Source organism: Acomys russatus, chromosome 12 (genome assembly GCF_903995435.1).
Source record: "Acomys russatus chromosome 12, mAcoRus1.1, whole genome shotgun sequence".
In the NCBI taxonomy this organism is placed as follows: domain Eukaryota; kingdom Metazoa; phylum Chordata; class Mammalia; order Rodentia; family Muridae; genus Acomys; species Acomys russatus.
The window spans coordinates 12,753,933-12,898,111 of record NC_067148.1 but is presented as its reverse complement, the minus strand read 5'-3'; the positions used below and the strand labels follow the sequence as shown (position 1 = coordinate 12,898,111).

At 45.3% G+C, this 144,179-nt stretch overlaps 2 protein-coding genes and 1 pseudogene across 8 annotated transcripts in view; all 3 read right to left on the bottom strand.

The window, feature by feature from the left end:
• The window catches only part of Casp8 (caspase 8), a 40,079-nt gene extending 19,065 nt beyond the window's left edge, over nucleotides 1–21,014 (bottom strand). Inside the window, exons 1-2 of the mRNA XM_051153862.1 lie at nucleotides 20,620–21,014; nucleotides 1,493–1,816 (exon numbers count right to left, since the gene is read on the bottom strand). Coding sequence (XP_051009819.1) covers nucleotides 1,493–1,788 — 296 coding nt within the window. The 5' untranslated portion in view covers nucleotides 1,789–1,816; nucleotides 20,620–21,014. The remainder of the gene's footprint in view (nucleotides 1–1,492; nucleotides 1,817–20,619) is intronic.
• A 19,250-nt stretch (nucleotides 21,015–40,264) lies between these two features.
• Nucleotides 40,265–43,675, bottom strand: LOC127196682 (uncharacterized; annotated as a pseudogene).
• Nucleotides 43,676–51,799: 8,124 nt separating this feature from the next.
• On the bottom strand, nucleotides 51,800–116,446 carry Cflar (CASP8 and FADD like apoptosis regulator). Of its 7 annotated transcripts, XR_007831473.1 has the most exons (13): nucleotides 116,316–116,446; nucleotides 113,899–113,981; nucleotides 96,000–96,426; nucleotides 93,532–93,637; nucleotides 91,482–91,617; nucleotides 90,877–90,959; nucleotides 87,179–87,233; nucleotides 82,172–82,221; nucleotides 81,389–81,470; nucleotides 68,837–69,344; nucleotides 67,352–67,515; nucleotides 53,548–53,699; nucleotides 51,800–51,865 (listed from the first exon to the last, which is right to left on the bottom strand). XR_007831473.1 is itself a non-coding variant. In XM_051153858.1 (12 exons), the coding sequence occupies exons 3-11, from the start codon at nucleotides 96,293–96,295 to the stop codon at nucleotides 67,377–67,379; spliced, it is 1,455 nt and encodes a 484-aa protein (XP_051009815.1). In that variant the 5' UTR covers nucleotides 96,296–96,426; nucleotides 113,899–113,981; nucleotides 116,316–116,446; the 3' UTR covers nucleotides 53,346–53,699; nucleotides 67,352–67,376. The 7 variants fall into 7 exon arrangements, 6 of the variants coding, with proteins under 6 accessions (XP_051009815.1, XP_051009813.1, XP_051009816.1 ...); XM_051153858.1 differs by lacking the exon at nucleotides 51,800–51,865 and having other exon boundaries at nucleotides 53,346–53,699; XM_051153856.1 differs by lacking the exons at nucleotides 51,800–51,865; nucleotides 53,548–53,699 and having other exon boundaries at nucleotides 66,566–67,515.
• Nucleotides 116,447–144,179: the final 27,733 nt, after the last annotated feature.

Genomic DNA, 144,179 nt, shown 5'->3' with positions numbered 1-144,179 from the left:
AAGGGCAACAGCGCTTTGTTGGTTTTCCCAGAGCCCAGTCCTTAGCCGAGGGCTGTGGCTGGCTACCTCATACCGCAGCTGGCACCCTCCTTTATCTTTCTCAGTGTTTCCACACTCATCCATTTAAACCCACAGTGTTTTCACTTTCTTTAACAAGAAAGAAGAAGAAGAAAACTAGAATATTTATTTAAAACCCTACTCCAGGGGCTGCAGAAAGGGCTCAGTAGTTAAGAACACCGACTGCTCTTGCAAGCATGCGGGTTCAATTCCCAGCATCCACATGGCAGCTCCCAACTGCCTGTAACTCCAGATCCGGGTGATTTAATGCCCTCTCTTCTGGCCTCTGCAGGTACCATACATGCAAATGGTGTACAGACACATGCAAGCAAAATACCCATGTCATAAAATTTAAAAAAATAAATCTTAAAAAACAAACAAACAAACAAAAGCCTATCTCAGTATCAGCTTACCTAACAGGAATGATTTGTTTTGAAAAATGAAAATCTTTAACTTACTTATTCTTTCACATATGTTAATGCATGTTGTGATGGCTTGAGTGAGAAATGCCCTTCATAGGCTTATATACCTGAATGCTTGGTCCTCAGGCTGTCTGGAGAGGTTGTGGAGTTTTTAGAACATAGAGCACTTGGGGAGGCAGAGGCAGGCAGATCTCTGAGTTCAAGGCCAGCCTAGTCTACAAAGAGAGTCCAGGATAGTCAAGGCTACACACACACACACACACAGAGAGAGAAAGAGAGAGAGAGAGAGAGAGAGAGAGAGAGAGAGAGAGAGAGAGAGAGAGAGAGAGAGAGAGAGAAGAGAGAAGAGAGAAGAGAGAAGAGAGAAGAGACAAGAGAGAGGAGAGAAGAGACAAGAGAGAGAGAGAGAGAGAATTTACACACATACACACACACACATAGAGAGAGAAAGAGAGAGAGAGAATTTACACACACACAGAGAATGTAGAACCCTGCAGGGCAAAGTACATCGTTGGAGCAGTCTTTGAGAGTTTTGCCTCTCCCCACTTGCAGTTCATACTTTCTGTTTCCTGTGTGCATGAGAGCTCTCAGCTTCCTGCTTCTGCCACCAGCCTGCTTGTTGTCATCTTCTCTCTGCCATTATCAGCCCTCTGAAACTGTAATCCAAAATATACTCCTCTTCTACAGATTGTTTTTTGGTCATGGAATTTCCCCACAGCAGCCGGAAAGTAACTACTACACATGGGCTTTCATCATATCCGCATCATACTGGCCTCTTAGGCTTCTCCCCATAAGTCCCTTTCTGTGCCACGCTGCATGAAAAAAATAAATTGTTTAATGGCCTTCGCATTTCTTTCTGAATTATACATTTAGGCCCTAGATGTCCACATTTAGCCCGGAGTCTCACAGTCACTTCACACAATGGACCCCAGCAGCAGCAGCACCCACAGAGGCATGCCCCTTGGTCCACACTTCCCGTTGCCCCCTGCCCCCGCCCTAGCATCTCTACCCACCTGTAGGCAGAAACCTGGGCTTTGTCCAGAACCTTCACCATCTCGTCCTTGCTGCTGTTTAGGACATTGGTCAGGAGGTCCAGGCGATTGATGCGGAAAAGCAGCTCCTTCAGGAAGGATAGGTTGCCTTCCTCCAACATGCTCTTCTCCTGAAGCCTCTGAAAGAGCATCAGAGCATCGTTGATGGGCTCCTGCTTCTTCTGCGGGATGTGGTCCAAGCACAGAAACTTGAGGGCAGCCAGTTCTTCACTGCCCAGGTTTTCAGCAATTTGGTAAAGACAGCTGTTGAAATCCATTCTTGTCAAGGGGTAGGAGAGCGGCAACCTAGGTCAACACAAGATGCTATGGTCAAGGGAGGAAGTAAAGTGCCTGCTACCAGCTGTCAAATGTAAATTACATCTAGGCTATCCCAGACACTTTAGAGGGAAGAAATGGGGAATAACATGAAACAAAACAGGAAGTTCTGGGGCTGGAGAGATGGCTCAGTGGTTAAGAGCGACGCCTGCTCTTCCAGAGGTCCTGAGTTCAATTCCCAGCAACCATATGGTGGCTCATAACCATCTAATGTAATCTGATACCCTCTTCTGCAGATAAAGCACTCATATGCAATAAATAAAATAAATAAATCTTAAAAAACAAAAACAAAACAACAAAACAAAACAGGAAGTTCCTGCTTCTCGGGCGCTTTTGTTTAGGGAGGTGGACATACAGAAAGCCACTTGTTTCCTTCCAGGGTGCAGTAACAGTCTTGCGAATAGGGGTTCCTGTAGACAAGAGACCTTCGGGGAGGAGGCAAGAAAAGCAGTTCTTGAAGGAGAGGTGCATGCAAAAAACAGTGAAGACAAACTGGACAGACACAAAGGGTCTAGAATGGATTGGTGGTTGAGTCTGCCTTGAGAAACGGCTTCCTCAGAGTATTGTAAGTGTCTTTGTGGGTAAAGTGAGGGGTAAAAGGCTCCCTTTCTCCTGATGTTGTGAAGCTGAGGTAACATGAAATAACGCTCAGCTACTAATACCAAAACCACTCCAACCTCTAAAAGAGAGAGAGAGAGAGAGAGAGAGAGAGAGAGAGAGAGAGAGAGAGAATGAATCCTGGTCATGGGGCCTGTCTCAGTTCGTTTCCATGGCTAGGATGAAAACACCATGACCAGAAGCAACTTGGGGAGAGAAAGGTTTATTTACTCTTACAGCTTGTAGAGTCCTTCATCCAAGGAAGTCAGGGCAGGGACTTGGGAGCAGGAATCAATGCAGAATCCATGGAGGGATGCTGCTTAGTGGCTTGCTCCTCACAGCTTGCTCCACCTGCCTTCGTGTAGTACCCAGGACCATCAGCCCAGGAGTAGCTCTACCCAGAGAGAACAGGGCCCTTCCACACCAATCATCAGTCAAGAAAATGCACCACAGACTTGCCTACTGGCCGATCCAGTAGGGGCATTGTCTCAATTGAGGTTCCGTCTTCCCAAATGACTCTGGCTCATGTCAAGTTGACATTAAAACTAGCCAGAATAGGATGCAAACACCCAGGACCTGGGGTGTTGAAAGCTTTTCTCACCTCCTTACTTTTCCTATTTAGTTAGAAACTGAGGAGATCTTTGCCCTATTCAAGAGATGCCTTGCCCTCAAGAGGTGAGTCCAGATGGTGACTGTCTGAGACCCTTCAACGAGAAAACCTTCCACCCCACCCCTGCTCCTTCACTTCCATGCTATCTCACACTGCCATCCTCCCCTGCAGCAAAGAGAATTGTTTCTGAGTCTTTTTTTTTTTTCTGAGACAGGGTTTCTCTGTGTAGCCTTGACTGTCTTGGACTTGCTTTGTAGACCAGGCTGGCTTCGAACTCACAGAGATCCGCCTGCCTCTGCCTTCCAAGGGCTGGGATAACCCGGCTTGTTGCTGAGTCTTAAAGGATGTCAACAGTCCTTCTTGGACATTCATGGCTGGAAATGCTAAGCTGGGTCAGTGCTAGGAGACAATGACAGATGGAACACACCCCACGGCCTTCCACTGCACACCTGACATTAAAATCAGAGTACTTTTAGCTGGGCGTGGTCACTCACCCTGTAACGCCAGCACTCAAGATGCAGAAGAAGAAAGATTGCTAAAAGTGCAGAGTTTACTTGGTTCACATAGTAGTTCCAGGGCAGTTAGGTCTATATAGCAAGATTTTGTCTCAAAACATTAACACAAATGCATGGATAAATAATAAGCTAAACATATCTTTTATTTTCATATTAGAATAGGTTTTTCTTCCTTCTTTTTTTTTTTTTTCAAGGGCCCAAAAAGACTTGTAGTTTTCCCTTTCAGAAATGGCTTTCCTCTCCCTGGTTATAGCAACTGTTGGTTTCTGTATGTAAAAATTCAAAATATAGTAAACTAGAATATGGTCACATTATTGCTATCATATGCCACTCACATGTTCACACACACACACACACACACACACAATACACAGATACAAACACTGGAATCAGACTACATATTTGGGTACACACACCCATTGTTGGAGGTTTATTCTCTTAATATTTGTAGTGAACACTAATATTCTACACAGCACATTTTGTATTTCTTCCTTCATTGCATGTAGATATAGTGGGACTTGCTGGAAACAACTGCCTACTGGGTTTTTTGTTGTTGTTGTTGTTTGTTTGTTTGTTTTTGTCCTTTGTTTTCATTTTAAGAGATAGGCCCTTTAGGAGCCAGTAGTGAAGTGTTGTTCACCGTCTGAGGTGGCCTGCCTTCTGTGTCCGGCAGGTCCATCCAGGTGATGCTTGCTTCCAGACAAGAACAAATGAAGGTCAAGATCAAAGGTCCTCTTTCTCGCTCAGGGGCATTTTAGAGCACTCAGGGCAAGGCCAGGGTGTTACAGTTAGCTGGCTCTTTTAGAATGACATTGCTGGTATCAGACAGCAGTGGAGACGCGGGAGCTCCACAACCAGTGACAATACCAAAAGTGTTGCATCCCCTGGGTCAAGCTGCTGTGCTAAGCATAGCAGAGGGTGTGGGCAGACGCCCAAAACCAGCCAGAAGGCAGGGTCAGTGAGACCTTCACAGGCCGTCAGCACCAAGCTAGCACTGATGGAGTGGGCTTCAGTGGCTGCCAAGGCAGGTCTGCTGTCGCTGCCTTCACTGCCTTTGCGAGCTGTCAAGCCCCAGGCACCCAGCGGCAGTTCTTCTCCAGAATAACATGGTGTCTCAGATGCTCATGGTAGGGGAAATGGTGCAAGCCAACCTTTAATTTCGGGAATCAGGGATGTATAAACCGTGGGCAATGGGGAGGGATTTTTTTTGGGTGAATGCGTTTGATTCACTAGGGCTGGAGGTGCCAGGATACTTGATTTACACACAGCGGTGTGCAGTAGTACCTGATTTACATGCAGTAGCACAGGGTCCCATCACAAGAAGGAGAACACAGTACTTAATTATGCTATGGGTGGGGGAAGAACTTTCAGGTACGATTAAAGGTCATCTTCTTAGCATAGGATGGGGTATTTCCAGGAAACCCCTGGTGTTTGCTGAACAGTTTCTATCAGAAAAGGGTCAAGCCTGCAGTCTTCCCTTGGGGCTATGTGATGCTCCTTACAAGATTTGGGGTTCCCTAGATTACGGGAAGAGAGAATCCCACTGAGAAAAGGGAGTCTATCATCATAGACCCAGCGCAAATGGCTATCTGGAAATATCAGACTTTGACCTTAAAAATAGGGTTCCACAGTGAAGTACACCTGTAATCCCAGCACTCAGGAGGCAGAGGCAGGTGGATCTCTGAGTTCAAGGCCAGCCTGGTCTACAGAGTGAGTTCCAAGTCAGCCAGGGCTACACAGAGAAACCCTGTATCAAAAAACAAAGATGGGGAGGAGAGTAGGTCATGACAGCTACCAGAAATAAAGACAACAAAGGCCAGAAACCAAAGAGAAAACAGAAACCAAGGAAGAAAACACCCATCCCAAAAAGACAAACTCAGAAATGGGCACCCAGACCTCTAGTCATCCCAAACCCAGACACCTGCATGCCAGTAAAAGAGCACAATCAACAACAGCCAGGGCCACGTGCCCCCTTCAGAGCCCAGCCATCCTACAAAAGCCAGGGCCATGTGTCCCCTCCAGAGCCCAGTGCCCTGTCAGCCAGGGCCATGTGCCTCCTCCAGAGCCCAGCCGTCCTAAGACAGCCAGGGCCACGTGCCCCAGGGCCCAGCCGTTCTATGACAGCCAGGGCCACGTGCCCCCTCCAGAGCTCAGCCACCCTACGTCAGCCACCCTGACTACTCCAGCACTGCTGAAGCACAGGAAAATGACCTTAAAACCAATTTCATGAAGACAATAGATGTCCTTAAAGAAGAAATGAGTACATTCCCTAGAGAACTCCAGGAAAACACAAACAATGGGAGGAAATGAATTAATCCCTTAAAGAAAGCTAAGGGGGTAAAAAAGAAAAACGGGATGGAAATGTATAAAACTGTTAAAGACCTGAAAATGGAAATAGAGACAATTAAAAAAAAAACCTGAGGCAATGCTGAAAATGGAAAAGGAAAACCTAGGGGAAAGAACAGGAAGTACAGACTCAAGCATCACCAACGGAATATGAGAGAGAAGAGAGGATCTCAGGCATTGAAGATACCATAGAGGAAACTGAGACACTGGGCAAAGAAAATGTTAAATCTTAAAAAAAAAAAAAGTCCTGGCACCAAACATCCAGGAAATCTGGGACACTATGCAAAGACCAAACCTAAGAGTAATAAGAAAGAGAAGGAGAAGAAGAGTCCCAGTCAAAGGCCCAAAATATGTTTAACAAAGTCATAGAAGAAAAATTTTCTAACCTTAAGAAGAACATGCCTATAAAGGTACAAGAAGCTTCCAGAACTCCAAGTAGATTGAATCAGCAAAGAAAAGTCCCCCCCAACCAAATAATTATCAAAACACTAAAAATATAGAACAAAGAAAGAATATTGAAAGCTCCAAGGGGGAAAGACCAAGTAACATATAAAGGCAGACCTATTAGAATTACATCTGACTCCTCAATGGAGACTCCAAAAGCCAGAAAGGACTGGACAGATGTCTTGCAGACTCTAAGAGACGAAAGAAAGAAAGAAAAGAAAAGAAAGTTTTCCTGCCTTTTTTCACCCTTGGGTTTTCCACACAGGGTTTCTTGGTACTCACTCTATAGACTAGGCTGGCCTCGAACCCACAGAAGTCCACCTGCCGCTGCCTCCTAAGTGCTGGGATTAAAGGCCTGCGCCACACCACCTAACCATTCTTCCTTCCTTTCAAGAGCTAGGATTAAAGATGTGCACCATGCCCAGTACATCTGCATGTTAATTGTTAAAGTAACGCCACACTCCGACACTTCCTTCATCTTCTACATATTCCTGATTATTTTCCCTTTTAAAGTTAAACTGAACTCATTATTATTGTGCGTGTGTGTGTGTGTGAGTGAGTGTGTGTGTGGGGGGGGGGGAGTATAGGCATGTGTGTGCCTCAGTGAGTGTGCAAAGGTCAGACAACTCTGAGAAGTGTTCTTGCCAGGTGGCCAGCCTTACACACCAGGCGCTTTTACTTGCTGTGCTGGTCTTCCCTCATTCTTTTCTTACATAAACTGTTAGAACTGGAGAGAAATGTTGACTTGGGTGAGTTCAAGGGTTAAAGGCTGTATGGCGCAGAAGACAGGAAATAGACTTCTGGGAAGTCCAACAGGAGAGGAAGTGCCTCTCAGACCAGGCATCAGCACATGAGTGCTCTTAAAAGAAATCAAAATGTTAGAACCCAAATTCTTTTTTCTTTTCTTTTCTTTTTCTTTCTTTCTTTCTTTCTTTCTTTCTTTCTTCCTTTCTTTCTGAGACAGGGCTTCTCTGTGTAGCCTTGGTTGCCTGGACTTGCTTTATAGACCAGATTGTCCTTGAACTCACATCCGTCCACCTGCCTCTGCCTCCCGAGTGCTGGGATTAAAGGCGTGCACCACCACGCCCAGCTAGAACCCAGATTCTTAAGAGAACTGGAATCGTGCCTTCCTCAAAACAACAGCAGCTCATATCTCTCTCAGAGAACCCAAGGGGTAAATAGACAGATGGGCACAGATTCTAGCTCTCTCTTTCTCTCTCTCTCTCTGTCTCCCTCTCTCTCTTACACACACACACACACACACACACACACACACACACACACACACACACACACACACACACCCTTCCCAAACCCATGAAACAATCACAAAAGTGACCACAGGAACAAGTAGAATGACCCAAAGGACAGCTACCTTGACAGGGCTTTTTTGTTTTGTTTTGTTTTTTGAGACAGGGTCTCTTTATGTTAGCCTTGGCCATCTTGTGCTCCCTTTGTAGACCAGGCTGGCCTCCAACTCACAGCGATCCGCCTGCCTCTGTCTCCTGAGTGCCAGACAGGGCTCTTTTTTAACACATGGTGTTAGAACAATTACTGAAACTTAACAAAAGAGAAAGTGGGAGGGAGGGATCCTAAATGAAGTCCTTACGTCAAAACAAAGTGCGATTGGGGAAGAGTTGAGCCTTTGAACAGCACTAAGTGAGAGCACAGGTCACAGCTGATGACGTGCTTGGGGCATGAGAAGACGATTTTGCGTTATTGGGTCTCTCCCTGCACCTTTACATGGGTTCCAGGGATCAAATTCAGATCGCCAGACTTGCTCATCCAGCAGTCTTACCAGCTGAACCATGTCACCACATCACAAAAAAATTGTAAATGATCCTGTGGTGGTGAAAGAAAGAAAGGAAAGAAGGAAGGAAAAAAAAAACCTGAAAGCCATTAAAATCAGAACAAGAAAATGTTCCTTAATAAGTAAAATATGCAACTAGAAGCAATCCAAGTACGGACAGAATAGGGGAGAAAAGAGGCATCAACATCGACACATACGAGAAGCCAGTAGGCATACCCCCAAGTTTCTGCCAATTTGAGTGTTGAAAATTGGCCTCTTGCTATAATTGTGAATTGCGGTTTACTTTTTTGTAAATGAAATTGAGCATTTTTTTTTTCCAGAAGAGTAGAAAACTGTTGGTCTTAAATTAGTCACTGGGTTATCTCTGAACGGGCTGCTCTGCTCCATACCTGTTTGTACACAGCATTACTGATCTGTCTCGCTTTTTGACTCTAGATCTTGCTGTGGAGCTTAGGCTGGACTCAGCAGTCAGAAAGCTCAGGTGGGAGTGCTGATGCTCAGGAGGAACACAGAGTCATGAGGCTGTCCCCACCCCTTGGAACTGTCCCAGAACAGTAGCCTACTTCCTCCTGCAGCAGTGTTTTTCTCTTCTGTAATACACTTAAAAAAAAAAAAATCACAATTCACAGTGCAGTTCTTTGTTTACGGGCAAGGCACAAGAGCCTCGAAGTCTCAGCAGGTGCCTCTGAGACCTTGGACCCTCAGGCTCACACCTACAACACAAACACAATTTTAAAACAAACTTGATAACGGAAGCGAACATTAATATTATGATTTTCAAATGGTGGAGGGGATAATTTTCTTCTTTTCCATTAAGTCAATTTAAAGAGAGACAGAAACGGAACAGGAACCCTGGGCATGGTGGCACACGCCTGTCAATGGATCGCAGACCGCAGTCCAGTCTAAGTTACACAGCAAGATCTAGAGTCACAAAAAAAGGTGAAACGGGTCAGTAACCCACTGTATATACAGGTACAGACCAGAGCAGGTCAGAGATAACACAGTGAGTGATTTAAGATCGACAGCTTTCTACTGTTCTGAGAATTTAAAAAAAAAAAAATTTTTTAAAGCTCAATTTCATTTACAAAAAGTGAACCACAATTATAACAAGAGGCCAGTTTTTCAACAATTGAATTGGCAATGGTGGAGGTGGTGGAAATAAAAACAAGTAAGTGGGTAATTTCGCCATTAAACTGTAGAATACACTTTGACCACACAAATTAATTTCCAGGGGTTTTCATACTTAAATGTCGATGACTTCAAAACCAAATAATATAGGTGCGATAAATACATGGTAGCCTGGCTTGAAACAACAGAGCAGAAACAACGGTCGATGGATGTTCAGTTACACGAGGGGCCATTCATGCCTGTGGAATTCAGCTATTGAAAATGGTGGGGAAACCCCGTGTCTTGCTGTGAGCCGACAGATCACATTAGTAGGTGTGCTCACACGGGGTTGTGTAGCCGTGCCTTCACAGAGGGCCCGGACCCTCACTGAAAGCTGCTTCTGTCTTGCCTAAGGAGAGTGAAACCACGGACCTGGCTGTGGCAAAGGAAGGATGGAAGACACGGTCCAGCCCTTTAGCAGTTCGCAGTCTTACCACAGTCCCTGCATTTCCTGTTCTGTATGCACTCTTACCTAGCTAAGCCTCCATTTAAAGACTCCCCCCCCCCCAATTTAGGGCCAGCTGTGTTTATTAGCGTTCGGCCAAACATACTTAAAATTTTAAACCAGTTTAATCTGTTAAAATCTCATTTAATAGGGAAACAAATCCACAAGAAAAAGATTTCTTTCTTTATCTTTTTTCTGAAGAAAATAGTTATTTTAGAAAAATAATATATACAAAGAAAAATTACCAACCAGGGGTGGTGGCGCACGCCTTTAATCCCAGTACTCCGGGAGGCAGAGGCAGGCAGCTCACTGTGAGTTCAAGGTCAGCCTGGTCTACAAAGCGAGTCCAGGACAGCCAAGGGTACGCAGAGAGGCCCTGTCTTGAAAAACAAAAATGAAAAGCAAAAAAAAAAAAAAAAAAAAAAAAAAAGGAAAGAAAGAAAAATTACTGGTAATTCTACCAACCAAAAATAAACATCCAGTAATAGTTTGCTGCTTTCCCTGCTTAATATTTTATTCATACTTATTTCCCCACTAAATATCTTGAAAAATACATTTTGATGTCTTTTTTCTCTATAGCACAGATTTTAAAATCTATAAGGTATCTACCATAAGGACATAATTCACATAACCAGCCCTTATTAAATTCAAGATGATCTTAAAGTGCAAATCTCTGAACGCATTCCTTAGAATACTTTCCTCAAAGATTATATGATCAAGGAATTAAGTTAACAAGTCTTTTCAGATGTCACATATTCAACGCATTTCTTGGCAGGGGGGAGGAGGGGCTTCAAGACAGGGTTTCTCTGTGTAATAGCCCTGACTGTCCTGGATTCGCTTTGTAGACCAGGCTGGCCTCAAACTCTCAGAGACTCACCAGCCTCTGTCTCCCCGAGGGATGGTATTAAAGGCTGACACTGTGCCTGGCTGCATTTCTTTTATTCAAAACTTTTAATTGTTTTGATGGCCTAGGCTTATTCTTTGACCACTTTACTTTCGTCTGCAATGCTTTCTGTTTACCCTTGACATCCCCACCCTCTCTGTCACTCTCCCTCCTCCTTACAAGTCCCTTTCCCACATTCATGTCCTTAAACCCAGCCACCCATTATGATCGGAGGCCAGGAGGACAGTGTGTCCGGACAGCATGTGACTGGCCCGAGCCTGTGCCCATGGCTGCTCACTGGTCGCTTCACCTTACTGATACGTCGGTGCTTCTGACGGAGTGTTCTGTCAAGTCATAACTGCTGACCAGGCATCTTTCTTAGCTCCCAGGCCACTCCATGGCCTGTGATAGCCTTGTTTGGCTGTCACAGCACCCAAAAAGCAATCTTATAAATTTCATGGAATTTATAAGACCATAAAAAACACTGCTAAGCCGCCTGCTCTATATGAACAGGGGCCACGCTGTGGTCTTGTTTTATGGGACCTACGCTGGGGACTTGAACTCATGGGAAATTAACATTGTTATTTTTTTTTTTAAATAATGTTTGCCGTTACATTTTCCTGTTACTGAAATCACTAAATGTAAAACACCTCACAGAGAAAGTGTTGAAAAGTATCAAAATAAGATCATTTAAATCTTAGCATTTTGAAACAATTCTCTGGTCATATTTGGCATTCTGAAATTTATTCACATCTCTCTACATAAATATATATGTATAAACAAATTTGGGGAGTTTGTCATATTGTGTATATATTTTATTATTGCTATCAAATAATTTCAATAAATATATTTCTGCTATATAACACATAGAGACATTCACTATCTTATGTATGTGTGACCTAAAATATTTAAATGTAAATCAGTGTTTCTATTATAACATATAAGTGTTCAGAAGCATCCATAGCAGCTTAAAGCATCTTCTGTATCTCATTTTACTAGAAGCCTCTAGAGAAACTGTCACTACAGTCTCCATTTTCCTATTGTACTAAATCACAACTTAGATCAGCTAGTCAGACAGATTCACAAGTGTCACTCAAAGCCTCTAACAGCACACACACAAAAAATGTGGAATTTCTGTACCACCAGGCAGCCTGCCTGGGCCAGCAAAAGACTCAAGATAGACAGCGCCTGAAGAGCAGGCACAGACATACCCACAAACATGCACACACATGCATAAAAGATGTACTGTTTTATTCTATTTAAAGTCAGTGAGGAATTCAACAGAGAAAGATAAATAGTCATATTTTCAAATGGGCACAACCGCCTAAAATATTAAAAGTTTAAAAAGAAAAAAATAAGGAAAATGCTGCACACAAAAAATGGAGCATGCTAAAAAAATAATAATAATAAAAAAAATTGGAGCATGTGACTAGCCCACTGCGGAGGAGGGACAAGTCGGCTGTGTTAGCCTTGAGCACCAGGTCGGAGCCCACCACAGCAGGTGGCAGGTCTAATCACAGTCTTTCGATGAATAATCAGCCACGACCGGCTCCTCCCATGACTTAGATAACTTTCTTCAAGACTGGGGGAGGGGGGTGAGGGTGGGCGCATAAAATGAAACTTGCTAGAACTTTCCAGGAATAAAAGTCACCACGTCATCCAAAGCCTGAGAGAATTTGAAAGGCTCCATCAGGCCAAATCCTAACCTTTAGTGCTGCCTCTGCCTCCAGGCAAGGTTGTTCCCAGAATTGGGCTCCCCTCAGCCACCCAGGAGCCCAAACAAGACACGGCGGGTAGGAGTTCCATTCAAGCAAACTTACAAGCAGTCCAGTCATTTTCTAATTGAAAGTAACTCGTAACTTCCCTTGTGAGCCGCTTAACCTCGCCGCCGGTACAGATTTCTGGGTTTTTAATCTGTGCTTCCTAGTATTTCATTCTCTGGAGCGGCTTGTTTCTTTTTAATTTCTCAAAAAATAAAAATTATAGGCCGGGGAGGTAGCTTGATGGTACAATGCTTGCTTAGCATGTGTAAGGCCCTGGAGTCAATTCCTGTCACTGTAGACTTTAAAAAAAAAAAAAAAAAAAAAAAGTCAAAACCCTAAGATCGTGCCTGTGTTTGTTGCGGGGTGTGCATGTGTCAGAAGATACATAGTTTGAGGGGTTAGTGAGATGGTAAGGAGTTGGCGCAGCCAAGTCAATTGAGATTAACATTTTGGCTTATGTTCAAGGAGGGGGCCTTGAAATAAGTCGCTGTACTAACGACGGTCCAGAAACACCCAGAAGGGCAACATCTAAACACGCAGGCCCCCAGAAGACACGCAGCGGGAGGCTGCTCACACGGCTTCCCTCTCAGGTCAAATCCTGAATCGCACTAATGGCCCCGTGGACTCCAGATCCCGCACTCCAAAGCCTACAAAGTTCTAGAATCAAGATCCTTTCCCGCCCCCCCCCCCAAAGCCCAGCTGACCTGATCAGAAACAAATCCGGGGGTCCTCAGGAGCCACCCTGGCCCTAAGCCCTTCTCTGGGGTCTGTGGCAGGCAGCAGGCAACTGAGAGGCAACTGGAGGGCAGAACTTTTTATACTTCCTGCTTTCCAGACCGGAGGAGGCAGGAGGAAGAGGGCTGGCCTCAGTAGTTGGAATGACACTGGCTAAGGCTGTTCAAAGTTCTATACGCTATATGTTGGGCATATTCTCCCTTTATACCCCTCCCCCGCTTTCCTGTTAGTCCCATTGTCCCCCAGACAGTTTCACTTCTGCTTTCACATCATATACATGACTTTATGTGACTATATAAAATCTAGGAGCCACAAATGATAAAAAGCAAATGACATGTGCCTTTCTGAGATTGGTTCAGTTTACTTAATATGATTATCTTAGGTTTTGTTAATTTTCTTGCAAAAAAATTAACTCTGTTCTATTTTGTTTCGGAGGGTCTTGTTTGGTTGGTTGGCTGGTTGGTTTGGGGGTTGTTTGATTTTTAGAGACAGGATTTCTCTGTGTAGCCCTGGCTATCCTGGAACTCACTTTGTAGACCAGGCTGGCCTAAAATGCAGGGCTCCACCTGCTTCTACCTGGTCCTGGTTGCCCTGTATTCTCTTTGTTAGACCAGGCTGGCCTCAAACTCACATCTATCTTCCTGCCTCTGCCTCCTGAGACTGGGATTAAAGGCGTGCACTACCACACTCGGCCATCACTCTACTCTTTTTTTTTTAATTAATTTATTCTTGTTACATCTCAGTGGTTATCCCATTCCTTGTATCCTCCCATTCTTCCCTCCCTCCCATTTTCCCCTTATTCCCCTCCCCTATGACTGTTCCTGAGGGGGATTACCTCATAGGGTACATCACTCTATTCTTTATAGCTGAAATTTTCCGTGTGTGTGTGTGTGTGTGTGTGTGTGTGTGTGTGTGTGTGTGTGTAAAATACCACATTTCCCTCATCCGTTCATCTGTTTGGTTGCTTGGATTTTGTTTTTGGAGACAAGGCTTCTCTGTGTATCCTTGTCTGGCCTGAAACTCACTCTGTAGCCTAGGCTGGCCCGGAACTCAGAGACCCTCCTGACTCTGCCTCCTGAGTGCTGGGATTACAGGTGTGCGCCACCACTGCCCTCCACTCATGTGTTTTTAGTGGCTGGGTTGGTTCCATAATTTGGCTATTGTGAATAAATATTGATGTACAAGTGTCTCTGTGACATGTTGACTTAAGTCTTTTGCATGACTACAGCTGCGTCACATGGAAGAGCTAGCGTTAATTTTTCAAACAACCTCCATGTAGACTTTACAGAGGCTGGCCCAGCTTACACTCCCATCAGCAGTGCAGAAGGCGTCTACTTCCTTGCCAACATTTGTTGTTTTTTGTTGTCTTTATGACTGCTATTCTGACAGGGATAAAATGGAATCTCAATGTACTTTAATTCACACTTCTCGGATGGCTAATGACGTGGAGCAGTTTTCACTGTTTTTAGCTATTTGTATTTTCTTAGCATTTGTTTGTTTACTGGAACATAAGGAGCAGTCTTGCCACTTGTGGATGTCAGTAGACAACTTTTGGGGTCTGCCCTCTTCCATCATGTGCATCTAGGGATGGAACTCAGGTTGTCCAGCTTGGTGGACAGCGCCTTTGCCCCCTCAGACAACCACCTGGACCTTTATTTCAATTTTTGAGAACCGCCTGTTCACTTCATTAGTTCATTTATTAATTAGGTTGTTTGATTTTGTGTGTGTGTGTGTGTTTGTTTTTCAAGACAGGGTTTCTCTGCGTAGCCTTGGCTGTCCTGGACTTGCTTCGTAGACCAGGCTGGCTTCGAACTCACAGCGATCCACCTGCCTCTCCTCCCAAGTGCTGAGATTACAGGCATGCACCACTGCACTCGCCTTGAACTTATTTCTTAAGCAACACCTTTCAGTAGCAATTCTGGGTACTAGTGGTCTCAGTATCACAATCAAAAGACACAAACTGCAGATTGGATTAAAAAACAAAAACAAAACAAGAAAAATAGGACCCATCTATTGTTTCAGTGGGTGAGGGTGGGGCTTGGGGGAGGGCACGGGGCCACAGGGGCAGGGGGGCAGGAGGGCAGGGAGACCTTGACATCAAAGATGAAAGAACACTGCCTTAAAGGTGAAAGGGTAGAAAACGGTATCTAAGAAAATGAATGTAAGAAACAAGCAAGAGTCACTGCTCAAGTATTTGACAAAAGAGATTTCAAGCCAAAACTAGCCAGAAAATACAGGTTACTTCATATGGATTGAGGAAACAATCCATCGAGAGGACATTGCAGTTCTAAACACTAATGTGTGCATTAACCAAATTCTACTCAGGATAAAAGTCACAGCCTGGCCCCAGCACAATAAGCCGGCGGCGGGGGGGGGGGGGGGGGGGGGGGGGCTTCAATTCCTCACTTTTGTCAATAAACAGGAGACCACCTGAGTGAAATGGGGCCACAGATCAAACACACTGCAGAGCACACGTTCTTCTTGTACTCTGTGGAGCTCGCTCTAAGATGTCGGAAGACAAGAAGCAAGCCTCTACAGATACAGGAAAACAGAAGTAGTGTCTCGTGTTCTGTCTGACAACAGTGGCGTAAAGCTGGAAATCAGAAGCCAGAGAATTTTTTTTTAAACTATTCAAATCCATGGAGAATTCAAATCCATGAAGATTAAACAACACAATACTGAATGATGAGTGGTTCACCGAAAAAAAAATCAAGAAGTAAAAAAAAAAAAAAAAAATCCCTAGATTCAAATGAAAATGAAAACACAACATACTAAAACCTATGGGATATGATGAAAGCTATCCTAAGAGGCAAATTTATGGCTACAAGTACCTACATCAAAAAGTAGAGAGAGGAGCAAGAGAGATGGCTCAGCAGGTAAGAGCCCTTACAGAGGATGAGAGTTCAATTCCCAGCACCCACACCAGGCAGCTCACAACCGCCCCTAACTCCAGTTCCACGGGACTCAACACCCTTTTCTGGCCTCTTGGGCACCGTACTGACTACATGCACATACCCATATACACCTACACATAATTTTAAATGATAAAAAAAAAAAATAATTAGAAACAAAAACCTAGAGAGCGACTGGCAAGATGGCTCAGCAGATAAAGGTGCTTGCCTCAAGCCTGAGTGTGACCCCCTGGGACCCACACAGTGGAAGGAGAGTACAGTAGTATGTACGTGCCTACACACGTGACTACGGTGGCATGCACATGCCTACACACGTGAGCACACAGTAAATAAATGGGAAAAGTCAGAGAGGTTTCAAATTAGCAACCCAGTGAAACACCTTAAGGAGGCCTCAGAAAAACAAGAGCAAGCTAAACCTCAAAGCAATCGACGGAGTGGTGGTGTGACTGAGAACAGCCCTCAGAGGCTCCTGTGTTTGAATACTTGGTCTCCTTTCCCTGGAACTCTTTGAGAAGGATTAGGAGGTGTGGTCTTAGCCAGGTGTGATGGCGCACGCCTTTAATCCCAGCACTTGGGAGGCAGAGGCAGGCAGATCGCTGTGAGTTCAAGGCCAGCTTGGTCTACAAAGTGAGTCCAGGACAGCCAGGGCTACACAGAGAGACCCTGTCTCAAAAACCAAAAAAAAAAAAAAAAGGGAGATGTGGTCTGCGTCACTGGGGGTGGGCTTTGAAGTTTCTCACTCTCTCTCTCAGCCGGAACTTATGGATCATGGGAGCTCTCAGCCACTGCTCCAGCACCATGCCTGCCTGCCTGCGGCCATGCTCCCCACATCACGATCATGATGAACTAATGCTCTGACACTGAAAGCAAGCTCCCAACTAAATGCTTTCTTTTAAAAGTTGCCTTAGTCAGCCCTGCGTGGTGGTGCACACAATTTAAATGCAACACTCAGGAGGCAGAGGCAGGTGGAGATCTGTGAGTTCAAGGGCAGCCTGATCTACAAAGAGAGTTCCAGGACAGCCAGGGCTATTACACAGAAAAACCCTGTCTCAAAAAAAAAAAAAAAATGTTGCTTGGGTCATGGTGTCTCTTCACAACAACAGAACAATAACTAAGACATATGGGAAATAATTAACATCAAGGCAGAATTTAATGAAACACCCTCTCTAAAAAAAGATTCACAAAGCATTAAAGAAAGAGAGCTGATACTAAGAAAAGATTAAGAAAACAAAAACAAAAAGCAAAACAAAACAAACAAACAAACAAAAACCTGAATTAACCAAAAGAAAAAAAACCAGCATTAAAAGGTTAGAGGTGGGCTGGAGAGATGGCTCAGAGGTTAAGAGCACTGACTGCTCTTCCAGGGAGGTGCTGAGTTCAATTCCCAGCAACCACAAGGTAGTTCACAACCATCTGTAATGAGATCTGGTGCCCTCTTCTGGCCTTCAGGTGTACATGCAGGCAGAGCACTGTGTACATAATAATAAATAAATAAATATTTTATAAAAAATGAGTGTGGTGGCCTGTAATCTCAGCACTTGGGGAGGCAGAGGCAGGTGGGACAGCCAAGGTTACAAAGAGAAACCCTGTCTTGAAAAAACAAACAAACAAAAAAAGCAAAAAAAACTGATACTTATGAAATTTAACAAATCTGAATATTCCCCAAACCCTTTTATTCTACGCACTTTTAGAAAATAAAGGAAATGAATGAATGAATTTCTAAAATTTTGTTAACTGGAAAAAAGAGGCCCCAGGTGTGCTGGGCTCTGGCTATGAGACAAGGAGGTGACTCTGCTCACCAGATCCCACACCACACTCAGCTGGGAGGCTTTAATGACCATTTTACCAACTAGAGCCTCATTTCTTTAGTCCAAATGAGAAATATGGGCGAGATGATATTAAGAAACCTTTCTGAGGCCAAGCAGTGGTGGCGCACACCTTTAATCCCAGCACTCAGGAGGCAGAGGCAGGTGGATCACTGTGAGTTCGAGGCCAGCCTGGTCTACAAAGCGAGTCCAGGACAGCCAGGACTACACAGAGAAAGCCTGTCTCAATAAAAGAAGAAAAAAGGAAAAAAGGAAAAAAATTTTTCTGTTCGTACTTCAGGATTTTAAAGCTTTTGGGGAATTAGTCATTATGATGACATGTTTTCACTTCATAACTATTGATAATATCACTGATGGGCCTGAAATCCTGGGCTTCTAGGGTCTGCAAACTTCCACAGCTCTTACTGTTGAACATGGATGTTACGTTCTCTTTGGTCCTAGTTTGACAGTTTCCAATTCCAGCTACTTTAAAGGACTCTGAAACTGCCAGGCAGTGACCCATGCCTTTAATTGCAGCACTTGGGAGGCAGAGGCAGAAGCAGGTGGATCTTTGTGAGTTCTAGACCAGCCTGGTGTACAAATCAAGTCCAGGACAGTCAGGGCTACACAAAGAAACCTTGTTTTGGAAAAACAAAAGCAAAACAAACAAACAAACAAAAAACTTTAAAATCACAGGCAAACCCTGTGCCCTTCACTACAAATCAACATACAAACGCATGAGCTCCTTGATGTTTAATAGTTCAAATCTTTTCTGGTGTTAAGAGGAAAAAAGAAAAGAACTTTGAAACTGCATTTTCTGCTACCTAAAATAGAACATAAATTTTCAGTGTAAAGAGCCCCAACTTCACAACTCAGACAACTGAATGGGGTGTCTGAAAGCACATCTACACCCAGGAGGGCTGGACATTTGCTTCTGCCCACGAACCTGGGCAAGACCACAGCAATGGAGTCAAATCCCGTTTGTGGCTCAATCCACTCCAGGAGTTACCATAGTTTTCCCCAGCACCCTACACAACCTCTACCCCAGTTCTGACTCCCTCTTTTCTGAGAAATTTCTGTCCAACACCATGAACTTCCTGAAAGCAGCTTTCATGGCGATGCCTGAGTCACAGAACCACAGGCTGAAAAGACACTCCAGTAAAGGGGCACTGGTTATAAACACCATGGGTGCTAAGTCCGCTAAGGCATGGGAGGCATATTAAATGAATCAGTAAACCTGAGGAATGCTAAGTAAAGCCAAAGATGCCTACTTTCTTAGTAGAAAATTTCAAGTTGGAAGCTACAATGAAAACAAAACAAGCAAGCTGGTAGGCTGAAGCAGCCATGCTCTGCAGCGGCTGGAGAAACCGTATTAGTCCCTGGAGTGGACTTCCCCACAAATCAAACAGGATTTGATTACCTCATTGAGGCATTTCTAGGCAAAATCAAATACCAGCGGAATAACCTATACAATCAGGTCACCTTCTCCCACCTGGGTGAAAAGACACAGAAGACGCACAGCCATGACCAGCAACTCTTCTGTGTCCACATACAAGTTCTTGTGTCTTCTTATATAGAATGTGTAAGAAGCAAACCTGTTCGTCATCCTAATTTGATCACTACCATATTTATAAAAAGAGAGCTATTGGGGCTGGAGAGATTACTCAGCAGTTTTAAAGCACTTACCGCTCTTACAGAGCACCTGGGTTCCCTTCCCAGCACCCACTTGGTGGCTCAAACTGTCTGTAACTCCAGTTGGAGGGAGCTGTGGCAACCCTGGACACCAGGTGCACATACATACACGCAGGCAGAACACTCATAGACATAAAAAACGGAAATATAGCATTTTTTAAAAAATGAAACTAAGACCTAGCCAAAACAGAAGGAACTTAGAGGGCTCCCTTAAAAAAAAAAAAAAAAAAAAAAACTAAGAAATAGAAATACGGGTAACCATTGAGATGTAACAAGAGTAAATTAATAAAAAAAATTTTTTTAAAAAGAAATAGAAATACGACTATGTGATAATTACTTAAAGCCAGTCACTGTAGTAACTGCTTAACACATACAGAGAGAAATTACTGGCCTCAGGGGTGTGTGTGTAGTCTTGTTGTTCTAAGTGCAGAGCTGGTGCGCCCCCTCCAATCCCCCTGTGCTGCCAACACTCAGGAGGTGATAGCGGGAAGATCAGAAGTTCAAGGTCTTAGCTATTTAGAAAGTTTGAGGCCAACCTGAGCTGCAGGAGATCTTGGAAGGGAAGCTGGGCGGGGGGGGGGGGGGGGGTGTAGCGGGCGTAGAGGAAGAGGGAGAGGTCGAAAGGAGAGGAAGTGGTGGGGAGAGATGGACAGAAGAGGAGAAAAGATGGAGATGGGGGACAGGGAGAGTTGGGTAGGTAGGAGGAGAGAGAGGAAGAGAGAATTTGGGATTGGGAGGTGTCTTATAAGAGTTGGGAGGAGCACGTAAAACGCGGGAGGAGACACCCTGAAGCCAGAGGACTTGGCACAGAGATGTCACCCGACGACTAACTCTGCCCCAGTTTATCTACAAGGAAAGTAAGCCTAAGAAGTTGAATAAAGTTTTCTAGAGAGGCGACAAAGAGGGCGCTGAGGGTCCCGCGGGCACGGGTGGCACCTCAGCGGCTGTGTTTCGGGCAGTACCACGCGCGATCGCCCGCCCCCCCCCCCCCCCGAGGAGCCGCGTGGCCCGCTGGTCGGAGTGGAGCGAGGCGGCTCTGCAGCACTCACCTGTCCGCCGAGTCCCTGCTCTGCCGCCCTGCACCGCGTCTCACAGTTCCCAGCTCCGGCGAGCACCCCGCGGACGAGGTGTGCGGCGCCCCACCGGGAGCTTTTGCTTTCTTCGGAGCCTCCACCCCGCTGCCCGGGGAGTGCGCTCACTTCCTGTTCCCACGCGGAAGGGCCAAGGTTTACTAGAGATTTCTAGAAGCGAGACTTTAAAACTTGGTCACCCGAGGTCAGGGAAGGAGAGCCTGTCAAGTGGTCTCCAGCCTTCAGGAAGAAAAAGGCAACTGAAAGAACTAGGCGAAAACTTTACCCAGGGAACAGAAATGACTCATAGAGAGGAGACCAGTTAATCATTAAGTGGCATCGTGTGCCAGCGCAGCAGTCCTTGAGGACATTGGCTGCCTCTCTCTCTCTGCTCCCGCCAATTCTTGAGGACACTTCCTTGTTCCCCTACCCCCCACCCCACACCCTTGCGTGCAAGAAAGCCTACACCGGATGGATGGGTAACCTGCCCTGGTGAGGGCTTTCAATCTCAGCAGGAAGAGTAGAACTGGCAAGTTCCAGAGAAATTTCACTTGTGAACCACAGTCTAAGCTCAGCAATGAACCCTTCTCCCAAGATCATATTTTAGGCCTGTTCTTGAAGGGTTACAGTGGCCTGCAGCTGAACCCTTAGGTAGCGCTGGCTCCTAACTGTGTTCTAGGAAATCGTAGTGTACTTGCAGCAACTGAGCCAGGATTATGGAGCCTGGAACACCACACAGATGGACTAAAATCTCATCTACCGCATCCTAGCTCCCTTTCCCAACACTTGTCTGAAAAGAAGTCGGGAGAAGTCGGGGTAGGGGGGATGTAGAGGGGGAAAGGGTAGACAGGAACTATGGTTCGACTATAAAACCTTAAGGCTGCTCCTGGGAACTCACTCCCACAACCTTCCCCAGGGAGGCACCAGCTGGGACTAAGTACTCAAACACGAGAGCCCTGAGATAGATGCAGGTTTATTGGAAGCAGTGCAGGGAGGGGAAGGGGGAGCCGTGCTGGGGATGGGGGCAGGGGAAGGAGGGCAGGAAAGTGGGAAAGGGGCCTTGAAACCAAAATGTCTGATTTACACAGTGAGTCTCAGGGAGAGGGGAAGCTCCGCCCCCGGGTAGCCCACAGGGCTTGCCAGCCAGGGCACTACAGCAGGACCTAACAATAGTCAATCTATCCCCCACCCTCCCCCCCCCCCACATGGTGGGTGTTGTTGTGTATTGCTGGTGAGCAATTACAGAACAGGGTCAAATGACCGGTGAGAGGAAAAATACCACCATGGACAGCACGCACCAGGCCAGTGGTCTGGGTCTCAGTGTCTGGAAAGGTATAAATCATCTGCCCTGTGCATTTGTCATGTTGTCTGATTGTCTTGGTTAGGGTTGCTATTGCTGTGAAGAGACACCATGACCATGGCAACTCTTATAAAGACAAACATTTAATTACGGCGGGCTTACGGTTTCAGAGGTTTAGTCCATGATCCATCGTCATGGTGCGAAACAAGACTGAGTGCAGGCAGAAATGGTGCTGATGTAGAAGACAGCAGAAGGAAACTGAGGCATCGGGGTTTGCTCAAGCACCTATGAGACCTTAAAGCCCGCCTCCACAGTGACATGCTTCCTCCAAGAAGGCCACATCTCCTCATAGTGGCACTCCCTATGGGCCAAGCGGTCAAACACTTGAGTGGATAGGGGTGATTCCTACTCAATCCACCACACTGACCCTTCCTCTAAGGTACGGCCTTGTTCTTCAGGGAATCCATCAAAACTCCAGCGTTCCTTTTGAAGGCCCAGTTGGATCTCTACTGTTCAACTCATGGTGTTAAAAATCCCAGGATCAGTTAGCCAAGCATGGTGGCACACGCCTTTAATCCCAGCACTCAGGAGGCAGAGGCAGGTGGATCTCTGTGAGCTCGAGGCCAGCCTGGTCTACAAAGAGTTCCAGGACAGCTGGGCCTACTACAGAAGGAAACCCTGTCTCGGAAAACAGAAACAAAAACCCAACCCAACATCCCAATATCAGCCGCTAAGCCCCACCCAAGGATTTGAAATAGAACAATATTTGAGGGGAGAATAAAAGATGACATTAACTCCATTTTGTGCTTGGTCTCCATTATAGGACCAGGCCTGACCTAGCCTGACTCCAAGAAGTCATCAGTTCTAGGAACAGACCATAAAAATCCCCCACCAGAAGAGCAGCCTAGAAATAACCACAGGAATGTGGAGAAATCTTTCCTCAAGACTGGGCATCTGTGCTTGACACCCTTATATGATTTAGGTATCTCTCATTTTGTAGTTAAAAGTTCATGACCCAAGAATGTGGTCTGCTGGGCATCTGGACACGAGCCAATCAAAAATTGACCCATGTAACTGCCTTGCTGCCCACCAGTCAGGTTTTAGAGTACCTAACTCTTGCTGGAATTCCCCTCTTTACCCATAAAAAGGCCCTCGAGCCAATATCCAGGGTCGCCATTTTGTAAAGTGGCTGACCCCTGCATGCAGGAATTTTGCTTTCTCGAAATAAAAACACTCTTCCCCAATTGCATATGTGAATGGTGGTCTCCGAGCATCTATTACAGACCTATTGCCTTTCAGTACTGTTCTACACATACCGCTCAGGTGCAGAGCATGCATGCTTTTTTCCATGAGAATGTCAAAGATCACCATCAACTTGAGGTTTCTAACCCAACGCTGTCCTTAAGGTGGTCTTTCTTCCTGGCCTCTGTTATCCTCATGGAATAGAAGCCAATATGCTGAAGAGAAACTTGGGTCACAAGAGGGATTGAGCCAGAGTTATTCATCTTTGTGGCAGATGGATAGAAGAGGCCATCCTGGCCAATGCTATGGTCAACAGGGGAGTTTGCCCCCAACCAATGGAGTGTGAGCATCTTGGAATCCAGGAGCCATGGGGAAGAAGCCATCAGATCATTCCCTGAAGAATGAAGCTGTGCAGAACTCTTGCCCTGCTCTCTTCTACAGACTTCTCAGGCACCAAACTCATTAAACACCTTCCTAGATGTCATCTTGCTCCTATGCAAGTTGTGGGAAAACAGAATGTCTGGGAAAAGGGAGTGGGGTGTAATACTGGGGCAATTCTGCCTTCCATAGCAGAGGCCTTCCCGGACACTGTACCACTCCATATTACATGAACTTTTCCAGTCCATTCAGACTGTGCCCACCGGGACTTCTGGCTGCTTAAACCAGAAGTTTGAGCACTATGAACATTCTCTTGGGTATGGCCTCTTAAAGACACGCCTCATGTACTTTCCACCTCTAATTGTAATATACCATATTTTTTGGACCATAAGACACACCTTTTCCTCCCCCAAAGTGGGGGGAAATTAGGGTGTGCCTTATGATCCAATTGTTGTCCATTGGGCATCAACAAAGAAGTCTCCTGCAGAGAGAAACCAGTTCCCAAGCCTCTCTGCTGGTCACCATCCCCACCCACCCCTACTTCCAACCCCTTACCTCCCCACCCCATTGCACTGAATGCCACTGATCTGAGCTGAATGCGGATCTTAGCCTGCTGAGTAAGCAGGTGCGTGCTTGCTGCAGGGCTCAGGGCAGGGGGAGTGCAGTAAAATGTGTAGCAATAAGGAAACTCTAGCTACCATTTCTCCCTCCTTGACTCCAGTGGGGCCACATTTTGGAGTTTCCAGAAAACTAGAAAAGTGCTTGAGTCTCTAAGTCTTTCTTCCTGTTAACTCTGTTTAATATTGCCGTATTTTGTTATATTTTTAAAATATCTTATTATTTGGTTCAGAATTTTTTTCTTGTTTTATTAATCTAAAAACTGGGTGTGTCTTATGGTCTGAAAAATATGGTACACATTGCAAGTGGTTGCATTGTTGTTCTCCCATATATTACATCCTGACAGCAATTTTTCCCTTCCTCCTCCCCATCCACTCCTCCTCCTCCTTTCCCCTTCAGAGACGAGCAGTCCTCCCATGGACATCAACCAAAGATGGCATATCAACTTACAATAAGACTAGGCACCTCCCTTCATGTTAAGGCTGGATGAGGCAACCCTAGTAGGAGGAAAAGGGTCCCAAACGCAGGCTAAAGAGTCAGAGACAGCCCCTGCTCGCCCTGTTAGGAGTCTCACAAGAAAACCAAGCTACACAACCATAACATATACACAGAGGGCCTAGGTCAGACCACTGCGGGCTGTCGGTTCAGTCTCTGTGAGCCTTTATAAGCCAAGGTTGGTTGATTATTCTGTGGGTGTCCTTGACCACAATCCTCCCTCCTCTTCTTCTGCAGAATTCCCAAAGTTCTGCCTACTGTTTGCCTCTCAATCTCTGAATCTGTTTTCATCCGTTGCTGGAGCCCCTCTGATGACAGTTATGTTAGGCTTCGGTCTACAAGTATAGCAGAATATAATTGGAATCATTTCATTGGCTTTTTTTTTTCTGGTTGCATTTGGTTCTATCCTAGGTCTTTGGGCTATCCAGTCTCTGGTTCCTGGCCTTCTAGGCAGTGTCAGGCATGGGTGAGGATGGGAACAGGAGGGATCAGGTCGGGGGAGGATGGAGGGGGAGGTTACTGGGGGAGACAACTGGAATTGAGAGGCATCTCAAGGATGAGCTAGAAACCTAGTGCAATGGAAACTTAGGTGACCCTACCTAAGACTCTCAGTAATGGAGGACATGGAGCCTGAACCAGCCATCTGCTGTAACCAGGCAAGACTTCCAGGGGAGGGATTGGAACACCAGCCTAGCCACAAAACCTTTGACCTACAAGTTGTCCTGCCTACAAGATGTGCTGGGATATAAAGTGGTGCAGAACTTGTAGGAGTGGCCAGCCAATGACTGGTCCAGCTTGAGACCCATGCCACTAGTCCCTCCTTCCATCCTTCCCCAACCTGATCCCTCCTGTTCACATCCCCACCTATCCCCAGTCCCCTGCTGTATCTACTGGATTTCCCCTTCCCAGGGAGATTCATGCATCCACACTTGGGCTTCTCTGGGTCTGTGGATTAGAGCATGATTGTCCTTTACTTTAACAGCTCATATCCACTTATAAGTGAGTACATACCATATTTGTTTTTCTGAGTCTTGGTTACCTCACTCAGGGTGATTTTTTTTCTAGTTCCATCCATTGGCCTGCAAATTTTGTAATGTTACTTATTTTAACAGCTGAGTAATACTCCACTGCATAAATGTACCACATTTTCTTTATCCATTCTTTGTTGAGGGGCATCTAGGTTGTTTCCAGTTTCTGGATATTATGACTAAAGCTGCTATGAACATAATTGAGCAAATGCCCTTGAGATAGAATAGAGTGCCCTCTGGGTATATTCCCAGAAGTGGAATAACTAGGTCTTGAGGTAGACCAATTACCAATTTTCTGAAAACAAAACAAAACACCATATTGTTGGGGTTGGTCTGATGTATTTTGATGCTAACTAATAAAAAACCATTGCACCTGAGCAAGGCAAATGGTATAGATGTAGCTAAGGTTCCCGGGTTTGGAGAGACAGAGAATCTTGGGAAGAAGAAAGACTGAGGGGAGGAGAAGAAAATTGCACCATCATGGGTTAAGTGGAGAAGCACATGGCTGCCATGGATGGATGGATGGGAGGCAGCTCAATAGAAGTTATTAGAAGCAGATGGCATGGGATTGGGGCAGGGATCCCATACCTACCCCACTATGGGAAGTAGTTTATGCAATTAACCTGCTCTGGTTAACTAAGGCTATTTTAAAATATATTGTGTCTGTGTCTTGATTGATTGCTCATGGGTTATATTGCTGTAATAATAAGTGTAGGCCTAACAATAAACATCATTAGACCATATTGGTAATTTAACAGCAACATTTGGCGCCAACATGGTAGGCCTAATAAAACTGATACTTTAACAACACTACATTGGTTTAAAAGGGTGGAGAAGGTCAAAACCAGAGGAAACATAAGACAGACAGACCAAAAGGTCTTTGGAGGAAAATATCCTGGTGGAGAACACCTCCAAAGTCGCCCAGACACCTTCAGCTTTTCCAGTCACTGTAAGACATGTGCCTGCACAAAATGGTGCTGAGGGTTATGATGAAACAGCCTGGCATCCTGTAGACATGATGGATTTAAAACATTTTAAGGAATCTGTCATCAAATATGGTATACACTCTGCCTTCATTACACAAATGTTAAACAACTGGACCACACAAAATAGACTTGTTCCCCAAGACTGAAAAAATTTAGTTTCAGCGGTATTGGAAGCAACACAATAGAGGCTATAAGAAAAAAAAAAGACACATGGAATAAGTATTCATAGAGATCAATTGCTTGGTAAAGAACAATATACTAACTTAAAAAAAACAAATTCAAGCTAAAGATAGAGTGACTGAACAATGTCGTAAGACAGCCTTGAGAGCTTGGGGGCTGGTAGAAAAACCTGGGAAAACAACAATTCCATTTACTAAAGTATTCCAAGGACCTCTGGAACCCTTTAAAATTTTTTTACAGAGATTAAGATCTGCTATGGATAGGGTGTTGCCAGATTCTGACACCAAACAGACATTAAAACTTATCATGGCTTATGAGAATGCAAATACTAAATGTAAGAGGGTGCTTAGACCATTAAAGAAAAGAGGTGCTCCACTAGATGACTGGGTAAAGGAGACAGTTAATATCAACTCTCAGGAGTATCAAAATAATATTGTGAAACATGCTTTAGCCAGAGAGCCCAGCTACTCGATCATAATACTCGATGCTTTAATTGTGGTAAAATTGATCACGTACAAAGAAACTGTAGAGATAAAAAGCGCAATAACCCCCCTCCCCCAAACAAAAACCATAACTTGTAAGAGAAAACAAAGAGGTTCTGGTCATGATGGTAATGAGATGTTAAGACTTCCAGGGTACTGTAGTCGCTGTGGAAAAGGGAAACATTGGTCTCGGGATTGTCAGCTTAAGAGAGATGTGCAAGGCAATATCTTGCCTACGGGAAACAAGAGGAGGCCATCAACTCAGGCCAGCCGAATTCCTTTGGCCAGTCCAAAAGTGACAAAACAAGAACTGGGTATTAGTGATCTAATACATGCTACTAAAGACAGTACAGCCTTGGATCTGGCTTCTAATATGGCTCTTACCCTATCTCCACAGGTTGAATGTTACAAATTAAATACTGGTGTTTTCGGTCCTTTGCCTTCAGGCACAGTAGAACTGGTTCTAGAAAGAAGTGGGCTGACTTCTCATGGTTTTATTGTGCATCCTGGTATTATAGATGGAGATTCTAAGGAGGAAATAAAAGTCATGACATGTGTAAAAAAAAAATAGAGAGAGAGAAAGATAAAGAGGGCTGGAGAGATGGCTCAGCGGTTAAGAGCACTGACAGCTCCTCCAGAGGTCATGAGTTCAATTCCCAGCGACCACATGGTGGCTCACAACCATCTAAATGTGATCTGATGCCCTCCTCTGGTCTGCAGGTGTACATGCAGGCAGAGCACTGTATACATAATAAATAAATATTTTTTAAAAAGAGAGAAAAAAAAATCAATGCTGGGGATAAAATTGCTCAACTCCTACTGTTTCCTTACATTAAGGACAAAGCCACTCCAGTGAAAAGGACTGGTGCGTTTGAAAGTACAGGGGCATGTGTGTTCTGACAAACAGTAATTAATGATCAGAGACCTAAGTTAACTGGTGTTAAGATAGAAGGCTTGGTAAACAGCGGAGCTGACATTTCAATCATGTGTCAGAAGTCTTGAAACCAAAATTGGCCACTTAAAAAGGTTTATACAAAAATTATAGAAATTGGTAAGTTATCTCAAATAAAACAAAGTGTACAGTGGCTTAGTACGTGAGACCAAAAGGACAAACAGGAAGGCTGAAACCCTATGTGGCTGACATTCCCATAAATCTATGGGGAAGAGATCTCTTAAAACAATGGGGTACTCAGATTACTATTCCCACAAATACCGAGATAAACAATGTTAAAACTAGGGGTAAATTGGTACGTGCTTCTGGGAAAGAAATTAATGTAAGTGATCAGGGGCAACCACAAACTATGCCCACGGTCCAACCTCAAAACTCTTCAGGTTTAGAGTGTCAAAATTTATAAGAGGGGCCACTGCTGAGAAACCAACAGCCCTGCCCCTAAAATGGATTTCAAACAGACCTATATAGCAGGAGCAGTGCCCTTAACAAAAAAAAACAAAAACAAAAACAAAAACAAAACAAAAAAAAGTTGCAGGCACTTCACTGTTTAGTGAAAGAGCAGCTGGAGACTCAACACATGAAGAATCTTCCAGTCCCTGGAATTCCCCTGTGTTTGTGGTAAGAAAGAAATCAGGTAGATGGAGAATGATAACGGATTTGAGGGACATAAACAAGGTGATTCAACCCATGGGTTCGCTTCAACCTGGAATTCCTTTGCCTTCCTTGTTACCTAGGTCTTGGCATATAATTACAATTGATTTAAAAGATTGTTTTTTCACCATACCTCTACATGAGAAGGACAGGAAAAGGTTTGCTTTCAATCTTCAATGAAAAGATATCATTGAAAGGTACTTCCACAGGGAATGTTGAATAGCCCAACTTTATGCCAGTATTTTGTGCAACGACCTTTAGAAACAATTCATATACAGTTTCCTCAATCTATCATATACCATTACATGGATGATATTCTGCTAGCTGATTCTGATCCTAGTGTTTTTTTAAAAATGTTTCAGGAAACACAAAGAATTCCGCCATGCTGGGGATTACAGATTACTGTGAAAAAAATACAAAGGGGAGATTCAGTTACCTATTTAGGCTATAAAATAACTGAACAAAAAATTCGACCACAAAAGGTACAGATCCGTAGAGATCAATTACAAACTCTTAATGACTTTCAAAAATTATTAGGAGATATTAACTGGTTAAGGCCTACAATCGGGTTAGCTACATATAAGTTAAGTAACTTGTTTCAAACATTACAAGGGAATTCAGATTTAAACAGTCCAAGGTGTCTAACTGCTGAGACAGAAAAGGAGTTAATTCTGGTGGAACAAAAACTTCAAAAGACATATGTGGGTAGAATTGATCCTAAACTTGGTTACATTCTGGTTATTTTGCTTTCAAAACATTCTCCTACTGGGCTTCTTATACAAAGGAAAGACAAAATCATAGAATGGATATTCCTGACAAATAAACAAAACAAAAAATCAAAAACATACATAGAAAAAATTTCTGAATTGATTACAAAGAAAAAATAAGGTTGTGCCAACTGTCAAGGATGGACCTGGAGGAAATTGTAGTGCCTCTTACTGATTCTGAGATTGTGTCATTATGAGTAATTAATAAAGATTGACAAAAAGCGTATAGTAACTATTTGGGAGACATTAACAATAGATACCCAAAAAACAAACGTATACAGTTTATAAAAAAAAAAAACGAATTGGATCCTTCCAAGTATTGTAAAGAGGTCACCAATCTCAGGGACACCCACCTTTTTCACTGATGCAAATAAATCAGGTATGGCTGGTTATAAGTATGATAAAATAACTAAGGTGATTAAAAGCCCATTTACATCAGTTCAAAAATCAAAATTATATACAATCCTTATAGTATTGTTAGATTTTCCTGAATCTCCTAATATAATTACTGACTCTCAATATGCTGAAAGAGTTGTTTTACATATAGAAACTGCTAAATTTACTCCTGATAACACAAAATTGACTACATTATTTATAAAGCTACAACAGGTCATCAAAAACAAAAATTATCCCTTGTATATTGCTCATATTCGATCCCATACAAGTTTGCCAGGTCCATTGGCACAAAAAAATAAAAAGATGGACAAATTATTGATAGGTAATGTATTCAAAGCATCAAGATTTCACTAAAAACATCATGTCACTTGTAAGGGGTTAAAAAAAGATTCTTTATCACTTGACAACAAGCCAAAGAAATAATTAATAAGTGTCCTACATGTTCCTTATATAGTCAACTACCATTATCTGCTGGAATTAACCCTAGAGGTAACAGAAGGAATAAAATTTGGCAGATGGATGTGTTTCATTTTACAGAATTTTAAAAGATGAGGTACGTGCATCAAACCATTGATACATATTCAGGTTTTCAGTGGGCAACTGTCTTAAGTTCTAAAAGAGCTGACTGTGTGATTACTCATTTGCTGAAAATAATGACATTTATGGGGAAACCTACACAAATTAAGACTGACAATGCTCCTACATATGGGTCCCTTAAGATAAAAAAACTTCTTTATGTATTATAATATAAAACATGTTACTGGTATACCTCACAACCCCACAGGACAAAAAGTTGTAGGAAGAGCTAATCACACCTTTTTAAAAAATGCTTATTAAGCAAAAAAAAAAAAAAGGGGGGGGGGGTGGATAAAGACACCCAGGGACCAATTAAATAATGCTTTGTTGACTCTAAATTTTCTTAGTGTTAATGATGAAGGGGCATCAGCTGCGGAGAGACATTGGGTAATAAAAAACAAAACAAAACAAAACAAAACAAAACTAAAGAGCTGGGACAACCAATATTCCACAAGGACTTGTCGAGTATAAAATAAAAATCTACAATAGTTTTAAGATGAGATTGTGGGTATGCGTATGTTTCCACAGGGAGTAAAAAATATGGCTACCAACCAAACTTATAAAGATTAGATCTGACCATATAGCAAGTGAATCTTAAGAGCTACCTGGTTCTTACATCTTAACATTGTTTCATATAGCTTAAAAAAATAATGCCCTCTTCTGGCCTGTTGGTGTACATACAGGTAGAGCCCTGTATTATTTACAAAAAACAGGACAATGCTAAAGACAAAACAGACAGCCTGGGTAATTTAACCCCAAAAACATGCCTCTGACACCTCAAGCAAGCTGCCTCAACTGATGTTTCCTTAAAAAATTATATATGTACTAACATACCTATACTAATGATTTCAAAAGTTTACTTACTTTCAAAAAAAAAAAAAAAAACAGGACAATGATAAAGCTCGAACTTCTGCCTGTGGCGCTACTGCTTTCTCCAAAAATTATATGCATATTAACAATAAAACGGCTAGCCAAAAAGCTCAATCTCAAAAAAGACTAGACAAAAACAGATACAGCTAGCTTTTCCAGCGCTTGGCCAATATATTATTTTTCTTGGGTACCCAAAAAAACATTTTTCTCCTAAACAGCATAAAGTAATTTTAAGAACATGACGCCCCCATTCCCAGTAGGAGGAATGGGTGTTTTTGCTGGGTTATCAATGCTCATTTTTGCCTAAGGGAGTTAGTTACAATTAATAAAAGTTTCATTTGGGGATTTCTTTCTTCTATCTTTCTTTCTCTCTTATCTTTCTATCCCATCTAATATTAAGAAAAAAGGGGGGGGGAAGGGAGGATATAGGTTTACAGAATAAAAGGTAGATTATTGAATCTACTAGCTTCAAAAATCTTACATTGGTATTGTAGATTGATGAAAATTTAAGACTTTTGACTGATGGAAATTTAAGACTTCAACGTTTGCTTCACATTGATAAGAACTTAAATTGTATATTGTCATTCATTTTTGCCTTATGTATTGTATGTTATATGTTGACAAAATATTACATATTGTATGTTAGAAACTTAAATCATTGTGTTCAATGTTTATTTAATGAATTATTCATGTACCACTCATTCGAAAAGGTAATGTCTTATGAAAAACTATTAATAATCTGTTCAGGAAGATCGAGGATAAAAGTTGGTATTTGGTTACCTAGAAATCCTACTAGATACTAACTTACTTTGTCAAAGAGCAGATTTGTTTAGTTTCTTGTCTATGTCTTCAAAGAAATAGATTGATAGCTATAAGATTAGATAGAGAGTTAGTCTTCAAACTCTTCAGAGATCCACAAAATATGGCATTTAATGATAAGGGCTTTCCTGACAGAGAGAGACATCAGCTCCTGGCCACATCTCCATATGCATCACTGAAGATGGGGGCATCAAGAGACGAGAGGGTGACAGAGTGGTCACTGGACTGAAAAATTGCTCTTGTCTCTACTGCTGATGACAGGCTGACTGTCTGCAATGATCAACAGTGATGCTGAAAAGTTGACTGTCCAGCTTTAAAGAGACTAGATGGACCAGACTGTCGGAATTCCTGCTTCAAAAAGCAGTTTGTTAGATGTTTTGGGCCGATAAGACTAAAGACTGATTGCCCCAATGAAGAAGAGAATCCAGTGATTGTCCAAGCGGTCTGCTCTCTCTGTTCTATCCACACTTGGAAGTTGCCCACCAACACTTCCTTTATTAGATAAAATTTCCTTCTTGGGTCTCTGATGAGATTAAAGACTAGATAGCCACAGTGTTAATAGAAGCTTTAGTTTAAAAATTAAAAACACATTTATAGATTGATAATTACAATTTCTCATTAAAAAAGGACTCTATTTGGTAGGATAGTAAAATATTTTCTCTCAGGTTAACAAGTATAAAAGGACTTGATACCTGATGATTCTGTATATATGTATATTTGTGTATATAATTCTTAATTTATTTTTTAAAAGAGAAGGGGGATGTGTGGGAAGGAGTGTAGGCATTGTCACAGGTGAAAGCAGTCTTGGCGGGCTTTGCCCTTGGACACACCATGGATTCTCCCTGAGATTAACCTTGAGATAGACTAGGTGGAGCCATCCTGGGCCTAGAATTCAGAAAGTGGACCTGGGGACTCCACCTAGACTATTGTGTTTCTAATCGACCCTCAATGGGAGAGGGAGACCACCCCTTGCACTTGACACAGGCAGGCAGACAGGAGAGAGGAGCAGCAGGGTCAGACCAGGCTTGAATGCACCTGGATCGGAAGGAGGATCAGTGAACAGGCCAGACCAGCACGCAGGCCAGAGACACCAAGGAACCGGTCCCGGGGAATGGATACCGGAAGGTCCACTCTTTTTTCCCTTTAACCTTTTTTCCCTCTTGTGTAAGCTAGTTGGGTTGTATAATCAAGTTTAATTGTTAAGAAACAAAGCCAACAAACCACACAGCTCTGAGGTGGGACAGTGTCCTAAGGGTATCCTGAAACACTATAGCCCAGCAACCACACAGCTATGGGAGGAAGGCTCCTCAGCAGAGACATTGCGGCTCCCAAGGGAAGGTCACCCCAACTCCTGAGGAGTGGAGGAGCCTGAACCCCGTTCCTTCTCCAGCCAATGCAGCTTGCAGGGGAGGGCTTCCCCATCCCTGAGGATCTGAGGAACTTTGGAGACTGAGCCATGCCTTCTCCAGTTGATGCAATTCCCAGGTGAGGGGTTACCCCAAACCCTAATGAGCTGAGGAGCTTTAGAGCCTGAGCTCTGCTCTTTCTCCAGCTGAAAAAGCTCCCAGGGGAGGGGTTTCCCCAACCCCTGAGGCACTGAGGAGCTTAGGAGCCTAAGTTCCATTCTTCACTTCTTTCTTCTCTTCTTCATTGCTTCTTCCAATGATAGTCACAAAAAGCAGTAAATCTCTTAAAAGAGATGTATTGGAGGGATGAACCCAGGTGTGGCTGCCTCTGCTCTTGGGAGAAGACAGCAGAGAACTGGGCAATCACAGTCTTTATATAGGGCTTTTTAGGGGGTGGAGCTTTCTAGGACAGAGAATTCCAGAGTGAGGATTGGTCGGATTTCAAGCCCTGAGCTTGGGGGAAGCTTGGGGATTGGTGGGGGTTCCTTCAGCCTTTTCACCTAAAATTAGCATAAATCTGGGAGGGGTCCTACTGAGGGGCTGGAACTTCCAGTTTGAAAATCAGAGAGGTGTGATGGAGGAGCCTTTTAATTCAGGTCCTAAGGAATTTACATAGACTTGAACTCTAAACAAAACAACTTTCCTTAACTAAACTATGACATTATACTAAGGGGTCAGATTTCTAGTTCTGGTCCCTGGCTGGCAACGTCAGACCATGTATATCTCCCAGCCTTGGAGGAGTGGTTAGTTTATACACTGTTGCCACAGAGCTGGCAGACTAGCTCCAATTAAACAAGCTTTCCTCCCCCAATTCCTGAGTTCCCTGAGTTTCCTGTCAGCAGCAGCCATAACTGAGACTTCCGGTGCCAGTGCCGCTGTTTCCTCTGTGGCTTCAGTGTCCCAGTTTTTCCAGGTGTCTGATCTCAGGTCCCAAGGCTGCGGAGATTTAACCTTAGTCACTCTGAAGTCCTGGGGTGTTGCTGTCCAGAGGCCAGCAGAACAGCCAGAAGATCTGAGCACCTCTTTCAGGGAGCACAGGGTGTGGCACCCAGGGTAGCTGAAGAGCTGAAAAAGGGTACCTAGGAAAAAGGAGGAGGAGGAGGCCAGAGGCCAAACTTGATGCTGCCTAGCCTGGCCTCTGACACTTTCCTGCAAAGTATACAAAGTTTACAAAGTATGCAAAGTAAACAGAGGGAGTCTGGCAGGGAAGGCATTCCGGCTGTGAATAGCTAACATTCCGCACTAAGGTTCCATCTCCAGGATCCCCTCCGCTTGTGCTTTCTTTATTCTATTTTCCTTTTCAGGTCTTGAACAGTTGTAATGATTTCCTTCACCTGTTTGATTGTGCTTTCCTGTATTTCTTAAAGGGGGTTGTTTATTTCTTCTTTAAGGGCCTTGTAAGGCCAGTGCCGGAAAAAGGGGCCTGAGACTTACTTCCCAGAACCCACAGAGACAGGAGAGTCCAAGTCCGATGCAAACGCATCTGCCGCAGCAGGGTCAACTACGCTCAGAAGCAACTGTGACCCTGGTCAAACAAAACTTGGGCCTTTTTTTTTTTTTTTTTTTTTTTGGTTTTTTGAGACAGGGTTTCTCTGTGTAGCCTTGGCCATCCTGGACTCACTTTGTAGACCAGGCTGGCCTTGAACTCACAGCGATCCGCCTGCCTCTGCCTCCCGAGTGCTGGGGTTAAAGGCTTGTGCCACCACGCCCGGCTTAAAACTTGGGCCTTATATCCCCTTACAGAAACAGAATTACAGAACAAGATTGGCTAACAAATAATGATTTTTTAAAAAATGATTGGCTATTAATTAGGTAAACAAAGTTCAAACAAGGGTCAGGGTGTTTTGCCAGGTGTTTGAAGGCGTAGGTTTTATTGAAAAGTATCTAACAGTTCAATGGGAAGTACAGCCCTGGGGAATTTATTCAGCAAGCTTTGAGTGGGATAAACAACCTAAGTTTAGCTGGGGTGAGCCACAGATCATGAAGACGGAAAAGGGGGCTCTTTCAATCCCCAATCTCTTTTGATAGTCTTTTAATCTTAAAAGACCAATTTCATAGTTCATGTTCTTGGAGTTGAAGCCCGGTATTAACTGTGGAGTATTGCTGTCTCAGCATCATAATTTGGATGGTACTGATGCATTCTCTGATGAAAAATATCAGCCGGTTAAGAATACAGGAGCCAAGGGTGACCAAAACAAATAAAATTATCAGTGGACCAAGTAGGGTCGAGATCAGAGTGGTTAGCCGAGGGGAACTGTTATACCAAGACTCAAATTACCCTTGCGAGGCTCTTCTTCCCTTCTCTCTCTTGGCTAGCCCTTCACGAACCTTAGCCATAGACTCTTTGATGACCCCCGAGTAGTCAGCATAAAATCAACATTCTTCTTTAAGGGCCGCGCACAGGCCTCCCTGCTGTAAAAATAGGAGGTCCAAGCCAGCCTCGTCCATTCTGCAAAACTACCTCTGCCAGAGAGCTTAATGATTCCTCTAGATGTGAGACGGAGTTTTCTAGATTTTTAATGTCTTCATCTATGGCGGCCCTAACTCCCTGATAACTTTTATCTTGTACTATTAGGGCAGCTGTTCCCGTAGTCGCCCCTGTTACGTCAAGCCCTAGGAGCAGTGAAGCAGCTTTTCACTTTTCTCTTTTGGAACGAGTGTCATGATTGTCCCAAGTGTCCAATAATTGGTTGTAACTATGGTAATTAATCTTAGAGATTAACTGTACAAACGCACAGAAATCATCTTCATTTTTTTAAGGCAAATGAGTAAAGGCATGGGGTTATCCCAGAAGCACAGGCCCACCAGGCTTGTTGGCGGGGGGGGGACGCCAGGTGGCGGGGGAGAGGAAATACATAGGTATTGTTGTGGCCACCTTTATGTCTTGGAGGCAAAGTTTCTGGTACTGTTTAGGAACTTTTCCCATGCAGAGTCCATGCCCAACAATGGAGGGTAAAGACAACTGAGCATCTTGGTGTGGTTGCCATCTACAGAGATCGGTGTCAGTAGTATTTAATGGGTAGCTAGCATTTATGGCAATAGCCTCGTAGTAAGGAGGTTGCACGGGGAGGGGGGGAGGGCAGGAACACGACAAAGCCGCTCTCAGTCAGATTCGGGCAGGAGGCATTTAGAAGCATGTAAGTGTTGACCACTAGGTCGAGGAGTGGGTCTATGCTCTTAGGTGCTAAGTTGACATTTGCCAGATTGGACCTGGGTTACCCCGGAGTGGTTTCTAAGGCCACTGGAGTAACGGCAACCTGTGCAGCGGGTCAGCTATGACTGGGTTGGGCCCTAGTGGTATTCCTTTCCAAATCACTTTAAGTGGGTGGTGGGAGGTCCCTCCCCAATAAATACGCAGCCCCCAAGTATTTCCTTGGAACCAGTCTCTATTTAGCTTGCCATTTTTAGTGACCCTAACAACAGTGGGGTTGCAGAATTTGTTTTTACAAGGCCCTGGGGGGCTGGTAGTCAAAGCACACCCAGAGTCAAGGTACTTAATAGGACTTCTCTCTCCTGAGTTTGTAGGGTCATAAGAACCACTCACACACATACATTCAAGAGACGAACATCAGGAGAAAAGGTGGATGAAGTCAGGCAACTTCAACTGAAGTTAAGCTGCTCAATTTCTCTCCCACGTTTATTGTAGACCACACTTATACTTCTGAGAAAAGGGAGTTATCTCATAGTCAAAAGAGTACAATTAGTCACAAAAACAGATGAGTTCTAAAATATAACAGGTTACATGTTTTAAAGCTAAACATTTCTTATCTATGTATCCATTACATAAGTTCATGGTGAGTTCAGAACGACGAAGGCTGGCAGGGTCTAAGTTAATAGAGTCTGAAACTTAAAAGAGTATAGGACTTATCAGTTAGGACGGACCTGACTATACATTATCCAGCTATCTCTTAGTTCATTATGAGCTCAGGACAATAAGTTTATCTGTCTTTCATTCTAAGAAACAGAGTAAATTCAGACATCTCTAGGTAGCTTCATTCCACTTAGGTCATGAGAAGTTTAAACAAAAATACCAGGATTTGTGGTGCCATCTGCAGTGGAGGCTTATCTGAAGCCACAAATCTGCTAGTAGGCTATTCTTAGTGAGGCATCTAGAGGTCCACAAAGGTATTTATTGCAGCCATAAACTAACTTTAACTTTTAAAACTATTTGAGTCAAATCAGGAATTCCATAATCAGGGATTAATTCATCTGAATAACAAAAATTACATCTTCAATAAGATCCTGTAGGAAGTTTGCTCAATCAGAGCTGGTCAGTACCCAGAAAACAATTCACACCAATGCCAGATGTATTTACTTTTGGGTTTTCGAGACAAGGTTTCTCTGTGTAATCTTGCTATCCTGGACTTGCTTTGTAGACAGGGCTGGCCATGAATGTAGTCCTGGCTGTCCTGGACTCACTTTGTAGACCAAGCTGGCCTTAGACTCACAGTGATTCACCTGTCTCTGCCTCCCTGGGTGCTGGGATTAAAGGCATGCGCCACCATGCCTGGCTCTAATGCCAGACTTTAGAGAGATGCAGCAAAGCACAATTGACAGGGTAGGCAGAGGTTGGAAGCAATTCTGGGATACATCACGATAATGGCCTTGCAAATACCAGATCACCTCCAGAGATCTCTCATGCCTCCTGGACTTTCCCAAATCAATGGCTCCTGACAGTATGTCAGAGGCTGGAAGCAGTTTCGGGGTACATCATGGTATAAGACCTTGCAAACACCAGATCACCTCCTAGACGGCCCACATACCTAGTGAGCTCCCTTAACAGGGTGGCTCTTGGCATTCCCCGACACAGTACATATGTTTAAAAGTGTGAACAGGAACTTCATTTTGACAGTGAGGTCTTCTCGAGCTTGAGTCTCAGCAGGTTGTCAGTCTTGTGGATTTCCCAGGTGTTCTCAGGATCGACGTGGGTGAGTGCTGGCTTGATTTGGGAGGCGTGGACCCAGGTGGTGATCCCATCGACCTTGAGTGCTGTTGGGGTTGTCAGGAGAACAGTGTAGGGTCCTTTCCAACGAGTTCAAGCATCCCCATATGGTGCCGTCACACGAGGACTTGATCTCTGACCTGGTATTTATGGGGGACTTCAGGGGTCCCTGAGAGATAAAGGGCAGATAATCATGACCAAATTTCCTGGTGCAAGGTCTGCAAAGCCAATAATCTTATCATTAAATCTCTAGGATGGTTGGTTGAGAGCTGAAAGGGTGGTCCTGTAGAGGCCAAGGGTGTGGGGGACCCATACAAGATGTCATAAGGAGTTAAATGTAATTTGTAGGGTGTGTTACATACCCTGAACAAGACAGGGGAAGGATCATCACCCAGTCTGCGTCAGTCTCCAAGGTCAATTTAGTTAAGGTCTCTTTGATTGTTCTAGTCATCCTCTCCACCTGACCTGCACTTTGGGGATTATATGCCTTCCAATTAGTTGCCAGAGCCTGACTAACACCTTGGCTTAACCTGGGACACAAATGCTGGTCCGTTTATCTGACCCTATAACCTTAGGTATCCCAAATCGAGGCGATATTTCTTCCAGTATCTTCTTGGCCACCACCATGGAGGTTTCCTTTATCGTTGGGAAGGCTTCGACCCATCCTGAGAAGGTATCTACAAAAACTAGTAAATACTTGTAGCCATACCTGCCTGCTTTGACCTCTGTGAAGTCCACTTTCCAGAATATACCTGGTTGATTTCCGTGGAATCTTTTCCCTTTCTGGTTGTACTTCTTACAACTGTTAGCCCATTGGCCGGTGTCACCAGAGTCGACTAGTTATTTATTAAGCTTTGTAATTGTGGGACAAACATAGGGAAGGCCTTAATAATTTCAATTAGCTTTCTCTTACCCAGATGAGTCCATCGGTGCATCTGGGATAGCCAGTCCTTGGCATAGTCCTGGGGAAGAATAGTTTCCCCTTTAATGGTTTTCCATTTATTTTTAGTGCGAATGTTGGTTTCAAATCTTTGGTTCCACTGTTCCTCTTCAGGTGTGTAACTTAATGGGTTTAGCTTGTACTCAGGCTGTATATCCGTCATCAAGGCATGGACCTTAGCAGGGGTTTCTAATGCTGCCTGCTTTGCGGCTTGGTCTGCGGAATTATTGCTGTGGATGACAGGTGAGTCCCCCCTCTGATGTGCTGGGCAACGAATTATGCTGACCTCTCTCGGCAGGTGCAGAGCCCGGAGGAGGTCGATTACCTCCCGCTTGTTACTGATAGTTTTCCCCTCTGAAGTCAATAGTCCCCTCTGCTGATGAACAGCCCCATAGACATGCACAGTGGCAAAGGCATATCGACTGTCTGTATAAATATTTAATCTTTTATCTTTTCCCAGTTCTAGGGCCTTGGTTAGGGCTATCAGTTCGGCCCTTTGGGCTGAGGTGCCCTGTGGCAAGCCCCTGGTCCATATCATGGCATCCTCAGTCGTTACTGCTGCCCCAGCTTTTCTTTCTCCATCCCGGATAAAGCTGCTACCATGTTAGGGCCCCTGGCAGAGGTGTGTCACGTAGATCTTTTCTCCATCCATGAGCCTCCGCTAAGGTCTGCAGGCAGTCATGTTCTGGTTTGGGAGCTTCAGAGTTGGGGAGCAGAGTGGTCAGGTTCAGGCCTGATGGGGGAGCAAAGGTTAGGTGGCTGAAGTCCAGGAGCAGGGTTTGGTAGTGTGCCGTTCTAGCATTAGACATCCATTGATGGGGGGGGGTTGCCGAACAGTCCCCCCAATGGCATGGGGGAAAGTGACCTTTAAACATTGTCCCAGAGTCAAGTTTTGAGCTTCTTTGACCAGAACAGCCATTGCAGCTACCAGTCGCAGGCAAGGGGGCCATCTCGATACTTCTGGGTCCAGTTTCTTTGATAGATAGGCTACTGGGCACCACCATGGTCCCAGTTTTTGACTTAAGACCCCTTTGGCAATGCCTCCCCGTTCGCCCACATAAAGGTGAAATGGCTTTTCTAGGTCTGGTAGTCCCAAAGCGGAGGCCTTTAATAAGGCGTTTTGGATGGCCTCAAAGGCCATTTGTTTCTTTTCAGTCCATTGATAGGGCTGGCTTCCCTTGGTAAGATGATATAAGGGGGCTGCCATTTCAGCAAACCCTGTGGTGCATAGGCGGCAACATCCAGCCATTCCCAGAAGCTCTCTTAATTGCCGGGGGAGGGGGGGTTAGGTACGAGTAGGCTTAGGATCGTTTCTTTTCTGGCTTGGCTGAGCCATCGCTGTCCATCCTGCAAAACATATCCCAAACATTTGACTTCCTTTTTACGTATTTGGGCCTTCTTGGCGGACGCCCGGTAGCCTAGCTCCCCAAGTGTGTGAAGCAGCACATGTGGACCTGTTTTACATATTTCCTTGGTGTCTGCGGCCATGAGGACGTCGTCCACGTACTGCAGGGAAGTCACGTCAGGGTGGTTAGCACGATACTCACGTGGGTTACGGCACAAAGCTTCATCGAAGACGGCTGGCGAAGTCTTGAAACCCTGGGGCAGGCGTGTCCCTGTTAGTTGGTTTGTAGTTTCTCTCTGGGGGTCTCGCCATTCAAAGGCAAAGATTTCTTGGCTCTGGTTGGGGGGACATCCTTTAGGTCTGACATGGTATACAATTGCCTGTCAGGTGACAAAGAACTGAGGAGCGTGTGGGGATTGGGGACCATGGGGTGGATGTCCCATACCCTGTACCCTAATATATGCTTCCCTCAAGTCTTGGACCTGTTGGCAGTCGTTGGAACCAGGCTTTTTAACCAGGGGGAGGGGAGTGTTTCAGGGCGATTGGCATTCCCGCGGTATGCCTAGCCGGTAAAGGCGTTGGGGTGAGCTTCTATCCAGTAAACCATGGCCACGTCTAGGGACCAGCTTGAGCTGTCAGAGGCTGGCCATTTCTCAAAGAGTTTATATTCTTCATTTAGGTTTATGCTTAAAACCGAAACAGGTTGCCCCAGAGTCCCTTTAACTTGGGGCCCAGTAGGCAGGAAGTGGATCTGACCATGAAAGAATGGGATACCTGTGTCTTTTCCAAACCAACTGTCCGTTTGGTTGTCCAGGGATAGTTTTCAGTGCCTGTGGCTCCTTGTACCCAGGATGTTTTGGACGATAAAGGTCCGGAGTCCGAGGTGAGCACCGAATGCTGGGCTCCGGTATCCACCAGGAAACGGACAAGTTTCCCCTCGACCTTCAAAGTTATCCGGTTTAAGCGAGGGGTCCTGAACCCCAACTTTCCTAATCACTGTCCTCTTCTTCTAAGACCAAACCTTTTTTGTTTCCTTGTTTTGCCCGTAGAGTGGGGCAGCCCTTGGCCCGGTGACCTTCGCCCTTACAGTGGGCACACTGGTTTTTCTTTAGGGAAGGTTTGTTCTGTTGTCGGGGCCGCCCGTAGGAGGGGGGCCTATCATGAACCACTGCTGCCAGGACCTTTTGCAGGTTCCTTTCTTGTCTTTTGTCATGTTTATCTTCCCTGCTCTCTCTTTCCCTTACCGTATGTTCTTCCATTTCTTCCTCAGTCTCCCTGTTATTAAATACCTTTTCTGCCATGGCCAGTATATCTTTTAATGACCTGCCCTGCATCCCTGCTGCCTTCTGTAGCTTTCTCCTAATGTCTGGCCAGACCTGATTGACAAAAGCCATTGTTACCATGGCTTTGTTGGCTTTGTTGACTGGGGTCATGCGGGGTGTATTGACGGAATGCTTCCATCAGTCTTTCTTTCTTTTTTTTTTTAAAGATTTATTTATTTATTATTATATATACAGTGTTCTGTCTGCATGTAGTTCTGCAGGCCAGAAGGGGGCACCATATCACATTACAGATGGTTGGGAGCCACCGTGTGGTTGCTGAGAATTGAACTCAGGATCTGTAAGAGCGGTCAGTGCTCTTAACCACCGAGCCATCGTTCCTGCCCTCCATCAGTCTTTCTAAGAAAGCTGCTGGTGACTCCTTCTTCCCTTGTCTTGTTTCCCTTACCTTGGTCAAATTAGTGGGCTTTCTGCCAGCCCCTTGGAGACCAGCCAACAGAGCCTGGCGATAGACTTTGAGACACTCCCTACCTGCATCCGTGTTGGGGTCCTAGGTGGGGCGAATAAAGGGAAACCCGGCATCAATGTCAGTAGGGAGGACGGCTGGGAGGCTGTTTATCCCTGGTACATTTTTCCGGGCTTCCAATAGGATCCTTTCTCTCTCTTCAGTGGTGAAGAGGGTCTGAAGCAACTGTTGGCAGTCATCCCAGGTCGGCTGGTGGGTGAACAAAGTAGACTCTAGGAGGTTAGTTAGTCCATTGTCTTAGGGAAAAGGGGGTTTTGTGCCTTCCAATTATACAGATCAGCTGAGGAAAAGGGCCAGTATTGGAGCAGTTGTTGCCCCGGTGGGCCATAGGCACGGAGGGGAAATGAGCGCGGATCTGGTTCTAAGGGTACTTTACTGCGAATCCGGGCCAAGGGTCCCGGAGTTTCTGCCTGTACTAGATCTATAAGGTGGGGGTACAGGGGCACACTAGGAGAGGTTGGGAGCCCTTTTCAGGGCTTGGGGTGAGAGGTGGTGGTGGGACAAGCGGGTGAGGTGATGAAGGGAGGGGAGGGGTAGGAGGGAGTGGAGGGGCTGGTTGAAGGCGATCCCTTGGTACGGGATAGGGAGGAGGTGGGAGTGGATCCTGTAGGTCGTCTGGTGGTCCGCTGTCACCCTGCATGACCGCTGGTACCGAGGGCCAGAAAGAGGGTCCAAGGTTTCTGTTGTCTGGGACCCCGGATCTTTGGAGAGCCAGAACTCGAGGTAGGGTCTGTGGGAGAAAGGGCCTCCCGCAAGACGGTGGCTCAGTGATGAATTCCTTCCAAACTACAATGTAAGGGACCTGGTCCGAGTGTCCAATACACCCAGGCCCGAAGATCACTCCTTTGACCGCCATGGTGGTTGGTAGGTCAAATGTTCCGGCAGCAGGCCATCCTACACCAAAGGGAGCAGGGAGGTAAAGAGCTAGCCAGGGGGTGGGTTGAAGTGATAGAATAGTCATGTTTAGATAGTAGCTGGGAGACTGCCCCAGCAAAAGACCTTAGCTTTAAACTATACAGAAGTCTGGGACTCGTTATTTAAACCGCTGGCAGGATCCGAGAAGTCCCTACAATTTGTGTCTGCGCAGGGGTTTTGGCAGCCTGTGCAATCTCTGGGGTTCTGGAAGCTGCATAGCCTCTGAGGTTCCTGGGACTGGTGTGGCCTCTGGTAGAGCAGTGGGCTTCTGCTGGAATTGTGGGCCAGGATCCTGTTAGGGTTTATTTAATTGGAACTCATGTGGCTGTCTGCCTTTGATGCTTGCTAATCATTGAGGGCACTGCTTTACTTTGAGGGGAATAAACACATCTCCAGCTCCATTGTATATATTAAATGACTGCATAGTTCAAACTTCCTGCTGGCAATGAGAGGTCTATGTGACTGACTTCTTACCTCTGAAATTTTGCCTCTAGGTCAAGGAGGATGGAAAAATTGAAGAGTCCATCAACAAGTTTAAGAATAATCCTCTTTGGAGAAGACCCAGAGGAGCCTGGTTTCTTCTACTCGGCAGTAGCTGGGGCTCACGCTTGTGTTCCATCCTCCAGAAAGACCTGGTTATGCCGACTGGAATGATCTTGAAAATCACCTTGGTCCACTGTGGCCCTGACTGAGAGTCACTGTTAACTGTCAATCAATCTGTCAGGCTCTGGAATCTCCTTGGAGATGGACCTCTGGCCATGCCTGTGAGGGGCTAGCTTAATTACATTAACTGATGTGGGAAGAGCCATGTGAATGTTGGGTGAAGCCATTCCTTGGACTGGGTGGGGGGGGGGGGGGGGGGGGGGGGGGGGGGTGGGGGTGCTGGACTGTATGAAATGGAGAAGGAGAGCTGGCCCCTAGGCTACATGCATTCATTGTGCCCCTCTCTGACAACAGACATAATGTGACCAGCAATTTTGAGCTCCAGCTGCCTTGACTTCCCTGCCAAGATGGATGACTATACCTTGAATTATAAGATGCTTTTGGTAGGGTGCTTTAGCGTAGCACTTAGGACACCGGCTCTTTACCCAGCTCCTTAAAGCCATACCCATTTGGAACTATGATGGATGACCCTGTCTCTCCATGTGCTTTGAAAAATCAAACACTGAGGATGAAGAGTCTTGTTCCAGGCCCAGATCTTAGGTAGGCCTGACCATAGGCAATTACAACGGTTTTCACCTGGCAGCCTCACAGAGGGAGAGCTGCCCTCCCCATACCAGACTTGCCACAGTCAGAGCAGAGCAGCCTCTTTAGGGAACTGTGGTCAGACTTAGCCATCCCTTAGCCTCCACGCTGGTTGTGGCCTTATGTCTATTTAGATGATACCAGGTGTGTTCAGGGGTGGTATGACCATAGTCCACAGCCTTGTGGAAGACCACATGCTCAGGGAAGTGGTCCAGTTGTCTAACTCCAGAATACAGCAAAACGTGGTGGGTATGTATCAAGCTGGGGACTTATCCTACCATCTTAGCTTTCCAGCATACTATAAAAGCTTGGGAGTGTTAACTTATTCCAAGAGTTCTGGGTCGTTAGAGATTTTTATAGGATTTTTTTTTTCTAACTCAGACTCTTTGTAAGAATGTTTTTTATTATAATTACATTGTTTCCCTTCTTCCCTGTCTTTCCTCCATGTCATTTCATGTACCCTCATCAGCCTGCACTCTTCCAAATTCATGGCTCTTTTTTCTTTAATTGTTCACACACACACACACACACACACACACACACACACCTAAAGATATATATTCCTAACTCTATACATACATATTCCTAAATATATATGATACATAAATACAACCTGCTCAGTCCACATAACGTCACTAGTATGTATATGATTGGTGATTTCAGGACTGACCACTTAGTACTAGATAATCAATAAGGAATGCTCTTCACTAGGGAGGGCTATTTCTCCCACTCAGTTGCCTGCAGTTTTTTTGTCTATGGTTGCAGCCATATAAGCTTTTCCCCTTTCTTGTGAGCATGCCTATTACTGGCGTCCTTAGTCTGAGTCTTGGTCATCACCATGTTGATGAGACTTCATGAGGGTTGCTTCTCTGGCATTTCTAGGAGATACGGTATCACAGCAAACTTCCTGTTCCTCCTGGCTCTTACAGTCTTTCCTCCCCCTCTTCCGCAATGATCCCAGAGCCGTAGGTGCAGGTGTCGTGTTGTAGATGCATCAGTGGAGCTGGGCAACGCATGATCGCTTGTTCTCTGCATTTTGATCAAATGTGTTTTTTGTAATGGTCTTCACCTGTTACAAAGAGAAGTTTCTCTGATGAGAGGTGAGGACTACATCATATATGAATATACAGCTAAGTGTTTAGAATGTATTTAGGGACCGTGCTGATATAGTAAAGTGGTGGTTATGGGTTCTTTTCCAAGATCCATGACTTCTCTAGCCCAGGGTAGTTGGCTAGGTTTCTAGTACCAGATAAGATTTCCCTCTTGCTGAGCACACCTTAAACCCAATTAAAGAGCTGTTGGTTATCACCAAGATATGTGTGCCACTATTGCACCTTTAGGGTTATCGTATCATGCTGGTTGTTGTTAAACTCATAGGCATCACAGCTTTCCTACTCTGGAAATCTGCATGGCACCTTCTAATACTCTAAAAGTTAGTCCTCAGAGAGGACTCAGATCCAGCTCAGGGGTCACTGTGTCCTGTGTCCTAGTGTATGGGGTCTACGTTAACAAGGACTGACCTCCCACGTCGGGAAAGGCACCCAAGGGGACTAACAATAACCTATGTTTTAGGAGGTTCTTTGACAACCCTGACTAACAACTCAAGGGAGGTTTCTTACGTCTGGTGTTGGGGTTTTTGTTATTTAATTTATGGTTCATGGGGGGAACACTGTCAGCCCAGATAGGAAATTTTCATTAATTGTGTAAATTACATATGTATACATGCGCAGACTTCTATGTATTATATATAATTTTAGGTAGAATCCCTGTGACTTTTTCAGATATCCTTGCTCCTTTTTTTTTTTTTTTTTTTTTAAGATTTCTTTATTTATAAATGCTTTATGTATAAATGTACACCCACATGCCAGAAGAGGGCACCAGATACCCATATAGATAGATAGTTGTGAGCAACCATGTGGTTGCCGGGAATTGAACTCAGGACCTCTGGAAGAGCAGACAGTAGTCTTAACCACTGAGCCATCTCTCCAGCCCACCTTGCTCTTATTTTACCCTCCTTCATCTGCATTTATCTCCCTCAACACTCCATAAGTTGCCAGTTTGTTCCATCTCCCACTACAAATCACTTGTTCATCATCCTTTCCCTCTCCCTGTGCCCCTACAATGGTCCTCTTTTACTTTCCTAGGTGTTTTTCCCCTGCTTTTTGTTTGTTTGTTTTGTTTTTTACTTACTCCAGGTTATATGCTCAGATGCCAAGACTGGGAGCTAGGAATTACTGGTATGAGATGCAAAATTTGTCTTTCTAGGTCCCTCAGGCTATTAAAAACCTGTGTGTGTGTATGTGTGTGTGTGTGTGTGTGTGTGTGTAGTGTGTATGTGTGTGTGGTGTGTATGTGTATATGTGTATGCATGTATGTGTGGTGTGTGTGTGGTGTGTGTGTGGTGTGTGTGTAACATATAACAACTTTCAGGATTTGTTTCTCTCTTTCCACTGTGTTTTGTGGCAGGGTCTCTCCATCCTTTCTGTCACTCTGCATACCCCAGGCTAGCTGACCCTCAAGCTTCTGCCATGTCTTTGCATCCCATCTCACCACAGGAATACACTGTTTGAGACTTGGGCCACCCAACCTGCTATTTTACCTGAGTTCTGGGGATAACACTCAGATCACCAGGCCTGTGCAGCACAAGCTTTTCCACCATGAGGCGTCTCCGCAGCCCCTGCCTCAGACAGTAGATAAACTGTCTACGTTGTGTCTCAGGGTTCGGTGCTTTGTGCACCTGGCAAAACGAACTGGGATGTGACTATAAATACAACCAGCCCATGTGGTATAGCAGGGTGTTCTGAACCATTTTTAATCCAGGCTGCTGCCCAATTCTAGAATTATAAATAAATCCAATTAAGATCTTAAAGAAAATGAGCTAAGAAACTTTTTTTTCCCATAGCTTGTCACTGCCTCAACAACAGAAGAAAATGTGTGTTTGAATCAAGTGCAGATTTATTTTTGTTACTTCTTAAGGGAAGTGCCCACATTGACCTTTTTGTGCATTGGCTTTTTCATCACTTTGTGGGTGAGTATTTTTATTGTGTCTGGTGTATGGCAATGAGGGTGTACACACACCTCTGCATGCACACACAGGTGTCTGGTGTTTCCTTTCATCAGTTTCTGTCTATTCCATTGAGGTAGGGTTTTCCCTGAACCTGTTGCTTGGCTTTTCTGAACTAGGCTGGCAGCCAGCAAGCCCCAGCCAGCCCCCTGCCTCTGTGCCTTTGGAGCTTGGACTATACTCATACGCAGGGTGCCTGGCTGTGACATGTTCTGGGATCCGATCCTCATATTTGCACAGCAAGTGGTGTGTGTGCTGTGCTAAGCCTTCACTCTAGTCCCCATTTATCAATCTTACAGTGCTATGACCAGAGTATTTAATGAAATTAACCCCCTTGAACATTTTAGGAGTACGTGACAGTATTGACAATTATCGGTCCTATGTTGCATAGCGTATCTGTGGAGCACGTACATCTTGCTAAATGAAAAATTGATGACCATCTATTAGTAACCCCTTCCCCCTCTTCCCAGCTCCTGGTATCTAACATTCTACTCTTTAAGTCTGTACATTTGACAACCTAGTGTGTGTCTCAGTAGGTGAGTGCTTGCTGAGCCTCTGCCAGGTCGTAGTTTTGAGTCCTTGCATTGAGTTTGATGGATTTTTCCAGAATCATTTAGGTCATGAAGACTCTGACCTAAGGAATAGATTTAACACACCCATAGACTCATAAGATCACGACATTATTGGGAATGGCAAAAAGTAGAAGGTGGGGCCTAGTTGGAAGACATGAGTTATTAGGGTCACTTTCTTGCTCCAGTGTTGTGTGACAAAACTTTTCCTGGGAGACACAATATACACATCTACTCTCCCAGACAGGGAGCCCATGACAGACCAAAGTACAGATACCACCAAAGTTCAGCTTGGTGAAGCAATAAGTTTTATTGGGGTTACTTACAGGAATATGGGTGAGGGATTACTTACAGGAATATAGGTGAGGGATTACTTACAGGAATATGGGTGAGGGATTACTTACAGGAATATGGGTGAGGGATTACTTACAGGAGCAGAAATGACTCAAAGACAGCTGCATCACCAAAGCTAACCCCAGCGTGGGTGACAACTCACAGTACTGTGCAGCCTGCAGACAGCTCAGCAGGCTGGAGAGGGTCCTTTCCAAGTGCCTCAGTTGGTCTGAGCCTCTTCCAGGCTGCTCAGCTGGTCTTCTACTTCTTCAGCTGAACTCTTCTGTAGAGATCAAACCAACGCCATTTTGTGTTCAGGGTCTGAGCACTTGAGACACACACACACACACACACACACACACACACACACACACACACACACACATAGACACACACACCCGGAGTTTCCAGGGAGAGCTGCAAACATACAGCTAGCAACCCAGGGCCAACCAATCAGAGCTACAGGTCACAGCGACCAGAACAAATGAAAAATTGCCCCCTGCAGTCTGGCCCAGGTCCCCCAGCCAATCAGCTTAAAGGACAACTTTCCTGTACCTCTCTAACCTATCATGTAATAGCAAAGCTTGGGAACACCACCACCACCACCACCCCACCTAAAGTTTTTTCCTTTAATAAACCCTGTTCCCTGAGCACTAAGGGCCACCATCTTCCCTCCTCATGAGGGAGCTGATGGTCCAGGCTCTGAGCTTGACTAATAAACGAGAACTTGTGTGATTTGCATCTGACTGATTTCTGGTGGTCTTTGAGGGTTTCACAACTTGGGCATTACACTTCCAGGCAGCTGGTCTGCTCTCAGAGTCTTCTTTGCAGCCTGACTCGGAGAGTGTCTTTTTCCCATGTAGGGTGACTTTGGGGTTTTTGTTTTGTTTTGTTTTGTTTTCCCCCTTTCAATTAACCAAGCTCCAGTTTCGTTATAGGTAGGTATAAACACCATTGCACATGGTTGTCTCTCCAATGGCTTTCTTAGTCTGCAAAACACTCAAGGGTTAGCAGTATGTCACTATGTAACAAAACCTTTCCAGAGACTAGGTGTGATAAAGCAACACCCTGAACCACCATCCCATACAAATGGTGGAATTACAAAGATGACCTTCGTGAAGTCTTGCAGGATATTTGATCCCAGAGATCGTGAACTGTAAAAACCTGTTTTTTGTTTTCCGTGGTTGAACCCTAACACACACCTTTACCCAAGAACTTTCTCTTTATTGTAAACAGGTGATTAGGGTGTGGCTCAGCCATAGCATACAGGTTTAATCCAAGAGTTTTCTGTGCACAGGATCTAATAAAGTTAACCTCAGGTCAAGAGGCGGAGCAAGAAACCAGCTGACAGGGATTAAAGAGTTGGGAGATATTTAAAACAGCATGTAGAAGTAGAAAGAGCTCTTGGGATTTCAGCTCTTTAGCTCTTCAGCTCCTTGGCCTTTGGCTTTTTGGACTTTGAGCTAACAAGCCTTCGACCTTGGGTTTGTTTTTGTTGTTGTTTTGTTTTGTTTTTGTTTTTTGGTCTTTTCCTCCTGGGCTGTCAGTGGAGCTAGTGAGTCTTTGGGGCCTTTTCCATTGGGACGTCGGCTGAGTAGGAAGCTGGGTGCTTCCTCTGCCTCTCTGATCTACAGGCTTTCACCTGAGCATCTGGCTCTTGAGTCTTTATTGGTAAAATAGAACATTTGAGATTTTTATTTAAAACAATAGTGAAGCACCATCAGAGTTCTTTGCCGTCTGTTCTGGGCAAGTGTCAGGTGACACTAGAAGCTCACAACTAAGGGGATACTAAAGCAGAACACAAGCAATGTCTAACACACACAGAGAGGCTCGGTCCACTTCTATCCTTGCTTCCGCCACAAATCAGAGTCGGATAGGAAGCATGGACGGGAGGTGCTAATTTAACTAGTTCTCTGAAGTCCTCAGTCCTTCTCTCTCAACCATGGAGCCTTCCTACATTACTCCACACCTGATAAACTCAGTGGGCCTGACTTCATCTGCTCAGATCTATCTGCACCTAAGGCCAAAGGGGAACATGGTCTTGCTCTCCTCTGCAGAACCTTCTGGCACCCTGGGTCAAACAGGTCCTGGGGTGGCACTGCGGCTGTAGCCATAGCAGATGCCTACCCATTTGCAGCACCTGGGCTCTGATGTGCTATGACAGTATGTCAGTATCAGGAGGGCTCAGGAATATCTGTGTGCTGCCTTAAAATCACTCATTTGGCCAGGCATGGTGGTCCATGGAAGCAGGTGGCTCTCTGGGAGTTTGGTGCCAACCTGGTCTAGATAGTAAGTTCAAGGCCAGCCAGGGCTATGTAGTGAGGCCCTATCTACAAACAAGTAGACAAAAACTACAAGACCTCACAAGGCTACATAGTTGTAGGCTCCTCCTCTTTCGGAAAGAAAGGAGGGCACATGAACAGGGAGCTAGATGGGGTCCCAAGTCCCTCCAAGGTGCTCTAAGAATGGAGGCTCACTAATGTGAGAGTGGGTTTCAGTAATTTCTCTTTGTTGGTCAATAGGCAAACACTGAGCCAGATGGCACTGAAGGACACCGAGTCGCCAGAAGCATCACAGGATAAAGAAGCTTCCCAATGTGGTGGCACCAGAAGCTGGCATCAGGACTGCCTGTGGCCAGAAGGTGCCCTGGCTTTAACGGTGTGAAAACTTCAAAAGGGAAGGAAAGCAAGAGGTGTGGCCACCAGCAAAAGCATGTAAGCCCAACATACAGGATGCTCAGGGACCAGGACGAAGACACAGCAAAGTAAAATAAACCTTTTTTCCTTCTTTCTTCTTCTTCTTCTTCTTCTTCCTCCTCCTCCTCCTCCTCTTCCTCCTCTTCTTCTCAAGATAGGATCTGCTATTGTTACTGAAGTGGGGGGTCACAGCCTGTTTCCCTAGCCGGGTTTGGACAACTGTCCTTAATAAGCCAATTGAAAGAGACAAATGAAGAGTGGAAAGCATGAAAAGGAGATTTTCTCAGTGCAGCCACACTGAGAAGAGGGACGAAAGGGACACAAAGTTCCCCCAAGTCCATCTTCTGGGGTCCTGAAGTAAAACTGCAGTTTAAATAGACGGCCAAGTGGCTGGAGAGATGGCTCAGTGGTTAAGAGTGCCACCTGCTCTTCCAGAGCTCCTGAGTTCAATTCCCAGCAACCACATGGTGGCTCACAACCATGTATAAATGTGATCTGATACCCTCTTCTGCAAATAAAGCACTCACATGCAATAAATAAAATAAATAAATCTTTAAAAAAAAAATAAATAGACGGCCAAGAATCTGCATATCTAGGCAGTTCTGCTCACACTGCTGTCCTGCTCACCCTGCTGTCCTGCTCACACTGCAGATCTGCTTACACTGCTGTCCTGTCCTGCTCACACTGTTGTCTTGCTCACACTGCTGTCTTGCTCACATTGCTGTCCTATCCTGCTCACACTGCTGTCCTGTCCTGTTCACATTGCTACCCTGCTCACACTGCTGTCCTGTCCTGTTCACATTGCTGTCCTGTCCTGTTCACACTGCTGTCCTGTCCTGCTCACTCTGCTGTCTTTCTCACAGTGCAGTCCTGCTCACACTGCAATCCTGCTCACACTGCAATCCTGCTCACACTGCTGTCCTGCTCACACTGCAATCCTGCTCACACTGCTGTCCTGCTCACACTGCAATCCTGCTCACACTGCAATCCTGCTCACACTGCTGTCCTGCTCACACTGCAATCCTGCTCACACTGCAATCCTGCTCACACTGCAATCCTGCTCACACTGCAATCCTGCTCACACTGCTGTCCTGCTCACACTGCAATCCTGCTCACACTGCTGTCCTGCTCACACTGCAATCTTGCTCACACAGCTGTCCTGCTCACACCGCTGTCCTGCTCACACTGCTGTCCTGCTCACACCGCTGTCCTGCTCACACCGCTGTCCTGCTCACACCGCTGTCCTGCTCACACTGCTATCCTGCTCACGCTGCAGCCCCGCCCACCACTGACCCATCATTGGCCTTGCTTCTGGTTCGTCATCTAAGTTGTTCTGATGCCACCCTGGGCCTGCTTTTCCCCGCAGGATACCCAGGCACCATTTCAGGCACCATTTCAGGTGTGCAGCTGAGCCAGGCCAGAGATTTGTCAGGATCGCAGCCGGCATCAGTGTGGGAGAAACAGCCTTCTCCAGAGACAATTTTCAGTGAAACAGCTCTGTTTATTGGGGGAGGTAGTCACATAGCCTGTTGGCCTAATTACAGGTTAAACATCCTCTCTCCTTATAAGGACATGTCCAGCAAGCACCTAGACTTCCTTTTCATGTCAAGAGGCATTCCCAGCACCTCAGCACCAGCCAATAATGTACACCAAAACCCCCTACACACTCCCTAAGGTTTATACAGCCCTCATCCCCCGCCCTCACTGAGAAATCTGGTAGAAAACTCTCCTCCAGCTGAGAAGCATCAGTCCCAGCATCAACAATTATTTAGTGCCCTTTTAAAATTCCCAGCTATATACATGCACATGTGCACGCTTGTGTGAGCACATGTGCATGCACATGCAACTTGTACACACATGTACAAACATATACATATTATTTTTAAAAAGTGGTTCCTGATATTACCTTATAAACTTGTAATCCCAGCCGGTGTAGAGGTGCACACCTTTAATCCCAGTACCAAGGAGGCACAAAGAAGACGTTCTCTGTGAGTTTGAGGCCAGCTTGGTCTACATAGGGAGTTCCAGGACAGCCAGAGCTGCATAGAGAAACTCAATCTGAAAACAAACAAACAAACAAAAAAAGAAAGAATTATAATCCCATCTGAGCCACCTCCAGGGCCACCCAATAATCTCTTTTATCAAGAAGAGAGTGGGAGCATTTCTTGGCAACCTTCAGGGTGCAACTTCAAGGTCACCAAAATACCAAAATGGCTACCGCTTGGATTTTCCTTCCAGGAGCTCACAGTTCAAATTGGACTCGTTGTACCCTTTTCCAGCATGGCTCTCCTCACTCATATGATTAAAAACATGTGTTTTAAAAGCCTTTGGGGGCTGGGAAGATGGTTCCGCAGATAAAGTTTCTGCTACGCAAGTAGGAGGGCTTGAGCTCCGATTCCCCCAGCACCCATCAAAGCTTGGTGTGGCTGTCTACACTTTTTTGTTTGTTTGTTTGTTTTTTGTTGTTGTTTTTTTTGTTTTTGTTTTGACATTTCAGTATTTATTGACTGAAGCAGGTATCATCAATGCCACAGCTACAGAATATACCCTGAGCAGCTTGTTAATCCTGTACATGAAAAAAAAAAAAAAGACAAATTTGGTTTAAAAAGTCACAATTTTATAAAAATGGTTTTCTTATCTTCTGCCAAGGTGGCTGTCTACACTTGAAACCCCAGTGCTGGGAGAGGAAAGAAAAAAACTGGATCCACAGAGCTCACAATGACCACCATTCTAAACAACCAATCAGCTCCAGGCTCAGTAAGAGACAGCTCAGAGAGCAAATGGAGTGCATTAAAGGAAGATGCCCAATACTGACCTCTGGCACATACACACACACACACACACACACACACACACACACACACACACACACACACACAGAAGTTCTGCACCTTGCCTCCTGTATCCTGTCCTTCTCTTCCCTTCTAAAACCTTTTATAATAAATTGATAAGTGTGCCCTCCCCCCATCAGACTACAGATGTATTGGATATTGAAACCAGGCCAGCGAGGTGGTTTAGCTGCTATGGCCTGAGTTTAATCCAAGGGACCCACATTGGTGGAAGGAGGGAAGCAGTGACCCCAAAGTTACCTTCCGACCTCACACCTGTGCCATGACACGGCCCACACACATACACACATTCTCGAACAAAAAGATAATAAGTTTAACTTGAGGAGATGGCTGGGGAGATGACTCTGTAGTTTAGAACACTTGCTGCTACTGCAGAAGACCTGGTTTTGATTCCCAGCACACACACATTAGTTCATAACCTTCATAACTCCAGTTCTAAGGGACCCAATACCCTCTTCCGACCTCTTCCTGGAACTAGGCATGTATGTGGTGAACCTCTATATTGCATAGAAAACACTCGTATGTGTAAAAATAAATCTCCCCAAAATGTTTTAAATGCCCCCAATGAGACTATAGAATTCAACAGCAATCTCTTTATTCATACATAGATATTGCTTGTGTGTTTGTGTAAAAACCAGTAGATAAAAGGGAATAAAATAGCTTGGTGGTGGTGGCACACACCTTTAATCCCAGCACTTGGAAGGCAGAGGCAGGCAGATCTCTGTGTTCGAGGCCAGCCTGGTCTATAGAGTAGGTTCCAAGCCAACCAGGGATACACAGAAAAATCCAGTCTTTATATACAAAACCAGAAGATAAAATATACTGTAAGATAAACACTGTATAGAGTCCTGCATCAACTTTTCCTTTGGCTTTTATTCCAATCCCCTTTGCAGTTTCCCTCTCCCTCTTTTAAAGATGCCCCTGAGCCCATTCTAGCAATGTCTTCCGGACAACACTCCCTGTTTACGCTGCCTTGCTGCCCCCTGGTGGAACTATTAGGCATTTATCACAAATGACATGAAATTTCACAACTAGAATAACCAAGGAAGGATGAGAAACACCCATGATTCTGCCAAAGATGTGATCTGGGTGTAAGTGGCCAGGAGTTTGCTACCACAGAAAAAATGTAAAGAAAATCTTCTAAATATCTGAAAACTAAACAGCACACTTGTAAATAATTCACAGGTCAAAACATGAAATCAAGGAAAAACGAAGTAGTGATGTTTGGATGTTCACACAGTGGAAGAGGTGAGACATGGTCCCTCGGTGAACATGATGCTTAGCATTCCAACTAGGCTGGCTTGCCATAAAGCTCCAGTGGGCCACACAGCGGTGGGGTTATAGGCGCGTATGGCCATGTGTGTGGGGGGGGGGGGCACTAGGAAACTTGGACTTAAGGCCACTTGCCTGCCCAGCAAGACCTCTTGGCCAGGAAGCCTTTTCTCAGTCTCATCTTTCCTCTCCATTTCAATTAGTGAGACTACATGGTGTCTCCAGATAAGCCTTGGATAGAATTAACATCCGGTACAGTGAAGCCAGGAACCACAAGAGTGGTGCAAGGGGTTTAGAATGTGTCTTGTTCTAGTAACTGGGCTTCTAGTGAGAGTCCCAGAAAATTATCGGCTTGCAGGTCGGATAACAAAGGGGCCTGAAGCACATGGCTTTGCTTCTTTGATGACACATAACTTCAACTGGATCCCAAGGTGAGGGGCTCCCCTCCCTTCTCAGGTCCCCCAAAGACTCCCTCTCCCTGCCTTCCTAACCTGTCTCCAAGTGACAACTGTGAAATGACCTTGGCCCCTAGTCAGATCTAGACAGATCTGAAGTCAAATCTTGGCCCTGCCTGTCACGAAGAACTCAGGTACCTTCCTTTGCTTCACCGAGCCCCAGTCTTCACACGTGGAAAAAGACTAGTCAGCCCAGGACGTGAAGTTTGCATAGATAGTTTTACGCAAAGTAGGTGCACACAAATTGGTGTCTACAGACACTCATTGCCCCCCTCCCCCTCCAGCTAGGAGCTGGCTTCTTCCTGGTGCTGCCAGGACGAGGAAGGGAGGCAGGAAGCTTGGCTTTTAGCCAGGCTTCCGGCCAGTCAAGACACAATGCCAGCTGGGAGTCAACTGCTCGGGGCAGGTGATTCATCTTCCTCTAACCATTTGCGCAGCCACTGACACTCCGTGGGGACTGCCCTTTTCTACCCCAGCTTCCTTGGAAGCTCAGACACACCTGTCAGGCAATTGTTTTTTATTGCCTGACTTGGTGCTTTGCCCCTTATTAATTATTTTATTGTTTGAAAAATACCGCTCATAGTGAAAACTTGTTTCATAACTTGAGAGTTACGAAAAGCCAACCTAGTTGACACATGTGAAATACTTAAAGCAGCGGCTAGCACCCAGGGGAACTTAAGTGTAGACAAATGTGTGCATATGTGTCTGTGAGAGGGGACAGGGACAGAATAACGTCTACCAAGTCCAGGTCAGAGCTGGGGGATGGGGTCACACACCTTTAATCCCAGCCCTTGGGAGGCAGAGGCAGCCTGGTCTACATAGTGAGTGCCAGGACCATCAGGGTTACACAGGGGAATTCCTGTCTCGAAAAACAAACAAACAAAAAGACCAAGAAACACTAGGGAGCGTGAACTCTACTTTAAAAACAAAAATCAAGCAGGGTGAGGTTGCACACACCTGTAATAATCCCAGCAGAGGCAGGAGGATCGCTATGAGTTCGAGGCCAGCCTGGTCTACAAAGTAAGTCCCAGGACAGCCAAGGCTACACAGAGAAACCCTGTCTCAAACAAACAAACAAAAACAAAACTGAAATTTAAATTTCTTTTAAAAACCAAGGTCAAAAACAAAGCAAAACAAAAAAATAAATTAAAAAGAAAAAGAAAAAAAATCAAGGTCAATATGCCCTCTGGTACAAAGTCACTTTTCTTTGACCTCGTTTTATGACAGTATAGCCAACAGGTGTGCCCAAGTTTTTCACATTGTAACTCAACATCGTATCCCACAAAGTTCATGCTTAAAAATCACACAATCTGCCAGGCACAGTGGCGCACACCTGTAATCCCAGTGCTTAGGGAGACAGAAGCAGGAGGATCGCTGTGAGTTTAAGGCCAGCCTGGTCTACAGAGCGAATCCGGGACAGCCAAGGCTACACAGAGAAACCCTTTTTCTGAAGGGGGAAAAAAAATCACACAATCAAGTTACAAAAAAGAAAACACCCTCAAATATTCACAGTGTTTTCGGTAAGTTTATGATTTGTTTGTTGGGCCCCATTCTTAACTATCCTAGGGCCCAGGCTGCTTCCTGGGTAACGGGGGTGGGGGGGGTGGGAGGGTGGGGGGGGGGGGGGGGGGGGGGGGGGTGGAGGGGGTGACAAGCCCAGCTATAGAGGACCAACTACCCTAGCCATCTGGCACAGTTTTAAGCTTTGCCTGTAGAGGGCGCTGAAAGGACAATGCAAAGCCAGGCAGAGAGGAACTAACTTGCCCTTCCCTGCTCCGGTAGTAGGGTAGCCAGTGCATACAGGCCACCCTGTGGGGCTCGAGGCTCGCTAGAAGAAATCTGTGGCAGTATGTGAGTGGGCAGGTCCCTGCTCCCCAGCTCCTCTGCTGGCCGCGCCCTCCAGTCAACGTTTCTCTCACGATAAAGCTACATAGCCATCTAGATCAGGGCCCAGTGTTGGTGAGCTTGGCCCGAGTGTCCCCATTCTACTCCGTGAGTACCCTCCTCAGCCCTGCAGACCCCAGCTGTTCACCACAGCGGCCCAGCATCGTTCAGAGGGCTCTTGAGCCTTTACTAATCATCTGAGTTAGAGTTTCTATTGCTGTAATAATACACCATGACCAAAAGCGACTTGAGGAGGGAAGGGTTTAATTTCTTCTTACCACGCTCAAGTCACACACAATCACTCAGGGAAGCCAAGGCGGGAACTCACAGGTAGGAACCTGGAGGCAAAAAAACGGAAGCAGAGGCCGTGAAGGAGTGCTGCTTACTGGCTTGCTCCAAAAGGCTTGCTCTGTTCTAGTTCTGATATGACCCAGGACCACCAGGCCAGGGATGGCGCTCCCCACAGTGAGTTGGGCCCTCCCACATCAGTCATTAACCAAGAAAATGCCTGGCACACTTGTCTATAGGCCAATCTGATGGGGGCATTTTCTTAATTGGGATGCCTCTTCACAGATCTGCTCAAATTTGTATTAAGATGACAAAAATCAGCCAGGTGTCACATGCTTGTAATCCCAGCACTCAGGAGGCTGTGAGCTCGAGGCCAGACTGGTCTACAAAATAAGTCCAGGACAGCCAGGGCTACACAGAGAAACCCTGTCTCAGGGGGGGAAAAACTCATTGTAATTGTTTCTACAGAACCATATAAGAACAACCTCATGAAACAGAGGAACCAGAAATAAGCCAGAGACACTTAACTCTTGAATGGTGGTGTCAAAAAATATACATTAAAGAGCTGTTTCAACACATGTTGCTAGGAAAACTAGACACAGCTACTGTGTAACATTATGAAACTAGATCCCTATCTCTCACTCTATTAAAAAAAAAATGCTTCAAAATAGATCTTAGTGCAAGACCTGAACATTTGAAACTGTAAAGGACAACTTGGGTGGGGGGGTGGGGGCCTTAAGATGCAAGCATAGACAACAGCTTCCCCGGCAGAACTCCTGTAGCTTGGGAGATGCTAGCTAGAACTAGAAAGATTTTTTTCTGTGGTATTTTATCAAACTGAAAGCCTTCTGCAGAGCGAAAGGAAGAATGAGAAGAACGAAGGGACTACTTACTATGTGCGGAAAAGAAAAAAAAAAAAATCCCTGCAAGCTGCTCATCCAAGAGGGAGTTAAGAGCCAACATAGAAAATGGAGTTTAAAAACTGATCAGCAAGAACAGACAACCCAATCAAATAACAGACACTTTCTAACTGAAGATGAACAAATGATCAAAGGATATATGAAAACATGCTCAGCATCTTTAGCCTTCAGGGAAGTGTCAACCAATCAAACTATTGACAGTCTCTTTCATCTTAGTCAGAAGGGCTATCACAGGGAAACAAAAGCCAACAAATATAAGGTTACGGAGAGGGAAAAGGAACCTTTAAACGTGACTGATGGGTGTGGAAATCAGTTCCGCCAGCTTGGAAGCCTTCTCTTCCCCTCAACATTGAAACTAAGGGGCAGGAGAGATGGCTCAGTGGTTAAGTGAACTGGCTGCTCTTCCAGAGGACCCAGGTTCAGTGCCCCGCACCCCCATGGTGGCTCACAACCATCTGGAAGTCCTTGGGGGAATCCAACACCTTCTTGTGGCCCCCAAAGTGCACCCAGCACGCTGACGTACATGGAGACAACACAGCCGTGTGCATAACAGTTTTAAGAGTGAAAAATAGAATTACTGTATAATTTGTCTATACCACTTCAGAGAAGAGACCTAGAAGAATGAAACTCAGCTTAATTAGCTAAACTCCACACCCACCTTGGCCTCAGCACTCTCCACAAAACCAAGTTTGGGAATCAGCCCAGGCGCCCACCAGTCAATAACAAGTATATGAAGTATTCTATAGTGGTGGTTTGCTTCAGACATAAAGAATGAAACTATGCCATTTGCTGGGAAAGGGATGGAATTGAAAACCATCATGTTTATATATATATATATATATATATATATATATATATATATATATATGTATGTGTGTGTGTGTGTGTGTGTGTGTGTGTGTGTGTGTGTGTGTGTGTGTATATATATATATATATATATATATATATATATATATATATATATATATATATATATATATGCCAGACTCCAAAAGCCCAGCTCTCAAATGTGAAATTCAGGCAGGAGGGAGCATGAAAAAAATAGGGTAACAATTAGAGGCTTGGACAAAGAAAGGGAGAGAGACTATCCATCTGAGTGGATACCTTCGAAAGACATTATACACATCCATAGAAGTGTCGTGAGGAAGCTCATACTTGGCACAATAAACAAAAGCTAATAAAAATAAATTTTGGAAAAAGAGAGCTTAACACTGAAGATGGCCTCGTTTGGCAGCATGCCTGCCCGTCATAACTGGGCAGGCAGTCCACACCTGTAATCCTGGCACCCGGGAGATAAAGGCACTGGGGTCAGGAAAAAAAAAAAAAGAAAGGAAAAACTGAAATGAGAACTGCTCTATTAAGCTTGGCCTGCAAGGTCCACTGAGGTGAATGTAACCATTATACACAGAAAGTGCCGGTCATCCACAGAGTCCAAATATGCAAAACGACTTCTCAGTCCTACTTACTAGATTCTGGCAATTTGGTTAAAAGGAAGAGAGAGAGAGAGAGAGAGAGAGAGAGAGAGAGAGAGAGAGAGAGAGAGAGAGAGAGAGAGAGAAAGGAGGGAGAGAAGAGGTTTTTGCTTGTTTTATTTATCCCTTTGTTTAAATAGTGAAAAACTGTGAATGGCTTTAATATCATATTAAATATGGCCCCATGAATGAAAGACAAAACAGATATTATGTCATATGTGTGTTATGATAAATACCAAGACATCAGACATTTTTTAAGAGTTATTTTTAATGAAGACCCCTTAAAATTAACCAGTGATTGTGCCTGGAATCCAAGCACACAGGCAGCAGAGGCAAAAGGCCATAAGTTCCAGGCCTGAGACTCAGTAACAGAAAAACAAAACAAAACAAAACAACAACAACAACAAACAATCGTTGACAAAACAAAAACCACATTATAGTTGAAATTCTCCATCCCCCGGCATTGTTTACATCAGGACTTCATATAAAGATACAGCAGCTGAGACAACGAGGCTGAACTAACTCGTCAATGAACCAACAGAATACAACTAAGGTCACAGGCTAGACCCTGCAAATGCAACCACCTGACCTTTGAAAAGCATCAAAGGGATGCGATTGGAAAATGCTCTTTCAGTTCGTGGTGCAGAACAAGCCAAAAAGCCTGAAAAAAAATCTGCATACCAATCTTAGCTTTTTACAAATTTAACTCAAAACTTATCACAGAGGCACAAAATACAGACGATTATAATTTCGAGACCATAACGCGGGGGGCGGGGAGAGAAATTACCTTCAGCTTGGCAATGTTTTCTGTGTCTTCTAAAATTACATGTATTGATTCTGTGCACATATGCTGTGTAGGAAGGCCACTGCGTGGAGCCCAGAGGACAACTTTCTGAAGCTGCAGCTCTCCTGGGAAGTCAGGGTTCAGCCTCGGCAGGAAGCACCTTTCTTTCCCTCTGGACCTGGATGCCACTATTTTCCTTCTCGTATGACAGTCCAAGGGTAGGGAATCTGGGTATGTTGCTCCTGTTTCGTTTTTCACCAGGGATGGGCATGGCACTGTCTGGCCTCAAATTTGTGGCGATCCTCCCGCCTTAGCGTGCCGGGCGCTATGAGCCCATGTATGGGCTTCCATGCCTGCCTGGTTCTGCTCTTTAATGCTCCCATCCAAGAAGGCTGTCTCTTGTTCACCATTTGGCTACCCCTTTCATGTAGCCATTATGTGTGAGAATTAGAACGCTAGCCATCACATCTACCATTAACAGTTTGACGAGGAAATGTCCTCCACAAAGCACACATGTGGAACGCTTGATTCTCGGTTCCTGGAACAGTAGATTTTTTTTTTTTTTTCAAGATAAAGCACTGGAATTGAAATGGGGTGGGAGGGATTTGAGTACAGCAAGGTTCACTACCTAGCCAACTTTACAAGACTGACCTCAACTATAACAAGAATAAGTGGCATAAGAAATACACTTACTATTGGAAATGTACTCCTTTACTCTGTGAGGAGAAGGGATTTCAAATGCTACGGATGAGAAGGGCTCAAGTGACCCCACCCATGGCTCATTCACAGAAACGGGAAGAGTTGGTGGGGGCTGGGATGGAACTGGAGTTGGGGTGGGGGAGGGGGAGTGCTCCCTCTCCTCATCAGAGGAGCACTTTAGACAGGGTCCCCTGCTCCTGAAGGAAGGATGGATATGTGTCACAGGGGAACTAAGAAAGGGAGGGTTTTTATCAGCAATTAAAACAAGCAAGCCAGAAGCTGGAAGGAGCCCCGAGGCTTGAGTACCGGAGGCAACCTCCTCAAATGTATGGAACAGGTATTAAGCATTTAGAAAATGGAAAAGGGAGACATCATCCGCCACAGCCCTGCTGTTCCTCGTCCACTTTAGAACGTTTCTTTCAGACCTTTTGCTTCCCTATGAGACAATACTAGACATATTATCTCATGTCTTACATGATTTTTCCATATAATATTAGCAATGAGCATTTGCTATGTGGATATTGTTCGGGCGACAACACTCTGCAGAGCCCATGTTTCATGGGTCACAGCATGACTGTCTTTACAGCTTAAGTTCATACCCTAGTGTGGGGTGACGCTAGGCAGGCTGCTGATATCACTGTGCCTCGCCCTCCTCATCTATAAAGTGGACAATACCTACTGTATTAGTCACTTTTTTTTACTGCTGTGATAGAACGCTATGACCAAGGTAACTTATAGAAGAGAGCATTTATGTTCATAGGTCCAAAAGGTTAGAGTCCATAATGGTGTAGCAAAGGCATGGAAGCAAAAACAGGAAGATGAGCACTCATATCTTAAAGAACAGCAGAAGCAGAGGAAGCGAACTGGGAGTGGCATAAGTCTTTGAACCCTGGGAGCCTGCCTCCAGGGACACACTTCCTCTAGCAAGGCCACACCTCCCAAACAGCATAACCAACTGGGCACCAAGTGTTCAAATGCATTAGTTAATACATGCTCTTATTTATACATGTAATTGTAGCATTAAATTAATAAAGCCACAGTTTTTCTATAACCTAATTTGCTCCCAAAAGAACTGACACAGAAAGACTATGATTTGTTTTATAAACCTACAACACTGGGGCTGGGCAGATATCAACCCTCTGAGCTATTTTTCTGTCTCCTAGCTTTACACCTCAAGTTACTTGTCAATAAATTGGCATGTTTCTGCTGGATCTGCTCTGTCGGGCCACATTCTCTTTCTCCATTTTCTTCCTAGTCCCCATGCCTCCTTCTGAGACCACAAGCCCAGGAACTCTAGCTCCGCCTACCTCTCCTCTGCCCAGCCCAGGCTGACAGCAACCTTATTAACCAATCAGGGATAACTGGGGAGCAACGTTACATAGAATCACTTCTTGTACATGAAACTGTCTTCAGCTGGGGCGTAGCCAGATCTTAGGGAGCCAGTAATTAACAAACACATTAGCAGCACCAGACCAACCCCCCAACAATGCCTCCTTTTTGTCTAAATAAAAAGGCTCTTTCTCTTACAACAATAAAATATACAGTAAGAACAAATATGAAAAAATTATGAAAAATATCATGTGGTGATTACATTTACAATTTATAATATAATAACAATCCATTTGTGTTTGGCAACTTAGGATAAAGCACTCTCGTGTCTACCCTATCTTTGTGAGCCCAGAGTTCTGTACCTAAATCATTTCTATCCTTACTAGCTACTTATCTAAAAACATCTTCTTAGATCCTAAATAGCTTAACTTAATTGTAAGACTATAACTATTTATAGTCTTCAACTTCATCAGAGCCTTGAGAAGGAAATAACTATTACCTAAGTTAGCAGGAAGTGCAGGCAAGCTGCTTCCAAAACTATAGAGATGACAAAGTCAGCAGGCTTCTTGGACATACAATCTTAATAGTAACATAAAATTCCTTTCAGTTGGTAGCCCATCACAATTATGTACTTAAACGAATGCATGTCTAACTATTAGCTTGAAATGTTTTAGGGTACATATCACATATCAGGAGTATTCATAATTTCAGCACTTAGGAGGCAGAGACAGGTGGATCGCTATGAGTTCGAGGCCAGTCTGGTCTACAAAGTAAGTCCAGGACAGCCAAGCCTACACAGAGAAACCCTGTCTCCAGAAGGAAAACAAAGAGTATTCATATACATATTTAAAGCATTTTATTTAAACTGGGTATTCATTGTCTTCTGTACACAATTATATTTTAGTTCATCTAAAATATTTCACTAGAAAATTCGGTGAAAAACAAGACATCTAATGCTGTGTACAAAAGTAACAAAGAAAGAATGGAAGATCCCACTATTAAAGTAAGGAAAACTATCTTACATAACAATTAGCTAAAAGAGAAGGGTGGGGCCTTCAGAGCTCTCCACGTTTGGACTCCGTCTGATGGCTCACCACCCATTACTGCGTACATCCCTTCCAGCTAAAAGTTACACCCAAAGTTTCTAAAAACCTGCTGAGCATCTTTCCTGTCTGCTCCTTCTCCTGGTTTCTGTCCTCTTCTCTACCTCAACCTGCCAAATCCCATCAACTTTTCAAAGTTTCATTCAGCCCTTCCAAAGCACCCCCTTCATTGTGTGGTCTAACGACACCACTAATGCCCAAAGGGCACAGACCAGAAACGGTTATAAAGAACCTCACACTTTGTCCTTGAGACAACCTTATGAGGTACTTTCTCCTTCCATAATCTTCCCAAATCCTCTCACCCACCCAACCAATGCAACTTCAGGTTCTCTCACTCACTCTCAAAAAAGAAAAAGAAAAAAGTTGAAAAATCAAAGCAAACAAACAAAAAAAAAAAAAAAAAAAAAAAAAAAAAAAGAAAGAAAGAAAGAAAGGAAAGAAAGAAAAAGAAAAAAGAAAAGAAAAGAAAATCAGTAAAAAGACCAAAAAAAGTGTGCACATGCACATATGGAATCCTTTTTTTTTTTTTTTTTTTTTTCCTCCTAGCCAACTACTCCTCCTGGGCATGGCGACTGCCTTGGAGTGTGGCTGATATACCCAGTGGTTTCCCCTTTATCATCAGGTATCTATTGCACATAGGTTTTTAGTTGAGTGGGACTTTGCATCCATTTCCCCTTTGTGAGGGTCTCTGAAAACACTAAAACCAGCCAGGAAGTCGGGTTCAACACAACCCTGTAGCCGGTGTTGGTTCAAACTTTAAGAGTCTAACAACAATTTATTTTAGGCATATTTTAAGCATAGCACAATTTGTTAAAAAAAAAAAAAAAAAAAAAAAAAAGTTTCCTTGTGATAACTCAACCTCATGTGTACAAAAGAGCTTAAGAGATGGTTACACCAAAACTCTACAAAACTGAGTCCAGGACAGTCAAGGCTATACAGAGAAACCCTGCCAAAAAAAAAAAAAAAAAGACGTTTAACATGAGCCATCATGTGGGTGCTGGAAATTGAACTCAGGACCTCTGGAAGAGCAGCCAGTGCTCTTATCCTCCCTGCCATCTCTCCAGCCCCTTTATTACTATTCTTAAATACAGATAGAAATTAGATTATTAGATTACTCAAGAGTACATAGAAGTAAAATAACCATATTTTATAGCAGTTAATAAAATCATACTATGTTAGAATTTTTCTCTCTCCCGTCTCTCACACAAACATATATACACACACCTCATTACATAGCTGGACTGAGCTCATAACTTGTGACTTATTATACAAAAGTATCTAATAAATAAGTAAACTTTCTTGCTTCTGCCACCGAAGTTAGCTATATGAAATTATAAATAAGCTAATACACAATAACCATTTTTCTTTTTTTTAACTTTTTGATTTTTTTTTGTGAATTTCACTTCATGCACCCCAATCCCATTCATCTCCCCATCCCTCCATATCTACCCCACCCTTGCAATCCCCCCCCTCAAAGAAAACAAAAAATACAAATACAAAAGTATCCATAGAAGCTACAGTGTATCACAATGTATCACAATGTCTCACATAGTATACACTTTTGCACAAACAGCTTTACTTGCAAATGTTCATTGGCCGGGTTAGAGGCGTCTGGCTTTTGCTACACTATCCATATTGGATCCTCATTGGGACTGCTCTTGGATATCCTGTTGTTGCCCTGTGCCATGGAGATCCTGCAGTTTTGGTTCTGCAAGACTGGCCCCTTCACAAGTTCCAGCAGTTCATAGATGAGGTAGATGTTGGGGTGGGCCAACTCAAAACCCTGGATGGTGGCTGACCTGATCAGTCCACCCACTCTCCTGCACCAGGGTGAGCTCTCCCCTTCTCACGCCCTCACGGCTGGCTCTACCGTGTTCATTCTCTTCCTGAGTGCGGCAGGCAGCCAATGAGGGGCAGGGTCAGCTCTCCTTTAGCCAAGCCATTGCATACTTGATGAGGGGCAGGGTCAGCTCTCCCGTGTTCACAGGTAGCCATTTTTTTCATCTTTATATGTAAATATCTCATCATATTGTGAATGTTAAACACATATAATAAAACGGTTTTTTTTTTAATTATATATAGGCCAGGCCAGTGCCTTTAATCCCAGCACTTGGGAGGCAGAGGCAGGCAGATCTCTGTGAGTTTAAGTCAGCCTGGTTTACAAAGAGAATCCGGGACAGCCAAGGTTATACAGAGAAACCTTGTCTCAAAAAAGCTAGGTTACAAAACTTGGAAACAATATGAAAGGTCACTAGACACAATGACAGAAATCCATAGTTTCTGAAGCAATAGGTACTTCTAATAACTTAATGAGCTAATAATTTACTAAATGATTAGATGTACATCCTCTAGACATAGAGTTTGGTAGATAACCCCCCAAAACAACAGCCTTATGTTTTACCATTCTCTACATTGGGTCAAAACATCTGACCCAGGAGATTAAGGAGGAGGAGTTTACTTTGGCTCATAGTTTTGGAGGGTTCGGCCTCTCCTAGTGGCCAGAGAGTTAACATGCTGCAGTTTATGGCTGAGGCCTGCGTGCAGGAGAATCAGGAAGAAGGGCTTGCATTAGAACCAGAAGCAGGCACAACCCTCGAGGTCTGCTCCCGAGCAATCAGGAGGTTTGCCAGCTCCAAGCCACCCCGGACGACATACCAAGAACCCAGAAGGCTTCAGGTTTTCATGCTTGAGACAGGATGAGTTTCTTCCTCAGAGTATGCTGCAGGCTGAGATAGTATTTCTCCTTAGGAGAAACTCTGCTGTTCCAGGCATATACTTTGTCCATGAGTTCAACATGGAGATCCACTAGTGGGAGCCTCCTAGAGGAAGTGAGACAGGTAAAATGTAATGACAGGCAAACACCAAAGAGAAGACAGCTTGTCACCAGGGTGAAATGAGCCAACGGGTATTAAAGATCTTTGGAAACACCCTTTTTAAGTGCTCTGTAAGTTGTTTATCAAATAACCCAAACTAGTTGGCGGCATCCTGGCCCAGTGGTCAGCTTCCTTCCATAGAGACAATGAATTTTTTTATTCTGAGAACACACTAGGTAGGGAATAAACCACTTGGATCACTTGTGCAAAGACAGGAAGGCTGTAAAAGGCCAGTGCTACCCCTAGCCCCTGGAGCATCTACTTTGGAATGCTGTACCACTCCTAGCACCCACATACCCTGCTAAGCCACCACTGAGGAGACTGGGGAGAGAAAGCTAGAAGCAACAGCTGAGTCCTCAGAATATAAGCATCTGACTGGTAGCTCAGAAACGTTATTATCCATTGTAATTAGGGGGGAAACTTCTTTTTGAAAGGCCAATTAATCTTATAATTGAAAGACACTGTGGCTTCATTCAATTAACTAGAAGCCAGGACAGTGATGGTTCCTTCCTCCTAGTAAACATCAGAAATGTTTACAGTTGGGATGGAGAGATGGCTCAGAGGTTAAGAGCACTGGTTGCTCTTCCAGAGGTCCTGAGTTCAATTCCCAGCAACCACATGGTGGCTCACAGTCATCTATAATGAGATCTGGTGCCCTCTTCTGGTGTGCAGGCATACATGTAGGCAGAACATTGTCTATGTAATAAATAAATACATCTTTTTTAAAAAAAGTTTACAGTCATCCCTTTATCTTTGAAAGCTAAAACTTTCAATGGAGCCGTGTCTGAAACTAGACCAGTGCTTGTACTGACAGTGAATGCACTACACTTCTTCTGTAATACACGCCTATGTAAAACTTAACACGTTAGCAGACTATAAGAAATACATCCAAACTACAATCTTACTAACGCGAAGTGTCCATAAACTGTGCTGAGTCTATGTCATGCCCTGAAGCAGCTATAATGGCGGAGGGAAAGTCTCCGTCCTATGGAAGTCCGTCAGACAACGTGAGGTGGTGATCTCCATCTTGGTGCCAAGGCGATAAACACGCATGCGGTCAAGAGTAAAGGTGAGGGGGCCAGGCATGGTGGTGCACACCTTTAATCCCAGCACTCGGGAGGCAGAGACAGAGGCAGGTGGATCTCTGTGAGTTCGAGGCCAGCCTGGTCTACAAAGCGAGCCCAGGACAGCCAAGGTTACACAGAGAAACCCTGTCTCAAAAAACTAAAAGAGTAAAAGGTCAGGGGCACAGAGCTCGGTGGCTCACCTTTCTTGCTTCAGCTGCTGGGAGAGCGTCTGCAGGTACACAGAGGAGGAGCTGGAGGGCTGCTCGAGCTGCGACACGTCTGCTGTGCACTGGCTCCAGAAGACATCAGCCTCTCGGTGAATCATGTAGCGGCTGGGAGGCGGGGCCTTAGAGTCCACACTTTTGATTGCCGGCCCATCTACCTCCAGGCTACTGCCTTCTGACTGGCTACCCAATGCCTCATAGTTCTGAATAAAAAAGAGCTTTGGTTTCCCTCTAAGAGAAGGGCACGTGTCCCCGAGGAACATGCTCCTGACCCAATCCAAGGAGAACCCGGAGTGAAGCTGATCTACACCCATCAAGCTTTGGGAGCCTCCTCGGCTCACCAGAACACATACAAAGCTGTCATAGTCCCCATGTTGGGACTGATGGGAAAATCGATGGAGAATCTGGCTTATATCTTTTGCACTGGGAAACAAGAAAGGGTGAACACAAAAGCCCAGGGAAGCGAAGGTCTCTTGGAGATATTCTGCAGGAAACAAACAGAAAACAACGCTGAAGTGACATGACTATTGGCATGGCCTAGTCCCCACTACATATCTGTTTCTGTGTAATGTTACTCTGAGGCCTCCCAAAGCAGAAGCAACTAAAACATGAAACGTGTGACTCTGTGTGCCAGGCTTCTCCCAAAGCATGCTCCCTGCTACACCACTGTCTCTGCCCACAGCCGCCGGCATAGGTGACCGGCCACCTATGCAAGTGAACCCACCCAATGCAAGTGAACCAAGAAAGAACAAAGCTGTTGTCTGGTCAACCAAAGCAAAGTGGAAGGTTCTTCAAAAGGTTCTTTCCTCACAGTCAATAGGGATGGGACATGTTTGCAGAGTGCAAATCCAGGTGGGGATGCAAATGGCAGCAGAAATGGCAGCATGGGTTATAGGCGCCCTTCACTTGCTGTGGACGTACACAGAGGCCCTTAGAGCTGAGTCGCGATCATTTCTACACTGCCCAGCTCCACTCTTACTCTCCAGAGATCCTGCCTTAGAATGAAAGGCAGTGTAAGGTAGTAGAAAGAGCAAGTTTAAGGCTGGTAAACCTGCTTTCTGATCCTGACCTTGGACAGCGGGACGGTGAGAAAGGTGGGTCTTCCTAGCTCAAGCTATGGAATTGTTAACAGCTATCAACCAGGAAGAATACTGTAAGGATTAAACAATACAAATAAAGATTTGGTGCTATTATAAATGATATTAGTTCTTATTCCATTGTTTAAAAGATTCCTCTCATCCCTCCACCCCCTTTTTCTAGAAGTTTCTATGGCTCTAGAGGTCCTATCAAGTCTACTTCTTTCTCATCTGTTCAGTTTGTCTTCAGTAGAAGAAGAAGGACAGTTTCTTTCTCTTTTTTTAATTTTTTATTTTTTGGTTTTTCAAGACAGGGTTTCTCTGTGTAGCCTTGGCTGTCCTAGACTCGCTTTGTAGATGAGGCTGGCCTCGAAATCACAACAATCCTGCCTCTGCCTCCCGAGTGCTGGGATTAAAGGCGTGCGCCACCACGCCCGGCTTGAAACACGGCTTCTTAAATCAATTAATATCTGTCATAATAAAAAAAATGGGAATTTCTTTCTTTCCCCACTCAAAAACTCTCCATCCGTTGATACTACCCATTGCTCTGCCATCCCTATCTGATCAGTGCCTCCAGTTCTTAATTTGCTGGGCAGAACTGCTCTGCCCTAAACCCAGAGACTCAGAAAGTATCTGCCACTCAGAGTGCCCATCCATTTCTCTGGATCTGTGTTTGTGTCTTGTCACCAATGCTAATCCCTCTCCTGAAGTGTGGACTTCCAGAAGGCCAATCGCGTGTTAGAGCCAAAGCACACAGCAGTAACTGTAGCTCCTGCTGAGAACAGAGGCCTGATATAATTTGAGCCTGCTCAGTAAGGGTCCAGGGGGAGAAACCAACTGGTGGTCACATGACAAGTGACACACATCCTCAGTGCCTGGAGGTCACATGACAAGTGACACGACCTCAGTGCTCTACACCAGCTGGGATCATGTGCAGTCCTGATTCTCTTAGACGAGGCAGGCTCACAGCTCCAGCCTTCCTGCCCACCCAGCTTGGCCAACCACAAACAAACTGTAAATTCAAGGGAGGAAATTCTCAATTGGTCTTCCATGTGCTTAGGTGAGAAACGGAGGGACAAAATAAAGAGGAGAAAGGAGCAGAGCTTTGAAAAGCAATGATCCGCTATGGTCACCAGGCAGGTGAGAACTCGCTCAAATGTCTGAAATTGAATCTCCAGTCTATAAACAGCACCTGTACACAGTGTGTACTAGAACTTTCCATGCCCTGCACTGCACAAGATGAAGTGGTTTTAAAGTATGTTCACAAAGTCTTTGACGTTCCTTCCTTACAAAGATGGGTGACGTTTCTTTCCTTGACTGTGAGCCAGGCTTGCTGGCTCTCTAATGAACTGTGCAACAGAAGTCTGTGCGTGACTGCCAAACCTAAATGGTCAAAGTTGTACACCTGGGAATCAGGGACGTGACTAGCTAAGGAGGCCTGCCTAGCATGCAGGACGCCTTGCATTTGACTCCTAGCACTGAATAAAAAGGACACAGCTTCTGCCTGGCTTTGTCCCACTTTCACATGGCTGACTCTCGGGAAACCAGTAGCGTATCATGAGAGCCCACAAAGGCTCACAGAGGGCCACATGTGGCAACTGGAGCCTCTCACTAACATCCGTCAGCTTTCCAGGCAGACAACGAATGGCCTACAAATGGCTCCTCCAATCCCATTCAAGCCTTCACTTGGCCCCCATGGAGTCTGAGCTCCCACCATAGACTCTAAGCCAGAAAAGCCTACCAAAGCTGTCCCCAAAGTCCTGCCCCATAGAAACTGTGCGAGACATAATCAAAGGAATAGTTTGCTTAGTTGTAGACTGACTTGTACACATCATTAGGTAAATAATGCACCATGTAAGTCTTTTGCCCTCTCCTATCATCTTTATTTAAGACTGTGGCAGCTCACGCCTTTAATCCCAGCACTCAAGAGGCAGAAGCAAGTGTATCTCTGAGTTCAAAGCCAGCCTGGTCTACAAAGTAAGTTCCAGGATAGCTGAAGAGATATAAAGGCACAGACATCATTAAACTCACAACTAGAGAGCATCTTACTCAGGAAATGGGGGACATGACCCACAGGCTGCTGATAAGCCATTAGACACCCCTCTGCTCCCTGTAAGATCTGGGTGGCCCACCCTAGCCATCTCCCAACTATACCTGGGTGGGTCCAGGACAGGAAAACAAGAGCAGCTTATAACCAGCTGGCACAAATGAAGATAGCCTAAAGTGAAGACGCATGCACCCCTCCCTCCCGACAACGATGGACCATTGAAACAATGGACCCCAAGGCAGTAGAATTACCCCTGGGATCTCATGCTGAGAGAAGGCAAAGGCTGGTGCGTGGTGATTAGTCAGACAGAGTTGCAGGCAAGACTAGAGCCCGTCGGTGGTGATGGGCGGGGCCGGACCTTTTCCGGGACAGCTTAGTTATGTAGACCTTCTGCCTTCTATGTAACCCTAACTCACAGCAGGACCCTAGAGGGCGCCAAACCTGGTTGTTCCCCTTCCCAACGTGGCCACACTGAATAAAAATCCTTTTTTCTGCTTTTCACTCTTAATTGTGTTTTTAACTAGTCTACTGAGGAAAGGTGACAGAGGTAGCTTGTTAGCACTGCAGGGCTAGCAACTCCCGGGTTATAGGGCCACAGCTCCATTGCTAGCTCATTCCTAAAGCATCTTTCTCTTGCTGTGGCGTACTCTCTCCTCTAGGGGGCAGAAGGAGACAGGGAAATGCCGGTTCCAAAGCTCTCCCGTTCACTTGTCCGGCTTTCTTTAAAACCGGTTTCATGATAGATAAAAGTCTTTCCTTCATAAATCCTTGCCGGAAAGCCCAGTGGGGCTTCCTGACCGGGCCAAAGGCAGCTTCGTGCCTTCTAGCACCTTCCTTCTCCTTAGATTCAGTGGCGCCATCCCGTCACGCTGCAGCGGGCAGACAGCAGGGTGGTGAAGGGCGAGAGGGGAGCAAACGCGAGGAGATCTTGCTCCCTACATCTTTTCAAGTCTCAGCCTCCTCAGAGCGGCTAAGAATAGGACGAGCAACTAAGATCTAATGCAGAAAATTTTTCCCTGACATAAGAGGGGAAAGTAAAGGTCCCAAAGGGCACAGACACCACCAAGAAGAACCCCGAATCTGTATGGGGCTTGGGACAAAACAAGAGTAGCCCTCCAACACACCCCTGGTGAGGGGAAGTCCCTCAGCAGGCAGCCTGGAGTCATCACAGCTGACATTTCCCACTAACACCATGTTTCCTCTATGAGACCGCAAGGCCAGGGGGGCAAAGATGCCAGCTGGAGTGGCACACAGGTGCATGCATGCGTGTGTGCACACAGCCCCCCCCACATACACACCCACACACACACCCATACCACACATACACACTCGCGCACACCCCCCACCCCCCACATATACATACACCTACACACCACACATATACACGCGCACACACATACCATACACACACACCGCACGTGCACACACCCCACACACGTACACACCCCACACACCACATACACATGCACACACACATGCACACACACATGCATGCACACACACACATGCACGCACCCATTCCCACCCCACCTCCCCCCCCCACCCCACCCCTACACACACACACACACACACACACACACACACACACACACACACACACATGCACGCATGCACATGCACACTCCTTTCCTTCTTGGGCCAGCAAGGGCAAGCGTTAGACCTGTCTGATTTATGGGCTGTAAGGAGTGAGGACTGCATAACTTTGAGTAAGTTAGAGCCTCCATTTGCTCATCTATGAAATGGGACTAATACTAACACCTAGACCAAGATGGTAGGACCCAGTGGGGTTTCTGTAAAGACGTTTACAAACTGTATCTATTCAAGCCTAAGTGACAAATGTTAAAGGAGATGAAGGCAGCCATATCAACCTCTAAATCAGGGACCCCCGCCATGCATCTCTTTGTAAGTGCCACTGCTGATGACTTGAATGGAAGTCTCCTTATCCCAAATTAAAATGGCCATGGGGCAGACAGACTCCATGTGTGGCTTAGAGCTGACAAATACAGGAAGGAACAATGGGGTGCCAGGTTTGGAAAATAAAAGTTGAACAAAATACAGAAGTCCCACTTCCCCTTCTCCCCACCCTGGAAACCCCGCTCTCCCCACTCCCCACCCCCACCCCCAGACACAGCTCAGTAGTTCCAGCTGCTTTGTGGAAACCATGGATCACTCCCTGGTCTTGCAGTTAGTGCAAGGCTGCCAGTAACTGCTCCCGGGGCTGGGAGCTCTACCGCTAACTCAGTAAACTGCCAGGACCGTACAAATTTAGAAACTCATTTTGAATTGGATAAGCAGACTCGTCTTGGCACTTTCTAAATAAATATATGGAGTAAATAAGAGGAGATGCCTCGCCAGTCTACTTACAATCAGTTACTGAGTGCCCTCCGTAAGCCAAGATAAGTGCAAAACACGAGGTGGGCTGGAATTCGCAGGGTGGGAATATTGTATAGGAAAGGCCAGGAGGGCAAGGCCAAAATGGATCTCTAAGTGCGTGCACATTTGGCAGTTACAGGCCAGCCTTGGGGGATGGGGGTGCACATCCTTTTATCTTGCTTGAGATGCTCTCTTTGCTGTTCTGTCACTGTGTGTGTCAGGCTAGCTTCCAGAGGCTCTTTCCCCCATAGGAGGGCTGGGGTTGCATGCACTATGTGTAATGTTTGTTTGGGACCTAGGGATTTGAACTCAGGGCTTTACAGTTGTAAGCATGCACCTTTACCCACTGAGCAATCTAAGCCATAAAACAGAGTTGAGCAAACATGGAGGTGTGGCAGGTGGCAGACAAGCAGCCACATGGTGTTTGTGGCTTCTTTATGGGACGTTAGATGTATACACTGTGCACCTGGGAAGGGAACAAACTGCTGTGCCCCGAAACTTGTATTTTACTAAGCTCCCCTCATTATCTTACCGGAAGCCGTGACAAGGAACACAGTACAGTCCCTGTCTGTCAAGGACTGTAAAACCTCGTTGAAGACATAAGGTTACAAATGAGTACACTCGATGGCTGAAACATCTCACTCACAGTTCAATACGGTCGCAGGACAAATAAGCAGCCACAGAAACACAGGGTGGTGTGGGCTCAGGAACTGGGGCAGGCATTGTGGGAAAGGGTGTGATTTAAGCCAGAGTCTGAAAAACCAGGGCGGGGGGGGGGGGAAGGAAAGTCCCCTAACCCATGCCCTTGAACAAAATCCACAGATGGCCGGGCAACAGGTGGCCGGGAGCAGGACCATCTGCCGTATAGCCAATGGCCGTGCTGCTCCAGTAATACAGTCAAAGCTATAAACTACTTTTTAAGAATCTTTATTGCTGAGTGGTGGTGGTGCACACCTTTAATCCCAGCACTCAGAAGGCAGAGGAAAGCAGATCTCTGTGAGTTCCAGGACAGCCTGGTCTACAGAGTGACTTCATTCCAGGATAACCATGGCTACATAGAGAAACCCTGTCTCAAGAATAAAAGGGCCGGGCGCGGCAGTGCACATCTTTAATCCCAGCACTCGGAGGGCAGAGGCAGGCTGATCTACATCCCATAATACCTGATCTATAATTCTAGCACCTCAAACAACACTCAACAACTTTCTGTTCTTTTCTCCCAACTAACTTTCTGGTAAAGGCTTTCAGGGGCTGAAGAGGCCTATCCCATATCATGTGAATATCCGTTGAGCTTGCAACTGAAATATCAAAATACTTATTTGAAGGGGCTACTCTGAACCCCGGCACATGTACCACATTATCTTTTTAAACTCTAAAGTAAGAGGCCCTCCAACAAGGGCCCGGCGACCTATACTTCTAAAGTACACCTTGGACATAGGCCTGATGAAGTGAGAGACTTAAAGGGAAATTTCATTAATAATGTTAAGCTTTTAAGTAAATATCTGCTTGGATCAGAGGATAGAAATGCCCAGAAAATAAAGAGTGCCTCATCTCATGCTCCTGTTCCCAGACATGAACCATCCTCATTGCACTGAGACCCAGGAGGGGCCCACAGGGTTTGTCTACCGCTCCTCCAAAGGAACATAGCGTCCCTCTACTGCATGGGATGTCACTTGCTCCTTGTCCCCATGAGCAAAGATCATAGTGAGTACTCCACTTCCCCTTGCAGAACTTTTTCTATGATATAAATGTTATTACAAGAAAATGATGTTTATTCAAGGCTCTGCTGGAAAACCACATAAGGAGGTGCAGAGCAAGCCCTAGCCTGCCACTGCAGGAAGAGGAAGTTCTTCACGTAACCCTACAGTGGAAACTGCAGTGTCTGCCAGAAAGAGTGCCTTAGTCAGTTAAACACAACAAAAACAGCAGCAGAGGGAAAAATTCTTCCTCTTAAAGTCCACAAATGTTTTCCCTGCCTGCAGATCAGGGTGCAGCTCTCAACGACTTCTCCAGAACCATGCCTGCCACCATGTCGCCCTGTCGTGTGGCAATAAACTAAACCTCTGAAACTCCAGCGGAGCCCAGAGCACCCCTAATGCCATTCCTACCCGTGCCGAGAGCCCAGGTGTGGAAAAAGAAGGCTTTGCTGTGGAGGAGAAGGAAGCTGATGGGCAACTGTATGCCTGGGAGCTGTCAGACGGTCCACCCCATCCGCACATAGAGCAAGACACAATGCTTTTCACAAGGATTGGGGCTTGAAACTGAAAGCGGCCAAGGGAGCCCATATGATGCCAATGACATGCAAGGGAGCAATTCTCATGAGATTAAACCTTGGCTGTGGTGTGCTCCACACGGGAACATGATGTATGACCGCAGCTGGCACTATCTGCCTTACTCTACATCCCTCTAGGATTGTCTTTGAAACAGGGCAGTCTAAGGATGCTGAGAGACTAAAGGTGTTGCTCCCTGCCTTGTGGGAGTTGTTGTGTCCTCCAGATCAAGTTGTCTCCTGTGTTTTAGGTGAGATGTCCTACCCAAGGCCTCACTCCCAGTGGTTCCTCAGTGTGGGCTACAAACCAGGGTTAGCAAGGGTCCCACTGCCCTCCTGTTTTGTTGTTATCTTTGTTAATAGACTCTTTGGAGTGTGTTGGCATTTCTGTCCGTGTCAGAGTTGTGTTCTTTGTAAATAAAGATAGGAAAAAAATAAAAATAAATTTACAAAAAAAAAAAAATCTGCATAGGCTGTCATGTATACAGGATTCCCTCAAAACAGCCAGAGCCTTAAACCAGGCCTTGTATTGCGTAGGAAGATCAAGGCTAGCACACAGCTGGCCAACCAGGACCCAGAACAGGCCTGGCTTTGCTAGGTCACTGACACGGTTGCCTGGACACCATGGATACTTTCTTTAACTCTCTCAAACAGACATAATGAGGCCAACATCCTCCAGTACTGCTATTCACCCCAAGAAGAGGTCATTGACTATAGGGATTCTTTTTTTTTTTTTTTAAAGATTTATTTATCATATATACAGTGTTGTATCTGTGTGCACACCTGCAGGCCAGAAGAGGGCATCAGATCACATTACAGATGGTTGTGAGCCACCATGTGGTTGCTGGGAATTGAACTCAGGACCTCTGGAAGAGCAGACAGTGCTCTTAACCTCTGAGCCAACTCTCCAGCCCCTAGGGATTCTTTTCAAGAATAATTTACCAAAAAGTAACTGTGTCTGGCTCTGAGACCAGACTCCGCCTCAATATGTGCTCCATGCTGGGCCAAGCATGGTGCTTTGTTTGTAAAATGTCCTTAATAAGCATTTAATAAACAAAGAGAAGAATATGCCTGTAAGTATTTGGGGGAGGGGCATGATATAGTATTTAGTTAAAGTCTGATTTTCTGTGTTTGGAGGGACGGTAGGTTAGAAGGAGAAAATGAATCCAAGAGATTATACTAAATTTTAAACTGAAAGAACTAGTCTTCAAAAACATGCTGCTACTAGAAGATTCCATTCTATCAGCACTACCTCTTCAGTAAATACTTACCGAGTACCTATGTGCCTGGCACTTGCCCAGCTGCTGGTGACACAGATCAGCTGTAGAACTTACACCAGTGACTAAACACATGGGCTTTGGAGACAAGTTTCAGAATCCCAGTCCTAGGATCACATAGCTCTACCCACGCAAAGCCATCAGCAAAGGACCTGGCCCATGCACGGGACAGCCTATCAGACGATGAGCTCTGATGATGGTCAGTCTACCCTGTGGCTGCGGGTTAGGTTCAGAGCCTTCATTTCAGTTGGCAATTCTCTTCTCTGCCTGCGTATTATGTGACCCTTGCACAGCAGCCAGATGCTAAACATTAACCACTTGGAAAAATCAACCAGATAGAGGAAGTCCCACACAATATCTCTAGGTGAAGGGCACTTGTTCTAATAAGATGGGAAAAAAGCCATGAAAAGCTTTTCCCAGAATCACAATCCGCTTCCTAGAGTCCTCGCTGCGAAATGCCAGGAGGGTGAGACAGGGAGCTGGGGGTTACAGCGATGTGTGTGAACAGAATGCATTTCTGCTGTTCTGAGCCTCACAAAGGGATCTGGGAGTTCTCAGCTGACCAAAGCGCGAGACAATCTGAGCAAAGGTACATCGTCTTGCTTCCTACCTACTGACTAGCCACCTGAGCTGGGAGCTTTCCTAAGTGGCCTTTGATCCAACCGTCTGTTTTACTCTCAAAGGCAAAGGGTGTATGAACCAAAACAACCCTGCTTCTCAGAGAAAAAAGCCGTAATGAGCTGATAAAGAAAGTGTCCTTTCCTGTAGGGCCAGGCCCACTCCAGCCACACACTCCACCTTTGAGATATTGACCTCGGAAGGACCACACTGAGCATTTGCTGCCCGGAGCGCCATTCTGTGCATGCGTGTGTCTGGGGGAGGGGTGCCATGTGCGAGCGTATACATGGACATGTACAAATGTACACCGGTGTTGAGGACAGAGGTCAACCCAGATGTTTCCACCTTACTTTCTGAGATTTCCACTTGAAATGTGTTCCCTCCAGAGTAACTACCTCCACTCAACCGTGCCACCACATGTGGGGGTATATGGCCCCACTTACCCAGAGCGTAGCGTAGTCCTCAGGCCCCTTACTCATCTGAGAGCAGACTCGATGAACTAAGTGCTAAAACACAGCATGTTACGGCTTAGTAGTTCTCCACTGCAGTTAAACAAACTAAGAAAACTAACATTAGCTAGCGCTTTGTTCCAGACACTGTCCTACGTCCTTTATGACTTTACGCAAACTCCCAACCATCACATGAGGCAAGTGCTGTTATTAACCCTCGGTCTACAGAGACACTGTCCCAGGTCACAAGCTAAGATACGACAGAACCATGATTATTAACATCTGGGCAATCACACGGTAGGGCCCAGCTCCGAAGCTATAACTGTAGAGACACAGGTATGCATTTAGCCCCAGCTCACAACTCAGGAACAGAATTCAGCACACGCCCTGGGTGTTGGTCATGAATAACCACATTGTTTGGTTTTCAGCAGGTTGTGACTTGATCTTTGTGAGTCTCGTAATATGAACGTAGGTACAACACAGAAAGCTGTGTCTTTTAGCCAGGTCCTGATGATGAACGAAACAAGACCAACCACAATCAAAAGCAAAAGGGAAATCCCACAATGTCCTTTAGAACAGGAAGTGATTCACTGGGAAGCTACTTCCTCATTCTTCTGTGGATGCTAATAGCTAAAATGGTGTCTTAGACTCAGGGTCTGCCACCCTGGGCAACTTTGCCAAGGCCACTTTTGATGCCATTTCCAAGACCTACAGCTACCTGACACCCGACCTCTGGAAAGAAACTGTGTTCACCAAGTCTCCTTATCAGGAATTCACTGATCATCTTGTGAAAACCCACACCAGAGTGTCTGTTCAGAGGACCCAGGCTCCAGCTGTGGCTACCACATAAGGGTTTTTACAAGAAAAATAAAGTGGATTACTTCTAAAAAAAAAAAAAAAAAAAAAAAAACTATTGCTGTAAAGAGACACCATGACCAAGGCAGCTCTTATAAAGGAAACATTTCATTGGAGGTTTGCTTCAAGTTTCAGAAGGTTAGTCCATTATTATCACGGTTGGAAGCAGACAGGCCTGGCACTAGAGCAGCAGCTGAGAGCCTTACATCCTGATCCACAGGCAGCAAACTGGGCCTAGTGTGGGCCTTTGAAACCTTAAAGCCCACCCCAGTGACACACCTCCTCCAACAAGGCCACACCCACTCCAAATATGATCACACCTCCTCCAACAAGGCCACACCCACTCCAATATGACCACACCTCCTCCAGCAAGGCCACACTTCCTCCAACAAGACCACACCTCCTACTCCTTCTCAAACAATGATCAACAGGGGACTAGACATAAACATAGGAGCCAATGGGGTGATTTTCATTCAAACCATCACAAAAAGAAAAGGACACTTCTCTATACTAAGGAGACAGGTTTCTCACACCTACCAAAATAGGACAACAGAAAGTGGGCCCGTAGCTGAAATCCTGGGAAATGCAGTTTCATACTTGCTAATATGACCTACTCTTAGACTCTCTTTTCACACAACCCCCCATGGTAATATTTCGAGCATGTCACCTCTCTGACTCACGCTAAGGAGTGTCGAGAGGCACAAAAGTCATGAACCACAGCGATCGCTCCTCTAAAAGAAGGGATGGATGATTACAGGAGTGTTATTTCAGGCCTCCAGTCTCTTCTCCTCTTTTGATGCATAACCAGTGAGTGAGTCAGCTTGCGTCAGACATCCAACGACCGAGGAAGACCATTCAGATCCAAACAGTGATGGCTCATAGGTCGATCAAAGGGAGAGCAGATCCAAGTGGCACATGGCTCAAACACTATCCACAGCCCTCTAAGTTAACACAGACAACGCATTTTTGATGGCCCCCAGGAAGGCTTTCATAGTCTGTCCGGGTGATAATATGTCTTTCATTATAAATGTCTCTTGCAGACCAGGACTACCCCAGTCACATTACCCAGGATGCACAGGTGAGACTAAAGTCACACCGACTTCCATAACTTATAACATGTGTTGTGTCCCCCAAGTTCATCCACTGTTCCTCCTAACGCATAGCTAGACTGGTTTATCTATGTTCATTATAATTAGCTCCAGCCACCTGATTAAGTACTGACCAATAGGAAGTGGGTAGAGATGGTGCACATCCTTCTCAGGCCTGGTCTCCAAAATCTGAGAGGAGATCCTCTACACAGCCTCTGCTCCCTCACCTGTCCATCACATACAGAGGCCCCTACAGAAAATTCCAAGGCCTCAAAGGATGATGGGAGCACTGACTGACCATATGGACTAAGAAGTTCTCCCAGCCCAATGCACAACTAGACCATGACATGACAGAGAAGCAAGCATCGTCATGGAGTGAGCTTTGTTACTGCAGTTAGTGTGCACCATGCTGACAAAGCCATCTTGCTTGGTTATGATCATACTGGAGGACTCAGTTAATCTGTGGCTTCCACACCTACCTGTGTCATTGCCGATGCAGTCGATGATCAGGCAGATTCCTAAGGGCTTGCTCTGCATCCGGTAACTCTCTTCGTGTATGTGCTAGAAGGAAAGGCAGGGTTAATTAGAGACGTTGGCTGCTTCTCTGTTCCCTTAAGGTCTCACTCAGGAGCCGTCTCTCCTTTTGGATTGTCTTAAACATCCCTCTGGCAGGTGAATCACTTGACAGATATAACCTAGAGTCATCACAGCTGACGTCTCCCATTAATGTCAAATGTCTCCTCTGTTACGGCAATGCGCTTAAGACAAGCAGCTATTTCAGTACTCGATGCTAATGAGGATTGTAATCTCTTTACATGTGTCTTAGCTTTGCGGAATAAAGAGAATTTGAAAGAGAGAAGGAAGATGGGTCGTGCTGTCAGAGAATCCTAACGCAGCAACAAGAGATACCCATCTAAGCTGGCACCAACGGAAGCCTTCCACTGTCCCCTCTTAAGAAGAGGAGGTTGTCAATCCAGACAAAAGCCAGGGCATGATTGAGCCAAGTGTCACTTGTATGTTCAGTGGCTACCTGGTTGAGGCGAGAATTTCTTGCATCCCAAAGCGCATCATGCCTCCCACTTGGACGTCAGCTTTCTTCGCTAAACCCAAGGTTCCTAGCTGATAAGTTCTCAGAATTATGTTCAGGGACCCAGTCGTCACAAAGGATTTTTAAGAACAGTTTTGTCTGCTTGTTTTTTGAGATGTCAGAGTTCTAGTGGATATCACGCATACAATACCAAATCAGAAGATTTATTCTTTACCGGAGGCAGAAAAGCTCCTGATTCCGGGATGGAAGTCTTCACTGGTCTTCCTGGGGGATGAGAGAGAATCGTTTACAATGCAGAGCTAAGCTGGCCCATGCTGGCTGAGTTCTTTCTACCACGACTGCTTTCCTTTGCCCGTTTCTACCTACTAATTCTTTCTCCAGCCCAAAGTTCCAACCTCACCTAGAATAGCCTGACCCAAAGGAAAACTCAAGAGCCCTGCTGCCCCAGGGCTATGTAGAAAACCCATGAAGTGAGAGTAAGCCCTTTACCCTCCTCCTCCAGGTGACCACCAGGTGGCTGGTGAGTTTTTAACCTGACAAGAAAAATTCAAAAATGTCACTTCACTATATACTCTATATACCGATGGTTCTCCTATGTGTGCCAAAACTATGGGCAACATCTAAAAGAAACAGGCTTGGAGCATGCAGGAGGGGCGGGCAGGGGGGCATATGTATGTGCTTTATGTACAGAACAGATGGCCAATGTTTTCATAGTTCAGTGATGCTGGAAGATGACGGAATGAAATGTCAGCGGCAAGACAGAGCTCAGCGAGCCTGGAAAGTGCTGGGGAGCCCACGGCAAACCCTGCCGCACAACGATGAGTCACTCAGCCTGCACAAGTGGGGGAACACTAGGTTCTGAAGCCACAAAAGGGCTGGCTCACACCCTAGTGCCGAGGAGCTGTCACACCACCAAGGCGCAAAGTGAGAAATGACGTCTAAAGATAGGGAAGGAGAAAAACCAACCTTCCCAGTGTCTGTAAGATTTGGGGGTTACGGGGTGGGGGTGTAAATTGGGTTGTTTTGTTTTTGTTTTGTTTGTCTTTGTCATCATTTTTGTTTTGAGTTTGTTTTTGTTTCAGAGGTGGGTTGTTGAGATGTAGCCCAGGCTGGCCTATTTTTGTTTCAGAGGTGGGTTGTTGAGATGTAGCCCAGGCTGGCCTCAAGCTTGCTCTCCTGCCTCAGCTTATGAGTGCTAGGATTACAGTCCTGTGCTACCACACTCTTTGAACCAGTGTCTGTCTGTCTCTGTCTCTCTCTCTCTCTGTGTATGTGCGTGTGCACGTATGTGTGCATTTGTGCATATGCATGCACTGTGCAGGTGAAAAGAACCCCTGCTTTCACATGTAGAGGCCAGAGGTTGATGTCACTGTCTTTCTTAATTTATTATTATTATTATTATCATCATCATCATCATTATTATTGAATCTCTCACTGAATCCAAAGCTTTTTTGTTTTTTGTTATTGTTGGGTTGTTTTTTTTTTCCGAGACAGGGTGTCTCTGTGTAGCCTTGGTTGTCCTGGGCTCACTTCATAGACCAGGCTGGCCCTAAACTCACATCGATCCACCTGCCTTTGCTTCCCAAGTGCTGGGAATAAGGCGTGCATCACCACGCCCAGCTTCTGAATCCAAAGCTTAACTCCTATAGGCTGGCTGGCCAGCAAGCCCCGGGGATCTTCTTGTCTCTGTCTCCACAGTGCTGGAATTACAGGCATGCACCATTGCATTCAGCTTATTTATATGGGTACCCGAGACTGGATTTGGGTCCCCATGCATTTCAACTGAGCCATCTCGCTGGACCCTGGGACACGTTTCTAAAGGGTAACTAGCAATACCCTTTAAGATAAATTGTGCTTTTAGAAGTCTGGTTTTGGTTTTGCTTTGGATTTGGGTTTATTGGTTTGCCAAGACAGGGTTTCACTGTGCTGTCCTGTCTGTCCTGGAACTCACTCTGTAGACCAGGCTGGCCTCTAATTCAGAGATCAGCCTGCCTCTGCCTCCCGAGTGCTGGAGTTAAAGGCGTGCGCCACCACTTCCTGGCACTTCTAGAAGTTTTAAGAAAGTAATAAATCATGAATTAGGGCTGGAGAGATGCCTCAGAGGTTAAGAGCACTGTCTGCTCTTCCAAAGGTCATGAGTTCAATTCCCAGCAACCACATGTTGGCTCACTACCATCTATAACGAGATTTGTATACATAATAAATAAATAGATCTTTAAAAAAAAAGAATAAAAAAAAATCATGAATTGAAAAAAAAAGTATGCCAAAGATATTTATTGACTGACTGCTTACAATGGCCCAGGCTAGGAAAAACTTAAAAGTAACAAGCATGAAGTTGGTTACAATACACATAATTACATACTTTACAATGTTTAAAAGGCTAAAGATGATTGTTATGCATTTGACATATCTAAGCAAAATATTTACTTTTAAATGGATAATTAAATAATATGTACTTAATATAGACTAACACATATAGACATTTTTCTTGTCATTGTTCCATAAAGAATAAAGTACAAAAACTATAGCATTTCCTTTGTACCAAGCTAAGTAACCCAGAGATGGTTTAGATGTAGACAAGGATGAAGACGGGTCGTACACAAATGCTACACCTGCCATATAAGAGACCCGAGCATTTGCAGATTGTAGTACCCACAGGGCATCCTGACACAAATCACCCAGAGATACTGAGGGACAAGTGTGTATACATCTAGATAAAGATCAGAGGTTTAAATCAACCCCGAGCACTTGAACAGCATGTCTGAGGGTCTGGGCTGACTCCCCACTAGTAGAATAGAAATAAAAGCATGTAAGTTTCTAAAGGGTAATTAGCAAATCCAGTACTTCACAGAAGGGTGGTTTCGAAAGGCCTCCCTGAGCGGTGTAATGAGACCCTGTCTAATAAAAATTAACAACAGAACAAAGTAACGCAAATGCTATCTGTAGCTATCTTTGGTATATGAAATTAGGGGGGGATTTTTCTTAATTTTCTTCCCTTCTAACAATCATTGCTCATTTTAACAGAAAAGAAACCCCACAAGATGCATTACAGACAGTATTCTGGCTACTGCCAAGCCTGCTGTTCCCTTGGCACATACTCAAACTATTTTTCCTTATAAAATATGAGTGTGACATGCCTATCGCAGTGACATGTCGTCTCAGCTGAAGATTTAGAAGGAGCCTGAGTAGGAAAGGGTCACCATCATGATCTTTCAGTAGGAGCCAGTTGGAAGAGTCCAAATTGACCTGGCTTCATTACTTTGTTTTTCTTTTTCGAGACAGGGTCTCTCTGTGTTAGCCTTGGCTGTCCTGGACTCACTTTGTAGACCATGCTGGCCTCGAACTCACAGCGATCCACCTGCCTCTGCCCCTCAGTGCTGGGATTAAATGCTTGCGCCACCACGCCCAGCGGCTTCATTATCTTAAGCTTCTTAGGTTAAGGCCAATTTAACCGAATGCCTTTCCTTTTATTAATGAGTCAGGTCCATTCAAAGCAGACACGTGGCTTTCCTGACAGTGCCACCAGGTGCTAGGAGCCTCCAGCACTCACCGGGACCAAACTATGATAGGATCAGAGTGGAAAGAACACATTTGGTTTGACGTTCCTAAGCAAGCCAGACGGGTCTCCCGGTTTTTTCACTTTAAACAGCATTCAGAGTGCTAACTCTTCCGCCTCGCCAGTGTTTTAACAAACAGGCTGTCACTTCAGGAATTAATTCCCTTCTCAACAGTTTTCGCTGGAGAGAAGAACATTGGGTAGGGAGCGGCAGCAGGCGTGAGCTGCACCATCTGGCGAGTCGGGATAAGATGTTTCTCAGCTTCCAGGAGCACATGCAGCCTGCAGGCTACACAAGCTGCACCCACAAGGCTTCCTTCCCATCAGGGCGCCACTGCACCGAAAGCACTCCGGCTGCCCCACTCATGTTTTGCCCCCTCACTGCGCACACAACAGGTTCAAAGGCCTTAGGTAGCACTGTAGGCCGCCCCACCCCCTACCCCCCATTCCCCTGCTCCCCATCCCCCACCTCCCTCATCATGACATAAAGTCCTGCTCATGTTGGCTTGAAACACATGCCACCTCACCAGTATTAGGCTGAGTCGTGACTCTCACTTTATAAAGGCCTCAGTACAACAAAGAAATGCCTCCCCCACTCCCAATCATGTTATAAGCCAGGCGGTAGGACATCCCTGTAGTACCAGTGTTCAGAAGACTGAACCAAGAGAACTGCCATGAGTTTGAGGTCAGCCTGAGCTACATCCTAAATACCGGCCCAGCCAGGGATACACAGCAAAGTTCTGTCTCTACCTCCCGCAGCCCCATAAAAATATAAAAATAAATATGCAAATAAATGCAGAGTTGGGCACAGTGGCACAGCTTTAATCCCAGCACTTGGGGAGGCAGAGGCAGGCAGATCACCCACCGTGAGTTCAAGGCCAGCCTGGTCTACAAAGCGAGTCCAAGACAGCCAAGGCTACACAGAGAGACCTTGACTCGAAAAACTAGAAAGAGAGAGAGAGAGAGAGAGAGAGAGAGAGATAATGCAAGTTGAAATGAACAGTCTTTTAATTGCATTCCTTTTCTTTTCACTAGAGAGAGAGAGAGAGACTGTCTTCTCCAGAGCATACAGATTAGCCTTTCTTCCTCCCGAGGCTGCTATGTGGTTCCACGTGCCTTATTAACGGTGGTTTAACATAGTCCAGTTATAGCCCCGTTCTATATATACAAATGTCACATGGCTCCAAGTCCAGCTGAGGCACTGCACCTGAGGAAGTCGGTGCTATTCAGATTTGGATGAGCTAAATCAGGGAGCAACCAGAAGTGTCAAGGAGTATGTGTTTACTGCTCCTTGAGTGCTTAATTAAAATATGTGGATAAAAGACACAGCCAGCTCTAAAATGGAACTTTCCCCTTTTTGCTTTTCTTTCTTTCTTTTTTTTTTTTTTTTAGATGGCAGGGTCTCACTATGCTGCTGCTAAGGAGGCTTGTCTTGAATTCTTGGGCACAAGAGCTCCTCCTGCTTGAACCTCTCAGGCAGCTAGGTCAATAAGCATGGGCCACCCCACACAGCGATGTGTAGATTTTTTTCCCCCAGTGCTGGAGCTCAAACCCAGGGCTTCATTCATGCCAGGCAAGTGTTCTCTCACTAAACTACACCTCATCTCCTTGCACTTAGGTTATTAAGCATTTATGAAGAACAGATAAAAGATGTCAATGGCTTACTTTGAACGCCAAGGGGTTCCACAAATCTGTGCTCTTTTCTCTGCCCGTTCTGGAGCTTCAAATATATATTAAAAAAAAAAAAAAGAAAGAAAAAAAAAAGAAGGTCACACTGTTAGCTCCTTCAGAAGTGCACTATGTTACACCTCTTTAAATAGCTCAATATTTTTACACAGGGGGGTGGAAAATAAAAATATCACCTTCACGGCTACCTAAAAATGAACTTCAGGGACTGTTTGTTAACTCCATAAATCCCACACTGTATTGTCGAAGATCAGATCACTCTCCCAGTAAGAAATGAAAACGTTTTTGAAGGAGGAACTATATCGAACGTGCATATTAGACTGCCTCAGAACAGCTCTAAGGTAGCCGTTACAGTACAGCACAGGTGTTATAGACGTCCCCTCCCACCCTAGAATGCACCGGGACCTCTAGTTGGCGTTTAATCTATTCCGTTAGCACAGGGGCAAAGCACAGCACGGCTACAAGTGTGAGTTTTAGGCCATCCACCTCTGCCTATGAATCCTGCCCCTGCCGGTTTGTTCTCAGGTAGCCTTAAGTGAGTCATTTTACCTCCCTACCCACTTCTTCAGCTGCAAAAATGAGGAAGGGTACGGGGGCTGGAGAGATGGCTGAGAGGTTAAGAGCACTGTCTATTCTTCCAGAGGTCCTGAGTTCAATTCCCAGCAACCACATGGCGGCTCACAAGCATCTATAATGTGATCTGATGCCCTCTTCTGGCCTGCAGGTGTACATGCAGGTAGAGCGCTCATAAATAAAATAAAACCTTTTTTAAAAAAATAGGATCTACCATGTATATGGTAGTTTTGTTTTCTAATGTTGATGACTGTTTTTGCACGCATATATGTGTCTGTGTATGTACCTAGGTGTCTGTGTGTATGTACCTGGTGTCCATGGATTGGATCTCTGGAAAGAGCTATAGACAGCTGTGGGCCACCATGTGGTCTGCTAAGAGCGCAGCCCGTGCTCTTCAATGCTAAGCCACTTCACCAGCCTCGGCCAAAAGGAGTATTTATGGTGTTTAAATATTCACTGACACCCAGCCCAGTATCACACGCATGGAAGTGCTTTACAAATGTCTATCCCCAGAGCCCTGGGTCCAACCAGCAGCACCACTAAATAAATAAGTAATGTCCGATTATGGCTTTTTAAAAGATGATTTCCGAGCTATGAAATCAGTGATGTGTGGATATGATTCCTGACTATCAATAATTCTGCATAAACCACTCCTGAAAGACCGACCTGACCTTTCTCTCCTCTCAGAGCACGGGACCTCGGTAAGATGTCACTGGCTGACCATTCATATTTCATCAGCAGCTTACCTGTTTAGCTATCCTGACCACAGAAAGAAGTACACGACCCACTAAACTGCATCTGAGGCTACGAACGGCTGTGTGTAAACTGAAGACATGCACGCTGTGCCCCTCCCAGTAATCCATGGCTCAGCCTGATCACTGCCACCCCGCCCCAAACAGAGGCACATCCACTTTTATGTGCTATTGAAAAGGGATCAAATCAAAGCTAGCCTCTCAAAGCATCACAGTGCAGCCTCATAACATTTCTGATTTTGCACTTCCTCAGATTCTCCTGTCAGGCAAGAATGCCACTGTAGTTTCTGAAGCACTTTTGTCGGCTTTGTGAATCCAAGTATAACACATTTATATAGGCAGTTCCTAAGTCTTGAGAGAAAGTCATCAGAGTCACATGTCCTAGTGCCTGCTGACTAAGAGAGATCAGGTCACATGCTAGATACGGCAAGTGTCAAGGGAAATGAAGCACAAAGCATGCTGGGTTCCGAGCAGGCTACACAGACAGTGAAGATGCTTGGCTGCGCTCGCAGAATAGAAACACGTGGAAGGGTCTGATGTGAGAATGACGGATAGTGAGAGCTATAAGAACTAGGTCGTGGGAGAAAGAGCTCAGAAAATCCTAAAGGGTTGTACTGTGACTTAGTGCTAGAGACAAGAAGGACAAATTAAAAGCTGACCCTAAGCAGTAGTTTATAGATATAGCAGGAGACAGTGGGATGAGCACAGGCCAGGCGTGGCCTGCAGGAGGTAGATGTGGACAGTCACTATGGTTTTAGATGGACACATCCTGATTCTGTTGACTGTGTGGGTGGGGACAGTACAACCCTTACCAGCCATTTAGTTAGCTTTGCAAGTCTATTGCTTAGTGTTAGCTCCTACCGCTAGTGTTCTCCAAGAAACTGGTTATAAAACAGCTATGATGTTTCCATGGTACATATTTATAGAAGTGTTTATAGTTCAACCACAAAGCTGCACTCTGGTCTAAGTGCCCACCTCAAAGTGCACATGACTTCACATGGGGTCCGATTAATATTCTACCACTGGTCTCACGATAAAAGATTAGCCAGGGCACAAGCACAAGGCGATCTGTGCTTCTTGGAACACAACCATAAAGACCATGAGGCATTTATGATCCTCAACTAGAAAAAGAAACCTCTTCTGTTGCATCACTCAATAAAAGTTTGCCAATTTTCAAATTATTAAGACATTGGCAGGAAAGAGGCAAGTGGGAGGCTGGAGAGACAGCTCAGAGGTTAAGAGTGCTGACCCCGCTCTTTTGGAGGACCTGTGTTCAATTCCCAGCACCCACAATGTGGTTTACACCTGCCCGTAACTCCAGGTCTAGGGGCGTCTGATGCCCTGAACACACATGGTGCACATAAATTCTTGCAGGCACACATGCATACACATAAATAAAAAATAAAGAAGCAAAATATTCTTAACGATTTGTTTTAAAAAGGAAATGCACAAAGAGGTTAAGAATAAGGATATTTATTTTGTAACATTGTTTCTAGTAACAAAAGAATGGAGGCAGTCTATACACCAGCAAGAAAGAACTAAATACAATCAGGTACATGCAGAAAATGGAAGCCATGAGCTTCCTGTGTCAGCACTCAGGAGACTGAAGTGGGGGGGGGGGGGTCAGTGTAAGTTCAAGGCCAGCCTGGGCTACATAATGGATTCCAGGCCACCTTGGGTGAGATCTTGTCTCAAAAGAAAACAACTGGGGGGGGGGGCAGAGGAGGGAGGAATCATTCAAAAGAATAAAATAGCAATTAAATAGAGACAATCTCATATGAACCATCTAGAACAATGTCTAAAAATTCTCTGCACAGAAGAGTAGGCGTGGTATGCTACCACTTGTACAAAAGAAGACACTGTATGTGGGTAGACTACCTCTGCATGGTTATAGAGGAAACTGGTCAAGAATAGTCGCCCTAACAGAAAGGAACTGGGACATGAATATTATGGGGTAGTAAGATGACACAACTTTAAAATCTCTTTAGGGGCACTTAACTGATAAGTGCATCCTATCAGTTTTTATTTTAAAAGTTGAATCTTCAAAGAAACAAAATATGAAAAAATATTAAATTATATAAATAGACACATTTATTAATGCACATAGGAATGAGGTTAAAAAAAAAAGCTCCTCAAAATATTTACAGTAGTTGTACCTAGGTAATAGATACATGAATGATTTTCTTGTTTTTTATTCCTTAAAATTCTCCAAATACACTATTTAAAAATTACAAAGGTTTATAATCATAAAAAGTTGTTCAGGTATTACAACACATGAAATGAGATATATATTGTCATTACATGTCTGAAACTGGTTCATGCTGATACTCCATACACTGGCTCCAGACTCACCCTTGAATTATACAATGACTCCTTGATACTCAAGTTTGGGAGAGAAGCCTGAAGAGAATTCATATTTGATTCTGCTCCTTGACCTATAAAGACAGAGAAAGGGGTAAGGTGGGGTAAGGGAGAAGGCTGGCCCTCTTTACCAAAGAAAGAAACCAAAAGTGTCCTTTTCCATGAGGTTTAATGAAACACAGCACACGTGTAGGACAATAATCAATCAGACCTCGTGACACCACCCAGAGAAGGATGGTGGTGATCAGGTCCAACACACAGCCAGGCAACAGGGCTCAGCCTACACTCAAAGTCCTGAACGTTCACAGCCTCTCCGCCCTTTGAAATCAGAGATACAGGCGTCTTTTAAAAGCAGACGGCTAAGAACTGCTTGGTGGCAGTTTTCAGAGGGAGGAGATTTGCCAGTGGAGCTGGGGCAGTGGGGTGTGAAGACTATAAAGGAACATGACCTCTTGGCGTAGGCCGGAGGGGCCTGGGATGCTCAGTTTCTGTTTCAACCTTTCAGCCATGCATGCAACCGCTACGTCGTCAACTGACCACTCCCACTAGGCACCCAGTGCGGTGCAGAAGGCCGCTGAGAAGCCACAACATCTTACCAGACTGCGTGTACTTCTGGATTTTTGTCTTCAAGTCTATCCTGTGGATGTTCTTCAGACATTTTTCCAGTAAACGCAATTCATCTGAAGCAAGCAGATTCTGTTTCTCCAGTTCAATCACCAGATCCAAGAAGCTCTAACAGAGTCACCAACAGAAAACGCATGTCAGTGGGCGGAGCTGATGGGTCCCCCAGGGCAAACTCTAAGGCATCTGTTCACAATAGCAGGAAAGAGTGACAAAAGCCACCTTAGATAACCGTTGGTGATCTCAATCCAGACAGCTCTGCCCAGAGCAAATAACCCTCCTGAACTTGACCCAAAGAGATGGGGTCTGGGGCTCAAATGGTAGAGGGCTGCCTAGAATCCCCGTGCCCTGGGATGGATCCCAGCACCGCATAAACCAGATGTGGTGGTGAACATCTGTAATCCCAGCACTCAGGAGACAGAGGCACGAAGACTACTAGTTTTAAGGCCATCTCAGAAGTTTCAAGGCCAGAGGGAGGCCAGCCTTGACTATATGAGAATCTGTGTGCGTGTCTCTGTGTGTGTGTGTGTGTGTGTGTGTGTGTGTATGTGTGTGTGTGTGGTGTGTGTGTATGTGTGTGTATGTGTGTGTATGTGTCCCCAGCCTGGACTACATGGGAATGCGTGTGTGTGTGTGTCTGTGTGTGTGTGTGTGTGTGTGTGTCCCCAGCCTGGACTACATGGGAATGTGTGTGTGTGTGTGTGTGTGTGTGTGTGTGTGTGTGTGTGTGTGTGTGTGGTGTGTGTGTGTGTGTGTGTGTATGTGTATGTATGTGTCCCCAGCCTGGACTACATGGGAATGTGTGTGTGTGTGTGTGTGTGTGTCTGTGTGTCCCCAGACTGGACTACATGGGAATGTGTGTGAGTGTGTGTGTGTGTGTGTGTGTGTGTGTGTGTTCATAAACTTGTCCCCATGTTCAGAACAGACAGATACAAGGAGGGCTGTTTTCTATGACAGGCCTAAGAATCAACTCTTCCTGAGATAATGTTCTTACAAAAACCAAGACTGGTGTCACACTGACCGCTGTCAGGGCGTCCCAGAGTGGGGTGGGGTGCTGAAAGGAAAATGGAGCTAAGAATGCCATTTGCAAGTTCTTACACTGAGCGTCTCAGATCATTCTGACTCTAAGGGTGCTCTCATTCCACGTAGGCCACCAGCAGCCGTTGCTTTGGATTTGATTTTGCTCACATTTAACACTTGGTTACTTAACTGCTGTCCTTAGTTTACGAGACAAGCATAATTAATCATATATAAATGGCAGGAGTTGGCTGGAGACCACCCCCCACCACACACTCTTGTTTTCACTTTCTTCCTCATTCTACACTTGAGGTGGAAACACCGTGCTCTCCTATATTCCTATAATCGAGAAGGCATCTGAGGAAATTCTTAGAGACAAGGGAGCCACAGGGAAGACCTACTGTCCCCACCAGAAATGTAGTTTTTCCATGGCTCACCATAGGCTGGGCAAACCAGGTGGTGTCCGCAGGAACTGAACCACTCTGCCAGCAATCCCAAACAGCTCTAAGAATGTCATGCTCGTTTTCAGTCCTACGCCCCACACTAGCCACTTCCCAGGAAGATGAGTCAGAAGGACCTACTCCCCCACCACACACACCAAACCACCTCCACAAGCTGCTGAGGGAAACAAAACAGCAGTGGACGAGCAAGAGGAGAGTGGACTCGCAAGCATTACAGGTCTCTTACTCCACACAGAAGGCCCTACTCCAGAAGAGAGCTGTCAATCAGAGAACTGACAGAAGCCAGGCCTGTGCATTTTGCAGATACCAGAACCAAATCTAAGCCTAAAAGAGACACCCAAGGCCATACAAGGAGATTGTACCAACCTATTTTCTCTGTTAAAAACCAGTTTTTCTGCTACTAATGTTATGCAAAACACCTCAGATGTCTGGCAGCAGGCTGCCCACTCCCCTGTCTTCACATCACAAGGAGCAAGCCCTACTTCTGATGGCTTTCTTGAACAGGCACCAAAACAAAAAAACAAACAAACAAAAAAAGACAACCCACCTTGTCCTTGGCCCCCTTGCCTCGGCCTACGTAGTCTCTCGTGAGGAAAATTAACGAGGACACATCAGATTGATCCAAATTCTCACCAATCTCCATCAGCAGCACCCTGCAAGACACAAAAGTTTCTTTAGTAAACCCAACCAAGAAGGCAAGACCCCATGCCTCACCAAGGGCAACAGCTAGAGTAATTCTTGTCCCGTGGACTGTGCCCCCATCCTATAAAACAGGAAGCCTTGATAGTCCCCTAAGAGGCTATAAGGAAATTCAAAATGAAAACTGACCCTCCTCTGTTTGTTTGGTTGGTTGGTTTTTAGAGACGGGCTCTTGCTGTGGAGCTCTGACTAGTTTAGCATTCACTGTGTAGACACATGAGCCTCAGCCCGCCCACCCACCTGCCTCTGCCTTCCCGGGTCCTGGGGTTCCGGGCATGCAGCACCACACCTGGCCCTTCATTTGCTTGCGCTAGGACACAGCACTTCCCTTTCTAAGTCCCAGCTCTGAAAACACCTGGGAAAATAGAGACTTCCCTGAAAAAAGCCCCTAGGTCCCCAGAAGTAATAGCGAAACGAAACAAATGAGTAACAGGAAGGAGACCCGGGTACTCTTGCCCTGGCTGTTTGACAAGCTCTGGGTGGCAGTGGTCTAAGAACTGTACTTTGAGTCTTAAGATTCTAAAGCAAAAAAAAAAAAAAAAAAATCTCCAATATTTAAGTTTCAAAAGTAAAAGGCAACCGCCATGGAGCTTCTGACCACAAATGTGGTCAGAAATCTAGAAAGCCCCTCTTGATACGGTCGCCTCTGTTGTGACTGGAGCAGCCATCCCATTTATCAGGACTCCTTGGATACCTCGTGGCACTGTGTAGAAGGCTGTTTTCCCAGGCAGCCTGTCATAGTCTGAGGGATGTGAATCTTCAGTTCTTTTCTACCCTAAGCTTAGCTGGCCAGCTGGCCTGTGCTAATGATGTTCAGCCTGCTGAACAGATGGAAGAGTGGGTCAATCTCTTCACCCCAACTGCCAGCCCCTTCTAGGGGACCTGACACCCCATCCCTACTCCATTGTACCTAAACCTAGTGTCTGAGGCTCGGTCAGTGTCCCCCAAATGTGTGAGATCACTGACATCAGGCGATGGTTGGACAAGCGAAAACCTATCAAAAGTAATGATAAGCCTAAGCACATAAAAAACTATTTGGCACACTATCACAAGGCACGCATAAACCGGTGAAGCTTGCTGATTGTCTGTTTGTGGCGCTGGGATTCAACCTAGAACTTTACAGAACCTCAGCAAGTGTTTACCACTGAGTTCCAGCTTCAGGCATGCCCACTCCCCGCTCTGCCTTCACAGACAGAGCCTTATAAACTTTACTCGGGCTGGCTTTGAACTCACAATCTTCCTGCCTCAGTCTCCCAAGTAGCTGGGACTGTGGGTCAAAGGGTACAGCCTGTAAAGCTATATTGTCCTTTACTTTGTAAGGCTAGTAACTGGCTCAGCCTGTGCGGGTTGTAACCGGTATGTCAGGTTTAACACAAAGCCTTCCAAGCCCAGCTCTCAACACTTTGCAAAGCCCTCTTCAGAAGTTTTCATAATAGACACCATGTCCAAATACACAGTACACAACCAAGTGAGCCAAGGGAGCTAACAGTCTAGAGGAACAGGAAGCTCGTCTCAGGAAACTCAGCTCCTCCAGGGACTCCTGCCGGCGGGGGGGGGGGGGGCAGGGGGGGGGAAAAGGTGGGCACTGAGGGGGGTTGGGAATTGGAGCTCCAAGGCTTTGGACTTAAGGGACTCCAATAGTTGGTCCAGCTTTAACCAGAACGTTAAACGTCTTGGGCTCCTCAGAGCCAGAATGGCAGAAATAGAGGAAGGAACAGGAACCCACCCTGCTACGGGCAAGGACGGAGCAAGGTTTAGAAAAGGCCACCGTTCTATGAAGACAGGAAAATTACTCAGGCTTGGTATTTCCTTTCTCAGGACCGAAACTTCCAAAGCAGTACAACTCCCACATTATCAGGGGCTGCTGGCAAGAGAAAGTGGCGGCTCTGTGCTATTTCTTCTTTCTTCCTTTTGTGTCAATCTGTCCTTCGGGCAAGCATGCACCATCTGTCCTGTCCACTTTCATACGGTCCTTTACTCAGTTGTTTACCCATTAAACAACTATGATTTTTTTTTTTTTAATTCAAACAAGCTATGATCCCACACCTGAGACAAGAGGATTGAAGTTGAGTTGAAGGTCCAGCCTGGGCTACATAGTAAGTTCCAAGCTAGCCTGGGCTGTAATAGGCTACCAAACAAACAAACCAAGCCAAACCAAAAACCACAAAACAAACAAAATCCAGAGAGTTCCACATCACAGGTTGCTTGATCAGAGGCAAGAGGAAGTGATGAGGCTCTTCTCACTGCCCTCACTGTCTAGACCACCCGCCTCCCTCCCTGCAGTGCACCCTGGGCCAGAGCTGACTAGTTAGTTACCTATAATCAGAAATGAAATGTGGGCTTCTGCACAGGTGGGCCTCCACGGCCGCCTTGTCTGTCTTCAAAATCCTCTTGAGCAGGTCAAACCGCCTCACTCTGTAGAGCAATTCAGCCAATGCAGCGTAGGAGAGCTGGCCTCTCTCGCTTAAGCTGCCCAGGAAGTCCCTGACATTGGGTGCAGCCAGGTTCTCCGCCACATCTCTGCATAAGAAGAGCATCGTCTCCTTCTCGTCGTCATCCAGACAGTCCTCCACCTGGTGAATGACCTCAGCAGACACGGGGCACAGCGCCATGCTCAGAACCCCAGCAGCCAAGCTCTCACCCAGCTTCCATGTAGTCAGCAGGGCTCCGTGAGCCTCGAGAAGCCGGCATCCTCTCTGAGGGCTTTCTTCATTTCTTTCTGAGTTCTTGCAATAGAGGTACTCTGTGGTAAGAGAGAACGTTTTTTAATCCTCCTATCAAAACACTTATGCCTGAGGTTCAAAGCACAGTTTCTTCCTTTCCTACTGGTTTCCCTAAGCGAGTAGATTTGAGTCTCCTTTTAAGTCAACAGAAAGAGATCCTCCTCAGGAGACAGAGCAAAGACTGATCTGAAAGTCAAAAGACACAGAAGAAAAGCCAGACATTCAAGGAAATGAAATTGAAGACAAAGTCATGTCCAAAAAATCCCACATGGGTTAATGAGAATGTCAAGTATGGTGAGGGGAAATCACTGCTGGGGAGCTAATGATTGCGTTACCACGAGAGACCTCGGGGAGGGGCAAGAAAAGTCCAGTGACTAAGCAGCTGACTTGAGAAACTTGTCACAGGGGTTACCCGCCCACTCTCCTTCGCCCTGCCCAGGCAGACTGAACAAATGTAGGTTTTGACAGAGGGAACCTTTTTTGAATGGGCCTCGTGAACAGAAGAGGTTTCTGTCCTTCCCCCCCCCCCCACTCACCCTCCCCAGCTGCTCTCCCACTTTTACACCCCTCACTCACATCTGTAAACTCTTGCTCACAGCTCCCATCATGAATGCCCACAGCACCTGCCAGAGGGCTGGGCATGGAGCTTTGTGGGTTGTGATTAGGTCCTTGAACCTTGAGTCCCAGGAGTGAGCCAGGTTCCCCAATCTTCTATATACCAGTCCACAGCATCAATGACTATCAAGGCTCTCATTGGTATCCATGGAAGTAGATGGAAGACTTGGGAGGCCCACGCCTCTAGGTGAGGTCTGGTGAGATGCCCAGCGCAAGGCATGATTGTGCACCATCAATCTCTTCTACCAGAACTGAGCAAAGCTTCGGGCTATCAACGGTTATCACTGTCTATTCTTCTGATTCTGACTTTAAAAATCCATTTGTGGGCTGGAGAGATGGCTCAGTGGTTAAGAGCACTGCCTGCTCTTCCAAAGGACCCGGGTTCAATTCCCAGCACCCACATGGCAGCTCACAACTGTCTTAACTCTAAGATCTGACACCTTCACACCAATGCGCATAAATTTAAAATTAAATAAAAATATTTATTTAAAAAATCCATTTGCTTGTTTATTATGGATGTAGGCAGGGAATGGATTTCTGGGCATGCCACATGCAAGTGGGGGTCAGAGGACAGCTCTCAGAAGTCGGTGCTCTCCTATGTGGGTCCAGGGATTAGATTTGGGTCATCAGACTTGGCAGCAGGCGCCTTTACCCACTGAGCCATCTTGCCAGTGCTTATACATGAGACCTCGTCTCTGAGTAAAACAAACAGACAGACCACTCTGATCTTAAAGGGGGAAAAAAAAATAGAAACATAATCCAACTCTTAGTTGATAATGGTTTCGTGCATTTTCTACAGTGATAGTTAAGTATTTATCAAAGATTAGTGTGTCTATGCCAACCTTAACACCCATTTAATCCAAACTTAAATTGGGCTACTTATAACTAAAGGAACAAAACGTGCTAGAATCATCTCTCAATGTAGCAAAAACAGTGTCAGTATTAACTGTATGAGTCTCAGATGTCCCTGTAAGCCTCTCACAGGAGGACAGCACTTTAACCTAACTGCCAGTGTCTGCGACAAGAAGGCCACGTTCCTTTCTTACTCTATTCGCTAGAAGCTGTCATGTTCTTAGTGGATATTATTAGACATTAACCTCTAAATATTTACATGTACAACAAGGGAAAATTAAAATGAGGTCATCAAAGGTAAGAGCAAGAACTAGTGCCCAAACTCTGCAGACACACTTGAAAAGGTAGTAGAAATAAGCAGTTTAATTCTGCTTGCAAAGGCAGTCATCTAACGTGTGCGGTTCATCGCAAACGGAACAACGCCTTCGAGCTAGCATGGGGTGGTCATCTTCTCGCACTAGCAGGCCCACGGTGCCTTCTGCCAGTCACGAATACTCGGCAAGAGCTGAGCTGTCTCTCTCTGTGCTCATGGGGGGCGGCTGGGGGGCGGGGCAATGTGGCAGCCAAATCCCAATTACTCAGGGGAGCATCTGGTAGGGTGAGAAAATATCAGAAGGAAAATACAGAATCCCCAAGCAGGGCCAGGAAACCACAAGGCAGAAACCTCCATGTCTGGCAGCGGGGGTGCAGCGCAGGCCCGCGCTCTCTGTGGCTGAGCTGGGGTGTAGCGCAGCCACTCTCTGTGGCTGTGGGCAGTAGACACTTGACAGGGAAAGGCACAGAAGCTTAAGAGGTTTAGGTGGGACAAGACAGTCACTGGTTTGCTGGGCTTTTTGTTATGCCCAGGACAAGAAATTATCATAAAAAATTCCATAAGACTAGAGAAGCCAGCAAGGCTTTCAGAAGCAAACACAACCCTACCCCCCACCCCCAAGGTCCCTTCCTGTACGAGACAGAGGATTTTTTTCTTCCTTTTTCTGTAAAACAGGACCTAGCTGTGTAGCCCAGACTAGCCTGAAACCCATTATAAAAAGTCAGACTAGCTTCAAACTCATGGCAATCCTCCTGTCTCAGGCTCTGGAGTGCTGAAGTTATAGATCGGCACCATCATATCCAGCTTAAGAAGCACTGATCTTCTGTTGGATGGCAACTCCCACATCAGCCTCAGCAAAACTAAAATCCTTTTCTTTTTTTTTTTTTGGTTTTTCGAGACAGGGTTTCTCTGTGTAGCCTTGGCCATCCTGGACTCACTTTGTAGACCAGGCTGGCCTCGAACTCACAGCGATCCGCCTGCCTCTGCCTCTCGAGTGCTGGGATTAAGGGCATGTGCCACCACGCCCGGCTCAAAACTACAATCCTTGGGTTGCAGAGATAGCTCCATAGTAAGGGCACTTGCTACTCTTGCAGACACCTGGGTTTTCTTCCCAGTGCTCACAAAGCAACTTACAGCTTTCCATAACACCAGATTCCCAAGGAATCTAGTGCCCTTTTCTGGCTTCTTTGGGCACTGCATGCATGTGGTGCACATACCTAACATGCAAGGCAAAACACTCATACACATAAAATAAAAATAAATAAACCTTTTAAAAATTAAAAATTATCAGGGCTGGAGAGATGGCTCAGAGGTTAAGAGCATTGGCCACTCTTCCAAGGTCCTAAATTCAATTCCCAGCAACCACATGGTGGCTCACAACCATCTATAATGAGATCTGGTGCCCTCTTCTGGCCTGTAGGTGACATGTAGGCAAAACACTGTAGACATAATAAATAAATCTTTTATTATTATTATTATTATTATTATTATTATTATTATTATTATTATTAAAATCATCGCAACAATAGACAAAACACACAGAATTCACGTCCTCGGAGCCTGTATCTGTAGGTCTGTATGAGTTTTAAAAGGTAAGGGGCAGTCCATAGGCCAAGTCACCAGCCCTTAGGCATGACAAGTTTGCTCCTCAAGGGTCATTTGATGATGCTTTTGGTCATCATGCCCCAGTGGTAGCTCTGGGATATGGTGGACAGAGGCAAGGATGCTGTTAAACGTTGTACAATCTCCCATCTCCCTGGTGTCAAGAATGATGCAACCAACCCCCCATGACACAGAGCAGAGGCCAAAAAACCCGAAAATTTCAGTTTCCAAACTTACCGATTCTTTCTGTGACTTACTAGCATTTCCTACTTAATCACACCATGGCTAGAGATGGGTGTGAGGTATACTGATCCTCGCTTCTCCCAGGCTTTGCACTCTGTGGTGCTGCACACTTGTGACCCTAATGCTGAGGGGACCCCTGGGCTCACTAGCCATCCAGCCTGGCCTATTCTGAGAATTCCAGGGCACTGAGAGATCATTTATGTGGGGGGGGGGGCAGTGTTGGGGGGGAGAAAAAAAGAAAGAAGAAAAAAGAAGGAAGTGCTGCTGATTAATCTGAAAAAATAACAATAATAACAACAAAAATTCCAAAACTCTACAGTATGCATAGAAATGTAACATAAAACACAGAAACACCTGTTCAAATATAGTTTTAAGAAATTAAGAAAAATTACAGTGAGTCAAGAAGAAAAGTTTAAAAACTACAGTGCTAATCACTTGAAGTTTACCATATATGATCACATCTCTCAGATGATGTAAAGCGATCCAAACAAAGGCTATGCAAGGCCTTAATGGAAAAACCTGAATTATTTAAAAGGCATTACTAAAGACCCAAATAAATGGAGAGCCATACTTTATTCATGAGTAGGAAGATTCAATATAATAAAAATACTACCTCCTGGGGCTAGTGAGATGGCTCAGAGGTTAAGAGTGCTAGCTGCTCTTCTAGAGGTCCTGGGTTCAATTCCTGGCACTCACATGGTGGCTCACAGTCAACTGTCACTCCAGTCCCAGGGGATCTGAAGGACCTGACCCAATTCTCTGACCACCCGCCCCACCGACAGGTACCAGGCATGCACACAGTGCTCACACATACATGCAGGCAAAACATCCATACACATGAAAAACTAGCTCCTGCAAAACATCCGCGAGTGGATTAAAAGTAAAAGACTTATCTTGCCAGGCAGCAATTTAGAGTCAGCAGAAAGGTGATTCTGAAGGAGGAAGCCAGTGAGCACTGCCTTCTGATGATATGTTAGAAGCAGCCCTTAAGATGCAGGCTCCAGCCTGAATATAAACATTACAGTCAGCAGTTTACTGAAGGGCAACGCCAAGATAGTAAAACAATAAAAAATATAGAGCACAATCAAACAAGTAACTGTGGTCATTCACGGACAAGAAGAGTTCCCGTGTAGAAAAGTCACACTGACAAACAAAATGCCAGCTTAAGGAGAAGTCAAAGTTCCGAAATCTACGATAAATAAAAACAAGTCAACTATAAAAAGTCTATGCGCTAGCAACAAACAGGAAACATGTAAATTTCAAAGATTCCACTTGAAATAGCAACAGCACCTCACATTTAGTAATAAGACATGTAAGAGAGAAATCAGGGAACTTCGTTAGAGTTAGGCAGATAGTTGAAGATATATACCATGAGATATCCGTGTGTTTGTGTGTATGTGTGTGTGTGTGTGTGTGTATACAGGTATACATGCCTATGTGAGCATGTGTATGCATGTGTGTGTGCACATGTGCACAGGTACACATGTCTGTGTGCATGTGTGTGGAGGCTCAGGTGTCATTACTCAGGCATCATCCACCTTGATTTTTTTTGTTTTAGAGGCATAGATAGTTTCTCACTGGAATTCTCAGACTAGGCCAGGCTGGATGGCCCGTGAGCCCGGCTGTCCCCTGGTCTCTGTCTCCTAAGCACCGGGGCCACAAGCGTGCAGCACCACCGAGTGCAAAGCCTGGGAGAAGTGAGGATCCGTGTACCTCACAGCCGTCTCTGAGCATGGTGTGATGACGTTAGAAAACACACTAATAAGTCACAACAGGAATCCGGAAGTTTAGGAACTAAAATGTTTGTTTCTGTCCCTTCTGTACTGAGCCTTTACCAGGTACAAGTTCTATAGAAAAGAAAAATGGGTATAAAAAGTGGGCACCATGGAAAAACTTCCAGGATGTCCTTTCTACGTATGTAGCTGGATGGACCTTAGAAGCCCTAAAGACTTCCCAAAGTTATCCACTAGGACAGGTCAGAATTTACTGACCCGTTCCATGATACCGTGGATGTTATGGTAACTAAGAGGGTGTTTTGTTTTGTTTTGTTTCTTTTGAAACAAGAGCCTTATGTAGCCCAGGCTGGCCTTGAACGTGCTATTTTGTCAGAGATATCCTTGATCCTCCTGAGTGCTGGGATCACGGGGTCATGCTACCACCCCTGGGGTTTTGTTTGTTTTGCTGCCTTCGCTATGTAGCTCTGTCCTGGATTTCACCATGTACACAGGCTGGCTTCGAACTCTCAGAGGTCTGCCCACCCATGCCTCCCTAGCGCTGGGCCCAGCACCAAACCTAGTTTTCAGCAGTGCTAGTGAGTGAGGCCAGGCCTTGTGCACTCTAGCGATGGACCCACATTCCAGACCACAGTCTTTTAAGCTCAATAAAAGGACTCAGGCCATGGTCATCAGTAGCCAAGGCCAACTCTGTGGACTCCATCCAGGATTCCACTTACCTCCTCTGCAGTCTCTCTCTCCTCACTCCTGAAGGAGGCACGGGGGAGCCATGCTCATATTCCTCCCGGCTGTTCAAGTACCCAATCTCACCACTTAACTCTGTCCTTCTGTTTCAAACAGCACAGCCTCTGGAGGCAGACAGAACTGGCATCTGGGCCTTTCCTAGATTCTAAAGGAATTTCCCCCCTTTTCTTCTGATGAAACTCTCACTCACGGTCTCCTTTTCCACACCTACACATTTTCCCATTTGGTAGACATTGCCTTTAACCTTGCCAACGAGGGCACCAAAAAAACCTAAAACCAGTCTCAGTTTCATTTCTGGAGGAAGTCACAAGGCCATGGCAGTCACTGCTTAAAAAAGCAACACAGGCTCAGAAAAGGAGACAGGTCTAGAGAGCAAATCACTGCGGCCATCCCCATAGGAATACACTTGCTATCAGTATTTCCAAAACCTCTGAGAGGGCCAAAGAAAGAGGTTCTAGGGTGAGTGTCTGGCAAAAGGCCCTAGGCTCCACGGGCCTCCTTGTCTAGACTGGGGCAGAGGTGACTTGGTGGCCACTCTGTTTAGACATCAGTGTCTGACTCAGAGCTGGCACTCGGAATGCATGGAACGAATGAGTGAGTCACATATGACACTACTGGGAGATGATCTCACATCCTTTCTTCCCAATCTCAAGACAGCGTTTCTCTGTGTAGCCCTTGGCTGTCCTGGAACTCACTCTGTAGACGAGCCTGGCCTCGAACTCAGATCCTCCTGCCTCCGCCTCCCCGGTGCTGGGATTAAAGGTATGCGCCACCACAGCCTGGCCTCACTTCCTCTTCTCTGTACTGGACCTGAAACCCAATTCTCTGACCAGAATCTTAAATTAAATTCCTGCCACCCGACCCTACAACACCTCAGGCAGGCACACAAGCCAGGCATACCCATAACTTCTTAGCTTCAGGGCCAAAATTCCTGTATCACAGCAAGTCTTCTGTTCTGGGGTAACCAGAATGGCTGGTCACCTTGCACCCCACACTCAGATGCTGAGTCTCTTCCACTCACCCCTAGAGTAGCAAAAACATGAAGGGGAGAGGAGAGGGTCAACCGAAACTAAGAAGTATGAGGAGAGAGTGTGGGAACCTACGCTTTTTGTGAGCTAATTAAAATACACAGTTTGTGAAGAGTTTGAACAGACACTTGGAAGAACAATTCTTCTCTGAGAAGCCAGAGGTTAATGTATATGTTATGTGAGTAACACACACCGGGGTTGGGGGTGAAGAGGGTTCAGTTGGCAAAGGTGCCTGCCACCAAGCTGAGAACCTGAGTCCGAGCCTCAGGACCTGCTCCCGTCTGGGAACTGGGAACTGGGAACTGACACACTTTGGTTTTCCTGACCTCCATAAATGCACCTTAACACACACACACACACACACACACACACACACACACACACACACACACACACACACAAAGTTGGCAACACCACTCCTGGGTTTGGGCATCCGCTAGGCAGTCTGTTACACAGGATTCTGGTTAACCTCACTTCACATCCCCAGGAGAAGGCTCCACCCCTCACACCTCCCCAGCCATGGTCACGCTTTCCTCATACACACAGCCAAGGCTCTTCCATCTTAAACAGTGACCACCACCAAACCCCCGAGCCTGAGTCCCCTAGACCAAGAATCCCTTCACTTTGTCTCCTTTCACACAGGGCTGGGGCCCCATGAAGGAATAAGCTGCACTCAGCGTTCAGTTTCTCCCACTCTGACCCCCTGGGTGACATGATTTCACCTGGACCCCCATCCCAGTACCACTCAGCACTGACTCCCACTGGTGTCTAGAACACAAGGAAAAGCTGATGATGCCCAGGCTGGTTTTCTTATGCAACATTCTAATAATCTGTTTATCATAGACTTGGGTGTTTGTGTTATCTTTTAGAGTTGCACTGAATATTATTCACCTTGATTACTGGATTTTAAATACTCTCCTACAAATGGTGTTACAAAGTGAAGAGCCACGGTTGCCTCACCCTACGCAGTCTTGGCAGCACTGCTCTTCTCTTGTCCAGGCCTCTGTGAGCTCCTAACTCCCATCCAGGGGCTTAGGTTCAGTTTCCCAGCACCTACAAGGTAAGTCTGGTTCCAGGGGACCTGACATCCTTTTCTGGCCTCCTGGTCACAAGGCATGCATGTGGTGTACAGAGGCACATGCAGGCAAAATACTAATATACATAAAATAAGTTTTTAAAAAAATTTCAGAAGGGACCAGCAATCCCATTGCACTGCATCCATATTTTAAAAATCAAGATATAGAAAGAAACAGCTTAGGTATCAAAGGATGAGATAAACTTATAATACCTCTCTCATATATACCACTGAATATTAGTCAGCCTCAAAAAGAGAAGATTCTGCTGGGTGTGGTGGTGCACGCCTTTAATCCCAGCACTCAGGAGGCAGAGGCAGGTGGATCTCTGTGAGTTTGAGGCCAGCCTGGTCTACAAAGTGAGTCCAAGACAGCCAAGGCTATGCAGAGACTCCTGTCTTGAAAAACCAGAGAGAGAGAGAGAGAGAGAGAGAGAGAGAGAGAGAGAGAGAGAGAGAGAGAAGATTCTGCCGTTTGCCACATAGATGAAATGAGAGGAAATTATGTGAAATAAGATAAGAAAAGCATAGGAAAAATTTTGCATGGTCTCATTTATATGTAGAATCCTTTTTTTTTTTTTTTTTCTTTAAAGGTCACATATATGGAGGCGGGGAATAAACCGAAGACCATGGTGAGACAAGAAGTGGGAGAGATTAGGTCAAAGGATACAAAGTGACAAACAGGCTGAGTAAGTGAAGAGCTGAGCGATTCCCTGAGAACTGTAGTTAATTGTTGTCAGGATTTTTTGCTCTAAAGTGTTTCGTGCTGGAATTTTTTGCTGAGAGTGTGTAGTGTTTAGGATTTCCGCTAATGAGTAGACTTAGAACACTCTTCCCACAGAGGGGGAATGATGGCCCTGCCCATCAGTCCTACTGAACAGGCATTTTAACCTGTAACGATCTTAGCAGCTTCTGTACTTTAAATGTACACCAGAATATTTGAATAAAAAGTCTTCCTGAACCTGCTCCACCCCGCCAGATACTGCTAATTTCTCCTTAAAGCCCTCCTTCCCTTCTCTGACGTCACTCCACCATTTCCCCCTACCCCTCCCAGGACCCTCTTGCGCCTGCTCCCTAAATGACTCAACCCATCCCCTGGCCTCTCACTTTAAGCACATCTATATTTAACCAAAACGAACTTGAAGTTCTCCTCGTTCGAACCCTTCAGTGACAGCTCTCCTCCCACGACGGACCCCAGGATTGTCCGCACAAAGCCAATCACGGTCTGGTGTCTGCCCTCATCAATATACACACTGTGCATTTGGCCTTAATTAAACCTAACAAGCTGTCAACCGTGGTTATACTTTTCCACCCATCTACATACACAGCAAAACCCTTAACTTGCACGCTCTGCTGAACCACCCCTAACTTCGTAAGGTTTTCCTGGAAGGGCTCCCCGAGGCGTGGTCACTAAGTCCACTGGATCAGCCTGCCCTGGACAAACTTCCAGCCAGTCCCTCCACGTGCCCCTCCGGTATCCAGCATTAGCTGGAACAGGTGACAGTAAAGTGTGGCAACTTTGGTCAGATGCCTCCAAGGATTTCACTGAATGTCAAGTGCCTCCTTATCATCTCGTGTTCAAAATACAAAACGTGGGGGCTGGAGAGATGGCTCAGCAGATAAAAGCACTGACTGCTCTTCCAGAGGTCCTGAGTTCAATTTCCAGCAACCATATGGTGGCTCACAACCATCTGCAATGTAACCTGATGCCCTCTTCTGGCTTGCAGCTGTACATGTAGACTACTATATAAATAATAAATAAATCTTTTTTTTTTTTAATTCTTTTAAAAATATATACAAAATTTCCATCAGCTACACAGCAGCCAGTATGACTAGCTGGCTTCCTTAGGTCACAATTCATCTGTTCTTTGCCCTGCCTTCTACCTGAAGCAAGGACAGAGCATAGCACTGACAGCCAAGTCACTGCCATGAAGGCAGCGTGACACGACCGTAATGTGCCAGCAAACATACAACTTGGGCCGTCACATGTTATCTTGCCAGAGGCAGAAAGCAGCATGCCATCTTGGTACTTGCCAGCACCCAAGAAGCCATAGTGAGATACGTACATGAAGTACCTAAGTCACCCAGAAGTTTCCAAAAGCCTAACGGACGCATTGCAAGATCCTAGACAGAACACAACGTGGCCACCTGACAGAGCTCTGTGCACCTACCTGGAATGTCACAGTGCCCCTCTTTCCTCTCCATTTGTGCACAGGACCCACAGACGGTGACAAGTAGAAGAGCCAATACAATCAGCTTACCCGTTCCTCCCCAAGCTGTGGGCATTTTAAACGGAAGGCCTACCTCAAATGCCAACGTCCACCCCTTGTCAATTTAGTCAGAGGAGGATGTGCAACCATCATCTTGTGGCTCCTGGTTTGTGGTGCCTTGGACATGCACTAGAAACAGTCTGGAACCATTGGTTGGGGTGAAATAATAAATACGTGCTCATCTAGAATGTTACTAGCCATGGTTGTTATTGGTGACAAAGGATGCACTAAAAATCATTTGGTGAAGCCAGGCACAGTGGCCCACGCCTGTAACCCCGGATACTCAGGAAGTTGAGGCAGGAGAATTGAAGGCTCAAGACCTGACTGGACCCTGTGAGTTCAAGACCAGTCTGGGCAACTTAGTGAAACCATCTCAGAGTAGAAACAGAGTTGGGGACACAACCTGGCAGTAGAGCATTCGCTCAGAGTGTACAAGGCCCCTAATTCAGTCCCCAGTACCACACACACATACACAGGGACCTTGAGAAGAGGTTGGAGGCAGGCATGGCAGCACATACCTAGAATCCCAGTACCTGAAGAACAGGCACACCTTCCAGCTGGATCCAGAAACACGCAGTCACCAGGAGCCATGAAACAACCTAACTGCTGAAGTGGTCTGCTCCATAGTGGCCAAAGTTAAATGTTTTGCTGGGACAGACGTTTCCTATATAGCCCACACACCAAGAATGCCTTTCCACTACTCGGTATTACCCACAATCCAATTCCAAATACCTCCCGTGTTCCCCCAATATTTTTTTTCCTACCTCTTTCACTCAGAAAGCTCCCCTGCCCCTCAGTATCACGTTGAAATTCTGTATCTTTCAAGCTCTCTTCCATAGCTTCTCCTGGTGCCCAAACTGGATCATCTTGCCTTGCTTCAACGCAGTCTGTACTGTCTTTCCAGCATTTAGCTTGTGCTATGCCTGGAGTTAGCCCACGATGGCCGATAGGCTCTCGCCTTTAGTTGGCTGTGTGTGGCAGGCCTGCCAGGCTCAGGCCTCAGAGGTCTTGAGCAGATGACCCATGACTACTACACCGTTGCAGCAGGTAACGCACGCATGTATTGTCATTTGTCCCTTTGATGGAATTGGCAGCGTGCTGACATCACACTTGAAACCTGGACATAGAGCTTGAGGTTGCTCTACATTGAATGAAGTGACAACAGGGCTGCTTGGTGGGGTTTACAGTATGACTGTAGGAGGTTGGGTTTGATCCTAGGGGAACCTCCTGGGAGACAGTAGGACCTCGCCTTAAATGGGAAGACAGTGTCTCCTGCCAAACTCACCAATATTCTCTAGCCTCTCAATAAAAAGGTCAACTCATTCTTAGCACATTTTAAAACAAGATGTCCCCTCTGTATTTTGGATTAGCTGTCATTTTTTTTTAAAGCTTTATTTATTATTATGTATACAGTGTTCTGCCTGCATGTACACCTGCAGGCCAGAAGAGGGCATTAGATCACATTACAGATGGTTGTGAACCACCATGTGGGTGCTGGGAATTGAACTCAGGACCTTGGAAGAGCAGGCAGCACTCTTAACAACTGAGCCATCTCTCCAGCTCCCTTGTTTCTACAACTCTTAAATTTATATGTCAGAGTCTTCATTCAGCCTATCTCAAACCCAACTTTCTATTTTTTATTTTATTATTTTTTGTATGTGTTTGTTTTTTGAGACAGGGTTTCTCTGGATAGCCTTGGCTGTTCTGGACTCACTTTGGAGAGCAGGCTGGCTTCAAACCCAGCTTACTATGTGTGGGTTAGTTCCAGGAAAGATTCAAGAGTGTCAAAATTTTGTTTTGTTATTGCTTTTTGAGACAGGGTCTCTCTACATAGCCCTGACTGTCCTGAAATTCATTACGTAGACCAGGCTTGCCTCAAACTCACAGAGAGCTGCCTGCCTCTGCCTTCAAGTGTGGGAATTAAGGGTGGGCGCCACAATGCCCCGCAGAAGGTGCTGAAAATTTAAAGTAATTTCCCCAAATAGGGTAAGCAGTTTAATATCCTCGGAAGTACTATCTTGTATGCAATGGTGTCAATTAAAATATAATCACCCATGAACTGTTGCAGTATTCACTCTCACTTCGCTGGGGAAAGCCACAGGACAAAGATTTGCTGCATTCATAACTTACAAAGCTGCAATTTCCTTGGCAGAAAAAAAAAAAAAAAAAAGGCCAAACTGCTTGGGTTTAAGCAAGAATTCAAATTTTAATTGCTTTGGTAAAACACTGAATTCGGAGACCATATCTCATTTCTAAGTTGTATAATGAAAAGATGGCTGGGCCTTGCCTTTTGTTACGGTTGTTGCCGTAGGTATCTAAACCATGTGACGTGGATCACAGCACAACAGGGTATATATTTTCACGTCACATACGTCAGGAAGAACCACATTCTTTCTCAAAGTCTGGTAATATACACATATAAACCCAGCCCTTACAAGGCTCAGGCAGAAGAACAGTAGTAAATTCAGGACCAGGCTGGGCTGGGCTATATGCTGATACTGTCTTTGGAAAAATAAAACAAATGCTGAGAGGCAGTGGTACACGCCTTTGGTTCCAGCACTAGGGAGGCAGAGGCAGGTAGATCTCTGTGAGTTCGAGGCCAGCCTGGTCTATCGAGAGTGTTCTAGGACAGCCAGGGCTACACAGAGAAGCCGTGTCTGGAAAAGAAAACAAATAAATAACATAAAACAAAGGTAAACCAAGAAAGAACCTTAAGTGTCTAAGAGAATATAGCTCAGTGTTTAGTAAATCTGAAGCTTGGCTTGGCTTAAATTAAAATTTCAGCCAGGTAAATATATTTGGTCAGTTACACAAGAGATGCTCTAGATTGGCTTTTCAGGAGACAGATCAGTTCAAAAACTAAAGTCATACATATGATGAAGATAGAAAGCTTCTAAAGTTTCCTCCAATATAGAATTTTTTTTCTAATTAAAAAATGTTCAGTTTTCTTGTTTTTGTTTTTTAGTTTGGTTTTCTGACACAGGGTTAATCTGTGTAGCCTTGGCTGTCCTGGACTCGCTTTGTAGACCAGGCTGTCCTCAAACTCATAGAGATCTGCCTGCCTCTGACTCCCGAGTGCTGGGATTACACCCCGCAAAGGTTCTCTTTGTTTTAAGGACCTCTGGAGCAAGGTTGGGAACAGCATTCCTCCATGGTCCCCGCATCAGCTTCTGCCCTCACTGCTTTTGATGGACCTGTGAGTGAAATAAACATTTTCCTCCACAAGTTAAAAAACAAAGCAAACAACAACAACAAAAACTTTTGTTAATGCTATTTTTATAAAATTGTGTTTGTTTCTCTGTTTCTCTCTTAACCTATCACACATGGTAATTGAGACCCTTTTATATTTGTTTAATAAGCTTCACAGCTGGGCGTGGTGGTGCACACCTTTAATCCCAGCACTCAGGAGGCAGAGGAAGCGGACCGCTGTGAGTTCAAGGCCAGCCTGGTCTACAAAGTGAGTCTAGGAATGCCAGGGCTACACAGAGAAACCCTGTCTTGAAAAAGCAAAATAATAATAATGGTGATGATGATGATAGCTTCACAACACAGTAACTGAGCAGTTATTACTCTATACTTAACCCTCTAGGATAGTCTGTTTTCCTCCCAGCATACATCCCAGAGATACTTGCACTTTGTAGCTTTTCCTGGCTCCAGGCCCTCTCCTGACAGCACCTGCACCTCTTCTGGTGTTTCAATCCTCCTACTTCCTCCTCTAACTCCTCCCCTTGCTAGCAGGAAGTCCAGCCCTATTCTCTCCCCTGCTAAGCAAATGGCTGTAAGCCACTTTATTGGCATACCAGGAGACAACTGGGGAGCAGAGTTTACACAATACTGAGACAGGAGAGTTCTCAGATATGGGGTGGGGGGGGGGGTAGTACAGAAATCAGCATTTGAATTACACAATAACTTTATGCCTACAAACTCTAAAATGGACAAAAATATTAGAAAAAAATAAAATAAAAACTACCCATCTGCTTCAACTGATCAACCTTGGTACCTGCTTATCTGCCCTGAGTTCTCACCTATCTGGTTCTTTAAGATTCTCTGACATTCCCGAAAACAACAACCATGGCTAAAGAGTAACTTAGTCTACATTTACGCTGCATGGTGGCTAGCTTGTTTATAGAGAGCCTAGGCAGGGAGTAATTTCATCATTTCTCCAGGGTACAGCATTGTGTTATATATATTAACTCCCCTGTTCCCACCACAACATTTTAATAGGTTCCCCAGGCCTTTTAGCACAGCTTTAACTACCTGTCAGATTAAAATAGCATGGCCCTGGGGTTAAAGCAAGGCATAAATCAGGCGTAAAACTCTTGTTAAAGTTTCGGTAGTCACCCAGCCGTGGTTCTGCACACTTTTTTTTACTTTTGTTTTTCTTTTCATTCTTTTTTTTTGGTGGCGGGGGGTGGGTGTGTGTGTGTGTGTGTGTTCAAGACAGGGTTTCTCTGTTGCCCTGGCTGTCCTGGACTTGCTTTATAGACCAGGCTGGCCTTGAACCCACAGAGAGCCGCCTGCCTCTGCCTCTCTGCCTCTCCCCAAGAGCTGGGACTAAAGGCATTTGACACCATACCCAGCTACTTTTGTTTTTCCTAATTAAAAGGAGGGGTTGGATAGGGGGGGGATTTTCAGCCAGGAGAGGAAGATTTACATACCCATTTTCATTTTGGTGACCCTTCAGGGCTTTGATGGGTTCCCTCTCCTAACACCTAGAGGCCTGTGAGCAAGAGATCTGACTTTAAAAACTTTTCAGTTAAATATGGCAGTGCACACCTGCGACTCTACCAGTAAAGTGGAGGCAGGAGTTTAAGGCTGCCCCAAGCTCCAGTAGACTCAATCTCAAACAAAAACAAAAACTAAAGCTAAAAGAAAAAAAAATTATGTATTTATATCTTAAAATCTATATTTTATATATCTTATAAAAAGATATATAAAATACACATTTTATATCTTTATATTTATATATAAAGACCACAGATGTATAAGGCAAAGGGGATTTTAAAAAATATTTATTTATTTTTATTTTATGTACATTGATATTTGACTGTATGTATGTCTGAGGCTGTTGGATCCTCTGGAACAGGAGTCACAGAGCTGCCATGTGGGTGCTGGGAATTGAACCCGCGTCCTCTGGAAGAGCAGTCAGTGCTTTTAACTGCTGAGCCATCTCTCCAGCCCCCAGCAAAGGGAGTTTTTAAAAACCTGGAGCATTTCCCAGGTACACGACGATGCTCTGGTTCCCACTTTTGAAATAAGATCATTGATAGAAGTCATTTACTTAGAAACACACTAAACCTTGGAAGTAGCGAGAGCAGTGGGTATTTTCAATTACCCTGAAAGACTTGAGTATTAGCTATAGATCAAAACCAGTGACGGAGCTTGGGTGCGGTAACCTTAGCACTTGGGAAACGAGGGAGGAGCATTTGGAGAACTAAGGTCAACCTGTGCTACATGGTAAGTTGAAGGCCAGCATGGGCTATAGTGAAATGCTGTCTTAAAAAAAAAAAAAAAAATGCTGTATTTCCTTCAACTAAAGAAGACACGGTCTTGAGTATGTGGTGAATCTGAGATCAGGTTGGTAGGACTCAGTTCTCTCAATGGGGACAACCAAAGAAAACCCAGAAAGAGTAGAATAAGGGGGCTAAGAGTTGCTGTTGCTGTTGTTTCCTGGCATTAAATAGCCAAAGAAAAAGTGGCTATGAGTCCAGATCATGAAATGAGCGCAGATCCAGAGTGAGGTAGGTACAAAGCACAAGGGTGGAATTTTACCTGCAAAGAAAAGATCCAAGGAGACACAGACACAGACACAGACACACACACACACACACACACACACACACACACACAGAGTCTTTTTCTTTCAAATGTGACACAAAATAAGAAATTTTTTTCCCAAAGCTAAGAACTGAAGAGGAGGAAGGGAAAAGGAAAAAAAAAAAAAAAAAGTCAGGGCCAATGAAACAAATGGCAGTGGTTCACATCCTCAATAACGAAACGGCCATTGCATGAGATGGGAAACCAGAGAGGACTTAGGGTAGGAAGCAAAAACAGCAACATGACACACATCAGCTCTGAAAGACAGTTTGGAGAAAGAACATCACACACAAACAGGCGGGGAGGGCCAGGGGGAGGCAAAATACACAATTTTTTTAAAAAGGGCAACCAAAAAACTGTATTGGAGCACACCAGAGTGTGAAACTGGAGCCTTCAAACGTTGGCGCCTCTAGGAACCGGCCTCGTGGAAGTGGGGTGGGGCTGGGGGTGTTTACTTCGCAAGTACTAAACCCAGATACATTTCACTTATTTTACTTACAACTTGCCTGAAAGGCTTTGGATATTAAAATGCAATGCAAAGTACGAGGTGAAACCATTGGTAAGGGGCAAGAGAGCTACACCCCAGCTTGTTAAAGGTGGAGAGCGTTCAGTAGGTAGGTGTTAAGTCTTCCCAGAGGTGAAGGTTCAGCTTAGGGCTTCGCAACACAGGCGCTTCTTGCTTCAGACTTAAGAAAAGCAATGCTTTGTGTATTATAAGGCCCTTGGGCCCAGCAAGCCCTTACTGCCTGCCCCTCACACTTGCCCGCAGGGCTTCTTCCCAGGGCAGGCCGTCCTTGGGCTTTGTTCAGGGGGTCTCTATACTGAGGACATGGAAACAAACAATAAAAAATAAAACAAAACAAATCAAGTACCACGTCCAGAACTTCACTCCATCCGGAGCAGGTCACTACGTGGATTACACGGAATTCACAAGGAGGCATCTGAGTCCAGCAACGAGTTTAATTGAATCAGTCTTTGGCCCTCTCCAAGAAAGAACCAGACTTGAACTTATATGTGCCACAAGGTCTGGAGGTGCTGTGAGTGGGTCCCCCCAAACACAGAAGGGACTAAGGGTGGAAGATACTAAACAAACCCTCTCCTGCATTAATCAGGGGTCAGTCCCGCCCCCCCGCCCCCCCGCCCCCCACCCCCACGCCGAGTCCTTGAGGGAACAGTGAGAACAGTAGTTCTCAGTTTACTCACACTGGGCGGTCGCAGACCCATCTCAGATTATCGCCTGCCTGTCCTCGCCGAGAGACTTCCAGAAAACCGGATGGAACAGGACGCTAAAAAGAACACAAAACATGAGGAGGGCGGCCTCTCCGGTAGGCTGCTAGCCAGGTTCCGCCCAACCCAACAGGTTCAATAATGAGGTACGCTGGTACCCTCAGCGCAAAGGGCATCGCCAGAGTACTCTTCCAGTGACAGGTGCCCCCCCAGAGTGTGACCAAAGAGAAGGGCTCCAAGAAGATGCAAATGGCCCCCAGACCACCAAGACTGAGTCAAGGCCATGGCTGGATTCCAGTACCCTATTGGAAAAACATAGGAAGCCAGAGGCCGGACCAACTGACGGCTCCGCTGGCGTAAACAGACCAGCCCAGGCTCGGAATCCCACCCATGTCCCCCGCCGCCCCTCCCCCTGCCGGCCACGCCCACTTCCCTGGAGGAAGGAAGAGGCCACCCCCACCCCCACCTCCACCCCCGCACTTCCCGATTCTCAGAAGCTGGGTAACTGGTTAGGTTGGTTACCCGCAAGTGGAGACGTGCTAAAGAAGCAAATGTCATTAAAAACAATGTACAACATAAAACTCTTAGAAAAAGCCGTTTAAGCTTAGTGTGGCGGCGCACGCCCAGCACTTTATGGCGGGCGATGGGAGGGTGGCGGAGGGGGTTGGGGGTTGTTGAGGAAAGAAGATCACGAATTGCAGGCCATCCTGACCTACATAGGAAGACCCAGTGAAAAAAGAAAAGCCCGTTATTACGAGGTCACTCAACACAAAAGCTACAAGTAAAAAGAATTGTTGACCCGAAAGAAAGTTCCTGTAAAGAAGACATTGAGAGTTCACTTACAGCTGGGCGCTGGTGGTTTGACAGGGCAAGACAGTACAAAAGTTCCTACATCCTGAATCCTTGCTAAGGCCATTTCAGGTTTAACTAGAATTTGGACTTGATGGACAATCCCATGGAAAACTGCTCAACTCTATTTTGGGGACCCAAGTTCAAGACGCCCCCAGCTGGCTTAGCTACGTGTGCAAACCTCCCTCTTCGGTTGTTTTGTCTTAGCGTCTGTCAAGTTGTTTGCTTATGCAAAGGCCCCCCCACACCCCAGCTGCCAAGTGAGATGCTAGGACGAAGTTTCTGCTTTCAAAACCCTGTCTCAGAAAACCAAAATATAAAATAAAAAATAATTTGCTAGGCTGGAGAGAGGTTAAGAGCGCTGGCTGTTTATCCGAAGGTCCTGAGTTCAATTCCCAGCAGCCACATGGTGGCTCACAACATAGTGAGATCTGGCGCCCTCTTCTGGCAAAATGCTGTGTAAATATTAAGTAACTAAATCTTAAAAAAAATAAAGGATGCCAATCAATGTACATTTTAAAATAATAATATGATAATAATAACAACAACAACAACAACTTACAAACCAAGGGGAAGACGGAGAAAAAGGGGGAGGCGACTCGTTCTTTTATCTAAAGTCTCTTGCTAGAGAGGTTTTGGAATTTAGATTTTAGATTTGTCAGGGCCTGACTTAGGCTACTCGGTACTGGCCCCGCCCCTCAGTGTAAGAACAAGTTTCGAAGGTTAACTTTAACTGTAAGCAAGGGATTTATTAGAGCCCTTGAATTTACTTCCAGCTCCCCAGTGGCCTTTGTTCTACTGCGTTCCTCCTTCGCTGAAGTTCAAGGGAGCTTGTCCTCCCAGGAAAGAGCTTTTGTCATTTGGCAACATAAACGCTAAAGTACTTTGGAAAATAGCTGATGCACTTAACTGTGCTCTTGATAATGAAACTTCAGAGCACTGAGTAAACGTGCTCGAGTACGCACACACTCAAAAAATAACAACAACAACAAAAACTTTTCGAAAGGAAAATAGTTCGACTGAAGAAAATGACTAATTCTCAGGATGTTTACACAATGTTTGGGAAAGGCTATTGTAGTTCAGCCAGCAAAGTTAATCTTTAGTTTCCTACCCGGGGACATAGGAATGCCCCCCTCGTCCCACTCCTACCCCCCTACCCCTCAACGCCCCCCTCCGCACTAGTACCCCCCGCACCCCGGTTTATGGGTGCTCCCTCCTGTCCTCAGAATGCTCCCTCTACAGCTCGGGAGGGCTCAAGGGTCCTTAAGGGAGTGCTCCTTCCCCGGGAGTTGCGTCGCCTGAACACACCAGGCAGCGCACTGCTGGGAACCATCCTGAAGAGGCTGCGCTCAGGCCCGCGGTGGTGGAAGGCGGGCGGCGGGCGCTCCGGGAGGAGCTGAGGTCCTCGACACCCTTTCCTGGCTCCGGCTCCCCAGCGCGCCTCGGTAAGGCTCGCAGCGGCCCCCGGGGGACAGAACGCGCCTGGCGCAGCAGCCCCGGCCACTTAGCCACCCGGCCTGGCGCAGCGCCCTAGGGTCACGTACCAGTCGTGTCCTAAGCGGCGGCTTGAGAGGCTTACATCTCAGAGGCTTCAATCTGGCGACCTCGGGTCTGCGCAGGCCAAGATGGAGACGCACAGAAACTGAAAGCAGTTAGCAGACGTGGCAGCATTCTTTGACCTCCCCGCCCGCGGAAGCTTGGGTAGATTTGAGAGAATGGCGCAGATGCCTATGAGTTACCATGCTCTGCAAGAGCAGTAAGCGCTATGACGGCTGAGCGGTCTCTCTGGCACCTTACTTGACTTTATAAAGATAATAAAAGGGCTTTGGCTAGATATGTATTTCGCTTTTATTTTAATTTATAGAACTATTTAAAATACAGAAAAAGCAAAATAATAGTAGTAGTAGTAGGTAGTAGTAGTAATTATTATTATTACAGGTGGTGGCGCACTCCTGTAATCCCAGGACTCAGGAAGGCAGAGGCAGGCAGATCTCCATGATTTAGAGACCAGCATGGTGAAGCAAGTCCAGGACAGCCAAGGCTATAGAGAAACCTTGTGTCGGAAAAAAAAAAAAAAAAAAAAATTCATCATCCTAGCAGTAGAAATAAATAAAGATATTTGCTACTTTTTGTGCTTTTCTGTATATCTTTATTTCTATCACTCTGAACTCAACACATGTGCTTCTCATGTGGTGGAGTAGCCCCAGTGAGAGGGGACTGGTAGCCAGCACCCTTGCTATGGTCTAGTGCCTATTTCTTTTTCCTGCAGTTCTGTCTTTACTGCCACTAATTTTTTTTTTTTTTTTTTTTTTTTTTTTTTAAGCCTCTTCTTTAAATGGTTGGGATAATGACTACTGACTGGCAAATTACCTAGTGACTGATCTCAAATCTTGGGAGGTAGAGGCTGGAGGATCAGGCATTCAAAGCCAGTCTGGGCTACCTAGCAAGTTCAAAGCCAGTCTGGGCTATATGAGTCTGTCCAAAAATAAGAAACCCTGACTAATAAATCATCTTTCTTTAGATTTAAAGAACCCAAACTGTCTGATAATCTTCATACAATGTCAGAATCTTACCCCTTTTCTTTCTTTTATATATGAATTTTTATTAAAATTTTTTCATATAGTATTTTTTATTATATCATTTCCTCTCCCCAAACTCTTCCCAGATCCCCCACATACCGCTACTCACCCAACTTCATGTTCTTTCTCTCTCCCCCACATGACTGCAAAACCAAAAAATTAAAATCAAAACAAACAAAAGCCAACAAGACAAAAAACAAAAAACAAACAAACAAAAAAGCAAAACCACACACACACACAACACACACACACACACACACACACACACACACACACACACGGATTCTGTTTTGTGTTGGTCAATTACTCCTAAGCATCAGGCCTGACCTAGAATATAGTTGCTATTCACAGTGACACTCCCCTGGAGAAAGCTGAGTTCCCCTTTCTCAGCAGGTATTGATTGCACGGCGGCTTCTGGGTCAGGGGTGGGACTCTGGTCCACTTGCCCTTCCCAGTGCTGGGATTTTGTCTGTTTTAAGCCTGTGCATATTGTCAAAGCCTCCGTGATTTGATACATGTATCAGTCCTGTCCTGTCTTGGAAGAATTTGCTTGGAGCGGTCCACTATCTCTGTCTTGTACAAGCCTCTTGTGCATAGATCCCTGAGTCTTGAGGGAAGGGCTGTGGTAAAGATGTCCCACTCAGGGCTCAGCACTCCAAAACGTCTCACTCTCCACACACTGTCCTGCTGTGGGCCTCTGTTAAGTCCCATCTACTGCAAGAGGAAGCTGAGCTGATGAGGGCTGAGAGAGACACTGGTCTACGGGTAGAGGAGTGTGTCATTAGGAGTCATTTTATGACTTCGGTCTTTTAGTAGAATAATAGTAGTCAGCTTTCCCCTAGGGTCCAAGACCTATCTACTCTCAGGTTCTTGGACACCTTAGCAGGGTCATATATGAGATGCATCTCATGATTTGTTTTTTTCTAAGTGGTTGGTTGCTCCTGTAACATTTATGTCTCTGTTGCACAGTATACCTTGCAGGCAGGTGCTATGGCCTGGCCTGGGGCTTTGATTTGTTAATCACTTGCCCCCTGAGATTCTTACTGTTTCCGAGTGAGTAGACTGTCACATACCCCAAGTATTGCTGTATAACTTTGCCTCCCTGTTTGACCAATAAAAGGCCTACACCTGAGAAGAAGGAAGGGGCGGAGCAAAGGCTCTCGGGCTTTGTTGGGCACAAGGACTTTGGGAGGAGAGAGGTACCAGAGGAAACAGAAAGAACAGAATCGCCATGGGATGGAAAAGAGCCACGAGGGCCAGGAGGAGGAACTCCAAAGTTCCGCATGGGAAGAAGCGGCCCAGATGAGCAATGGATGGAAAATAGCCCAGATAGGAATGATTAAATCAGATGGCATGGGGTGGGGGCTGGGAGATTATGGAAGGTAGTTTAGGGGGCTAACATCTGCCCAGCCCCAGGTAAAATGAGGCTATTCTAAAATAAAACAGGTGTCTGTGTCTTTGACTGAATGTGATAGTGGGTTAGATAACATCACCATAATCATTATAGGTATTTAATATAAAACATTCTTAGATATTTTTATAAGTTCTACAACAGGCAGGTCACTATTGTATGTTGCGGGATGTTAAGACCAACCTCCAACCTTATTTAAGATCTTGAGCTTTAGCAGTTTTGACTCATTCCTAAATCTAAAAGAAAATCTTACAATTTGACTTACTAAAAAAAAAAACAAAACAAGCTGTAGTGGTGCGTGCCTTTAATCCCAGCACTCTGGAGAGAGAGCCTGGTAGATCTCTGTGAGTCTGAGGCCAGCCTGGTCTACAGAGTGAGTTCCAGGACAGCCAAGGCTACACAGAGATACTCTGGTGGGCGGGGGGGGGGGGGGGGCAGTGAGGGAAGAGGGAAAAAAAAAGGCAAGTTTGGGGCAAGGAGATGTCTCAGCAAGTAAATGTGCTTACTGCCATGGCTGACCACCTCAGCTCCAGCTGTAGAACTTTACCCACTCCCCATTATTATTATTATTATTATTATTATTATTATTATTATTATTATTATTATTATTATTACCATCATCATCATTATTTTTGTTTGTTTTTTTGAGACAAGGTTTCTCTGTGTAGCCTTGGCTGTCCTGGACTCACTTTGTAGAACAGGCTGGCCTCGAACTCACAGTGATCCACCTGCCTCTGCCTCCTGAGTGCTGGGATTAAAGGCGTGTGCCATCACACCCAGCTCACTTTCCCTTATTCTTAGTGAAGAAACAAAGTAGGTATATACTGTTAGGATATTGTTGTATTGTTGTATTGTCCTCTTGCTATGTCTTCCTTTTTTTTTTTTTTTTTTTTTTTAACACAGTCTCACTATGTAGTCCTGGCTGGCCCAGAACTCAAGTGATCCTCCTGCCTCTGCCTCTCCAAGTGCTGAGATTAGAGTTATACACCACACTTCTCTCTTATACACACACACACACGAATGCTGTAGATGTATTTGTGTGTGTGTGTGTGTGTGTGTGTGTGTGTGTGTGTACTTTTTACTTTGCTGTAAATGTGTGTCTGTGTGTGTATGTACATGTATGTGGGTGCCCATGGAAGCCATGTCAGGTCCCATGGAACTAGAGTTACATCTGTTTGTGAACCATCTGATGTGTCATGGATGCTGGGAACCAAACTCAGGTCCTCTGGAAGAGCAGCAAGCAATCTTAACTTTGGAAACATCTTTCCAGCCCCCGACGTGACATATTTTTAAGACACTAAAAATCCTCTTGATAATTTTTTAAATTTCCAGCTCATCACAGAAACCTTCCGTTCTGACTTTAGAGTTCCCTCCAAGACATTCAAGGCAGTTGGTAGCATAAAAGATGGGCATCACTTATGTGCTGCTGAAGCTCTGTCTACTAAAGACTCCCCACCCCCCACCCCCCACCCCCCACCAGGCATGGCACCAGTCACTAGATAGATATGGCAAAGTTCACAAGCCAGCATAAAGTCAGAGCTTTCTAGGATACCATGAGCTTCAAAATCAGTCCCTAAAATGACTTTCAACTTTTGTAGCCAACTTTTCTCTGCATCCTACCAACGTACACTATTTTCACTCCAAGAGTCTCTTCCATGTGGTCAGTCAGCTCCCAAGGGGTGGTGTTCAGGGAGCTCAGGAGCAATTCCTTAGTTCTTCCTCTGTCTTCATAGACGCCTCAGCTCCTAATGCATTTCCCCCACCATTGCGCTTTAAGTTGCCCTTTGAGCACCCAGATCTCATCCACTTATTCCATAACATCCAAAAATGCTTTTAGTAATTCTAATGCTGCCAAAAACTGGCTATAAATGCTTATTAGAAGCTGTGTGGTGTCCAGGAAACAGACAACGGAGCAGGGTCTTACTTAGGGTTACCATTGCTGTGATGAAACATCATGACCAAAAGCAACTTGGGGAGCAAGGGCTATATGTGGATTACATATCCCAAGTACTGGGTTTAAAGGCGTAGGATGGTTCAGCCTGCATCCTTATAGAACCCAGGACCACCAGCCCAGGGATGGCACCACCCACATGGGCTTAGCCCTCCCCCATCACTCAAAAATGAGGAAAATGCTCTACAGGCTTGCCTACGGCCCTGTCTTCTGCAGTCGACTTCTCAGCTGAGGCTCCCTTCCCTCATTTGACTATAGCTTGTCTCGAGTTGACATGAAACTAACAAGCACAAGAAGCAATCTTCCGGGTCTGAGGGTCTGTGAACTTAGAGTAAGACGTTCTCTTCCAGAAGCATCTCCTGGTTCTAACCTAACAGCACTGAGGTAGGTGCCCATCCACAGAACTTTATCCCAACCACAGCTCCTGTCTCTCAAATAAGCCAGTGAGGTGGAGAGGGAGTGAGTGCCCGAGGCTCCAAAAGCCACCTTAAACTCCATTAAAGCTCATTAGACTAGAGCCTGGTGCATTTTTCTGTTAGGCTGTTTGATGGGCTTGATTTAATGTTGCTCACAGCTGCCAACCACATAGCAATCCTCTGTTCTTTGGTTGCAGATCTCTGGGCAACAGGATTATAAAGTGGAAGCCTCCTCCCTGAGCCAAAGCTTTCATAGGCGCTTTTTTTTTTTAAGCATTCAATGTCCCAGGAGCCTCAAGGAGCTTTCATGAGGGCGAGGACTTGAAGATGGGCAATTTGCTATATGCTTTCACCAGTATACATTGATATCGATTTATGAGCTCATATTTTAATTACTGAGTGAGAAATCTGTGTCAATCAATACTTCTTTTGATATCCAATTTGCCCTCGTTTGGCCCAGAGGAAACCCTTTACGTTGACTTCATGTTCCTGTGGCTCCGAGCACTTCCTTCACAGCTATCTTTCATAGCTATCTCCAAATGCTCCATGTACAGCTTGCCGTTTCCCTGCTCCCGTACTGGAATCGCTTCTTTAGGAGTCTTGATTCCCTTTAGCTAAGCGTTTAGTATTTAGAAGACGCCGTGTATGCTCACTGTTGTAATGACTGACATGGGAGGCCCAGCTCACGATGGGTGGTGCTATCCATGGGGGAGTGGTCTGGGTGCTATAAGAAAGCAGGCTGGCCAAGCCATGGAGAGCAAACCAGTAATCAGCATTACTCCCTGGTTTCTGCTTTAATTCCTACCTCCAGGTGTTTCCCCTGAGTTCTTGCCTTGATGTCCCCAAGTGAAGGCCTGTGTCCTAGGATTTCTAATAAAAAATAAAGACTTTTTTCTCCCAAGTTGCTTTTGGGCAATGCTCTTTTTTCTTTTTTTGCTTTTTGTTTTGTTTTTTTTGTTTGTTTGTTTTGTTTTTGTTGCTGTTGTTGTTTTTCAAGACAGGGTTTCTCTGTGTAGCCTTGGCTGTCCTAGGCTTGCTTTCTAGACCAGGCTGGCCTCGAACTCACCTGCCTCTGCCTCTGTCTCTGCCTCTGCCTCCCAAGTGCTGGAATTAAAGGCATGCGCCACCACACCCGGGTTGGCCATGCTCTTTATCACAGCAATAGAAAGCAAGATAGGTCACCAGAAGATAGAAATTTTTTATGTTCTTGTAACTTTTGTTTTGTTTTGTTTTGGGGTTTGTTTGTTTTCTTTGAGACAGGGTTTCACTGTGTAGCCTTGGCTGTCCTGGACTCACTTTGTAGACCAGGCTGGCCCAGAAGAACTCATAGCGATCCGACTGCCTCTGACGCCCCGAGTGCTGGGATTAAAGGCATACAACACCACACTTGGCTTGTTCTTATAATTTTTAGGTGATGGGGTTTCTAATTGCCCTAAATTGATCATTACACACTAGGCATATGTTCCATAAATATGTATAATTAATTAGTATATATCAATTAAAATTAATTTTAGGGCTATGAGATAGGTCAGCAGGCAAAGGGAATTGCCATCAAGTTTGATTGACTAATATATAGCAGGGAGGGGAGTGGAGGGCACAGCATGGTGCAGAGGGTTCAAGACAGGGTTTCTTTGTGTAGCCCTGGCTGATGTGAAACATATTCTGTAGACCAGGCTAACCTCAAACTCAGAGATCCATCTGTCTCTTCCTCCTACACACTGGGATGTGCTACCATGCCTGGTTGATGGACTCATTTTGATCCCTGGGACCCCCAAAAATGCCATTTGGCCTCCACACACAGGCCCTGTGTCCTTTTCTTTCTTGGTTTATTTGTTCAGTGTAGCTCATCAGTATCCTAGTAACTCCCTGGGTACAGGTGGAAACCTGTGGGTTTATCTGTGCCTTGATTTGTTCATTCGTGTTTATTTGCTAGGCTGTCTTGTTTGTTTTGAGGTGGGGCTCACTATGCTGCCCAGGCTGGCCTGGGATCCCTGGTGGCAAGCCACCCTCCCTGTTCAGCCTGCCAGGTTGCCTGGGTTATAGGTGCCTCACTCAGTTGCTCTTTCAGAGCTTAGACATTTATTTCTATGTTAGAAACTTATCTCATCCCCGAACATAGAAAGCGCTTCTGCCGCTGTGTCCTAGTCACTGGTGTTGCTGCTGAGTCATCCAAGGTCACTGTGGTTTGTTTCTTTTGTTTTATCTGTGTAAATTTACAGCCTCCCCACCATCACCACCATCCCCCCCACCATCCCTCCCTGCTACCATCCCCCCCATCCTCCCCCCCACCATCCCCTCCCCACCACCATTCCCCCCACCACCACCCCCTGCTACCATCCCCCCATCCTCCCCCCGCCACCATCCCCTCCCTGCCACCATTCCCCCCACCATCCTCCCCTGCTACCATCCCCCCTTCCCCCCCCCTTGCCACCATCCCCCCCCCCCCTTCTCTGGTAGCACCCAGCATCTCTGTCTTTGGTGTTCTCAAACCTTGCAATGTCTTCTTTAGCTCTAGGACTTGCTGTCACCATGTTGGGCACTCAGAGCTTAATCCGAAATACATTTTTCTTTCTTTTATTTTATTTAATATTTAGCTGGTGATTTGTCTCTTCTATTTTTTTTCCCCTGTGTGTTTAAATTTCCCTTTTTCCCTTGTTGAGCCAGTGGGAAGGCTCAGCAGGTAAAGGCGCTTGCTAACAAGCCTAACGACTTGAGTTTGATTCTCAAGACATTTTCAGAAGAAGAGAACTGACACCTCTAAGTTGTCCAAAGTTGCTTTCTGACCTACACACATGCATACACACACACAAACACGTATGCATATCCAATAGATAAATGTCATATTCTTTTCTGCTTTTTGAATGTTGTACTTTCTGAATTTGTTCCCCACTCTACCCCCGACCCCAGATGTCCCACTGTTTGAACTTTTTATTCTAACTTTCTGGAAATTTCCTTCCATTTTCCATCTCTTTTCTTAAAGATTTATTTTTATTTCTATTTATATGCCTCTGTGTGTGAGTGTGTGTGTGTGTGTGTGTGTCTGTGTGTCTATCTGTATGTGTGTGTATCTATATGTGTGTATGTATCTGTGTATGTGTCTGTGTGTGTGTGTGAGAATTTATGCCAAGTATATGCTGTTGCTAAGGGAGGCCGTCAGATTCCCCAGAGCTGAGGTTACTGGAAGCTTCTGTGTTTGGGAGCTGACATCTGGTCCTCTGGAAGCAAGCACTCCTAACTGCTGAGCCATCTCTCTACCGCCTATTTTCTGTCCTTTCCTTTTGCTTTGGAGACAGCATTTTTCTGTGTAGCCTTGGCTGTCCTGGACCAGGCTAGCCTCGAACTTACAGAAATCAGCCTGCCTTTGTCTCCCAAGTGCTGGGATTACAGTCATGAGCCACCTCGCTGGGCTATATTCTGCCTTTTCAATCAAAAGAATTGATTTTCAATTTATTCTGGATTTTTATTTTTAATTTGAAAAGTCTAACTTTTTATTAGGAAATATAAATAATATTTAAAAACATGCTGGCACCAAGCCAGAAACTGGAAAGAGCCTAGATGTCCATTATCTGTTGAATGGACAATAAAATGTGGTACATTTATACAAAGAAATATCTTTCAGCTGTTAGAAAAAAATGTAATTGCCAGGAGTATTGGTGCTTGCCTTTAATCTCAGTATTCGGGATGCCCAGGCAGGTGGATTGAGGCCAGCCTGGTCTACAAAAGTGAGTCCACGACAACCAGGGCCATGCAGAGAAACCTTGTCTCAAAAAAAAAAAGAAAAAAGAAAGATGTAATTATAAAATCTGCAGATAAATGGATAGAGCTAGAAACGATTGTCCCAAGTAAAGTAACCTAGACCCCCAAAGATAAATGTGACACATTTTCTCTTCTACATAGATGTTATCTCTTAATCTTTGTATATGTGTGTTTTAGTTCAAATAACCACAGAGCTAGTGAGGATCTAGGGCGGAGGGAGGGATCTTCCAAGGGAGCAGAGAGAGAATGTAGTGATGTAAAGAGATAAAGGAGACATTAGGTAGGAGGAGTAAATGCCGACGAGGCAGGAGGGCAGAACAAAGGAGAGAACATGGCGAAGAGAAAAGTAATCATCAATATTACCCAGCTGCAAACCTTTCCAAACTACAACAGCAACCTGCCTGCAAGATATACTGGTACGACAGTGCCACGAGTGTAATTAATCACTTTTTAAAAATTGGATTTAACAGCTGGGTGGTGGTGGCTCACGCCTTTAATCCCAGCACTCAGGAGGCAGAGGCAGGTGGATCACTGTGAGTTCGAGGCCAGCCTGGTCTACAAAGTGAGTCCAAGACAACCAAGGCTACACAGAGAAACCCTGTCTTGAAAATAAAAAACTGGATTTAACAAGTCCAGGATACCCAGGGCATAGAGAAACTTTGTCTCAAAAAACAAAAAAACAAAAAACAAAAAAACTGAAATAAATAAATAAATAAATGGACTTAAGGCCCACTCCATAAGATGCAACCCATATATGACACTGTTAAACTGTAAACTCAAAAATTGATATTATAAATTATAGTCATAAAGATATATAAACTTTTTGTTTGTTTGTTTTTTGTTTTTTTGAGACAGGGTTCCTCTGTGTGGCCTTGGCTGTCTTGGAATTCACTCTATAGACCAGGCTGGCCTTGAACTCAGAGATCTGTCTGTCTCTGCCTCCTGAGTCTGGGACTAAAGGAATAAGCCACCACTGCCTGGCTGTGACTTCAGAACAAGTGATTTTATTTTTCAGAAATCTGGTGTGGAGTATATAGGTGATTACTGTAAAATACTCTCCACTTGGCTGCATTATTGAATTTGGGGGTGGAGGACATGGTCCCATGTAATCCAGGCTATCACTCTACCTACTGAGCCACCAAACAACATCCTAGTAGACACAACTCTTGTAATTTTCAGCCTTCAGAAGGAAGGTGTGACTGCCAGAGCCTCCCAATGTGGTATGGGAAAAGATTGTGAGGTCTTCTAGCACAGCTTACCGTAGTGTCTCTTCTCTCTGTGTCTCTGTGTCTCTGACTCTGTCTCTCTGGGGGGGTTGTTTTGAGACAGGGTTTCTCTGCATAGCCTTGGTTGGTTTGGACTCATTCTATAGACCAGGCTGGCCTTGAACTCACAGAGATCTGCCTACTCTGCCTCCTGAGTGCTGGGATTGCAGGTGTGCCATGCCCACTCTCTTCTCTTACTGAAACCCTTCATTGTTTCTCTGACCTTTCTCTTTTCAGATAGCCTTTCCCCACCTCCTGGTTTATTGTTTTGAATTTCTTTCTTTTTTTTTTTTCTTTTGGTTTTTCGAGACAGGGTTTCTCTGTGTAGCCTTGGCCATCCTGGACTCACTTTGTAGACCAGGCTGGCCTCGAACTCACAGCGACCCGCCTGCCTCTGCCTCCCGAGTGCTGGGATTAAAGGCATGTGCCACCACGCCCGGCTGTTTTGAATTTCTTTTTGTTTGCTTTTTAAATGCTGGTTCTTTCTGTCCTAGACAGTTCTCATTTGTCAACCAGAATCTTTTTTAATTTTTTTTAAAAATATACTTGGTTCAGAACCTCTTCATGCTACAGGTACCAATCAAATGCCTATCAACAGGTTTCCTCAACTCTAAACGGCTCACACAGTTCTTACCCCACATAAGGCAGCTTCTGTACCCTAAGGAATACAACATAGTGATTGTGGCATTAAACCCCACCTTTATGCAAATATGGAGAAAAGCAAACAAAGGAATGTTATGAAGCTACCAAAAATCAGTGACATTATTATTTAGTGTATTCGTTTTTCAAGACAGGGTTCATCTGTGTGGCTTTGGGTGTCCTTGAACTCATTCTGTAGACTAGGTTGTCCTTGAACTCACAAAGATCCACCTACCTCTGCCTGCCACCCCCAAGTGCTGGGATTACAGGTGTGCGCCACCACCACCAGTGAATATATGCATATATTTCAACTCTCTAAACTTCTTTCTAAATACTGAGTTGTTTTTCTTTAAAAAAAAAAAAAAACTATCAAAATCTGGGCACAGTGGCATATGCCTGTAATCCCAGCACTCTGGGAGGCAGAGGCAGGTAGATCTTTGTGAGTTCCAGACCAGCCTGTCCTACAAAGTGAGTCTAAGGCAGCCAGAGCTACAAGGAGAAACTCTGACTTGAAAAAAAGCAAAACAACAACAACAAACCAAACATAAAAACTATCAAAACGTGGACTTCACCCCCAGGACTTTTTTTTAACGTCCCCAGGAATTCTCACGTCAACCAGAGTTGGAAATAATTTCTCTAACAGAGTATCTAACTAAGCAAAAACATGGTTAATTTCAAAGTACAGCACCGGAAAACTGCAGGCACGTCAGGAATAGATTTAGAAACCAAGAGGACGCGCTCTGTTTTTGAACAGTCTTTGCCTCTTCTACGGCTCGAACTCTTTATATGCTTCTGTAGCTATGCATCTCGAGCCGTGCTCCTCCACTTCCTGTACCCACAAAAGCTCTGCCATTTTCTGTTCAGGTCCTGTCTGCTGAAACACTAAGGGAGCACGGCCATCCTCAAGGACAGAGGAGAGAAAGACATCAGAGCCTGACGGCTGCCAGCTGGTTCAATGACGTCACAGGCTTGGAGGGAGGCGTTGACGCAGACTGAAGCGAAGCCTGAGTACAGAGACTGCATCCTTTTTCCATACTGCCTCTCTGCGCTTGTCATGACCTAATTCCATTCTGCTGTGCCACTCCACCACAGGAAGAGTCCTTTCTTAACACAAAGTAAAGGCTTAGGCACCCTGGGCTCTCTTCTTTTATTTAATATATATATATATATATATATATATATATATATATATATATATATATATATATATATATATATATATATATCACAAAAATGCTTGGGATGAAAATATAATGCCAAGGAAAAAAGCTAGACACAAAGGCACATGCACTGTTTCGATGCCTAATACTGAAGTTAAAAATAGTGCTGTTTCTTCCACACTGCAGGCATGAGCCCCAGGGGAGCTGCTCATGGGCCCATGCCCTCCTGGGACCTACAACGCTGCTTTTATTAGAGGAGGACCGTTTGAAGGCAAACATATGCTAAATGGTAGCTATTATGTCTTGGGCACATTAATATGTACTTTGTATACAATTATATTCATGTAATCTGCACAAAGCACCATTATTTCCAGTTTGCTAATAAAAGCCTGAAGGTCAGACAGGCTAAATAATCACGCCATTATAGCTTAATGTCATGTGGGAACTAACAGACAGAATTGCCTTCCTATTTGGCAGACTAATAAAGCCAGGCATTTAGCTCCCTTCCCCCCTGTACCTTTCCCGTTTGTGTCTCTCGCAGTCCTCAGACATTGGCTGTGTACCCATCTGGGGACACTCCAGCCTATAAGTCACCCACCATCCATAGTCCCTGAGAGAGAGAGAGAGAGAGATGCCTTAATCCTATGCTTGAAATGCAGTCTGCCCTTGAGTTATAGGCTTGGAGAGGTAGACAGCTCAAGGGTCTTTGGTCACAAAGCTGCAGTTCTTGGCTCTAGAGGACAACTTCTGTGTGGAACGTCTCCTGTGTCTCACAGACTCCTCTCCCCTGTCACCAACTTGGGAGCAAGAAGATACAGATCACTGGAGCCAGGCCCATTGATATCAGAGCCTGGCAGCTTCCCCACTTTCAAGGCTCTCTTTCTCCACAGATAATAAGGAGCCAAGAAACACGTGTGTCTTTGTTGGCTCTAACAGCTGCACCTTGACTGCACTTTGAACTCTCCCTGGGAGCTTTAATGGTCGGTGCCATCCCAGACTGACTAAATCCTAGTCTCGGCCAGGGGCACTCTGGGGTTAGTAGTTTTTAAAGCTGCCCAGTCTGGGTTCGTTGTGCATTCACACTTCAGAAAATCGGATGATCTAATCCAAAGGCTCTCCGCCTCCTCAACCATCTATAACTCGAGTTTCAGATGAAGAATACAGGGTTCAGGTAGCTAGTAAATAGATTGAGGTGCCTCACATGTAAAATGGGGGAGACACCCTGATTGGTAAAGTGCTTGCCATGCAATCATGATGACCAGCTTAGATCCAAGAACCACATTAAAAAAAAAAAAAAAAAAAAAAAAACCAGTTGCCAGTGGCAGGGACGGCCTTCCCCTCTATAGGTTGTGCCTACCAAAACAATACAAGCAATTGCCACAAAACTACATGGTAAGACCCTGTTACTAAAGACACCACATGCTTGTGATCATAGGACTTGGCGGGGGGGGGGGAATCAAGCTGGAACTGAGCTGAGAGCGTCCTTCTTGCTGGCTAACTCTGATGATACCAGAAGGTTCTGTGAAGGCTGCTGGAGGAGAAATGTGATTGAAGACGGTCTTACACAGCTGTGGACCCCTGGATTCTGTACAACCAACCACTCAGGCAAGATGTGTGGACTGGTCCAATAATGGCAAACCAACCCCTTCCTGATTGGTTGATGCCTATCCCACAGGATGGAATTCAAATCTGCTTCAGGAAACCTGAACAAAAGCCCATGGATGCCCTAGGGCTATTGTTTTGCTAACTGGACATGAGATGCCCAAGAAATTACCCTCTAAAGAATGGTGTTGGGGCTGGAGAGATGACTCAGTGGGTTTAGACACCTGCTGCCAGGCCTGAGGATGTGAGTTCAGTCCCCATGATCCACATGGCAGAAGGAGAGCATCAACTGTTTTAAGTAGTCTTTTGACCCCCACATGCACAGGCAGGCAGACAGACAGAAAAGACAGACAGACAGATGTGAGCAATTAAAAGAAAAAAATAATGAAGTGTGTGTCCATAGATTCGTCCTGCTTTGGCCAGCGAAGCTTCTCTTCCTTGTGGATAAATAATAGTCACTGCAGGATTCAAAACGATGAGAGCAAGTGACGATCGAATGCTCTGCCCTAAGTGGTGCATTTACATCACCCATTCCACGGTTCAAGGAACACTGTAGAAGAGGGAGTACAGAGCTGGGCGTGGTGGCGCACACCTTTAATCCCAGCACTCGGGAGGCAGAGGCAGGCGGATCGCTGTGAGTTCGAGGCCAGCCTGGTCTACAAAGTGAGTCCAGGACAGCCAAGGCTACACAGAGAAACCCTGTCTCGAAAAAACAAAACCAATAACTCCAAGCTCCTCCAGCACCATGTCACCTGCATGCCACCATGCTTCCCGCCATGACAATAATGCACTAAACCTTTGAAACTGGAAGCCAGTCCCAGATAATGTTTTTCTTTGTAAGAATTGGCTTGGTCGTGGTGTCTCTTCACAGCAATGGAAAGCACAGCTAAGGCACCTGTCAACATTTTATCACAGCAGAGGAGGAGTTGGTTCATGAGGCACCACTGCTCCCTGAAGATCTGTAGACAGTGGTTGCTGCAGAGAGATGTACTCTTCAGCGGTGTGGCCGCTAGTCAGTAATCCTTTACCCATGCTCCTGTAAGCAGCCCTAATAAAAGTCATTGGGTCAACCCACACTTCAAAGTAGAAAATGGAAGACAAGGATCAGTCAAAGTAATGGGTGTGAACATCATCAAAATGTATTACATACACACATGGAAATGTTGTGATGAGACCTGTTATTAAATATAATTGATATATGCTATTGAAAACTTTTTTTTAAAGCTAGGAGATAGCTGTGGTGGTGCTCACCTCTAAGCTCAACACTTGGGAGGCAGAGGCTGGCAGGTCTCTGTGAATTTGAGGCCAGCTTGGTCTACGTATTGAGTTCCTAGACATCCAGGACTACATGGTGAGACCTTGACTCAAAAAATAATAAAATAAAACATAAAAAGGAGACAGACATATTGGCAAATGCCTTTAATCCCAGCACTCGGGAGGCAGAGGCAGATGGATCCCTGTAAGTTCAAGGCCAGCGTGGTCTACAAAGCTAGTCCAAGACAGCCAGGGCTACACAAAGAAACCCTGTCTCAGTGGGAAAAACATAAAAAGGAAAAAGAAAAGGCTAAGCATGGCAGTGTGCCCTTGTAATTCCAGCACTGAAGAGGAGAGGTCAGGTAGATCCCTGGGGGCTATATGGCTAGCCAATCTAGACTCTCAAGAGCGCTCTAGACCAATGAGTGAACTTATCGCAAAAAACAAGGTGGCCAACTCCTGAGGAACACCACCTGAAGTTGACATCTGCCCTCTCCACGCATGTGCATGCATGTGCACATAAACCTGTACCCACATGAATACACCCACATCCACATACAAAGCAATCACATCTAGCTAGTGGCAGGACTAGAATAAGACCCCGGGGATGTCGCCAACTGTCCGATTATCACTGGGGCTTGAAAAGTGGAGCATTGGTGACCACAACAGAGAAGATTCGTGTCTTGTTTTCTCCTCCCAATCATATGTGCAGCCCCCATAACTCTGACGTTCTGGGACTTTAGACTCTACACAGATCAGCTAGTAGCTAGTGCCAGGTTTCTATACAAGAGGACAACTTTTAGACTCGAACCATTGGATGTCACAGGCAAGTAGGATGCAGACATTAACAATTACGTCATTTTCAATGATTCACCCAGCTCGGCTGCATCAAGAATTGTTTGAATTGGTTCTGGAACCAGGTCTTCTTGGTTTGGATCCAGCTCTGCTTTTTCTTTCTTTCTTTCTTTCTTTCTTTCTTTCTTTCTTTCTTTCTTTCTTTCTCTCTTTCTTTCAAAAAAAGATTTATTTATTTATTTAATCATGTATAGAGTGCTCTGCCTGTACATACCCCTGCAGGCCAGAAGAGGGCATCAGATTACATGCTAGATGGCTGTGAGTCACCATGTGGTTGCTGGGAATTGAACTCAAGACTTCTGGAAGAGCAGTCAGTGCTCTTCTATCTTTCCAGCCCCAGCTCAGCCTTTCTCTTGCTGTGTGTCCTGAGTGAGTCTGGCCTTGTGCTTTAGTTTTTATCCTCTTTAAATAGGTAATGATAGTGGCAGTTCTACTCACACAGAGTTACCGCAAGCATTAGGCAGGAGCCTGTGTTGGCTAACTTTTTGTCAACTTGAGGAAAGCTATAGTCTCAACTTCAGTTGAGAAAATGCCTCTGTGAGACTGGCTTGCCTTTAGGGCATTTTCTTACTAGTGAATTATTATTATGTATACAGTGCCTATACCCCCGCAGGCCAGAAGAGGGCATCAGATCACACTATAGACAGTTATGCGCCACCATGTGGTTGCTGGGAATTGAACTCAGGACCTCTGGAAGAGCAATCTGGGCTCTTAACCTCTGAGCCATCTCAGCAGCCCCCCTCCTGACTTTTTCAATGGTTAACAGTGATGTGGAAGCCTAAGCCGAATAAATCCTTTCCTCCCCTAACTTGGTTTTGGCCGTGGTGCTTTGCCATAGCAATGATGGCCCTAAGATAGTGAGTGCCAAATGAATTAGCTGGTAAGTACTGTGTGCCTGGCATTGATCTCGGCCCTAGACAAATAGTGAGGAAGAGACAAAGAGCCTAAAAAGTTGTGCTGACATTCGTCATCTCACCTCTACTCAGATTACCACTATTCAGGCATAGTGGTGCACACCTGTAATCCCAGCACTCCCCAGGCTGAGACAGGCAGATCAAGGCTTCCAGGCCTGTCAGCCTGCGAGGTACTGCCCCAAGAGCCAATAGCAACAGAAGAACAAATATAGAAAAGGTGACATATATACCCAATGAAATCTTTAAAGTTTTGTTTTTATTTTATTGTGGATAACTTTTCCCTGCACATATAGACCTGCACACTGTGTGTGCAGTGCTGGATATGGCCAGAAGAGGGCACTGGATGCCTGGAACTGGAGTTATATAGACATTGCAACCCATCCCGTGGGTGCTGGGAACTGAACCAGGATCCTCTGCAAAGAGTAACTGCGCTCTTAACCTCAGAGCCATCTCTCCAGTGCCCACAATAAGGTTTTTTCAGCCATAAACAACATTTTCAGGAATACAGATACGACTGGAAATAATCATATTAAGCAAATTGCAGGACTTGGTGGCTCACGCCTTTACTCTCAGCACTTGGGAGGCAGAGGCAGGTGGAGTTCCAGGTCAGCCTGATCTACAAAGTGAGTCCAGGGGACAGCCAAGGCTACACAGAGAAATTCCGTCTCGACAAAACAAAAGCAAACATATTAAGCAAATTAAGCCAGTCTTACAAAGACAAATATCATCCATCTTGTCTCACATTGTGATTCCTATATTTTATATAAATAATATAAATGCATGAAAATAGAAACTACCCTGTTAAAGAGAGAAAAGGGGCTAATGGCAGGCAGAGGGCGGAGAAAAGAAGAGATAGAGGGTATAGGAAGGAATATATTCAATGTACAACTTCTTTGTAAGAAAATGTCTTTATGTAACACATTACCATGTACATATACAATGAAAACATTTTAAAGAAAAAATAAAATATAATCTAAAACTGCAAAAAGGAAAAAAAAGAAAAGAAAAAAACTTAAAAAGCCCTGAAAACCTTTTAGTCCTTGCCCACATTTTACCAGCAGACACTTGAAGACCAACATGGCTAGATCGTCATGCGGAGTTGCTCTCTTCGGATTCAATTTCTCTTTTTATCAATGTTCAGCTTCCTGTTTCGCCATCACATCTCTTCACTGTCTAATAAGGCCCTTCTCTTAGCATTCTTTCTTTTCCAAGCTTAGAATTCAGGACCAACTTTTTAATTATCCCTTTCGCTGCCCTCAATCCCTGTGCTGTGTATCCTGCTGGGAAAACCGCAAACTTAAATGAGCCTAACCATCTGCTGTCTTTGCACCTCATCACGCAAGTGTAATAAAGCTGCTCAAGCAACACAGCAGACTCCTATCTCATTAGATTTTTATTGTGGCCAGAAACTTCTGTTCTCCTAATGAACCAAACTTCTGAGCCTCAGACTTCCCATGCTCCCCCGGGTCTTTGACTTGACTCCCTCGCCTTGCTAAGAAATACCCTTGCCTTCTGCATTTCAGGAAAGGTAAAAAGCATCTGTGATGCCTCACAACTTGACAGGGCTTTAGGACCACCAGGAGTCACACCTCTGGAGTGTCTGTGAGAACATTTCCAGAGGTTTTAACTGAGAAGGGAAAACCTGTCAAAAATGTGGGTGGCATCATTCCATGGGCTGGAGCCCTGGACTGAATAAAAATGAAAAAGTGAAAAAAATAATAATAAATACACACAAAGAAGCAAATAGTATACCAGGATGCTATCCCGGAAGACCTGTTAATTGACTGAAAAAAAAATTGTTGATCTCTTACTACATTTCAGGTACTTTATAAAGAAACAGTTCTGTCCTCGATGAGTTCCTAAGGAGGACACGTAGCCATAAAACTTACTGACTAATGCATTATGCATGGATTTGTATATACTGATGCATAATGTATGGTAATGCATATGGGGTATACTTAGAAGGCAATACCTTGTCAAAAAGCAATTTTTAGCAAACAGAAACAGGAAGAAAAAGGAGATACTGAAGTGTGCAAAAAAGGCACCATTAAATTAATTGAGTTTATTTTTAAGATCCTTGGGGGTCTAGTTATTTTTATCACAAATGCTAACAAGTTCTTCGGCTGATTCTCTAGATTATTAGAAGCTGTGAATTAAGGGGGCTGGGAAAGAGCTCCCAGAGTTAGATCAGGAGAAATAATGGCAGCTGGTTGCAGACAAGGCAAAAGAATATATGATGAACATGACAGAAAAAGCATCTGGAGTCATTAGTATCCGGACATCTCTGTGCCATGGACCAGTACGATAACAGATGCTTTCAATCAGTGCTTGAGTCAGACAAAGGTTAAAGGATGTTCTGTGCATGCTATTTCAAGAAGGAGAAAAATATTGAATACATTTCAAAAGGCTTTTTGTGCAAAATGATTCAAATGCAAAAGCAAGCTTAAGCTTTACAGAGTTGAGTTATTTGGGGAATTCACTTACATGATGACATTAAACAACTAGGAAGATGTCGCTTTTGATTATTACCAACATATAAAAATCCTAAATTCTACAGTAAAAATAATATATCATTTTAAAAAACTCTATTTAAACATTAAAAGCAAGAACAAAAGAGAAAGCCAAATTCCGGTAATTGGGGGCGGAAAGGTTGGAAACTGATGGGGGCTTTGGCAACTGCTTTACCAGAAGCATGGTTGTGAGACCAAGAGGGGGTGGTCCTGGATATGTTCAAAAGGCTACCGTAGAGGGGCTGGAAAGATGGCTCAGTTGGCAAAGTGCCCGCCACGTAAGCATGGGAACCTGAATTTGGATGTCAGCATCCAATTAACAGCTGTGTGTGGTCACATACATCAGTAACTCAGGCACTGGGAGGAGCAGAGGCAGGCAGAGTCCTGGAACAGCCTAAACCAGACAGTCTGGCCAATCAGTGTATGAGAAGACGTTAACTAGGGAGGTGTTTGGAAAGGTATAACTACTACGTTTCTGTTTCTGTTTCTTATTTGTTTTGCATCTTTGTTGATTAATATTTAATGTTGGAAGGGCAGGGCCTAGTTATAGCTCAGAGGTAGAGTCTTACCTAGCATGCACTAAGGCCCCCTGGTTAATACTAAGCAAGATTCACTAGGGCAGACTGTATCTGTTTTTCATTATGAATTCAGCACCTAGGACAGTGTCTGACCTACAGAAGGTCTCTGTATAGTTGGGTAATACTGTGTGATTTAACAGCGTATGCCCTAAACTGTTGTGTCTTAATGCTGTAGAGGTTTTTTTGTTGTTGTTGTTTTGTTTTGTTTTTGTGTTTTTTTTTTCTCTCTTTGCTTGGATATTCAGTTCAAGGGTTTCTAGGGTTCCTGTAAATGTAACTTTTATTCTCCTGGCTCAATTGTTGCCTGGGAAACTTACTGCCTCCTTCTGCTAACCTAGGCTTCATCCTGGAAGCTTCTAGCCTCTACAATCTAACCTAGGCCTAGAATGTTTTCAACCTCTAAGACTTACTGCTTGATAAGCTCACCCTTACTTATTCTTTCTGAGCTCTGGCTCAGAGCTGGCTGGTTCAACTCAGCTGTTCTAGCTCAAACTCCTCTCCCCACTGACTTATTTAATCTGGCTTCTCTCTCAGCCCAGAATTGCTCTGTTTGGCCTCAAACTAATTCAGCAATCTGCTCTAATCTTTTGGTCTCGTCTCATTTTCTGGCTCGTTCCATCTTCACCTGAGTTCTTTCTCTGCAACCCATCTCTCTATTACTGCCCTGGTAAAACTGCCTCCTCTCTCTGTAAAACTGCCTCCTAAGTAGCTTCCCTTTCCTCTCTCTTCTCGTGAGAGTTAGGTGTATTCTATTCTGTCAAATCTTTTTCTTTTTCTTTTTTTCAAATCTTTTTCTTATTTGACCTTTTCTGCCACTCAATTAGACATCACTTTCAAACATGGGTGCTTCCTTCTACAAACTAACTTTACTTTCATTGTTTGGGATTAAAGGCATGTACCATCATGTCTGGACCTAAGCTTTTCTTTCTTTCTTTCTTTTGTTTTTGTTTTTTTCTGAGACAAGGTTTCTCTGTGTAGCAGCCTTAGCTGTCCTGTACTTGCTTTGTAGACTAGACTGGCTTTGAACTCCCCAGAGATCCACCCGCCTCTGCCTCCCAGTGCTGGGATTAAAGGACTGTGCCACCACACCCAGCTGCTTTTCTTTACCTGATACTTGCTCTGTACCAGGCTGGCCTTGAACACAGATCTGTTTTTATACCAGCTGGATCACACAGACCTAGGAGGTCTTTGGTTGTGATCTCTTTGCCAGAACAGCCATGTTCCAACTTAACATTCCTCTACAGCGTCCACCTATGCAGGGGTTTGAGGGCACAAGGACACAGTTCATAGTCTAGCTCGGCCATTGCCAAGGCATTTGCCCTTCCTAGTGGTCAGCCATCAAATGGGACAGGTGTGAAGAAAGCACACCTACTTCTTGAAAGTGTTGTCTTTAAGATGATACAGCACACCTCCATGTACACCTCACTGGTGAAAACTAGCCATTTGGTCCCAGTGCAGTCACAGTCAGGGAGGAAGAGACTTGTCTCTGCCTTGGTAGCTACTTCTCAAAAAACCATTCCATAACATGGAAAGTGATCATGTATTAGTGAACAGTTAGCGATCTCTGCCACAGTGCTTAAATACTGTACGTGTGTGAATGAAGAGGGTCTCTGGGACTTCCTGGTTTTCTTTTCTTTTTCCTTCTCTTCTTTTCTTTTTTATTGTTTGGCTTTTAGAGTAGCTCTAGCTGTCGCGGAACTCTTTGTAGACCAGGCTGGCCTCAAATGTATAGAGATCAGCCTGCATCTGGCTCCTGAGTGCTGCGATTAAAGGTGTGCACCACCACACCCAGCCCTAGTTCTTTATAAATGTCACAGCATGCAAATCTCAGGGCTCAGATCTTGAACACAGTCCACACAATCTGTTGCTATTGCATCATACGCTCCAGCAAGTTGGGCTGGTGTGCTCTCTGTCAGCTTGGCCACCTGAAGTCAAACACCACGTAGTAGAGTGGGGATCCTTGCATGGAGGTCCTGAGAGGCCACTGCCTGGTGTTTGTGGGTAAAGCCTTAGCTGAAATGGAGACTCCAGGATACTAGAGATGGAGGAATCATGGGATATCCACCCAAAATAGCTGCACACATGGAGTGGAGCCAGCCCAAGAGAGAAACTGTGTATAACAGGCGGCAACCCTGAAGTGGTAGGGCCACCTCAGCCTTTCGGAGCAGAGATGAATCCATTCTGAGTCTCGGTTTGCCAGATGTGGAATCACGGAATCTGGTGTCTGCCCTGCCAGGTTTTGGTCTTTCTTTAATCTGATCTTTCCTTGCCATGTCCCCATTCTTTCTTTCAGAGGATGTGAGTGTATATTCTGTGTATACTGGAAGTATGCAGTTTGTTTGTTTGTTTTAATTATACAGGGCATAAGGAAAATACATGCAGTAAACTTGGAACCCCGAACCAGATCTAACCAATGGACAGGACAGTCTCCACAGTTGAGTGGAGAGTGGGGACTGACTTTCACACGAACTCTGGTGCCCCATATTTGACCATGTCTCCTGGATGGGGAGGCCTGGTGGCACTCAGAGGAAGGATAGCAGGCTACCAAGAAGAGACTTGATACCCTATGAGCATATACAGGGGGAGGAGGCCCCCCTCAGTCACAGTCATAGGGGAGGGGAGTAGGGAGTAAGCAGGAGGGAGGAAGGAATGGAAGGATACAAGGGATGGGATAACAATTTAGATGTAATATGAATAAATTAATAATAATAAAAAAGTATACAGGGCATTACAGTTAAGAGATTGCCTTGAGTCTCAGAAGAGACTTTGAGTTTTGAACAGTGTTGGGACTTTGGAACTTGAACAAGACACACTTTGCAACAAGAAATGGCTACAAGCCCACGGGAGTAAAGGGTGGAATGTGGTAGCTTGGATGTGAACATCATAGGCCCAAGTATGTGAGCCCTTTACAGTCAGCTGGTACTCCATCTGAGAAGGCTGTAGCACCTTGAGGAGGTGGAGTCTTGCTGTAGAGTGTGTATCCCTGGAATCAGGCTTTGAGGCTACAAGTCCAGGTTCGTTTCCTGCTCTTCCTCTGCTTCCTCAGTGTGGACACGATGTGACCAGCGAGCCTCTCATTCCTGCTACCGTTCTTTCTCTCTCTATTGCCATGTCTTCCTTACCATGAGCAACTGTGTCCCTCTGGAACTGTAAGCCAAGTGAAATCCTTTCTCCCTTGAGTTGTTTTTGTCAGGGTGCTTTTTCACAGCAGCAGAAAAGTACCAAGACAAGCCCCCTAGATGACATAACTAAAACCCAGATCTACGAAGTCTGATACACTCTCTTCGGACAGTGGGCATCAGGCAGTGCAGGGCAGTGATCTTGACAGAGGCCATGATCATCCTAGCTTTCTGTGTAGGAAGAGTGTCTAGGTCCTGTCAAGAAGTAAGAACTAGAGGTAATTCTGAGTGTCTTCTTCATTGGAAGAGACAAAGTCCAGGGAGGCCACAGTGACTAGAGTTTGCAGGGCAAAGTACGAGAGGAGAGACAATGCTGTACAAAGAGATGGTGCCAGGGACCTGCCAAGTCATCCTCACATGTCCTGCTGAGCGCAAGTCGGTGCTATGACTAAGAGAACAACCACCTGCCGGGAGAGAGGCACCGATTTCCAAGGCTCACACAGAGACAAGAATAGTTTAAGTCTGTGCTAAACAGGACGGAAAATCCTAACACTCATGTACCTCTTAGATTTGGAAACATTAGTCCCCGATCAAAGTGGGTCCTGATCCATGCAGCAAAGAGTAACCACATGAAAATGAGCCAACTGCATTTCAAAATAAGGCTAAAAAATATTTATAAGAATACAAAAATATACAGCACATAAGGGTTTTTTTTTTTTTTCCCGAGACAGGGTTTCTCTGTGTAGCCTTGGCTGTTCTGGACTCGCTTTGTAGACCAGGCTGGCTTTGAACTCACAGAGACCCCTCTTCCTCTGCCTCCCCAGGTGCTGGGATTATAGGTGGGTGCCACCACACCTGGCTAAGGTGACTTCATAATACCAAGTGTTTAATGTAAAATTATGACAGTGTAAAGGGTAAGGAGAATATAGTCCATTATGAAGGAAGCCACCCATCAATTGAACGAGGCTTAGAATATAGAAATATTAAAACAGATGGGAAAGGGGGCTCCTTAGGAGTGTGGAAGAAAGTAAGTACAGAAAAAGGCAGGAGGAGGGTAAAGGAGAATAGCAGGGTACAAACGATCTGATGGGAAACCGGAAAAAGGGAGGCTCCTTAGAGAAGAGGAACAAGGTAATATAGGAAGAAAGAAGGAGATGGGTAAAATAATAATGAGGATGTCTGAAAAAGCCACAAAGACTCACAGTGTTAATGAAAAACTGTAATGCATGTAGTTCAGTATATAAATATACACTAATAGTTTTGGTGAGTTTTTCCCATCTGAGATGGTGATGCTCCCTCCAAAGAGCCAGAGACCACCTAACAAAAAACCCCCAACACCAGCCAAGAGAATAGAAGCCCTCTTTGGAGTTGTTGGCCAGGACTGTTTAGGAGATTCCTCAGGCTGGGCGGTGGTGGCACACGCACTCGGGAGGCAGAGGCAGGCCAATCTCTGTGAGTTCGAGGCCAGTCTGGTCTGCAAAGTGAGCCCAGGACAGTCAAGGCTACACAGAGAAACCCTGGGAGGGGGGGGGCTCAGGGAGGGAGGGACGGAAGGAGAGAGGGAGTGAGGGAGGGAGAGAGAGAGAGAGCAGCCTATTGCTATTGTCATTCATTGCCCCCAGAGGTAGAAGGTAAGTCCCTATTCCCAAAGACACCAGCACTTCGGAAACGGCCCAGAGAACCGTGAGCTGGAACTAACTTTCATGGTATCAGACGGCACCATGCAAGCGTCTAAGGGGAGGGAATCAGTTTCACTGTTACACCTTTGAACCATATCGACGACCACCATGGCACAATAACCGTGTGGGGGCAGCGCTGGGACACGTACCTTTGTGGAAAACAATACATTTCTCGCTGGACTTAAGACCAGCTCAGCAAGAGGGAGACCATGCCTGGTACCAGGAACCTAGCTTGCTACTCAGTGCTCGTGACGTCACGGTTATTGCAGGAGAATCTACAACCACTAAGTTACTAAGCCAGCAGAATCCCTATCAACAATCTACAAACATTTGTCCTCATACCCACAGATAAGTGTAGTTTTTACCCCTCATCAAGAAAACTTCTGTTTGCAACAGATGGAGACCGGTGCACAAAAACCACTGTGGTTCCGCACTCCCGGGCAGCTTCTCCGTCAGAAGGTCTGAAGGGAAAAGAATGAAGCACGGAGTCCCGCGTGAGTGTGGAGTGAGGTCCGTGCCACAAAATCTCCGGTCCAACCTGGGGTGCGGGAAAAGAAGAATTTCTCCGCAGTGTTACTGCTCTTTCGGCTGGACCATAGGTACCAGGCCAGGTGGCAGCGAGGAGCTTAGGGCTCTGAGACTGAGCTAGCCCGCAACAGAAGCCCCGACCTGACGAATGGAATGGCTGCTTTGGGAGCAGCCGGCAGCTCGCTCCCTCAGATGGGCACTGCAGCGGGCGGAGCAGCGTGAAAGACAGGAGAAGTCATGGTGTGAAAGATGGTGGCACCAATCCTGCCGACTCCCCAGTGAACAGCAGAAGTTCCCAGGGGCCTGGTGAGCTCTAGCGGGGTCCGTGATGAACTCTTTGGGGGAGAAGGGTAGCACTTCTTTCCCCCAATGTTACACCTCTGAATAAACAGCCAGTCTAAGTAATTGATGCTTCTCCTGCTTTACTTCACGTGAGATAGGGACTTGACAGCCTTGGGCAGTGGGGAGGGGCTTTGAGGTTGAATACGTCTCATCGGCTGAGACTTAGAATGCTTGCCATGCTCTATTTTACATGGAGAAAGCTAACAGGTGACACGCTCACGTGACTGACCATCTGTAGCCACCTGGGGGGTTGTGTCACATGTTCCTGAAGCAGGCACAGAAACAGAGAGAAAGCTTTGCCCCACACCTTCCATTCTCAGGATGCGATTTTAAATCTCGTTTGATATATCCCGGCGTTTGAGCATGCATGCCCCATCTAGGTAGTTCGGTGCCAGTTCCTCTGGAGGCACGGTCCACAAACCCCACAGCCACAACCAATCAAAACGCAGAGCTGTAGAGCCCAGTCCCAACGGACACACCTACAAAATACTCCCGCATCTAAGCATCTAAGGCTCAAGGGAACGTTGAAGAAAGAGGACTGGAAAGATTGCAAGATTCAGAGGGTCAGGGAGCTTGCCGTGAGATTGTGTGTTTTAGTAGCACCAGAAGCGACACACAAAAAGTCTCACCAGCGTGCCTGCCAGATGTGAGCTGAGCAATGATGGCACCGACGAACAGGTCAACCTGGACAGAGAAAAACCCATGAGGCCTCGAGCCTGTACAAAGAACTACAGGCCACTGAGTAAATCTGGGAGCAGGGGAGGTTGTCCAGTGACAAAAGAGCATCTCTGAACACATACATAGAAATATCACTAACAACAGGTTATATTTAGGAATATATATGTATGTACAAATACATATATGCATAAAGTAACGATTAGTGAAAAAAAAAGTGGTCACGCATTTGAAGAAGAACAGGGACAGGTCTATGGGATGGATGTGAGGGAGAAAAGGGGAGGGAGAAATATAATTAAATTATAATCCTAAAAATAAAAAAGAAATGCCACAATGCAATAAAGTTGGCAGATAGAAATATTAAAAGAGATACTATGACCATATTTTACATATTCAATGATAAAAGACTGATCATGTTAAATAAAGACTGAAAGAACACTTGTATACACGTACATGTGCACACATATATGTGCACACATACACATGCATACACACAATAAAGTGCACACATACACATGCATACACACAATAAAGTAAAATTCTACTTGCAATTGCTGTGCTTGAGATGAAAAATGCATTGCATGAAACTAACAGCAGGTTGAAAACTGATAAAGGAAGTATTAATGAACCTGGGTAGAAACCATTCAAAATGAAAAAGGAAGAGGCTGAAACAACAAAGTAAACAGACTACCGGAAAAGCTGCAACATAACCTCAATGGACGAATGTTCATTCAGTTAAAATTCCTGGAGGAGGGAGTGAAGGGACAAAATAAACACTTGAATAAGTAATGCTGGAGATTTCATAAATCGGTAGAAAACTATAAGCACATAGATCAAAGCAGCTCAGTGAATGCCCAGTACAAAAGTCACAAATGAAAGCACACCAAAAACATGGTGATCAGCTGCTTAGTGACAGTGACATGTTGATCAGATTAAACACATTTATAATAAAGTCTGAGTCACCCACTGTACATCCACGCTGCATTAAGGAAAGAAATCAAAGCAGTTTTTCGTGGTGTCACTTAAGCAAGAGCGGGCCCACACTGAAACCTCTCCTTTGCTCTTTTCCCTGTGTCTTCTGTCTTTCCATGTTGGTTTGCTGTGTGAGTCAGGATCTGTGCCTGCCTGCGTGCTGTCTTGTCAATCCGTTCTTGTCCTTGTGTCTGTCTATGTGAATGCATCTGTGTGTACGTCTGTCCCTCACAAAGGACGCTGCATTCTCTCTTCTCTCCCTCTCCCTCTCCCTCTCCCCCCCCCTCTCTCTCTCTCTCTCTCTCTCTCTCTCTCTCAACAGCACACCCATCATCACATGGGGAAGGAATGATGGACGTTTTATAAAATTTTGTAAAAGATGAAGTCATTGGTCCACCAGACCAAGGCAACAAACAGTATTAGAAAAATCATTGATTGTGAAACTATATCCATATGCTGCTTTCGTCGTTCGCGGTGGACATTAATTTATAAGTCTATGATCAGCCTGTTTGCTGCTTCCAGTAAATGAGCACAGAAACACACATGCAAACACACATGCATTACTCTTGGGTCAGAGGCTTGGAAGAGTAGAAAAGTTAAGATTACAGCTATGGCTGGCCAGTGGTGACACATGCCTTTGATCCCAGCACTCGGGAGGCAGAGGTAGGTGGATCTCTGAGTTGAAACCAGCCTGGTCTGCAGAGTGAGTTCTAGGACAGCCAGGGCTATATAGAGAAACTCTGTCTCAAAAACAACAAAACAAAACAAAAAGACTATAGCTCTGCGTTCTCTTAGGTTGTAAACACTATGTGGGAAACTCAAGGCAAATAAGGTTGATTGTTGCACTGTTCTCTTAAAAGTGGATTACGCAAACAGGCTGAGTACACAGCAGGATAGCAGTCTTAAGTCTTAACTGACCTCAAGGTGTATTATTAACTCTGGCTGTGCAGTCCAGAGAATGTTCCAGTCTCTTAGAATATAAGAGATATTTCTATCATAATGTATTGCTGCCATAATATGTCCCTGGACAAGACTGACCTGCCAGGCAGTCTTGTAATTTTCCCCTTGGCCAGAGCTTGACTGAACTTAAAGATATGGTGGCATTGGGACTTAGCCCACTCCATTAGAGGTGACCGATGCAGCCCTCACACCGGAGTTCCAGCGATGCACTGCAGCCGCTGTCACCAGCTTCCCCTAGATGGC

Bases quoted from the DNA above. Each gene is read 5' to 3' on its own strand.
- Cflar (XM_051153858.1), bottom strand. From the start codon at position 96,295: ATGGCGCTGTGCCCCGTGTCTGCTGAGGTCATTCACCAGGTGGAGGAC. The intron at 82,222-87,178 runs GTAAGCCATTGA...CTCATCCCCCAG, and splicing joins GGAACCCCTTGGCGTTCAAA to GAAGACCAGTGAAGACTTCC. The intron at 69,345-81,388 runs GTAGGTGTGGAA...TGTTTCCTGCAG, and splicing joins CTGCATCGGCAATGACACAG to AATATCTCCAAGAGACCTTC.